The sequence below is a fragment of the Dreissena polymorpha genome, chromosome 1 (genome assembly GCF_020536995.1).
Source record: "Dreissena polymorpha isolate Duluth1 chromosome 1, UMN_Dpol_1.0, whole genome shotgun sequence".
In the NCBI taxonomy this organism is placed as follows: Eukaryota; Metazoa; Mollusca; class Bivalvia; order Myida; family Dreissenidae; genus Dreissena; species Dreissena polymorpha.
Window position 1 is genome coordinate 66,936,419 of NC_068355.1, and position 121,950 is coordinate 67,058,368.

The 121,950-nt window shown below is 36.4% G+C and overlaps 7 protein-coding genes and 3 long non-coding RNA genes across 10 annotated transcripts; 7 read left to right on the forward strand and 3 right to left on the reverse strand.

Moving 5' to 3' along the window:
• The first annotated feature begins 6,477 nt into the window (after positions 1 to 6,477).
• Positions 6,478 to 16,335, forward strand: LOC127879421 (neurogenic locus notch homolog protein 2-like). Its single transcript, XM_052426268.1, has 7 exons — positions 6,478 to 6,496; positions 7,210 to 7,363; positions 10,339 to 10,358; positions 10,569 to 10,674; positions 13,723 to 13,826; positions 15,645 to 15,766; positions 16,213 to 16,335. The coding sequence occupies exons 1-7, from the start codon at positions 6,478 to 6,480 to the stop codon at positions 16,333 to 16,335; spliced, it is 648 nt and encodes a 215-aa protein (XP_052282228.1).
• A 1,933-nt stretch (positions 16,336 to 18,268) lies between these two features.
• LOC127879486 (uncharacterized) lies at positions 18,269 to 20,212 on the forward strand. Its single transcript, XM_052426379.1, has one exon. It carries the CDS (start codon positions 18,269 to 18,271, stop codon positions 20,210 to 20,212), a length of 1,944 nt encoding a protein of 647 aa, XP_052282339.1.
• A 30-nt stretch (positions 20,213 to 20,242) lies between these two features.
• LOC127879544 (uncharacterized) lies at positions 20,243 to 21,550 on the forward strand. The gene has a single exon (XM_052426504.1). The coding sequence runs from the start codon at positions 20,243 to 20,245 to the stop codon at positions 21,548 to 21,550; it is 1,308 nt and encodes a 435-aa protein (XP_052282464.1).
• Positions 21,551 to 21,603: 53 nt separating this feature from the next.
• On the forward strand, positions 21,604 to 22,687 carry LOC127879619 (uncharacterized). The gene is made up of 3 exons (XM_052426612.1): positions 21,604 to 21,640; positions 21,914 to 22,038; positions 22,413 to 22,687. Exons 1-3 carry the CDS (start codon positions 21,604 to 21,606, stop codon positions 22,581 to 22,583), a joined length of 333 nt encoding a protein of 110 aa, XP_052282572.1. The 3' UTR covers positions 22,584 to 22,687.
• Positions 22,688 to 33,277: 10,590 nt separating this feature from the next.
• On the forward strand, positions 33,278 to 40,528 carry LOC127879690 (multiple epidermal growth factor-like domains protein 11). Its single transcript, XM_052426715.1, has 8 exons — positions 33,278 to 33,354; positions 34,917 to 35,076; positions 35,437 to 35,544; positions 35,917 to 36,088; positions 36,924 to 36,978; positions 38,041 to 38,192; positions 38,762 to 38,901; positions 40,400 to 40,528. Exons 1-8 carry the CDS (start codon positions 33,278 to 33,280, stop codon positions 40,526 to 40,528), a joined length of 993 nt encoding a protein of 330 aa, XP_052282675.1.
• A 13,328-nt stretch (positions 40,529 to 53,856) lies between these two features.
• Positions 53,857 to 83,193, forward strand: LOC127879757 (multiple epidermal growth factor-like domains protein 10). The gene is made up of 9 exons (XM_052426840.1): positions 53,857 to 53,919; positions 55,229 to 55,381; positions 55,544 to 55,700; positions 59,526 to 59,647; positions 60,467 to 60,642; positions 60,852 to 60,936; positions 61,163 to 61,277; positions 61,668 to 61,814; positions 82,537 to 83,193. The coding sequence occupies exons 1-9, from the start codon at positions 53,857 to 53,859 to the stop codon at positions 82,587 to 82,589; spliced, it is 1,071 nt and encodes a 356-aa protein (XP_052282800.1). The 3' UTR covers positions 82,590 to 83,193.
• Positions 67,095 to 74,216, reverse strand: LOC127833506 (uncharacterized). The gene is made up of 2 exons (XR_008027448.1): positions 72,566 to 74,216; positions 67,095 to 70,300 (listed from the first exon to the last, which is right to left on the reverse strand). It is a non-coding gene; the product is annotated as an uncharacterized LOC127833506 (long non-coding RNA).
• Positions 83,194 to 86,514: 3,321 nt separating the features above from the next.
• On the forward strand, positions 86,515 to 101,542 carry LOC127833508 (uncharacterized). The gene is made up of 3 exons (XR_008027453.1): positions 86,515 to 86,593; positions 93,524 to 93,792; positions 101,152 to 101,542. It is a non-coding gene; the product is annotated as an uncharacterized LOC127833508 (long non-coding RNA).
• Positions 101,543 to 112,130: 10,588 nt separating this feature from the next.
• On the reverse strand, positions 112,131 to 117,499 carry LOC127833514 (uncharacterized). Its single transcript, XM_052358808.1, has 5 exons — positions 117,446 to 117,499; positions 116,997 to 117,038; positions 115,481 to 115,612; positions 114,555 to 114,629; positions 112,131 to 112,834 (listed from the first exon to the last, which is right to left on the reverse strand). The coding sequence occupies exons 1-5, from the start codon at positions 117,465 to 117,467 to the stop codon at positions 112,617 to 112,619; spliced, it is 489 nt and encodes a 162-aa protein (XP_052214768.1). The 5' UTR covers positions 117,468 to 117,499; the 3' UTR covers positions 112,131 to 112,616.
• A 5-nt stretch (positions 117,500 to 117,504) lies between these two features.
• Positions 117,505 to 119,566, reverse strand: LOC127833521 (uncharacterized). The gene is made up of 3 exons (XR_008027456.1): positions 119,526 to 119,566; positions 117,984 to 118,097; positions 117,505 to 117,528 (listed from the first exon to the last, which is right to left on the reverse strand). It is a non-coding gene; the product is annotated as an uncharacterized LOC127833521 (long non-coding RNA).
• Positions 119,567 to 121,950: the final 2,384 nt, after the last annotated feature.

Sequence of the window (121,950 nt, forward strand, 5' to 3'; positions counted from 1 at the left end):
TGTTATAATGTTGACTATCTCTTTAAATTATTTGCTGCAAGCTTCTTTTTCTTTTCCATACAACGAAATGAACCGATTACATCTTTAGGATTCACACATGTCTTAAAGTCGAACCCATTTGTCAGTTCAGGAACAAAATACATGACATCTGTTCTTCCCAAAGGCATTTCAGCGTACCGTTTCTAGCACCGGATACTGTGAGAATTCCAATTATAAGCAATTCTATCCAAATCCGTTTGTAAAGCATCCATGAAACAAAATTTCAAACATTCTTGCATCACTGGGTTCTGGATATGAAATAGTCCTGAATCCCTTATGTCTTCGATTTTTTTTATCCACCGATGAATTCCAAGCTTCCGAAGTGTCCCCCACCATGCTTCTATTCTCTGGTATGCCGTGATCTTTCCAGAAATAAAACTCTTGATGTCGGCCATACTGTTTGTCGAATTATATTTGAAGAGTGGTTGCAGAAAACTCAGCCTACTGTTCTCTGTTCCGTTGTCTGCCCTTAAAATTCGCGAAGCAAGTTAAAAATGTTTCATCTAGGTAGTATTTTGCGACAATTGCTGGATTGTTATTGCTAGATGCTACTTCAGGCCACATTGTCCTGTGACTGTAACCGTCGATGCATCCATGGATACAGAAGCCAAACTGCTTTAGCATATCATACTCGTCAACATTCCACACATATTTAGGCCCTTGACCGTATATGTATATCCTTCGTTGTAACCTATGTTCTTTTCGTTCTTCCGTGGCATGTGGGCTTAGATGCTCCATTATTTGCATGATTTCAGTTTTTTACGGACAGCCCATGATCCTTTGTGAGTCTTTTCCACATGTTCCTTTAATCTATACACCCTCCTCTAACCTTCATCTCCTGTTTTACTATATTTATTGCATCGTGCACAAACGAGTTATTAGTAGGGCGTCTCTGAAGATTTAAACTTCGTAAGATACGCTTTAAATGACGAACACTTATTTTAATGATGTGGTGGCAGAACAAAAACAAGATTATTGCCATGTATTTTAGTCCTTCCATAAAATATATTTTAATTAGTTCATTTCTGGTGAGACCATTTCCAGAATGTGGAATATTTGACGGAACTACGCCCTCTACGCATAAAACTGTAGATGTATGTAGCAACAGCTTGATGAATATAGCATTTGCCATGCTTTTAGTTTTAAGCAGCAGCACTGAACAGTTTCTCAGCTTCTTGAATGCGCTTGCACTCAACTATGTGATAATCTCTGAAAAATAAACATGCATCACATTTAAACATCTTCACATTTTAAACATATTGAGCGTACCTAGAAACTGCATACAAGTAACGATGATCCAACACTTGAGTAAGGAAATTATACAGTAAATTTTAATTATTTCGTTCAGTCACTGGCCAAAGCCCATTTTCCAATATTTTACCAGCCGATGATAAAAAAAACTACGAACAGAAGGACCAGAGTCACAGTTAAATGAAAAGATAAAAACGGTTGCTACTTCAGAAGCAAGCTCGATCTAGCAAATTTGTTATTTGTTCGCTATCTTTCGGACATTTTCCCAATTTCATTTTCCTCACTTATTTCAAATGCATAAACTGAAAACTATAGTTTAATAAAGCTCAACTAACTTACAACCACCTTCACAATATAAATGAAAACTCATGTCCTGTAGTGTCGATGATCAAAATGGCCGATTGTCACTCCAAGGCTTCCGTAGTTCTTTGTGAAACTTCCACCTTTTTGAAATATGTAGCTCAAGTGATGCACGAATAAACACGACATTAATAACAAATTATCAATAAAGAAATATGTCGCCTTTAAAGTTTTTTATTATTTTTGTAATGTCAATTGTGTATTTGTCCTCTGGTTGATATATGTTCAATAGAACATCTATTGACCAGAGAACCAATACACAACTGGCCAATCATTTTTTCAAAACCTTTAACGCGACATATTTTGTTATTGATCATGTGTTCGTTGGTCAATAGATGTATTATATCACGGCCTGTACCCGAAATATCCGAACGAAGTTCGTTCGAAGACCCTACAATAGTTCTAATGTGGCTTACACAGAGGCAAAGTTTGCAGCGATTTTCAGGTGTTTTTTACATCTTTATAATTTTTTGAGTGTAATCGTCAAACATGTCAGGGCTGTAATGGCATATTGTATAGGTTTTAGTTATGTTTCTCGACAGTCGCTCTCATCTTATCTCTCCACTAGGCTTCTTCGGGTGTCTCGGTTCTGTGCGCGTCTCCCCATCTGTCGCCCCGTCTAACTCATCTTTCTGGCTTCTGCATCAAGTTCAGAGGCACCAGGTTTGTCTAGACCTTGATCTCTTCCGATTTGCTTTTAGGTGATAGATTTATTTGTGTATTGAATACAGGCTTGCGAAAGGTTTGTAATATACATCGCCAATATCATTGAAGGATGACGTCTTCAACGGGCTGCTGCTTTGTTTTTCTCTATTATTCTTCGTTGATGATATTTTATCTGACCAGCGGATCTCTATAATATTTCTTTAACATGTGTTGTGACTTGGTTTTTTTATTGGTGGTGGCAGTAGTTTTCAAGTCGCTGCTCTTTAGAATAGCATTGGTTTCACGATGCTATTGATCTTGGTGGTGATGCCTATCTCGCTGGATTTCCAGAGGTTTTTCAGCTGATGTAGGGGTTTCTCGTGCCTTACCGATCCTAGTTCTGACGTATGCATCCGTTCCTTCATGGTTGTCCAGGATACGGCAAAAATAGGTGAAGCTTTCCTCCTCTTCCAGCGTCTCCCCATTGGTCTGTTATGGGTGTGTTTTGGACGCGTTGGTCTTTTACACATTTTTCTTACCTCTGCTTTTAGCTGGCCCAATCGGAAAGGTTAGATTGAGCAGCCTTGCCTCAGTCCGTTTCTTAATTCGCTGGCGACGGTGAGCTCTCTGCCAGGCATTATTCTGCAGGTCAACCCCTAAAAAGATTTCCTGCTTATGCTTTAGATCTTTTCTGGCCATCCGTAGTGTCTCAGTAATCTCCAAAGGGACTGCCGTCCACGCCGCCGAACACCTTCTCATAGCCAACTCCCGGGATTGATAAAGTATGACGCGCATGGTTGTGAGCTGATCCGTACACAATCCGTAATTTCGGAAGCTTGTTTTTTTGTATATGCGGGTTTACAGCGTCTTGCATTTTGTTTATCAGAATGCGATAAAATACCTTTCCCGTGATGGACAGCGGAGTTATCATCTCTCGGTAGTTAGAGCAGGAACTAAGGTCGGCTTTCTTTAGGAGCTTTTCCATTCTGTTGGCATTTCTTTTTTCTCCATATCTTGTTAAAAAGAGTAGAGCAGCTTCATGTCTCACTGTCAGCCTTCATCGCATCATAATTTGCTATATATCTCCTGTTGTTTCGCAGGAGCTAGCCTGTTGAGTAGATCCTAAATGCTTGATCCACCGTTCCTCTGTCTTTTCAGCATATGTTATCACTCCTTCTCTCTTGTCTCTTCTTGGCCCCTCTGGCTTTTCAAACTGTCCTGCTATTCTATTGGTGATTTCTTAAATGTCATTAGAAATGTTGTGGAGGTCTGCAAATTCTGCGTCTGGGCAGAATGTATTAAAAATAAAAATGCTATTTCATTGAAAAGCAAATTGGCCGGTATGGTGTATTAGCACAAATAATGATCAGAAATCAAATCTATGAGTGCTTTGTGCAGTATTCATCCATTTAAATAAGGCGCTGATTTCGGTTTGTATCCCCAAGTAATTCGATATGTATAATTTTTGTCTAAGTCGGTAGGTTTTTGCGGTCCTTTATGTGAATATACAGTGTGCTTAAAACAAAATGCAAACAGGGAATTTCAAGCAGTATCGGTCGGTTTAAATTACAGCCGAATTATATGGTCGTACGATTTTTTTTATAAGTATTTTCAAAATAGTGTGTACAAATAAAGTGGTATATGCATATTCACAAAAATGTCATTTTAATTTGAATCACACTACATACTCTAATGCATTTAGTTTTTTTTATTTTATACAGTTCGTACGGATTTCAAAATAAGGAGTACTGTGTTTATTTATAACCAAATAACTGGCATGCGCTTTTCAACTGAGCCAACCTAAATATGTCGAAAATATTTGTACATTAAATAATCTTTTTAATATAACTGTACACATTGATGATCTTTCAACCGTCCCGGATTACTTAATATAACCAAGTTGGCTTTTTATTCTGTGTTTATACATTAACATAATGTTTATACATTAACATATGTATACATTCCAAGTATTGTTTTTTTTTTATTCATGTGATAACTGTTATAAATATAATATATGCTTTACGATTCGTGTATGTCTTGCCTTATCAAAAATATGTTATGAAACAAGTGATTTCATATCGTTTCAACTCACCAAAAAAATTAAGTTTATCGCAACCTTGTTGATGCGGGCGTTTAAAAAAATCGTTTTTTGTGCATAACCTATACAACACTGTTTTGATTTGCTGATCAAATCATAATAGAAACTGTGGTGTTTTGATTCGGTGTACAAGTATTTATGTTCACATCAGTGCATACATTTGGGAAGATGGTATACGAGTTAACTACAAATATTTTTATAAATCGATCCGTTTATCTGCAAACTGTTCCCTTACTAACATAAAAAACGGGTCTCGTGGCTGTATCAAAGTAAGCAAAGATGTTGAAGTGTGTGTCTTATCATGTGTATCGCCGTCCAGCTTCATAACATATCTATATGTAATTGTTAAACGTGCAAATACTCGATTCGCTTGACTAATTTCAGGAAACTGTGCGAGCATTCGTACGGGTTTGAATTGTTGCCTTCATCATTGTTGTCGCCGTTTTCGCATGTCAGCTTGCGTTCCTGAAATCTTATGATGTTAAAGATGCTATGAAAAGTAATAAACGAATTTTTAGATCAGCTATATTTTGTATCAGATGTAGTTTTTATAATGTATTAAGGCACGAGCACCGACGATTGACGAATGTCGGATGCTTATGCTCGCCTTTAAGAGAAAATATGTTGTATGAGATGGCCGTGCTTTAAAAATCCCCAAGTATAATCGTGGACGCCTTCCTGGTGTTCTCAAAAAGCTCTGAATACTTCAGATTCATTGTGTATAGGCACATGGACACCACTTTCAGGTTTAACATTCCCTTTGCAATGCCGGGTTATTTTCCGGTTTGACATCACTACGTCAGTGTATATTCAAGAGAGAAGAGTATGTTCTTCTCGGACGCTCGAGGCGCCCTAACGTCAGACAGCGGGCTCTTTGTAGATGGGGGTGATGGCGTGGCTGACAACTCACCGTCCATTCACGGTTTTTGCCTAGCTCGTCGTCCTTTTGTGGATTGTGCTTACCATGTCCGTGGTGAAAAAATGAGTTTTAATAATTAAAAAAAGCCTTGCCAAATAACCGTCGACAAATACTTTGAACAGCATTGACCAAATAACTTTGACAACAACCTGCGACAACAGCCTTAGATAAAAACCTTGGACAAACACTGTTAACATATCCTTGGACAACATGCTTGGACGAATACCTTATACAACATAATCGGGCAAATGCCGTAAACAATATGGCAAAAACCTCGAACAATACCCATGGACATATACCGTGGACAAAAAACTTAAATTAATCTTTGACACAAACACAATCATCATCATCATAATCATCATCATCATCATCATCATCATCATCATCATCATCATCATCATCATCATCATCATCATCATCATCATCATCATCATCATCATCATCATCATCATCATCATCGTCGTCGTCGTCGTCATCATCAACGCTATAAAGGTATTGGGAATGATAATGAGAATGATGGGCGCAGGGAGAAATTTTGCACATGACTTAAGTTTCATTTTTTTTGCTTGTGGTTTTATGTTTTTAAGTAGTTGATGTCAACTGATTTGTAAACGTGTTTTGAGTGGTTGATGTTTACCATAGTTTATTGAATAATTTGTTAGTATTTGATGTTCCCTGATTTGTTAATGTTGCATGAGTGGTTACTGCAATGAAACCAAATGATTGCTTATTAATTTAAAAGAAGCTTGCAGTGCAGTATCTCAAGTCATACGCCATTCACATTTTTTTCAAACAAATGTTAGTTCAACACTAATGTTTAACAAATATGGAAAATGACACAAAACCTTTGGCCATGTGTGCCTATTCTGAACACATTGATTAGACTTACACACACATTACATACAACGTTTGCATAGCGCATTTCGCGTAATTTAAATATGGAAGGGATTGCCCCTTGTAGGATTTTGATTTTCGGGCATTTTCTTGCACAAATTAACACGACCTTTATAACAAAATTTCAATTGGGAAATATGTCGCGTTAATTCCGTTTAAAAAATGTTTTGCAATCGTATGTTGTTCCTCTGGTCAATAGTTGTTTTATTATATATCGGCCTGTTATCGGGATAATCCTAACGCAGTTCCAAAAACCTACCATAGTTCTAACATGGCTTACAGAGAGGCGAGTAATTTTCGGGATTTGCATTTCGACTTTATATGTATTTTGAGTGTTAACGCTAAACGTGTCACTGTTATAATGCCTTATTGTAGAACTTATAGATAGTCGCTCTGATCTCATCCCTTGTCTTCGCTCTTACAGGCGTCTTTGTTCTGTGCGTGTCTGTCCAGATGTCCCCACGTCTTGCCCATCTGCTTGGCATCTGCAAACAGGTCTCGGTGCCCTGTTTTTCTACGGCATTTTCTCTTCCTCTTTTCTTTGGGGCTTTACCTGAGAGATTTCTTTGTGTATTAAATACAGACCCTTAAAGGTTGGGACCTATCCATCGCAAACGTCCTTAAAGTTTAACTTCTTCAGCGGGCTTCTGTTGTTGTTTTGAATAAGTCTTCATTGGCTATCTTTTCTGGCCAGTGAATCTCGTGGATCTTTCTAAAACTTTGGGGTTTTCCAAGTCGCTGCTCCTTGGAGTAGCATTTGCCTAACGATGCTATTGATCTGGATGGTTATGCCTATCTCGCTTGATCTCAAGATATACTTCAGCTGCTAAAGTCTGCCTTCGCTTCACCGGTTCCGGTTCTGACGTCTGCGTCCGTTCGTTCATGGTTGTCCAGACGGTTTTCAAGATTGCTAAAGCTTTCCACCATTTCCAACATCTCGCCTGGGTCTGCGATGTTTGTGTTTTGATGCCTTTTAACACATTTTTCTACCCTGTATTGATAGTGAGGCCCGGTCCAGCTGAGTTGACCGCAACCATTTGTGTCTTTTTCTACATCGAATGTTTGGTGTTCGAGAGAAGAGCCACTCTCCACTGGATTCCGCTTGGCTTCTTGCCGGTTGAGGACTTCAGAATCTTTGGCCAGGAGAAACAGGAGAGGTAAGATTTTAAAAGCAGCATCGCCTCAGTCTGTGTCTAACTTCGAAGGCGTCTGTGAGCTCTCTGCCAGGAACGATTTTGCGGGTCATCCTTTCATAAGACTTCATGATCATGTTTGTGATCTTGATCTTGCTCTGCGTAGTATCTCAATAACCTCCAGAGGGACTTCCGGTCTACGCTGTTGATCTCCTTCTCAAAGTCAACTCCAGAGATGTTTAACGAATGACGTGCATGGTTGTGAGCCGACACGTTCACATTTTGGAAGCTTGTTGTCCACGGATATGCAAGTCTACAGCGTCTTTCATTCGGTTTAGCAGGATGCGGTAAAACACTTTTCCCATGATGGACAACATCGTGATCTCTAAATAGTGAACAGGAACCGAGGTCGGCTTTATTGGGAAGCTTGATGAGGTCAGGTGACCCTTTTACCGCTCTATTTATCTTCCTTTATTCCCGTTATTTTCTGAATGGTTAGTAGCGTAGCTCCACGCCTCGACGTCAGCCTCCAGCGCTTCTACCAGTATGCTGTCAGGTCCTGCAGACTTGCCGTTTTAAATTGCTCGATAGCTATGTGGAGCACTTCTTTGGTGGATGCCCAGATCGTAATTTACATATCGCTTGGCTTCATCCCCTATGTGATCGCATGAGTTAGCATGTTGAGTAGCTCCGGGATATGCTTGATACGCCTTTTCTTATTCTTCCTCCGTTCTTGTCTCTCACTGGCATCTTTGGCTTTGCAACCATTTCTGCTATTCTATTGGTGGTTTAGTGCGAGTTCTTGGTACCTGGTGGTCTTCCTCTTCTGCTTCAGATCCGTATTTTACACGACAAATCCGATTCATGGACAAACAAATTACGTTACATTATTTTAATGACAGCGACAATTTAAACATAATTGTATAATAGGCAAGTATGGTTTTAGCACAAATATCGATCAGTTATCAAAACAATATAAGATGTTTCAGTTGTTGATCTATTTGTGTTCTGTTTGGTTTTCATACGTTTCAAGAAATTCCCCAAGGAATTAGATATGTACAAATTTTCACAATTTTCTGAACGTCTGTATGATTTGCGGTCCTTTGTATGAATGAATATACAGTTTGTTAAAACAAACTAATAACGTGCATTTACAGCAGTATCGATCAGTTTAAGTTTGACGCATAATATGAAGACTTTTAAAGTTTTTTCATATTGATTACATATAAAGAGGTATATGCATATTCACAAAAGAGGTAAATATAATTTGAATCACAATAGATAACCCCATGAATTTATGTATTGTTTTATTTGTACAGTTTACAGGAATTTCCAAATAACAACTGTTGTGTTTATTTTAAGGTCAGAAAAAATAAAAGAATAGTTTCATATAACCAAATAAATGACATACTGTCATTCAACTGAGCCAACATTAATATGTCGTAAGTCGAACAAGAACATATATCAGAAAATATTTTTAATGAGATGATCTTTCAACCGTCCCGAATCCCCTTATATTACCTACATTTTAGTAACCTTTGGATTTTGTTTTGATACAGTACATGTAACAGGTGTTTCGCACGTATATTACCTACATTGTAGTAAACTTTGTTTTGTGTCTTAAAGGGGCCTTTTCACGTTATGGTAAATTGAAAAAAAAGTTGTTTCAGAGTCGCAAATTTTTGTTGTTGTTATGATATTTATGAGAAAACAGTAATACAGAACATTTACCATGCGCTAAAATAGCCAATATATGCATCTTTTGACGATTTTAAAACCTGAAATTATCAAGCGTTGCAACGCGAAACGATTAAATAGTTTGGAGAGTTCTGTTGTTGTCATTATATTTTGTGAAACAACGGAATTGCATATATAATATAAAGTATAAAAAAGCATCATTTTTATGAGAACGGAGTGGTCTAAGTGGTAGACTTTTACTCGAAGACTCCAGGGGTAAGTGGCGCGAGCCCTGTTTATGGTTATTTTTTCTTTTTAAAATTTTATTCTTGATTTTTGCTGGACCTTTTAAGATCCAATGTCTACACTTATCAATATAAAGCATAAATGACAAACTTCAATACATGCCAAAATCTGTGAAAAGCCCCTTTAATACAGTAACAGGCGTTTCGCACGTATACAGTTCGAATATTGTATTTGTTAGGAAACTCATATGATGATCGTGTTAAATATGTGTTTTACGATTCGTGTACATTTTGATTTATTAAAAACAAAGTTAGGAAATAAGTGTTTTCATACAATGTCAATTCACTTAATAATTCACTCTTATGGCAGCCTTGTTTATGCGACCGGTTAAAGAATGATCGCTTTACATGCATAACATATACAACACTGTTTCGATTCGCTGATCAATTCATAATAGAAACATAAGTGTTTTTGTTTCGATGTATATCTGTTCATATTAGTTCATACATTCTATAGAGGGTATATGAGTTAACTACAAATATTTGTTTAATCGATCCGTTAATCTGCAAACTGTTCCTTAATTACATAAAAAGGGGTCACGTGGCTATCAAAGTAAGCAAAGATGAAGAAGTGACTGTCTTATCACGTGCATCGCCCCGTAGCTTCATTTCATATCCGTATGTTATTGTTAAAAGTGAGAATACTCGATGCGCTTGACTGACTTGATTTCAGTAACTGTGTGAGCATTCGGACTGGCTTGAATCGTTGCCTTCATCATTGTTGTCGCCCTTTTTGTATGTCAGTGTGCGTTCCTGATATCTTGTGAAGATAAAGATGCTATGAAGAGTCAAAAAACGAATTAGATAAGATATGTTTTGCATCAGATGTACCACTGATGGTTGACGAAAGTCAAAGTTGTATGGGAAGGCCGGGCTGTTTTATATTCTCCAAGTATAATCGTAGACGCCATCAGGGTGTTCTCAAAGAGCTCTGCATAGTTCAGATTCATTATGTACAGGCACATGGAACCACTTTTAAGTTTAACATTCAATGTAAAATGCCGTGTTATTTTCCAGATTGACATCACTACGTCCATGTAGGTCCAAGAGAGGAGAGTATGTTCTTCTTGGATATATATATATATATATATATATATATATATATATATATATATATATATATATATATACACGTTTAATATTTCAAATTTACATGTTGATGTTAATAAACAAGTCTAGGACCGTGTTACGTCTTAAGTTTAACGCCTTACGATGACCAATTTCGTTGAGGTTTCTTGGTTGTGCAGTATCCCAGAGGATCACTGGTAGGTGTGGCGGATACCCGGGCCGGTGCGCCCCCTCGATGCCTCTCGTACTCGACATCGTGCACGACCAGCACACGTGCCTCGCCAGGTGAGTTTACTATAACTGTATGAGTGGTTCGTTATGAGCCTAGTTCGAATTTTACAGGGAAAACATTTTTCGCTGATACTGGATTTTTGTTGAGAAGAGGCTTCCTATATAATATATTTGTATTAAACATTCCATGATAGCCGAAAGTGTCGCTCCTGATTAGCATGTGCGGACTGCTCGGCTAATCTGGGACGATTAGACAAAGCTCATTTCGATACAACTCTTGAGGCAAAAATGTTAGCACCATAATTATTGTAAGCTTTTAAAAATACATATGCATTGCATCAATTAAGTGACCATTTCTTTGATTTATAATGCCCAAAAAACTAGTTCTGATCATGTAAAGTATAATTCGTTCTATCACAGTGAACACTTATTCAAGTTTCTGGCATTTAATAATGCGTTATCGACCAAAACGAGTACGGGCCTTGAATGATAATTACGTACAATGTTCATTATAAAGTTTCATTTTCTTATTAATCACATACCGATAAAGTTAATATTCTTTTTTATTTTATGCTTTCCGGTGGTTTATAGAGAAATATCAGTGAATTAAAACTGATAATTTCACTGTTTCAAACAGTGAAAATTATCAGTGAAAAGTATCGATAAATTTCACTGTTTACTGTGAAATGACGTCATTTTTTGTGATAATTTCACTGTTTCAAACAGTGAAAAATATCAGTGAAAATTATCGATAATTTTCACCGTTTACTGTGAAATGACGTCATTTTTTGACGAAATGACGTCATTTTCTCAAAGAAATTCTTTGGTTAAACTCTTTAACAATGTATATAAACGGTGAAAAAAAGCATAAACTAAAAAGAAAATGTGTTGGATTCGGTGGAATATCGATTTTAATTCACTCGTGGTCATAGAAAATATATATTTTCTATGATCACTCGTGAATTAAAATCGATAATCCACCGAATCCAACACATATCCTCTAAATATGTAAAGTTACTTTCCACCAAAACTTGTACGGAAACCAAATGTTTCAATCCGATACAAAATACGGTCTCATACTAAACCCATTTATGCCTAGTGGACTCTCCCATCCTTCTATATTGGATCAATTTATTTCCAAAATTAGGGATGTCTAAAGTATTTATTTAGTATGAATATTTCTACCAGAAATTCCTTTAAGCAAACAGTGCAGGCCCAGATGAGACGCCGCATCATGCGGCCTCTCATCTGGGTCTTCGCTGTTTGCCAAGGCCTTTTTTCTAGACGCTAGGCATAAATGGGTTAATGCAGATCGTTCACATACTTCTGTGGTCGCTACTCGAAAACGCCTCTTCAATGTTATCACATTAGCCGTACTTATCATAATCCAACTATGATGAAATATTTGTCGTGTTAAAAAACAAACAATATTGTGAGTGTTTCTAACGTGTATTTACTGACGCTCGAGCTGTCTTTGGATTCAGCGTGTAAATGGGGAAGTGCCTGTCCATACTGAATCCACCAGCAGTCTGTTCAAATGAATTTATAGGAAAACAATGCTATTTTGGATTTCTCATTCTCTTTCTCATTCTCTTTGTGACGATGGCCATATAATTTACTGGACAAACTGATTTTATTTAAATACAAACTCCAATTTATATTTTGACAATTAAAACCTTTCTGAAAAGCAAAACATTTATTTTATAATTATAATAAATAGAAACCATAACAATTTGTAAATGGTCAATTTTTACGCATCCTGTCGCACGTTGTTGCCTACTATAGCCGTAACATGAATCTTTCGAAAAAGGCCCGGATAACGAAATTCCTTGTCATTATTAATGATTTAGAATTTTTCAACTTTTAAACGACACCGTCAAAGAAGTTCGCGAATTTAAGACCAAATGCCTTAGCATTTGAGTATAGACGTACTTCAAAATCGCCATCTGCTATTTCTGCTCTAAATGCTTTGAAAGCTATTGGGTCGTAAATTCTATTAAGGCTGTTTTCTCAAAGTGAAGCCTTTATCTGTTTAGGGTTAGGCCCTACGTCTGACACTTGTGTAAAACATCATCTTGGCATTAGTGACCACACCATAACTTGCTCGAACAAACTGGACAAAATGGCAATGCAGGATGGATTCGTACCCAATGAAAGCTTATACTAATACAAGTCTTCTTATTGAATTAAGAATAGCTCCGGGGACGAAATGATGTCGTCAACTTAAATGACGCATTATTGAAACCAACTGTTGTCACTACAATATACACCGTGGGAGGAATTCGCTTGCAAAATTTCGTTTTTAAATATTGATGAGCAAACTAATTACCTATGGCATTAGTTCAAAATACATTTCACGTTTAAATACTCGTCGAATAAAGTCTGGTAGGCAACGGTCAATTTTGCGGATATAAGTAAGTATATTAAATAGAACGCAATTAAAAATACCATTGCAACAGATTTAAAAACGAGTCGTTTCATTGATTGTATTTCTCTGTAGACTCAAAAAAGTCATTTGATTTTATGAAAATCCCTGCAGAAAAGGAAACGGAAACCTATGAGAAGTCTCCTTAACCCATTTATGCCTAGCGTCTAGAAAAAAGGCATTGGTAAATAGCGGAGACAAAGATGAGACGCCACATAATGCTGCGTCTCATCAGGGTCTGCGCTGTTTGCTTAAAGGAATTTCTATAAGAAATATTCTAAATATAGAAATAAATATACTAAAAATCCCTAATTTTGGAAATAAATTGATTCAATTTAAAAGGATGAGAGAGTCCACTAGGCATACATGGGTTAATTATCCATTAGTATGAAAGTTTGTAGCATTATCTTCAACCTTAAATCAAAACTATAGCGAATATTAAGTATTTCGTGAACGTATGTTCTGAGGATGCAAATGACGTAACACAACTTAACCACATGTTTTGTAAATTAACATTTTTGTCGTTAGCTTGTGAATGAAAGATATGACACTCGTCGTTTTATAGCCCTACCGAGTTTATTAAAATTATCAACTGTTGACTGCCAGATTCAATATATCTCGTTCGAAAGTAGTATCATCTAAATGGGGATAATAATTCGGTGTTTTTTTATTTTTAGCAATCCTTGTTTACACGAAGGTCGTTGCTTAGCAACATCGTCCACCGGATACAAGTGCATGTGTTACCCGGGTTACACGGGAGACAACTGTGAGATCGTCAACAGTAAGACTCCTTCGTCATTTATATTGAACCGCAAACACACATATTTACGTCCCATTATTAATCAGCGGTCTTTAATTTAAATAAAAAAGTTAATTCTCGTACTCTGTGTAAAGGATTGTCATTTTGTAGTGTTTCTACTGGTTAGCTCTTCGTGGGTTTCTATTACGACAATAACTAAAAAAAACTAACTAATTTACTCCGCGGGACAGCAACTGGAACCCCGTCCGAATGTCATTAATCGTCCTCGGCGATCTCGAGGGAAACACACTTAAGCCGTCTACGGCTTCCTCCTGGGGATAATTCTCCTTGGAAACGCGTTCTTTCATAGGCTTATCATCCAGGCCAACACACACACTAACATGCTCACAGTCACGGACCCACACTTGTTCGTCTGGAAATACTCACCCCAGGGCAACACAACCATTCACGTCCGCAGCCAGTGAAAGAAGAGGGCGTCAGAACGCGCGTTCCCATCCAGTTGCGTGCTGATTGGTCGCTGGTTCCCCGTCATGCGACATGCGCGTGTTTTGTTGGTTGGTCATCGGCGCTACATTCTATTGATTGTGACTTCCTGGATGTTATTTACACTGTCAGACTTCAGCTAGAGATTAATAAGAGGCAAATACGAAAATGATAAGGAGATGTTCATTTTTTAACAATAAAGTTTGTCGGCAAACGGGATGAACTAAATAGGATGTACATAGAAATTATAGATATGAAATGCAAGTACAATGGTGGCATTTTGGGAATGTGTGCTCAGGCATCGCTTGTTGGAACTCTCACAATAATTTTTGTTAAATTCATTCAGAAACTAGTGATGTTCCTTAAAAAATTTCAATATAAAATCCCATCCGGACTTTAAGAACAGCTTAATGCATTATTAAAGATAGAACGTCGATCCATCATGTAGTGTTTTTGTCTACATAATAAACTATTTATTACCAACTGACAGCCATATCACGTCTTACAGTAATTTTCAATTTCTTTATCGATACCCGGCGATACTTAGGTCCTCAAATAGCTTTTCATCGACACGATGACCTATGTGACCTAAGTCTAATATGCGTTTGCATAAGTCTCGAGGGACAACGATCGCGTACCCCTAAGCACTAAATAACCAATTACACATAATTCATCTTTGATATGTATGAACTGATTTTGCTCGTGTTTATCGCACGTCCCGTACGTCAGGCCTTATGTCGTAATCTGCTTATCTCAGCATCACGAAAGTATACCTTCTCTATTTCTCGAGTGGTTAAAGCACTGAATGTTGCTTCGCGCGCAACATATTTAATATATTCATGGCCAACTACACTACAACTGTGCTTGAGCGGAAGTCCCAACAATGCGTCTGGAATATTGTCTCGACCGTTCACATGTTTTACCGTAAACCGATACGGTTGCAGCTTAAGAATCCATCGCTCAAGTCTATCGCGCGGCTGTGTCCGTTAGTCCGTAAATGTATTCAAGCGGCTTGTGGTCAGTAAAAAGCTCGAACTCGATACCATAAAGCCATGGATGAACACGCTCTAGTGCCCACACTACGCTTAACCCTCTTTTTCCGTTTGTGTGTATCTCCTCTCAACATCAGTTCAGCTTCATGTTGCCTCGTCAGTTTAGAATTAAAACAATGTTCCTTTAACGGTGTTTATGTTAAATGTCCACATAACGACGATTTGTCGGACCGATCTCTACATAATTAATTCCTTTACTTTTAACTTATGCAATCTTATCACAACTCCAACTCTTTGTTGAACAGTTTATTATCAACCGTACATCGAAAATTCTTTTATAATTAGACTTGTTTCCGACTTCCAGAGACGATAATGGACGACGGAAGGACGTGTCCGTCCGGGTACCAGGCCGAGACCTGCATGTGCTTTGAGACTAGCTGTAATGGCGCCATGTTCCAAGGCGACGTCTGCACCGCTACAGGGCGCGTAAGTTATTGTGTTCGTTTATTGCACTAGCGTAATAGTGGCCAATAATCAAGCTTGAAATAAGTTGTTCACTGCATTTTCAATACACAATTTGAATGGGAAACAACAAGACCAACATTGTACACTACACCGACAATGTGCTATTATCATTCTAGTATCCATTAACTTATACAGTAGGTCCCTGAAGCAATTTTGTATTACCGATACCAAAATCTTGCAACACTAATATACCGGCGAAACCCTTGAAGAGTTAACTCCTATTGAAAGAAATAGTTGATATATATATATATATATATATATATATATATATATATATATATATATATATATATATATATATATATATATATATATATAAATATATATATATTTGAACCCTAAGAGACTGTATCCTTTTCATATCAATGTATGTGCACACTCTGCATGACCAAGCCTTCCACGTACAGTCGCAGGTAACGTGTCACCCCGGTAACCCCGCCCACGTGGTCCTGTACAACAAGCAGGCGACCGGCTGGGTGCAGTGCCCTACAGGGGCGCAGATTGTCGGCTGCTCCTACTGGGCGGAGTAAGTCGTGTTTCTATATTTTGTTCAATGTACTTTAGAACGAAAAATCCGTTTTTGCAATTTAAGCAATTCAGACGTGTACAATTTATCTTTTTGCGCACATTTCATTATTTTAAAAGAGAATGCGCGTAACTCGATGGTAAAAGATTACTAGACTCGGGATTCACTCCGCCATAATTAGTAATTTCATATTTATATGCAATGTGTATCAACACGTGTGTTTTTCGTTTTCATACTTCATATTTATGTGTAATGCTTATCAACATATTAATTAACCGCTTACTCTTCAGTCAACCTTTGACCGCATATCAAGGTCAAGGCCTGGTAGATCAAGAGGGTAAATGTCGGATACCAAACGCTTCTGCTACTGTACAAGCCAGATGCAAAGGTGTGCGTTTGAACATATTGTTTCGACACAATATGACTTATTATTTTTCAATCTGGATGCTCATTCGCTGTTAAAGACATTGATTTGTCCTTAATATTTCCGGATTGAATAGGAATCAAGTCACACTTTTTTCGAATTTGGACGGCAGTAAAAAAAAAACAACAGCATCTGAATGTCATACAGATTAGGCATTGAGAAACATTAGTTTTTTTCCCCGAATAACGTTATGGTCATAAACGTAATATTAAACACTAAATATCTAATACTTCATTCAACATGATTGTTTGTTTACAGAGTTCATGTGCGGCTGTGAGAACGGCGGTCACTGTAACAGCGTGACCGGAAGGTGCGAGTGTCCGCAGGGTTACTATGGCGACAAGTGTGAGACCTTCGACTTTTGTAGCTACTACGAAGATATAAACAATAACACTGCGCCTTGCAGCGCCACAGGTAAAGAGTGGAGGTCTTTTGCTGCCATTATAGCTCGTTCTTCTTACTTATTGTCATCAGTTGGATGAACATTGCAGCCACTCAAACAGGACTTCTTTCTGATAGAATGCGAAAACAAGGGCACACTTTGTTACTTTTACAAACTCAAAATCTAAAAACGATCTTCAAAGGCACGGGACTTCTGCCACTAATGCCACTAAGATCAGATAAGGACTGTCGAGGATAGTGCAATCACATCCTGAAATTCTCTCTTTTCCAACGCAATGTCATGTATTTTGCAAACCACTTTTGCACAACGCAGTTCAAATAAGCTTTATAGCGCGCACGGGGAAACGTGCACTAAGGGAAGAACATTTCGCATTCGTGAAGGATAGAATGTTTGCTCTCTATGGAAAATATACTTATCAAAATTTGATCACTTTTAATAGTATTTGTAATTTGAAGTTCACCCCTAGCTAGATTCAGAGAGCGTCACGCATCAATGATAAATCAATACATAAAAATAAAATCAAAAACACACATTATAATGTCAAAATCTGCAAAACAACAATTTAAATTAAATTAAATTGAAGATAATGTGAAAATAAAAAGTGATCCTTAGCAAATTTTGAGTAGTATATGTATTTGTACACAGTGTTTGCTATAAAGAACATTGATTTTTGTTATGTGTTAACTTTATTTTATGAAATATTTTACGACATATTCGTTGATTTTGAGTGTTAAAATTTTAAATTTAAATTTTGATCCAAACATTAACATATCTTTGCGTGTTTCAGTGATTAAAACAGCTCTTTTCTATTTCACTATACTTCCTTCAATCAAATAAATGAAAATAATTATTATATTTATATAAAGGTTAAGACGTTTAGTGTATTACATAAATTTAAACCATTATTCAGCTATAGACTCCATTACAGAAGAATACCCCCAAAGTCTTCCGAGAGGGGGGGGGGAGGATGAAAGACTTACACGGACGGATTCAACGGTTACGACACGGCTAGTTCAATCGACTTTGACTGGAAAGAAGGCAGAAACAAAGTGTAGGTGTGTAAAAGTCTGCAAGAATCTCAGGGGCTTGCGCATACATCAAGCGAGAACTATGTGTGGGCAGACAGCACGACAGCAGCAGCGCATAGATGTAATGTCTGGTGAGACGGTGGAGGATCCTAGTCAGGAACAAACCCACAGTACTGGGGACCTCTTAGCGGCTGACATGCTGGATACAAACACATTGCGATCGGGAACGGATGCTCAAGAAGTCTTCGATGATGAAGACCCGCTACTGGCGTTACTGAGAACACAAAGTGACCCAGAGGCAAACACCGACTTACCACACTCCACAACAGCTCACAAGGGTGATGAATCTCCGAGGAAGCCAAGAATATCCTGGCCGAAAACGTCAGACAAGAAAGCATGGAAAGACCTGGATGATGACCTTAATCCAATACTGGAGACAGCACTCCAAGGAGCAGTTGAGAGAAAGCTGGTTGCTTTAACCAACCTTGTCTACACAGTTGGGAAAGAAAGATTCGGTCTGACTATCCAGAAAACCACCAAGAAACCTGTACAGATGAATAGAAGGCAGCGACAGATAAAGGGCATCAGGAGTGAACTGAAGGTTTTGCGAAGGAGATATAGGCATGCCAGGGAAGAAGAAAAGCCAGGGCTGAAGCAGTTAAGAGACAGCCAGAGGGAACAACTTTTAAACCTATGCAAGGCAGAACAACTTCGTGAGAAAAGAAGGAAAAAGGCCAAACGTCGTGCTGAGTTCATTGCAAATCCATTCAAGTTCTCTAATAACCTGCTAGACAAAGAGAAATCGGGCAAGCTAGAGAGCAGCATAGAAGAAATTACACAGTTCCTAACTGAAACGCACTCTGATGATATCCAAGACGTACCGTTAGGCAACTGCCAGAGAATAGAACCAGTACCAGAACCCACAACACCTCTAGACACCAAGGAACCTACGCTGAAAGAGGTTTCAGAAGTAGTTCAAAAGGCAAGAGCAGGGTCGGCCCCAGGACCAAATGGTATCCCTTACAAGGTGTATAAGATGTGCCCTAAACTTCTTCGACGCTTATGGAATCTTCTGAAAGTGGTTTGGAGGAAAGGTAAAGTTCCAGATTGTTGGCAACAGGCAGAAGGAATATTTACACCAAAGGAAAAGGATTCGAAGACCGTCACCCAATTCAGAACCATTTCCTTACTGAACGTTGAGGGGAAAATCTTCTTTGCTGTGCTGGCCAAGAGAATGACGCAGTATCTAACATCAAACCAATACATTGATACCTCAGTGCAAAAGGGAGGCGTCCCAGGGTTCTCTGGATGTGTGGAACATACAAGCGCCCTCAGTCAGATCATCAGGGAAGCAAAGGTTAACCAAAAAGACCTCACTGTTGTCTGGCTTGACCTTGCCAATGCGTATGGCTCCATACCACACAAGCTAATTGAGACCGCACTGAAGCACTACCACATCCCAGACCATGTGCAACAGATTATCAATGGGTACTTCAGTAACATACAACTACGGTTTGCTGTAGGAGAACAGTCAACACCTTGGATAAGGCTCGAGAAAGGAATAGTAACAGGCTGCACTATTTCAGTCGTGTTATTCGTGATGGGAATGAACTTAATTATCAATGCTGCAAAGAGGGAAACCAGAGGACCAAAGACAACCTCCGGGATATACCTCCCATCCAATAGAGGTTTTATGGATGACCTCACGGTAACTACAACGACACACGTGCAAGCTCGTTGGGTTCTTAGAGCATTGAATGAGACAGTGACTTGGGCAAGAATGAAGTTCAAACCAAAGAAATCGAGGAGCTTGGTAATCAAGAAGGGAAAGGTTACTCAAAGGTTCACCCTCCAGGTACAGAGCGAAGACATACCATCCATAGTAGACAATCCTATCAAATGCCTAGGAAAATGGTACGATGCCAGCCTTAATGACACAAGCAGCACAAACCGCACCAAGAACCAACTCCAAGAAGGTCTGAAGCAGATAGACCAGACATCACTTCCTGGGAAATTCAAGGCATGATTATACCAACATGGATTGTTACCAAGACTCATGTGGCCTCTAATGCTGTATGAGATAGCAGTTTCTACTGTGGAAGGCTTTGAAAGAACCATCAACAGATACCTCCGTAGATGGCTAGGGGTCTCACCAAGTTTCACCAGCATCGGACTATATGGGAGGACCAACCAGCTCCAACTCCCAATATCATCAGTTGTTGAGGAGTACAAAGTTGCCAAGGCCAGGATGGTGGTGACACTGAAAGAATCTTCTGATGACCTGATCAGGATGGCAGGCATAGAGACTAGAACCGGAAGGAAGTGGTCGGCAAGCCAGGCGGTGTCCCAAGCTGAAAGTATACTGAGACACAAAGACATCGTCGGAACTACTACGGAGGGCAGACAAGGGCTTGGTATGATAAAACCACAGCGATGGAGTACGGCAGATAAAAGGGAGAGGAGTCAGATGGTGCAGAAGGAAATCAGGGCGAGCGAAGAGGAGAGCAGAAGAGCCCGTTCAGTTGAAATGGGTGGACAATTAGCCTGGAACAAATGGACAACAACAGAGAGGAAGTTTACTTGGGCAGACATATGGCAGTATGAGCCGCTAAGACTCAAATTCCTGTTAAGGTCAGTTTACGACCTGCTGCCATCCCCAACCAACCTCCACAGATGGGGTCTAGTGGAAGACCCAAGTTGCAGTCTTTGTAACAAGCCAGGCACCATGGAACACATCCTGTCATCATGTCAGACTTCGCTGACACAGGGCCGCTACAGATCGAGACATGATGCTGTCCTTAGGGAGCTAGCAGATGTACTTGAGCGCGAGAGAAGGAAGAAAAGAACAGCAAAGAAAACAGCATCTACAAAGATCAACTTTGTCAAGGCAGGGGAAACAACCACAAAGCAAGCTCCTAGAAACACGTTGATCTTAGATGAATCAGACCAATGGGAGATGAAAGTCGACTTAGGGAAGAAGTTGGTCTTTCCCGAGATTGTCCAAACTACACTGAGGCCTGACATAGTGATATGGTCCACCAAACACAAGAAGCTGGTGACCATTGAACTCACCGTCCCATGGGAATCAAGGTGCGACATGGCATATGAGCGGCAGAAAGCCAAATACACTGATCTCTTAGACCAGTGCAGTTCCCGCGGTTGGAAAACATGGCTGTTCCCGATCGAAATTGGCGCCAGAGGCTTTCCCGCACAATCACTGTGGAGGATGCTAAGTGCCCTAGGAATCAGGGGAGGAGAGAGAAAGAGGGCTGTTGGGAGACTAGGTCAAGCAGCAGAGATAGCGTCCAGTTGGCTATGGATTAAGAGGGAGGAGAAGAGCTGGCAGCTAACCACTGGCCCGTAGTGCCTGATCAGCACTGCGGTTCCACCGCCCGGAGAGTGTCCTGGGATTAAAGGATGAAACACTTGTTGATGGGCGGCTCCCAGCTGATGAGTCAGTGGTTTCGTGCAGCACAGACTGTATTCAACACAAAACGCAATCACTTACGCGACTACAATGACTGGTACAACTTTAATAGATCACAATAACATAATAAATGATATAAAACATTTCTATTAGACAGATTGACTAGTGAAAAGATATATTTTTTATTGCGTCTCATGGACGAAGCGGGCTATGATTGTTTGCATCCCTGACAATCTCCTTGCGCAATATATAATATGCATTCACATAATGTAGCAGTGGTTATTATCTTTGCCGCCTAAGGTGTTTGCACGCCTGTCTACAAGAACACCGTGACTGCTAGTGGCGGAGACAAGGCGGGAGACAGGTGCGTGTTCCCCTTCGACTGGATAGACTACACGTATAACACGTGCGTCGAGGATAACCTGGTTAGTAACTTTCAGGGACAATCGCGCAGATTATGAAGATGCAGCTACATGGTACCTCTTATTAGTTTTGTTCACTGCATTTTTGTCATCTATTGAAGCGAAGCAGCAAACGGAAACAGATACATCCTGAAAATTATGTATTGTTTTTGAAAAAAAAAAATCGAACTGAATAAAATAAGAAATGGCTTTAGGGCTTTTACCGATTTTATATTAGGATATAAACAGAATTTATTTAACTTCGATAGCATTTATATTACATACATTGAATGGAGGTGCTGGCTTACGAGTAACTGGACACATGTTTTACCAGAGAATGCATACCGTTATTCTGCTTTTAAAAGGTTTCATAGCTACTGACTTCTCAAATCTGTTAGGTCGGCCCACCGTTCGCGTGCGCCGGAGAGTTTGCGCTTGCAGATGACGTAAAAGACGCTCCGACGTATATCGACCTGGGCCCCTGGTCCCCCGGGCCACGGTACACCGTGGCCACGTGGGTCAGCCCCTGGCGAATTGACACCATGAGGCAGGTATGGGGACCTTGGTGACACAACACGCAGGGAAAAGCGTCGATTTTAAGCTACTTTGCTTTTTTGGTCAACGTCATCAATTTAGCCCAATAGTAACAATAAAGCAATTAATTCACGTTTAATATCACATTCATTAGAGAATTAGAATATGTAACCACGAGGATGGGAAAGCGCAACACAGATGGCTATACAATAATGATTTATACCAACATAGTATTAGCCTTTTAAGCTTCTATAAAGTGCGTACCTATGTTTGAAAGAAAATCGATTTATAATTGGAATGTATATTTTTAAGCAAGTAACGCAATACAACAAGATTTTTTTTATTGATTTACCATTATACTAATGGCAGTTTATTAGGTTTGATAAATCTCGCATAAAATCTAATGAAGCAGGTATTACAAAACGTCGCAAATACGACGTTACTGTTAAGAATTTAAGTACGCTACGACAATTTGAACGAATATGCCTGATTCAGACAATAGTGGGTGGGGCACAGAATTGCAACGATTTCGGGATCAACTTCAATTCCGGAACGTTCCGGGGTTACCTGAAGCTTTCCACGAAGTGCCCACGTGATCTCGATACCGGGCCCAAAATGGCCATGATCGGCACGTGGTACATGGTCGCCATTACCAGCAACGCTTCGCATGCGTCCATATTTGTGAATGGCGATCTAATAGATACGAATACCGTAAGTATCTAATGTATTGTTGTGCAATTTGCAAAATTGATCTTCTTCTGTCCGATGTATACTAAACTATTCAATGAAATTACAAACGTATAGCAATAATAGGCCTTCTTAAGTGCAGGATACTTTAATAGATCTACTTACGTTTTGAAAAAAGCATACTGCATGCAGGGGCGTAGCTTGGACGTTATACACGTTCATTTCGAATTATTAGGGGGGGGGGAGCCAACCTATCCTGAACATAATTTGGTCATAGAGGGTCTGTGTTGCGATAAATCCCATACATAGATTATATATAAAACAGTAAGACATTAAGAACGATTGATGTGTTGTTTTTTATAAAGATATTTCCGCACAGGCTTATCTGGGACGATTCTTTCCGCGTTTATGGATTTGTTTAATGATTTTTTTTCTTAACGATATCTAATTTAGGCGCAAATGGTCGTCTATGATTAGCCAGTGATGCGGCGCATATGAAATGCTACAGCTTCGTGCGTGCCTGCTGAAGGGTATCTTCGATTCTGGAAGGCATCAAGTTTGGTATGCTCCGCCGGACTTTCCATCCACCAATCTGTGATTTTCTGTACAATACGTTTTAGATCTGAGATTTTATGCACAAGAATAGTATAATGTCTTCAGGACATCATTTAAATTCGTCCAGATTGGACGGCAATAAATGCACAGTACACGAGCTACCATTTTATTTACGCAGTGTTCCGAAAATTTAAAAGCAGTGTGACCATGTTGAACTAGTTATGAGAACATGTCAGGTAATCGTGGTGGCCTGTTTGAAGAGCTGTATGAACATCTGTGAAACGTCTCTGAAATAAGACTAACCGGATGACGAATGTGAAGTAAAGAGATGTTGCCTATTTGACTTTCAACGTATGCTTGTTTTCGAGGAGCCATGCAACGTATGCTTGTTTTCGAGGAGCCATGCAATGTATGCTTGTTTTTGATCTGCAAGTCCTACGTCTGCTTGTTTTCGATGTGCCATTCAACGTCTGCTTTTTTGAGGTACCATTCAACGTGTGCTTGTTTTCGAGATGCAATTTAACTTCTGCTTGTATTCGAGTTGTCATTAAAAGTCTTTTTTTTCGAGATGGTTTTCAACGTTGTAATGTTTTCGAGGAGCGATTCACCGTCTGCTTGTTTTCGAGATGGAATTCGACGTCTGTTTTTGTTTTTGAGGTGTAATTCAACGTCGGCTTGTTTTCGATGTGCAATTCTAAGTCTGTTTCTTTTCGAGGCGACATTCAATATCAGCTTGTTTTCGATGGTCCATTCAACGTCTTCTTGTTTAAGGTGCCCTTAAACGTCTGCTGGTTTTCGAGGTGGCATTTAATGTGTTCTTGTTTTCGAGGTGGCATTCGATGTCTTTGAGTTTTCGAGTCACCATTCAACGTGTGCTTGCTTTCGATGTCACATCTGCCTCGCGGTCTGCTTGTGTTTGGGTGGTCATGCAACGTATGTTTGTTCTCGATAAGTCATTCAACGTCGGCTGTTGTTCTGGTTACAAATCAAGGTCGTCTTGTTGTTGAGATGGCATTCGACGTCTGCTTGTTTTCGAGGTGCCATTCATCGTTTACATGTTTTGAAGAGGTTCTCGTCTACGTCTGTTTGTATTCGAGGTGCCATTTAAAGTCTGATTCTTTTTTCAAGATGCCATTCAACGTCCTCTTGTTATCGAGATGGCATTTTACGTCTCATTGATTTAAGGAGCCATTCAACGTCTGCTTGATTTCGATGAATCATTCAACGTTTGCTTGTTTTCGATGAGCCATTCAACGTCTGCTCATTGTCGAGAAGCCATTAAACGTCTGTTTGATTTTGATGAGTTATTCAACGTCTGCTTGTTTTCGATGAGCCATTAAACGTCTACATATTGTCGAGTTACCATTCAACGTCTGCTTGTTTTCGAGGAGCCATTCAACGTCTGCTTGTTGTAGAGAAGCCATTGAACGTCTGTTTGTTTTTGATGAGTCATTCAACGTCTGCTTGTTTTTGAGGAGCCATTCAACGTCTACTTATTGTCGAGTTGTCATTCAACGTCTGCTTGTTTTATGAGTCATTCGACGTCTGCTTGTTTTCGATGAGCTATTTAACGTCTACTTATTGTCGAGTTGCCATTCAACGTCTGCTTGTGTTAAAGAAGCCATTCAACGTCTACTTGTTGTCGAGTTGTCATTTAACGTCCGCTTGTTTTTGATGAGTCATTCAACGTCTGCTTGTTTTCGATGAGCCATTAAACGTCTACTTGTTGAGGTGGCATTCGACGTCTGCTTGTTTTCGAGGTGCCATTCTTCGTTTACATGTTTTTGAGGATTTTCTCTTCTACGTTTGTTGCCATTCAACGTCTGCTTGTTTTCGAGGAGCCATTCATTGTCTGTTTTCTGTCGAGGAGTTATTGAACGTCTGTTTGTTTTTGAGGAGCCATTTAAAGTGTGCTTGTTTTCGATGAGCCATTCAACGTCTACTTGTTGTCGAGTTGTCATTCAAAATCCGCTTGTTTTCGAGGAGCAATTCAACGTCTGCTTGTTTTCGAATAGCCATTGAACGTCTGTTTGTTGTCGAGGAGCAATTCAGCGTCTGCTTTTTTTCGAGGAGCCATTCAACGTCAGCTTGTTGTCGATGAGCCATTCAACGTCTGCTTGTTGTCGATGAGCTATTGGATGTCTGCTTGTTTTCGAGGGCCATTTAACGTCTGCTTACTATCGATGAGCCATTGAACTTCTGCTTTTTGTAGAGGAGCCATTCAACGTTTACTTGTTGTCGAGGAGCCATTCAACGTCTACTTATTTTCGAGGAGCCATTGAACGTCAAGTTGTTTTCGAGGTGCGATTGAGCGTCATCTTGTTGTCGAGGAGCCATTGAACGTCTGCTTACTGTCGAGGAGCCATTCAATGTCTGCTTGTTGTCGAGGGGCCATTGAACGTCTGCTTACTGTCGAGGAGCCATTCAACGTGTGCTTGTGTCGAGGAGCCATTCAACGTATGCTTGTGTCGAGGAGCCGATTAACGTCTGCTTGTTGTCGAGGAGCCATTCAACTTCTGCTTGTTTTCGAGGAGCCATTGAACGTCTGCTTGTTCTCGAGGAGCCATTGAACGTCTGCGTGTATCGAGGAGCCATTCAACGTCTGTTTGTTGTCGATGAGCCATTCAACGTCTACTTGTTGTCGAGATGTCATTCAACGTCTTCTTGTTTTCGATGAGCCATTCAACGTCTGTTTGTTTTCGTGTTGTCATTCAACGTCTGATAGTTTTCGATGAGCAATTCAACGTCTGCTTATTTTCGAGGAGCCATTCAACGTCTGTGTGTTGTCGATGAGCCATTCAACGTCTACTTGTTGTCGAGATGTCATTTAACGTCTGCTTGTTTTCGATAGGCAATTTAACGTCTGCTTGTTTTCGAATAGCCATTGAACGTCTGCTTGTTTTCGAATAGCCATTGAACGTCTACTTGTTGTCGAGATGTCATTCAACGTCTGCTTGTTTTCGAGGAGCCATTCAACGTCTGTTTGTTTTTGACTAGCCATTCAACGTCTGTTTTTTTCGATGAGCATTTCAAGGTCTGTTTTTGCTTGTCTGTAGTAGGAGGGAACATGAAACATTCGAGATCATGATAAATTCGGAATATGTTCGATCATATTGACCTCTGTTAACATTTTTAAGACAAAAGCGCGCTCCAAACTTGATATATTTAAATGTGTAGAAGACGACGTTAATATGTCGAAAGGACATATGAACGTATGTCGCGTCATTCAAAACTAATCGTTTTACAATAGAGAACATTTCCAATTGATCGTTTTGACATTCTAAAAAAGTTTAGGCTTTGGCCTACACTGTCTAAATTAAGCTACGCCCATGACATGGTTGATTACAGTAAAAACTACCAATGCTACCAATATTCTTAAACAGAATATTAAGGCTATGATTACTTTTTATAATGTGTATGTTGTTAATAAATAATCATACATTTCCGTATTTAAGCATTCTATTACTTTAAATTTTAATTGACATTTGAAAGTTTTGACTTCCTCAGATACACATTAGAAAACACTGCACTAATTGTTAAAGACGCAGTGTTTGCAGTAGGGAGCAATAGTATTGGGATTAGAGAGCCATATATCTTACATTCCTGTTGCACATCGTTGAATCCATATCTATGGGCTGCAATTGCGACCACACGAAGCAATTTCTCGCCTCTTTTACTGAATAGGTGCTGCTGAATCATATCCCCACCACTGCCGGGTTCTGGATAGGGGCCGCCGTCTGCTGTTCAGAAGACTACTTCCGGGGTCTCATTAAGGTGAGAGTGGCCGGCCGACTAGCGCGAGGTGATAGCGGGTTTGGGAGGGAAGTTTGCAATAATATAAGAATCTGTTACTACACTATTTATCTTTTATAACTACATGTATTTAAATGTATGTTGAAGCTCATTACTAAGCGGTTTGAATAAATATGAAAGCTTCTTACAATTGGGCGTATAACACATCGTCTGGTCCGAATCAGGCAGCTGGTTTACGGTTTTAATGTTTCAATGCATATGTTTAGGTTATATCGAATATGCAGCGGGGGCAAATCCGGCTTTATATCGGTGATTATAAACGTAATATCTAAAACTGCTCTAGTATATTATGGAATAAACACCTCATTTTGTAATTGTCACATTTGTTGATCGTTTGAAAATTCCGCACATTTTTTTATAGTTAATACTAATTTTGGTAAATATCTACCGTGTAATGTTGATTGTCGTGTAATATTTTCTTGTTTGATATAAGGCTTAATAATTAACACCGTATATGTAAAATGTGTTAAAGTATCCTTTTATACAGCATGTTTACTGCGTTTACAGACTGTCAAGGTATGGAACCACGATTTGTCAGCACAGGATATTAACGAGTCCATGTACAACACCGGAATGGCCAACTCTACCGTGAGTTCAACTCTCGTCTTACGTTTGGCAACTTTCTGGTGCTGTGTTAGAAAATGTTATAAATGTATTTCCCTGCCTCCATTAATACCTTTGATTCCATCTTTGCTATATCGATACTACGACAAAGTAACAACAAGACATCACTGACGTCATGCCACAGAATTCATATCCACTCCTCTTAAATAGGTAAAGGACTAGCAAAACTAATGTCATAAAGTTCTGCCGTCAATTACGACCCTCATACAAAAACAGTTGATGTTGTCTAACTGATATGTGGTTATGGTTTCCACCCGACGATATAGAGGTCACAAACTCGATCCCCACTCTTGAAACGTTCTGAATATTTTAAGTAAAGAAACAGAGTACTGGATCTACATGGGAAGCTGACTCGAGACTGCCTAAAAGATCTTAAGTCTTGCGTTGAAGCCATACTAAAATAGGCAAACATAAAATGTCCGGATATGTTACCGTTTTCAGTATGAGGCCATGTACAACGGTCTGGTTGGACACTGGGAGCTAGGGGACACCGTTATGCCTCCCTGCACCGGGGACGACGTCGTCGACCACAGTGGCGTTGACTGGATCCTCAGGGACCATGACATCATTTCCGGTGAGTCAATTAGGTGACGTCATGGAAATATGCATGTGTTGACTCATGCATGTGTGCTCACAACTCCCAAGCACAGCATTCGTTTAAAAATCTACATTTTCCTAATATGTCGTGTATTGTCTACATTATGTAGTTAATTAGTATGTTTGCCCTTGGTTCACTCGAAATACGTCGTGTTTTAGATGTAATCTGTTAATGAAACTTGAGAACGGACATGCATCTATTACATGCAAAATGGACTTTACGACCCGGCACTAATTATCAAGTCTTTTATTCAGATGAAACCAATTAAACACCTTTTAATCAAACCAATGCACATAGTATCAATAACGGATGAAGAAGAGCATATTTTGCAAGAGAAGTTTCATCGTACTTTCGTCGTAAATATTATTAAGGTATCCACTGCAACATCAGCCGGTTTGTCGTGCTCGAGGGGGTGACGGTGGTCGTAGCAAGGTATAACGGTACAGGAGGCGTACTGGACGTCACCGCCCTGGTAAGGAACGCGTCAGAGGCGCATTCAAGTTACAAACTATTATACGTATACATTATTGTATCCCGTTGAATTTTCAACTTATTGCAAAAAATAAAATCCGTGAAATGTACATTCAATGATTCTTTGGCTGACAAGTCATTTATGTTCTTTTCTGGGAAATACATACTCTTGTTACACGAATGATACATGGGCGTCTGTTCTTATTTTTCGGCAATTACATAAGTTAGTCCTACGTTAGTTGAAAAATAAAATAAATAGTATTCGAACATTATTTGGAAAACAAAATAATATGTAATATCCTATTTCAAGGAGGCACAAATAGACGGTTATATCGACGCCGTCGGAGCGGGATATAGAGGTGGTTCAACGCCATCGACACCCGGTGAAGGCGGGGTACAAGGGGAGTCTTATTCAGGTAAGCAATAAAACGTGTACATTTTTTTAATTGACGGGGCTTATTCACAGGTATTAAGCCGTGTCTTGAAACATCATAACCTTGATATGAGAAAGCATCTTGAAAAGCAATTCAATTAAACAGCCTCTGCCGTCACAAGTAAACATATAAGAGTATTTTCCGGTATTTTGAGGTTTTTTTTATAAAGAAACATTATAAATATTCGATAAAAGTTTGTATTTTATTTACTGACACATTTTGTGGTAATTTTGAGTAGTTATAATCCGCATGTTCGCACCTAGCCACAAAGCCCATCTTATCCGAATGGTACAACCATGCTATTTCTGTTCATGTACATCTGGTAGTGACATACAAATATTTTTATAATTTCGGTATGTGATTATAAAGGAGCGCACAAGAACAAGCTCAGTTTGTACCCATAACGATACATAAAACTACATAAACAATAAAGAATGACCATTTGTAGTGCATTTGATGAATAAAAAATGTTCATTTTATATAGTGTATGTAGTTGTATCTATCACTGTGGATTAAAATGATATTCTGTTCGTTTATGTGCAATAAGTACATTAGATTTAAAATGTAGAAGTTGTTCGTTATAACATAAAGCTGGAAAAATAGATACACTATTGTGTTGCCATATATTTGCTATGTATGCGTGTGTTCGGCAGGTGTGGGTTCTCAGAACGTGCCGGAGAACAGAGGCGTGGGCGGTGGAGGTATAGGCGGCAATCACATGACCGACGGCATCGGACGCTCCGGGGATGGCGGCGGATACGGTACCCCTGGGTGAGTAGCAAAATCCAATCGTCGAGTACTGTAAACATCGTTAACTGAAAGCAATGAAAAAGTCGCATTTAAGAACCTGCGAAGTTTTTTTTAAATCTTGCGATATTGTGATATTCATTGAAACTGTACGTAATCGAACATATTTTCTCATTGTTATTTTTACAATCGAATGGCGACACGTTCGAAGGTTTTTAAAGAAAAAAACACTCCCACGTTGTCTTTCCTGTGAACAGGGCCAATGGCGTCAAGGCTGTTGGCGATAGGACGGGTCTTGGGGCCGGCGGCGTCATGTACGGTGATCCGGATGTCAGCCGTCTGTACATGGGGTCTGGGGGAGGCAGCGGCGGTAACGCCAAGGATCTGTCGGTGAACCCGGTCGGTAGGGGTCGCTTTAATTAATTTAAGATAATTAATTAATTAATTGCTCTCTTAAGGTTGCTCTTAATCATTGGCATAACGATCGCATCATTAGCATCATCATTGCCACGATATATTTTTATTTTTTCTTGCTCATAATAGTAATTAAAATAATAATCATAATCATAATAAAATGATACGCGTACAGGTGGGCGTGGTGGAAATGGAGGCGGGGCGATTCGTATATACGCAGAACGCTCCATCATCGTGACCGGGGTCATTTCTGCGGCTGGCGCGGCGGGCAATGGAGATTCACCCAAAGGCGTAGGGTGAGGTTTCAATGCTATGCTGATTGCATTATAAAATGCTAGAATATCGAATCGTTTTTAAGTTTTTGTTTAAAAACGACCGTTATCTTATAGGGCCTGTGTATTTGCAAAGATTTTTTAGATTGTGTATTTGAAACTATAACAAATGTTGTCCATGTAAACCTACTGATATATATGACATTTTTAAATATCTGTTCCTAGGATTGTGTTTAAAATGGTGTACGAAATTGCATTTTATGCTACATACCATGAGTTGCATCAGTTGACTTTTTCTACTTCTTGTGTATTTTTTTATCTGAATGTGTTCGGAATGTCTGCAAAAAAGCCTTTGCTGTTAAAGACCGTATAACATTTAAACTAATGTTGTCACCACTAGCTGCATAAGTTGCCCGGATGCCTGTGATCTTACCAGCCCGGTACGTTGCCTTGGTAACAGCACGACGGCCTGCTGGGACATGTCCGGTCCGGGGGGTGGGGGCAGTGGCGGCACCATATATCTGTCCGCTAAACTGGTGAACGTTGGTAGGTAATTTTTTTATCCATAACAAATCTTAATTATGCGAACTCGTACTTCAGATAACCATAACCTCTAAAGGACCGATATATTGATTTAGTTTGGTGCTATTTTTATTTAGTTCACTACTTCTCAATAACTAGAACAGGCCGCTGGTGGATAATGTGTCCGTCGGGCGATGAGGAAGTTCTGGGTTCGATCACACACTGTGCGCGTTCCCCGAATCTTCCTTAAACAGACAACGGATTTTAGAATATCGAAATGGGGCAAAGGCTTTATGTGAACTTAAGCTAAAATATAAAAAAAGGTTTACACTCACATTATGATGAAGATCGGCATATAGTGTATGTATTTTCGTTCACTAGGTTTCCAGAGGCTTGATGCTATGGGCGGTGCGGGCGGTACAGGGGGCGGCAGTTGTGGCGGCGACGGGGGCTTGGGGCGTATTCGGGTGGACTCCGTTATCTTAAAGGGCGTCGTTAGCGACAACCACGCGGCGGTAAAACTCAGCACGAGCCAGTCGCAGTTTATTGTGAGTGAAGCGTAAACGTTGTGTACCGGTAGTTGCGTACATTTTTTCGAGTTCCTTCGGAATACTCCTGTTTTATTATCGCTCTTAGAAGACTTGTTTTGGTGTGACGGTCGACGAAATACGCGCTCTTTATAAGAGGCGACCTTAGGTTGTGTAGTGCCCATGCGATACACATAGCTAACTGCAGATATGGGTAACGTCGCATGCGAAAGACAAGTTATTAGGCTAACGATCGAACAAGCAACCCCTAGGTACTGGCACGAGTGTGTTACGACTTGAGCGCGGAACAACTCTTTAAATGAAACAATATCGATTATAATTAAGCTTTTAACATATAATACAATGATCCCACTGTAAAAATGTTCCTCTATGTCCCTCGTTTTTGACGCAAACATCTTTCTCAGGATCTCAGTCAACATGGCCAGAAGCAGATCAACTACATGACTACCGAGTTTGGGAACGAGGTGTACCGGGGCTGATTCCGCGACATCAACAACAACCGCACCCTCGCCGTGGCAATCCCTTCCTCTGCGGTAACTCTCGGCAAGATGACTCCGGATTTCTGTAAACAGGCGTGCAGGTAAGGACATAGGGCGTGTTCAAATAGTCAAGTCCGTTAAGATGGTTATGATAGTTTCCAGAATTGCAACAAGATTTTTTCAATTACAATAAAATTAGGTAATCATTGAGTAAAACACTATGAAGTCAACGCATCTTTCAAAACGGCATGTAAGCTGTTCCAATCATTTTATTACGTTCCCATTTGTTTGCTAATGTCTTTCCTTTATTCGGAAACCGCTCGTTTCTCTGATTCGAACTGCACAAAACTTTATGAACTATTTATGTTATAATTACAACATGCAAATACAATCCAAATATTAAATCGTGAGCTTTAGGATATGCAGTAAGTATTTTCATTTACCATTTTACGAGCAACAATCAATATGATCGTTGTTAATCAACAAACTGTTGATTTATGTCGCCTTTAATATTAGATCTTTGTATGCAAGATCATTTAATGCCTTTTGCAGACAGCGTAACTACATGTTTTCCGGAACGGTGGAAGGGCGGCTGTTTTTCTGTGACAACCACCTCGACATGAGTCGGAAGGCCGATGATGGGCATGTAGCATCTCTGCATCTCTTTAATCTTTTGTTCCTATTTAAGCAAACGTTTACTCAGATGAGTGTGCACGTGCGTAAAACCATTAGCTCTCGATTTGGCAAAACGGGGATTAAAGCAGGCGAAGTGAACACATGCTTTTATCCCATCATCAGACGTGCATTGTCGAAATAAACCACTGTGGAATAAATTTTCCTCTATTTCGGCAGTGCTGAAATATAGCTGTCACGCGCGGAGGAGAACGATCATATTACTCGGAATCAACTATAAAGTAATCATTTTTAGTAAAATCGATTCAGATTCAACAAAACAAACAATTTGATACCAAGATGTAATATATTTAAAAAAAAAATGCAACTCAAAAACATAAAAACATTATAATGCGCGTACTCGTGACGTCATTATTAACACGTCATACGACACAATGCATGTTCTTTCACGCTAAAGCTGCAGTTGTTTAGTGTTTTTTTATTATTTCTTAAAACTCGGGGACGTAGATGTATGATAAACAGAAAAACAGGTTAGTTACTGATCTTTTTGTAATGTATTAGGCTCGGCACGATTAAAATAATGAAACTTTGTTTGCTTAAAATAACTTTGGGATTTTCCGTGTAGTTCGATTTTCCTATTCTATTTTTAAAGAAATAATTTACGACTAAGAAAATTGATGGGATAAATCGAATACTATGTCGGTGCCGAATAAAACAAAGTTTATTTTGCTCGGCACGAAAATCTGAACCACTCGCCAAGGCTCGTTATTCAGATTTTCTAAGCCTCGCAAAATAAACTTTGCTTTATTCGGCACCGACCTAGTATTATCTATATCTTGGGCCGCTGTCTCCGTCAATACTGTATTTTCGTTAAGAAGAGAATTCATTTAAAAGAAAAATGGAAAGCGTCGTCCCTGATTAGCCTCTGTGAACTGCACTTAACGCATATGTATTAAGCCCCGTTATCCCAGAGTGCGTCTCATTTGTCGGTTTCCGGTAACCCAAACTACATAAAATTCCATGACTCTCTAACATCGACCGATCTGTCAGACATTGATTTTTTTACAGATTTTTAAAAGTAGTTGTATGTTGCTTTCTTTTGACATGTGTTCTGATTTAAAAGGATCCATTAGAAAACATTGTTACTATTTTTAATATATATTTGTGAAGCCAACTTCTCCGACATTTAACAAGTTTCAAATATGTCAGCATCCATGTGCGAGGCACACTGTTCAACTCCAATGATCCGCACATTCTATACTTATACTTGAACGAGTACCAATCTAACAAATCAGTTTGTTGGACATTGGTCGCATTTGTGAAAAAGCTTAAGGTAGCGCACCTCTAATGATTTCCCGCGATTTATTTTACGACCAATGCCGATCTTCAATGATCGGTTATTTCCGAGAGATGCATTTTATTTTTTTCAAACTTCGAATTTTGATCTGTGTTTACCTAATTCATTTAGAATACATTATTTTCGCTATAAATATTGACTTTGATCCAATTATTATCTAAGCTGTGTATATTGAATTTTCACTAGACAAGACAACTCCTTTCTTATTCATCAGGGATTGTGATACGTCGTGCTCGGGGAATCCCCTGTGGAAATGTGGCGGGACGCAGCGTGTGCAGGTGTTCGGGCCGCCACCGTCTTCACCGGCTGTCGGGAATAATGTCATCTCGCGCTGTCGTCCCTGGTGCGTCACTGCGGACGCCGACACCACTAACGTAAATATCGCAAATAAAATAAAAACGCATACAGGTAGCAAGATATTGGTTACATTAATTAAATCAATACAATCTTAATAGTTTATTTTAACTCGATTGCATCGATAGCTTAAGGCTAATTGAAATGCTCTCGAGACCGGTTCCTAGGACTAAGAAAAAGTATTAAGTGTCTTTGGGGAACATACAAAAGAACCCACCCATACTGGGGATCGAAACCGTGACCTTCCGGTCGCTAGGCGGACACCATATCCAGAACACCAAGGCACCCTAGACACAATTGTTTAATGCTATTTATACATTCATGTGTGTAAATTTAAATTTTATATATCATCACACTTTACGTATAGCCTTGTTTTTCAGCCCAAGTGGGGCCAATGTGAGCTTGGGGGCCACCAGGCGGCGGGAATCTCCAGCTGGGACGTACGGTGTGACTGTCCCCCGGGCAAGATTGGGCCCGGATGTGACCAGGTGGGCGTGTACTTTGTGTATAAATATCTCTCCGCTTTATTGCAATACTACCATAATGATGAGTTTTAATTGTATTAAAATCAAAGTGATGAGCGTTTATTGGAATCATATCATACTGATAAGTGTTAATCGCTATAATACCATATTGATGAGTGTTAATTGTAAAAAGAGCATATTGATGAGCATTTGATCTTGTACGCTATTGCATTCTTATAAAAGCAAAACATGCTCAGAATTGCAGCTATATGATATGATCAAAATCAAAATTAGTCAGAACTTTTTTTCGGTTCAAGCATCCTGATCTGCTTAGGCACGAAATACTTTAATGCTGATGAAATGCGTTCGCGCGTATTCACTTAACGATTTTTGTAGCTTTGCCCCTCGTGGACCTATGGTAACGGTTGTCGTAGAAACTGCACCTGCAACCAGAACACGACCTCATTCTGTAACCCTAGCAACGGACAGTGCGTGTGTCTACCTGGTTACCAAGGAAGCCGATGTGAATCGCAATGCCCAACCGGAAAATATGGAAAGGATTGCACGTGTAAGTAAGAATTATTTGATTTTTATCATGTGTATTATGTGAGTATTATTCAAGAATATGCAAACAACAACAACAACAATATTATTATTACACATTAATTGTATTTAAGCTCAATTTGAAAACCTTAAGTGCGAGGTATTTACTCCTTTGACCATGCCGGAATGTTACGTTCAATACCATATTTATGCATTTGAGAAGATCAGTGGTAAGTTATATAATATTAAAAGGGACATGTTTATATATATTTTAATTCTTTTAATTTGGCCATTAAGTGCTTCAATAAAAGGTTATGCTTCACGCAACTTAAACATTTTGTCGCCGATTTCAGACGTAATTATGGATTTATTCTTATACCTTAAGATATCGGCACAAACTGCAAGAAAAACTGTCTTTTATGCATAAAAGTTTTTTTTGCAAATGAATTTCAATAACTTGAGATATTTGCAAAAATATCTATCAGTCTGTCAGTCCGTCACACTTTTCAGGATCCTGCGATAACTTAAAAAGTTCTTCATATTTTTTCATGTAACTTGAAACATAGACAGATGGCAATATGAAGATTATGCACGTCCTTTCATTTTGTTCCTACGTCAAAAATTGTTGTTGCTATGGCAACAAATGTTAAAATAAAAAATAACAAAAATTACTGACAATGGTGGAGTTTCACCGGTAGGGGACCATATTGTTTGGCAATCTCTTGTTGTTTTTTAGTTTCTAAGGTTGCAAGGATTTTATGCTCGTTGTTGCCGTCTATGTAATTTACCTTCGGCAAAAAACAACATTGCACATTCGGAAAGTGGGAGTATATGTGAATGGTTGTTATGTTGGGTTTCAGCGACATGCCAATGTATCGCTCAATCGCTGTGTGATCCGGCAGATGGGACTTGCTCGTAAGTTACTCCCCTTGCTACTCCCCTGGATATAAACTTATTCGAATTAAATAATTATTGAAAATAATTCAATACATCACATGAATTAACACAAGTTTTAAAAATTGTAATATTGAGTGTTTAGCACAAAACACCCCGTATATGGAAATAACAAACACATAAAAGCGGTAGGATAAAGCATATCGCTTAAACGGCAATAGAAATATAACGCTATCGGCAGTACAAACTATGAAACTTGACTTTAGTTTTATATCAAACAAACGGTCATTTGATTTAAGATATGTTATTCTCTTGCACAAATCAATTGCACCAAATAAATAATGCACATTTTCAAAATGACCGCCTATACAAGGAGTGTATATTCGGCACATCGTTAATATTACCGTTAAAATTCGACATACTCAACACGTAGTTTCTGTTAAGTATAGTGCAATTTGCTCCCTTCCACACTTGCTACGCCAGATATATTATCCCCACAAGTGCGTTCCCATGGCTTTTTTCCTTCTTTAACACGGGTCTCATAGGCCCCTTTCCCTAAGAGAATTTCTTTAAAATGATGCATTTTCCCCCAAAATTCAAGCTGACTTTGGGAAATGTCTTCCATTTTTTCAGTTTTGTTTATAATGTGTTCCCCAAAACTGAAGGTCAGGCCCTCCGCTCAAATCAAGAAAAAGCACTGTAGCCCCACCGTGCGTTCCCTAGAGCAGGACAACCTTGACTCAATCTTCATTTGAAAATATTAATTTTCTCCATTTGTGTAATGATGAGTCTTGTTCTTGGAAACTAGGCTTAATTTATGTGTAATAAGCGTCGTACTTGATAAGCCTGTGCATTCCGCACAGCTCAATCCGGGATGACACTTTCCACTTTTATGGAGCTTTTTGTTAAAAGAAAGTCTCTTCTAAACAAAATTCCAGTTTAGGCGGTAAGTGTCGTCCCGGATGAGCCTATAAGGACCACACAGTCTAATGTGGGATTACATTTTACGCACTTGCATTAAACCCAGTTATCACAGCTGGTACAACTTGAAAAACATTCATCCATATATCGCCTTATTCCCAGGTGCCAGCCTGGGTTTTACGGCCACAACTGCGCTTTCCCTTGCGAGAAGGGCAGGTTTGGCGCCAATTGCTCGCAGACTTGCGCCTCGTGCAACCATGGCACGTGCTCGCCCGTGGATGGTCTGTGCGAATGCTTTCCGGGATTCAAACTGCGTAAGTTGTTTTAGGCATGCTTAAAATGCAATAAATATATCGTAAATTATTTATTTTATTTGGCCTATTTTTTCTGTGAACTTCCCACATGCACATTCAAATAAAAAATTACCTACTAGTATCCAGCCTAAGCCTTCAATGAATGGGTTAATAACACCATTTGAATATGCTGCCGATATTATTGTTAAAAACAACATGAATACCGAACACGGGAGAATGGTACTTTCGACTCGTCGTGCGTTTTTGCGCCATTTTATAAACAGTACTACATTAGCCTAAATTTATATTATATTCATGGTATACGTAAACGACAATTCAATTGCACAAGATCTTCATGTAATTTTATAACTGACGCCAGTACAGAATTCCAGCACCATTTTTTTATGTAAAAAAATCTCAATCATTTGCCTACATGCGCATGCATATTTAAGTTCACAATTTTTAGGCAACCTGGATTTGTTTGTTTATCGTTTTTCTCTTCCACAACACTTAACACTTTTAGTCGCTAAATTACTGACATTATAGTCTTTTGTAATAGATAATACACAGCTATTTACGTAACGTTTCAGCATTTTGTGACGAGATGTGCGACCCTAAAAACTTCGGACAAGACTGCGAACAGGAGTGTAAATGTAACGGGCAGCCGTGTAACCCGATTTCCAGTCGCTGCATGTGCGGACCTGGTTACCTTGGATACAGCTGTGAGACGGTACGTCATTGCCGATGTTGCTGAATTAAATGTTGTGTTAATGCATTTGTTGATAAGGTTTTAATATATCATAAATAACAGTGAGATGATTTTGTCTTCAACTGTTTTCATGTACAAAAACAAGTGGTATGAAGGAACAAAATGTGTTTATTTTTGGTGTGATATCTGTTATGCGACCGGCGTCGTACGGACATTGGTCCTTTGATATATTCGAAAAATTTAGCTCAGTATTCAAGGGTTAGGGTGGCTTGCTTATATGTAAGCTTACCTGGTTTAAGTGAGGTTAGTTGGAACTTACTCCCAAGATGGCGTCGTTTTTGTGTTTTACGTTATTCAGGAAAATAAAATAATCGTGATATAAGTTATATTTAAATGTACACGTGGGTAAATACTGTGTATTATAAGAGAAATGGTAGTTTTACATCCTATTCCTCGAACGTTATGTAAGAACACGACATCATTATGTAACCCTATTAACGGGCAGTGTGTTTGCCTACCTGGTTACCTAGGAAGTCGATGTGAATCTCAATTTTCGTCTGGGGAATATGGAAAGGCTTGCATGTTTACGTTGGCTATTGTTTCATATGTTGAATTGAACTATTATTCGAAAATCTGCTAAAAACAACAACAACAACAATATTATTACACAGTGTCAAGGTCATCTTGGACAGATGTGTAGATAAATTTGCTCTTCAAAAGAGCATTAAAATACATGCCTATAGTGAAGTAAAAGTAGTAATTTATAGTGCAACATGTGCATGAAGAATTAATAGATGCTGTAAAAATGTGAAAACCTGGAAAAGTTATGTGATAAAATAGTAGTTTGAAAAAGTGGATATCAAAAGATTTAAATATTTGTGTGACACCTGAGTGTTTACCTGTATGCCAAACATCAAACTTCACAAAACTGGACAAAACTCCTAAACACCAGCAGAGTGTAAAAAAGATTACAAAAGGATTATAACCATTGACTATAGTAATTATCAATTATCTACCTTAAACAATAACTGTACTTGTACCAATCGAACAATGAGCAACGAGACAACAAAAAACCAGCCAAAACTAAGTTTCACGGGGACTAAGCCACAAACAAAGCCTGCTGTCAAAAATACAGGCCAGACAATAGTGATAACAGTAACTCAAGCATGGAGGAACTGAATTCAATACAGGTACAACTTCAAGTCATGAATGAAGGAATTACAAATTTAAGGGATGATGTCAAAGGCATGCTAAAAAAAGATGAAGTTGAACAGCTGATAATGAACACAGTCACACATCTTATGAAAAGCCTTGAACATAGCACACACACACAAAAATTGAACAAATGATCAACGAAAAAGTAAATGATATGCAATCCAAAATGGACAGCCTAGATTTCGAAAATAAAAGCCTAAGAGAAAAAATTGAACATCTCGAAATGACCAATGAGATCAAAAACAAAGCCATAAATGAGCAAATTGAAAAAACCTATGACGTGAGTAAAACTGCACATTAAAAGGCAAACTACAACGAGCAATATTCGAGGAAAAACAACATAAAAATCCTCAATATACCAGAAGCTAAAGAAGAAAATGAAATATCACTTGCAAAAACTGTAGGACAAATTCTGAAGACCTTCAACCAATAGATATAGTGGCATTGCACCGTATCCCTACCAAGAAGGGGCAGATTCGCCTCGTACGTATAAAGCTACGCAGCAACTCTGCGAAATCTGCCATCATGCGGAAACGGGCTCCAATGAAGAGCAACGGTTACAAGCTGGTTGACGATGTCACGAAACCGAACCAGGGCTTAATCAACAGGCTTCTTCTGCATCCAAATATTGACAGTGCGTGGTATTTTAATGGGGCGGTATATGGACAAACTGTTGCCGGTGAGCGAATCAAATTCGACATATATGACAATGTGAATGATGTTATCGAAAGCTTCAGGCAATATAGAAGAAATGGCGTGAGCGGACACCCAAGTCAAGTCACGTCAAGTAAATTTAATTTTAAGTCGGCAAGAGTACATAACATATAACATAAGCTATACTTAGCTTTTAAACCGACATTATTAACAAATGTATAATAATAACATATTAAAAAGCAGCTGTTAAGAGAGACAGTAAGGTAATTTAAACATGGTTAAGACAAGCATTAATACAAAAGTGCATAATGGCATACATGGCATAAATGGCAAAGCATTGTCAAGCAAAGGGAGGTAACTACACATAAAACACAAAAACTGAGATATTTATGCTAATAAAGACCATACGCCTACAAATAAATTAAAAACAGTTTTAATAAATAAATAGGGAACACATATCAGATAATAACATATTGAAAGCAGCTGTAAAACGCGACAGTAAAATAATTTAAACATAGTTAATACAAGCATTAATACTTAGGGCAATATGGCATAACTTGCAACTTGCATAACACCCGGAGAAATTAACATTACTTGCAAAAGTGGTATGTTTCTAATTTTATGACTGTACATCTATATTACATGTAAAACCAAAACAGCACATTTTTAGCTTTAATCTGTTCTATGTTGAACCCGTTTGTGTTGTTATCTTTTAAAATTTATGTACGTAGATGTTTAACTTGGTTTTTTGGTTAATTTATTCGCATAATCAGCATTACATGCTTTTGGCAAAATAAATCATATGATAAATACATATACACAGTGAGATGAAGATTGGCTAAATCATAGCATACAAATAATCTCGATAGATAATATTTATTTAAAAAAAAAACGCACACACAAAAAAACACACAAAATAGATATGAAAATATAGCACAAAAAAACACAATGTTTATTATGTGAAGGAATTTAGACAACTAGGAAGCAACAGACGAATCAATGATTTCTTTTCGTTTTAACATTGCAAAATATATAAATTTCGATACTTTACGGATACGTTTTACAGACTTTGTTGACATAATTGTTTCGAAATATTTCAATGTGTTAAATGACAGCCTTATGTTGTATTTTAACCTTAACTCTCTATAAATTGGACAAATACATAGAAAATGAAATTCAGATTCAATCATATCAGATGTACACACTTTACACTTACGATCGTTAACGTTAATATTGTCAAATCTTCCTCTTTCTATTTCTAAGTGATGCGAACACAATCGGAATCTACTCAACGCAATTCTATGCTTTTCATTATCTATACAATTCAAGTAGGTTTCAAAACAAAATTCTTTTTTAAATAAGATATAGTATTTTAGCTTACTTTGAGACTGTATACATTCAAACCAAGTTTGAATGTAAACATCACGGACTCTTTGTTTAAGCATACAAATATAATCAATTTCGTGATACTGGTGCAACCATACATTACTATAACCAAGATCATCAAGTGTAGTTTTAACAGCATTTGGCCAACACAGTTTTCTATCAATATTCATGCATGCATCGTCAGAGGTTAATGTATTAATAACTATTTATCAAAGTATTCTGTGATCTCATGATTTTACACCAATAGTTAAGAGCTCGTTCTTTACAAATGATGGACAATGGGAAGCGACCAAGTTCACCTAGTACAGCAGCATTAGATGTTTGTTGACGAACCCAAAGTATTTGTTTACAGAATTTTAAATGCAGTTTATCAACCTCAGCCAAATCGTAAATTCCCCAGACTTCGCAGCCATACGTAATTATTGGTGCTACCATTGAGTCAAACAGTAACAACTTAGTTTTAATATCTAATTTGATTCTACTGAATATTGAAATAAGGTGATTATATGCTTTGAGAGCCTGCTCATTCAGTGATTCAACTGCACGTTTAAGTGAGCCGTTATAGAAAAATTTAACACCTAAGTACGTAAAAACATCTACTATTTCAATGTTGTCGCCGTTGAGTTCCCATGTGTGAATATTTCTATATTTATACTTTTGAAAAATGCATACCTTAGTTTTCCCTACATTTACCTTGAGACCCCATTTCTTAGAATATTCATTTATACAATTTAATTGGTGTTGTAGACTATGGGGATCAGTTGAAAAAATTGCAATGTCATCGGCAAACATTAACATAAAAATAGATAACATATCAACATCGTTTGTACATAGGTTTGTAGAACTCAAATGCTCACCAATATCATTAATAAACATAATAAACAAAAGAGGTGACAAAGGCTCACCTTGCTTGACTCCTAATGATACATCAAAGAATTCTGAGTATGACATTAAGCTTGGACACTTTATACACGATTTCACATTTGCATATATGGATTTCAACATATTAAGCATTTTACAGATGATACCTGAGTTCACAAGTTTAATCCATAAGGCATCATGAATGACAGTATCAAATGCCTTTTCATAGTCTACAAAGGCACAATATAGTTTTACATTATTTGCTAAAACCTTCTGAATAATACTGTGTATAATAAAAATACAGTCAGACGTACTACGATTATTTCTAAAACCAAATTGACATTCATTTAAAATTGATTCGTTCTCGCACCAATTATTTAGACGGTTGCGCAGCGTTAAAGAAAATATTTTTGCCAGAATATTTACTAAAGTTATCCCTCTATAATTTGCCGGATTAGATTTATCACCCTTTTTGAACAATGGGACAATTGAGCCTTTAGTCCAGGACTCCGGATATACACAGTTATCAAATAAGTAATTGAATATTTTAGCTAGGAATGGGGCGATAAATTCTTTACAATCAATGAAAAAGTCCGCAACGTTACCGTCCAAATCAGCGCTTTTATTTCGGGACATCGAAGATATCGTTTCAATAATTTCATCGGTCGTAAATGCATCGTCGAGCGAGTCAATATTTATGCCGTCAGCTGAATCTGAATAATTGCAATTACTAAAACAATTTTCGTTTGGCGTTGCAGACATTTGTTTAAAGTGATTTAAAAAATCATTTGCATTTATATTTGCTTGATTTTTATTACCGCCTTTGAATTTCTTTATACATTTCCAAAATTTTCGTGAATCGGATCTACTCATATCTTTAAGACGATGTTGCTCTTTGTTATTGTAATTATATTTAGCTTTTCTCTTACAAACACAGTATGACCGCCTAGCTTCTAAAAAATTTAAACGCGTTGTATCATTTGGCTGGTTATAAAATAATTGTTTCGATCTATAAAATATATCTTTAGCTTGTTTACAATCAGCGTTAAACCAATGCGGCCTATCCGAATTAATCACGTATTTATCTTTATTCATACTGCAGCGTCGTTTACCGTGGACACTAAATGATATCCGATAAATTATAGACGACAGGTTATTAATACACGAATCCAAATCGAGAGAACCGTTAATCAACGACTGTGTAAGTAGGTCAAAATTGTGAGATTCATTTTGTAATAGATTTAATAAGATATCTTGACTACGACTCGCTGTGTTCCAATTGATACGATCATATGTATTGTTTAAAGATGCATCGTTATTAAATAACTTTAATGAAAATTCAATTGCACAGTGATCCGAAAATTCACTTAGTTCATGAATCTTCATGTTAACAAATTTGTCATAAAATTCATAGTTAGAAATAACATAGTCAACAACACTCGCTCCTACAGTATTTCTGCTTAAGTTATAACAAGTGAATAATCCTGGCTCAAGGCGCCCGTTAAGAATACAAACACTGCATTCTTTGCATAGAGTTAGCAACCTATTACCAAACCGGTTTGTAATAACATCATGTGATTTGCGAATTGGTAGATCGTTATAATCAAAATCATCGGCGGGCATGTTTACATAACGGTTCAAATTAGTATTTTCTGATAAGTCACTCTTTTCGCCCACGCGCGAGTTTAAATCGCCCATGAGGACAACATCACCAAGCGTTTTATAATATGATAAGCGTTCAGAAATGAAATTTAAAAAGTCAAATTCAAATAAAGGCGAATTGTTATACTTATAAACTAAATAGTCTTCTGGTGGGATGTAGCAGTGTAACAAATATATATCATTATCACAGCCAAATTTGTTTTTAAGCAGTTTTATACATAAAAAACTACATGTATTATGTTCTATCACCTCGACGTTAGCTGAATATATATTTTTATAGTAAACAACAAGACCACCACTATTACGTTTAGCTTTTTTGTTAAATTTGGGCCTAGCACATTCGAAATGATCAAAACCTTCCAATGTTATATGTCCACTAGAAGAATGCCATGTTTCACATAGAAGAAACATTTAACAAACACCTTAACCTAATCTTTGTAATAATCATATAACTTAAAAAAAGACATAGATACACGTTTTTTTCTAAAACAAAAACAAAACAATTTTGTCTAAATTTGTAGAAATTAGCAATTGATTAATCGAAAGCAGAAATCACACAAGTAAATAAAGATACTAACTATATAATCACCGGCTGGATAAAAAATAGACTATAGATTTATAGTTTCTATTTTTAGCATGACCATATACCCTTTATAAAAAAAACTACGAATAATTGAAAGCAGCAATCACATAAGTAAATAAAGATACTAACTATATAATCACCAGTTGGATTAAAAAAATTGACTATAGAATCATATTTTCTATTTATAGCACGACCATATAGCACTTATGCAATAATACAGTGCAGAACATAGTCCTTATCTAGTTTAAAATACTAATCCTATTAGTTTTAAAATCTGTGAAGATGTATGAACTAAGGTTCTGTAAATTACACATCAAAGTTTATAATCAACAGTAAATACTCCCATTTTATTAACTGGTTGTTGCATTACGATTTGTGGATAATGTATGAATTAATAATCCTACCCTACATAGTGATGTACAAACATTACAGGGGAACTATTGAACTAAATTACATCCTTTTTGAAAGTCAGAAATTATTGTATTCAATGTAAAAACAGACATTGTACTTGTTTTTATTATGTTCCATACTCTGGCACAGATGATTGTGTTGCACATTTTATGATTGAACTTGTTTTTATTATGTTCCATACTCTGGCACAGATGATTGTGTTGCACATTTTATTATTGTTTTCCCTATACTTATCCGTATATGTATATTACAAACTATGTATTGCTCTTAAAAGAAAACAATATTGTAAATTGCAATTTCTACTGCTGCTCTTATATTATTGAAAATTAAACATCCTTATAATTGACAAGTCGCCAAAGTATCGATCGCTCCGCCCACATTTTTCGATCAGCCAATCAGATATCGATTTTTCACACACCCCTCAGCAACGCTTATCTGGCCGCCATTTTGTCCGACAAACAAAGCGTGTTGTACATATGGAATGGACGTAATTTTTAAGAGTTTACACAGATTTTATATCAAATGCATGTTCATTACTGTTCGATCATTATTCAAAATTGTAGGTGCTATGCATACTTTATAAAAGGTTATTATTTTATCTTTATTTCTTGAACATATGAACGAGTAATGAGAAAACAAACACAATAAATAGTTTAACCACACCAGGTGTGTGTTCTATAAAACGTGTTATACCGTTTGATGCACAATATTATTAAGCAGTTTGGGCTACATAATAATTGCCACACGTGCTTATTAATCTCAGCGTAATTGTCGATGATTAATAAATAACAGTATGTTGCGTGGATCTCAGAATGAAGGAACATTAAGGCATTGTTAGGTACTGTACACAAGAAAAGAAAACTATTTAATTACTTAATTGATTTCCAATTATATATTTATTTTCTGTGAATCATAAACAAGGGAAATCATTATAAATTGTTAATTTAAATATTGTTTTAAATAAAGTAAAAACAACAAAAAGGTGATTTCAACGCGGCTTAGCCAGCTTAAAGCGACTTCAAGTGTAAAATGTACGGCTTATAATACAACAACAACATTTCTAATACAACATATATTGATACGGGGAGAAATGTGAAAATTGCAATTAACATATAAGGGCCATCTTGTTATAAATAAGCAAATGCATAATATGCTAAATGTATTCAATTCGAATGTTCGTGAACAGCACCGTAATACCAACATTTCATTTTTTTGTATAGTGAAATGTAACAGGTTCGCATTAAACATAAATGAAATAAAATGCATATGAGACTATCTGTTAATGAAACCACGAAATTAGGCCTGTATTAAATTATGGTTACAATCAAAATTTAATTTATATCTAAATAAAAAAAATCGGTGTCTTTTTAGAAATAACACAATAAAGCAAAGATCTAAACATTTTAAATAAACAAAAAACCCATCATGATATGGATATGTCATTTGCATTTAATAAAAATATTTTCAAAATTATATATGAATAGCCACCGGGTTCACTGTCAGACGGTTGAATACAATTTCATAATCAATATGAAATAAATGCTCATTTTTACAACGGATTTTTCATCAACTCCCTGTATAATATGTATAAGAAACGTTTCTGATAGTCAGTCTGCCGTTAACTCATTTATTTTGATTACGCCATTTCTCTTTAAAGTATTTATGATTGTATTAACGTTTTACAAAGCAGTTTAGTTTAGTGTGTGGCTTTAATAATTTATATTATAGAGAAGAGCATAATACATCATTACAAATATAGAATTTCCCTTAAGTAATCCGCTATAATTGCGATCTGCTTGTCAGAGTTTTCTAATGACTAGACCACGTGACTATGTGGGCGAAGCGATCGATAATTTGGCGACTGGTCAATTATATTTTAACGGTTTATCTGATCACATTGATTATGTAGTTTTCCTTTATACATGTAAGCTTGACAAGATTAAACTACATGTGCTTATATTTGCTCCTTTAAAACTACTCTATGCTTATAATTCTACTGTGAGTGGTAAGAACTACAACTATTGTAAACTAGCCTTTTCTTGTATATTATATCTCAGATGTAAAGATAGATATGAATGTAATTGTTCTTTACACCATATGCAGTTAATCACAATGGTTAATTATTCAACCGGACTTGTTCTTTTTCTTTATTAATGTTTGAAATAAGAGCCTGTAAAGGACACAGATTTTAGAAAATAAATAAGTTTTGATACATGTTCTAAATATTGTCACGTCTATAAATGAATGTAATTGATATCTGCAACAAGTGAACGTTGATGGAAATTCTTATTATCCGAGATATGTATCCTTTCATTAATTATATGATAAACACACGTACATGTGTAAAAAGTATGTGTAACTGCAGTTTTTGTAAATAAGTAAGTCTGGATTAAGTGAGCTTTCCATATCCAAAATTATCGCGAAATAATCTCATTATTTGAAATATGAATGTCAATTAAAATTCTTTCAATTTTTGGGATGTGTTTTTTCTTTCTTAACAAATATGTTTTCAATGAGTATAATTGATATCTGCAATACACAAATGTTAATGAAAATCCTTAATTTAATATATATCTGGTGATGTTTTTTTCCATAAATATATGTTTAGCTCAAATGTATTCGTATTAGTATGTTTAAGTGTAGATTTTTCCACATTCTCCAACATTATTGCTTAATTAATAATTATTTAAATTATAAACATATGAAAAGTAGAAAGAAAAATTGAACCATCATACATTGTTGCATTCAGGTTTTATTTGTGTGAATCTTGAAGACATTAGTTTGTTTGTCACATGTTTATGTTTCACCATACATAATACATCACCAATAAAATTACATATAATATATTTTCATATGTTGTAAAATTATGTATTTTAATGTAAATAAGTCTATGTTTGATTGTAACCAAAATCATTCATTATACCTTAAGCATCCTTTTGTACATTTTGTTATTTTTTTCTTATATTGTATGTTTGTGTTTAAGTTGCTGAATTGTTTGTGTCTAAACATGCAGAAGCTGAAAGTTATGAATAATGTATTATATATATTGTTCCAAGATACCTGTTTTGGGATTCATATTTTTCAGCTCATTTTTCATCCTTTTATAAATGGATAATCTTTAATTAATTTCATACAACTGTAGGGGTCTAACTAACACAAAACACGTAGAGATGTCTTTGATTTCTTAAAAACAGAACAAGCCCATATTTATTGTCTCCAAGACTGTCATTTTACTCCGGAAATAAAAAAGAAAATATATTCAGAATGAGATGGGGAATGTCATTTTAGTTTTAGACAATCAAAATCAAGAGGTGTTTGCATTTTATTTAAAAAAAAACACATTCAAATCACAGTAAATAAAATTGAAAAAGATAGTATTGGTTACTACTTACTATTGGATTTGACATATATAAATAACAGTTTTACCTTATGTACATTATATGGGCCCAATAAAGATACGCCCGCTTTTTTTACAGACCTCTTTAAAAAAAAAAGATTTTCACACTGATACGTATATAATATGTGGAGACTTTAATTATGTACTAGATGTCAAATTAGATTATAAAAATTATACATCCATTAACAGTAATAAATATGCAAGAAAAACACTACAAACCATTATCAAAGATAACAATATAATTGATACTTTCAGATATCTTAATGACACTATTCAACAATATACATGGAGACGGTTAACACCATTACAACAGGCTAGACTTGATTTTTTTCTTACTTCAAATAATCTGTCATCAAAAATTAAAAAATCTACTTTTGATTCATGTTATAAGTCAGATCATTCCATAATCGACTTAGAAATAAGTTTTGAGGATGTAGTACATAGAAAAGGCCTATGGAAATTCAATAATTCACTTTTAAAGGATATCGACTATTTAAACTGCATTAATACTCTAATAGAAAATGTTTAACAACAATACTGTATCCCTATTTACAACTGAGAAAACATAGAAAATATCCACATTAGTGACATGCAATTTGTTATCATCGATCAATTATTCCTAGAAACACTTCTTATGGAAATTAGAGGTAAAACTATTCAATCTCATCACATAAAGCTAAACAGAACAAAAACCATGAATCTACTTTAATTAAGAAAATAAATTTACTTCAACAATCATTAAATGAAGCTAATTCTGAACAACTTTGAGAACTACAAAATGAACTAGAAAATGTTAGGGAACATAAACTTGAAGGCTCTCTTATTCGTTCCAGAGCTAAGTGGAAAGAAGATGGAGAAAAACCATCTAAATACTTTTGCTCGCTAAAAACAAATCATTACACAAACAAGTGGATACCTTTTATTGAATTAGAAAACGGTGCTAGATTAACAGAACAAAATTATATTTTAAAAGAAGCTGTTTCATTCTATAAAACCTTATACAATACAAATGAAAACGAAATTAAATACGATATATAAACTTATTAAGAAAATATTAATATACCAAAGTTGAATAAAGTTCAATCTGACTCAATAGAAGGGCTGCTTAATATTAAAAAGTATCCATAACACTCAAAAATATGAAACATGACAAAAGTCCAGGTTCTCATGGATTCACAGCCGAATTCTTTAAAGTATTTTGGAATAAATAAGGCTACTTCATAGTGAGAAGTCTTAATTACGCCTTTATTAAAAGTTCGTTTTCTATTATACAAAACATGGAATTATAACTTGTATTCCAAAAGAAAACAAGCCGCGATGTTATCTGAAAAATTTGCGACCGCTAACATTATTAAATGTTGTTTACAAACTAGCATCAGGTTCCATTGCAAATAGATTAAAAACTTGACATTTTAATCTCTAAAGATCAAATAGGTTTCATTAAAGGTCGATTCATTGGTGAAAACACTAGATTACTTTATGATATATTGAAATATGCTGAAGATAATAATTTGCCTGGATTTACTAATGACAATTGATTTTGAAAAAGCGTTCGATACTTTATCTTTCCAGTTTATCGAAACAACTATTAGTTTTTTTAAATTTCGGACCAATGCTTCAACAAGGGACAAAATTGTCACAAAACCAGGTTTTCATTGTGAAAAAAAAATCTGATACAGGGAGAAAACTCAAACTGAACTTTTGAAATGAACAAACAAAATTAACCCCCTTTGTAATTTTTTTTTTAATCTATTTTTAGTCGTGGCGACCTTGACATTGGAGATATTGACGTGATTCTTTCGTGCGACACACCGTCCCATGATGGTGAACAAATGTGGCAAATGATTTTAAAATCTCACAATGAATGACATAGTTATGGCCAGGACAAGCTCATTTATGGCCATTTTTGACCTTTGAACTCAAAGTGTGACCTTGACCTTGGAGATATCGACGTAATTATTTCGCGCGACACACCGTCCAATGATGGTGAACAAATGTGCCAAATGATTTTAAAATCTGACAATGAACGACATAGTTATGGCCCGCACAAGCTTGTTCCGCCCGCCCGCCAGCCCGCCAGCCAGCCAGCCAGCCAGCCCGCCCGCATTCGCCAATCTAATAACCAGTTTTTTCCTTCGGAAAACCTGGTTAAAAATGGATATCTATGTTCTTGCATAATACCATGGCCTCAATACAAATAAATGGCTTTTTGTCAACTACTTTCTGTATAGAGAGGGGATGCCGTCAAGGTGACCCTATCAGTGCTTACATTTTTATTATCTGTGCAGAAATTCTTGCCATTAAAATAAGAGATAACAAAAAAACAAAAGGTATAACAATAAATGACATAGAATATAAAATATCTCAATTTGCTGATGATACATCTTTATTTCTAGACGGATCAGAATCATCTCTTAATTGTACATGCTTCATGAATTTTCAAAATACTCTGGACTTAACATAAACTACGAAAAAACTAATTTAATTTGGATAGATTCTATGAAATATAGTACCAGATCAATAAAAACTAAATACAAAATTACATGGGGAGCTACTACCTTTAAAGTTCTTGGAATAATGTTTGATATTAATTTAGACAACATGATCATAAACAATTTTGATAATAAAATAGAAAGTATTAAAAGTCTAATAACTCATTGGAATCGCAGAAATATTACTCCTCTAGGAAAGATAATTATTGTCAAATCATTGTTTCTACCTTTACTTACTCATTTATTGGTATCACTGCCATCACCAAGCAAAGACACCATGAAAACAATAGGACAGCACTTGTATGATTTCATTTGGGCAGGGCCAAGCAAAATTAAAAAAACAGTAATTGTTTATGAGTATAACGAAGGTGGGTTAAATATGGTTGATATATGTTCCTTTGAAAAATACATGAAAATAACATGGATTAAGAGAATAATGTCAGGCGAAGGAAATTGTTATTCATTGGCAAAATCGTTAATAGATTTTAAGATAATATTCAACACTGGTAAAATGTATGCCGAAAAAATATGTCTACACCTGAAAAATAAATTTTGGCTCGATGTTTTGAAAAACTATATATTGTACGTTGAAAAGCTGCCAATAATAGATAGTGATGATATTCTGGATATGCCTCTATTTTATAATCATAATTTTACAATAAACAAAAGCTATATCTATATTAAATGCCTATATGAAAGAGGCATCCGATTTGTGAGAGATATTATGGTAGAAAGAAACTTTATTTCCAAAGAATCTTTGGATACACAGGTTGGAAAAAATGTAAATTTCCTGCTGTACCAAGGATTAAAAAATACAATAAAGAAATATATTGACAAATTTGAAGACCTGCAACTTTTTAACAAAAAAAACCCTCAAGGACCTATATTACAAACTTACATTAAAAAAATAATAACCAGCCCAAAAGAAGAGAAACATATTTATAAAATATTAATTCAAAACAATGAGATTCCAACTTGTCATACAAAATGGAACACAGAATTTATTAATATTGAATGGAAAAAAGTACATCCACTCGTATTCAATCTAACTAAGGAAGTAAATGTCAGATGGCTCCAATGCAGAATAGTTCACAGAATATTGGGGACAAAATCCCTTATGTTCAAAATGAAAATTGTAGCAAATAATCTATGTACTTTTTGTAACACTGAAGTTGAAAATATAACGCACTTGTTCTGGTACTGTCCATTTACCAAAGAAATTATTAAATTTGTTGCTGAGATTATTCGTAAAAGTAGACCAAGCATACCTATTCATATTACATGTCAGAATCTAGTCCTTGGAATTATTAATCCAAAAATGAACGAGTTAAACATAGTATGCCTAGAGTTTAAACGATATATTTTTCATTGTCAGAGAAAAAACAGAATCCCTTCAAAGTATGGACTCGTAAATAGTATGAAGCACGCTTTTGAAATTTACAAAAATACAATTAAATCAGAAGAAGAATTATGAATCTGGTCACTTGTTTAAATATTTACTGAAATCTCATATAACGACATTACAAATAGTTAAATTTTTGCTGTTGTAAACTACTTCTAGTATAACACAACTAGATTTGCATATGAATGTCTGTTGAATGTACGCCAGTAATATGTATGTACCCATCAAGTAGCTGTACAATACTATCTGAAAAGCTTTGTATGTATGTACTGTATTGTCTACATATGTATGTAATATTCTTCGGAAAAAATAAAATTTTGCACACAAAAAAATAAAAAAAATAAAAAAATTAATTATTACACAGTTATTGTATTAAAGCTCATTTTGAACACCTTAAATACGAGGTATTTACTCCTTTGACCATGTCGGAATGTAACGTTTAATACCAGATACATGTATATGCATTCGAGAGGATCAATGTTAAGTTATAATATATTTAATTATTTTTTCACGTGACTCGGGACAATGAAATAATCTTTATTTATATTTTACTGTACACGTGCGTCAATACTGTGTATTACAAGAGAAAATAACATATTGTGGAATGTTTTCATTCAATAACTTGTTTATCCAAACGTCTACGCTCTTGAAACAAAAAAACAGATAGAAGCACAAACACTGTAGAGCCGAAGGGGTGTATTCATTTCAAAATAAATATAAGTACGAAGTTGCTTACCGGGGGGCATATATCCGATACTCCTTCACGGAAAAAACAAAAACGACGCCATCTTGGAAGTAAGTTCCAACTAACCTCACTTAAACCCGGTAAGGTACCGTATACGCATGCCCCCCTGGTATTTGATGTTGTTTTTTAAGTGCTGTTCGTACATTTGCGCAAACCCATGTTCCAGCAATGCCCAATAGGCCAATGTGGGCAGGATTGTCTGACGACCTGCTCCTGTCAGCAAGGTTTCGGGTGTGATCCTGTATCCTGTTTCTGCAACTGCGGACCCGGCTATGTGGGTCAATTCTGCGAACTGAGCTGCCCAGCACAGTCTCGATCGTACGTTGTCATTTTTGTTCTACTGAATAAAGATCATCGGCATTAATGTGCGTTGACGGGTTGGCCATGGGAGCATTTTTGTCTCCTTAAAACAACAACAACAACAAACAAATCACGCGTTGTTGAATGACCATTATGTAGGCACTAGAGATCGGGGCTCTTTCATGCCACAAGTAACACGTGGTCAGTCCGAATAAGTCCCAAAACGTTTTCTCTGTTGACGCATCATCGTCCTTTCCGGCTACCGACACTCCTTAACTAAGAAGTTAGGTTGCGTTGTGGATATGGTGTCCTCCTAACGACCGGGATGTCACGGGTCCGGTCCCCACTGGGAGCGTTCCTTCGATATCCCCCAAAGACACCAATTACTGGTTCAAGCCCCATGAAACGGTCTCGAGAGCGTTTCAAATAAGCCTTAGGCATTCTATGCAAATTAAAATAAATGGGTTTAAACCATGTCCCGATATATAGTTTCCTCGTTTACCGCATCGCCGTCTTTTTCCTTCTACCGACACTCCTTAACGAAGTACCAATATGAACAATCATAACACTATTTGTCTGCATGTTTTATCATGTGTCACCAAATACAAACTACATGCAGTATATACAATGAATTAAATCTTGTTGCCACAATGACTCCAGAAATGCACTTTTTTCGACTGTATGTTAATAACAGGTTTCATATTTAAGCATGCATTTAGGTTTGGGCAAAGCTGTCAGTTTACATCCAATTGCGCTCCAACCAACACCGCCTCGATCAACGTAAGCACGGGTGGGTGCACGTGTAAAAATGGTTTCTATGGGAGCAAGTGCCATGTCCCATGCTTAACCGGTTTATATGGATACAACTGTTCGCAGACTTGCACGTGCAGAAACGGGGCTACGTGCAACCCGGTAAACATATACAAGATTTCGTCTTTTTGAATAGGATACCATTTTTGTAATCTAGATGCTTTCAGAATTATAGTAATAATGTATCCTCATGTGTGTTTTAACTATCATGGTTTAGAAATGACAATATCGCCGTCTATGTACAAGCATGTAAGAGAATATCAATTGTAAATGTTCATGTATGTTTGTATTCTAATAACCAGACCTACATAATATGGGTTTCTAGCAGATTAATAACATTTAGGCGCAAATAAATAGGGATCAATATTTTACTTCGCTTAATTTTGTTTTCAACTTTAACTAATTAAAACAATACATACACTCCTCGTAGGTTGATGGGACCTGCGAATGCGCACCTGGGTTTACCGGAAATGATTGCTCACAGACGTGTCCGTCCGGTTTCTATGGTAACCTGTGTCAGTCGCGCTGTCCCGCGCAGTGCGGGGTTTCTTGTCATTTTGTCGACGGATCATGTAATTGTCAGGTACACAAGCATATTTTGTCGTGAAGTATTTTCACATTTTAACTGCATGAATTGTGAGATGATTTCATCCTAAGTGTTGTTTAGATATTATTCAAACACGGTTAACATTTACAAAATGAATCTTATGAACGTATTTTTCGATATGATGGCTATTTCTTACAGAACGGGACGCCATGCAAGTGTCCCGCAAATTCTGCCGGAAGAACCACAAAATGTCTGTCGACGTGCGGGTGTCTCAATGGCCTCTGCGAGGACAACAAGTCCTGCACGTGCAGTTCGGGCTGGGAAGGTGCAAAGTGTGATACACACTGTCCGCCATGTAAATATCTTCTGATTAAATTAACAGAATATCGCGGTATTGTGAGCTAAAATCCTTAATCCTAGACAGGCCACGTAATGTGTTTTTTTCCTCAATTATTTCATTGACTCCTTTTCCATATTTTTTTCGGCATAGCTATTTAACCCAGTTTTTCACCCTAGCTGTCTTTGTAAGCGGCCAATCAATTTGAATATAAAATTTTCCGCCTATAGGCCTGCAACTTTTCGAAGTAGAAAACGTGCAATCTACAAACAAATTTCATATTTACATAAATATGTTATTCAATCGACGTTATATTTTGGGGAAGTATAGTGTGTGAAAAGGAATACTACAGTGCGGTTAGCAACAACGTTAACTGCGTGTTCAGCATGAAACAAATTTATCTCTTATGATAAGGCTTGAGGGATAGAGCAGTTTCACTCTCAACTCTCGACATCAATACAGTTTGTGTGTGCCCCTTTATATTTAGAAGATTTTATGCGCCAGAGCGTTTGTCCTTAAAGTCTGTGTTCTCATATTAAGTAATAACAACGATATTACATTCGGTGCACTCGAATATTTAAGATCACATAAGTATTGTTGATCAATAACCTGATATACGCTTTGACGATTTTTTGAATCGCTTTCGAAATTGACCGTTTAACATTAGTTGCAATAATCCAACTCCCATTTATTGACCCTCCGGGTCGCTGGGAGTTGCAACTGGTAACACGATATTTCATAGAAACGTGCCGCCCAGATTCCGGCGGCACTTTAATCGGTAATTTTAGCAACATAAACTATTTTCTGGCATGAATAAACACTAAAAGATCATATATATATCACGTATGCGCAAATTAAAACAACTTACGTCATATGGTGTGCTCGCATAGTAATGATATTAATCCAAAGTTTCAAACACGTCAACGGTTCATGAAAATGTGTGAGTTTTTGCCATGGAAAACGCCGAGTGTTCCGAATTTGAAAATACACATGCACGCTATCGACTTTCTCCGGAATCCTCTGCGATAAAGATTTCATGTCTAATTAACCAATCGTAATACACAAACTTTCTCTGGAACCTACGTAAGATAGATCGAATTGTTAATTCAAAACTTCGGCTTTCGGTTTGATAACGGTTTTTGTGTAAAGTTTTAGTTTTAAGTTTTTTCCACAAATGACTCCCCAACTGATGTCGATAATAACAGGTAAATGTATTGTGTTTGTCCCGATGTATTAGGTTTATTGAAATCGATTTTATAGGCATATGTGAGAAATTATTTTTTTACATTGAATTTGGTCTAATCAAGAAGAGCTGTACGTATGTACTCATAAAAGCTCAGAGCATTCAAGAAGAACTACGTTAAATATGTAAATGTATCAAGCTTTAAATGGTTATATAAACGCTATCGCGTTAACTATGTGAACTTGAAGTTTATTTTGATAAGAAAGATAATAAATGAAGATATTCGGCGATATTATTATGGTAAGTCAATCATAGATTCTTCATGTGTTTTCAACATACGAATGATAAGTGCCAGTTTTGATTAATTTAATTAGAAATATTCCACCATATAGACCAATTTATAAAGCATGAGCGCGATGATTCACGATACTATTAATAATCGAATCCAATAACAATGTCCGACAAATCACTAAAACAGGTCTTTTCGAAGAACGCGCGTATAAATATTTCAAATAAGTACGGATGATTTGTGTGTTGCCGGCTGAACTATATGCTTTCATTTATTTTCATTTTTCATGTGTTTTGTTACTCTGTAAATATAGATATCTGAGCAATAATATCTAATAAACCCGGTAAGCCACGAAATCTGGCGCAACATCCCGTAATTGATTTGCGTGTGATGCAGCTAAGACCTGCGCAAAAAAGCGGCATTCGCTATGTTTGATCTCAAAGCTTTAACTTTCACAGTTCATCAACACCGACCACAATCAACGCCGTATATATTTTTCAAAGATATTTCATCTTCAGCAATGTTCGTTTTTTTTTTTTAAAAAAAACAAATGCGTATCCAAAACATCTCATTAAGCGGATTCGTGTCCAACTATCAAATGACAGCACGGAGCCGATTTTGACGAGACAGAAAAAATATAAATTAACACACCTAAGTCTTTCCACTGCCGAATAAAGCGGCCAACTGCAGTTGAGATTCCACATCACTCGCGTTGATCAAATCAATCTTTTCTTTTAAACACAACTCTTTCCGTTTTCGCTTACCCATTTTGAATAACGATATGGTATACAGGTCAGTTTTTATATCCATCACGAACAAAACCATCTTATTCAATTATCCTAACTGTTATATTATTCGCCGTATTTAATCTTTAAAGTGTGTACAATACAATAACCAATTTACCCATCAAAGACTCGATAATAATAGCTAATTGTCAATCAAGAATCTAGGGTTAAAAAGAATAACAAGGGCCGAAAATCTAAGAACTGCGTCGCAAATCGATGCAAAAAAAAACGTGGTCGTGGTCGTGAATTGTGGTGTATTGGGTCACAATGGCTTCGTACACAAACCCGATCGAACCACAACACCAAATCAAGTAAGGTGTGAACATTACTGGTCGTTTGGCGGGTGTCAATTTAGAGCAATTTCGTTCATTGGTACCGATTAAAGTGGTCGTAATAGCGGATTAGCGGGTTGGTCGGATTAGTGAGTTTAACGACCATTGAAATATAGAAGGAAAAAATCGTGACTGAAAAATGGTGGTCGTCTTAGCGAGTTGGTCGTAATACCGAGGTGGTCGTATAGAGAGTTTTTTACTGTATTATTAACTATGGTCAATATAATGTTTGCGTACCTGTGGGTACATGACAAGAAATACTGAACGTAGTGACATGAACAATATTTTGCTAATGCCGAAATGTAAAACGTTGCCTTATTATTGGTTTATTTTCCATGCGACTGAAACGTCATTAAAAAAACGAAGCAAATTTAGACTTATTAAAGGAAAATGTTAACATGACCTGCACACAGTATTTCTACGCACGAAAAGTATTCACTGCTGTAAAATATCCAATAAGCAACATATTAACTAAGAAATGTGCGAGTATGAACTTTTATTCGCAATAAAGTAACATATTTAAGTTAGCTGGCCATATTAGAGTCGAGCAGTGATTAAATCTGTACGCTTTGTCAGGGTGCAGGATCACGTGACTTTTTGGGGTTCCACCTTTTAACTTTAACAGAACGGTAAGTTGATGCTTTATTTCAAAGAACTTTTTACCCAAGTTTTCTTATGAATTTCAACTAGTGCATCAAAGACAGATTTTTATCCTGCTTATGGCAATGTGAAATACACCAGAATTACTTTTTTTATTAAGCATGTTTTCGTGTTCAAAAATTCCATTTTTACTGCATTAATTGTACACGGTTATGTGTAACGCAACACGAAATTTTGTCACCGATTTCAGACGTATTCAAGGATTTATTCTCATAACTTAAGATATCGACACAAACCGCAAGAAAACCTGTCTTTTTTATGCGCTATAGATTCATGCACATGTATTTCAATGACTTGAGATATTTGCAAAAATAAAGTTCTTAACGGCGTGATTACATTCTGTCCAGCCCGTGTGTAAACCCCTGAAAACCCCGTTGATTCTGCACCCTGTTTATCGTTGTTAATCGGATACAAAGAACAATTTGTCATTTTAACACGTGTATTTTAACAACTCGGGGTTGGAGCTCTCCTGGCTTAATTAACTCTCATCACAAAGTCAATTTATCGTTTTGTGGCAAATCTAAGAGGAAATGTGTTTTGTATACACATGCACTCAACTTACTTGCCAAATTTATATATACATATAAACTACAGTGACGTTTGGCTCTGACTGTTTCGGTGTGTGCACGTGTCAGTTCGGAAGCTGCAATCCCGTTACTGGTGAATGTATGTGCGCAAGCGGATATACGGGGCTGAGGTGCGACCAGCCGTGCACTGTGAGTAACGTTCACGTAATTTTCAAACCACGAAATATTTTGCATTGGTGTTGAAACTTTTTCGGACCATTTCATTCAAAAGTATATGAAACATTGCTGATCGGGTTAACGATCGAATGTAAATCAAAGTGATAAATGCAACAACAATTGTATACAAAAAAGTTTAAATGTTCTATGACCGCGTGTGATTAGACTGTATGATTTTACAACGTTCTAGATATTATTATCCCGGTCATACATTTAAATTCACCAGTTAAATTTCACATTTTGCTGAAAGTCATATGAATACGAACATATGATAACATAGTTTTTAGTCACACATTAATATGAGCCGCGCTTTGTGAAAAGGGGGTTAAATGCATGTGCGTAAAGTGTCGTATAAGATTAGCCTGCGCAATCTGCACAGGCTAATTAGGGACGACATTTTCCGCCCAAACTTGATTTTTGCTAAGAAGAGACTTTCTTAGAACGAAAATTATCTTAAAAGCGGAAAGTGTCGTCCTTGATTAGCCTCTGCGGACTGCACAGGCTAATCTTGCACATGCATAAAACCCCTTTTTCACAGAACACGGCCCATATTATCATTATTGCTCAAGACTTAGGACTTAAAGCGTGCTTTTTAAAACGACTAAGATTATTCAATGTGTTGATAATGTTTTCCGAATTAGTTTTGATTCAAAATCACATAACTGCTATTTCTGTTCATATGAATAATAAAAATGCATTGTGTCGTAAGACGTTGTTTAAATTAAACGCAGTAATAATTGTGTTCTTGTATATAGTATTAATCTCACAAAGAGAATATGTATGTATGTTCAGAACAACACTTTCGGACCAAACTGTGAATTCAAATGCCCGGATTGCGGAATATTTTCGCTGCCCGGATGTGACTTCATAACTGGGGCATGCGCATGTATTACCGGATATACCGGACCTACATGCAGACGACCATGTCATACTAACACATACGGCGATGGATGTTCTAAAATATGCAAGTATGTTTGCGTTAAAGTGTGAATCACTTCTATATTAACAAAAATATTTACAAAATAAGTTTAATACAAAAATTACATGAAGCGAAAATAAAAAACAACAAGAAAAAATATTTTAAATTTTACATCGAGGTCTCATTCTATTTTACACAACTTTATGCGGATTTTTTTAAATCGACCCATAAGTAAGTTCAATAAAAATGCTCTTTCAGTTGCCAGAACAATGGGGTGTGTGACAACGTGTCCGGGAAATGCTCATGTCCACCGGGATTCACGGGCGAAACTTGTCTGTCCGTGGTATGCACTAACATTTTTTCCGATCAAATTTAATAGTGTATTATGGACTGTTTTGTCTAAAATTTAGTGTGTATCGATTTCCTGCCATTTAATATTACTGATGATAGTGCATCCAATCATAACCTCTACACCATGATCAATAAAACTATCGCTGCATTTCTTGCCAATTTTTAATGCTTGTTTTGCTATTTTTTTGGACTCTGTGTATTTTTTACATTGCCGACAGTGTCCGACTGGTTATTATGGGGACAAATGTGCGAAACAGTGCAGCTGTGGTCCCTATGGCGCCGGATGTACTCCAGATGAGGGACTGTGCATGTGCCAACCGGGGTTTACTGGCGGTAGGTTTTGTTGAAATTGAATAGTTAAAACCAGTGTAAACCAGTGTAAATAACATACTCACTTACATAAACTGTAAACATAAGTCTAAATATACTTTTAAAACCCGATCTTATCAGAAGGAACAAACAACGCTTACTCATTTTAAGCATCACGATTATTTTTAGTAAAATAATCATTTATGACATGGCGAATTAAGAATTGCAGCTTTGCAGTGCGCCGTCTGGTCAGGAGCTACCTGTCCTCTATAAATTAACGCAAGGTTTTGTGGTCTCATCAGCAGACAGTGTAGCTTCTGACCAGACTGTGCAGGCTGATCTGGAGCTACGCTGATCGCATTTGTCATTAGACCGATGTCCGTACGATGCGGCTATTATCATTTTTCTGCGTAGTTAAATGCCGTGAGAGCTGTCCAGTCGGAATGTATGGAGCTAAATGCACGTCTCCCTGCCTGTGCGATTCTACGACGTCATTGTGCAGTCCTGCGGACGGAACCTGTACGTGTAATTCCGGCTATACAGGAGCCGCGTGCCAAAGTGGTGAGAACGGCTTTATATTACCTCAAATATATAATGAATAATGAAACGCTGTAAACTATGAAATAAATGTAAACGAAATTAAATTATAAATTCAATTGAAGACAGTTGAATCACTGGGGGCTGGCGAGTTCAAAGCGTAGTCCGTTTGTCTACGACGTCGGGTATATGTTTTACTACAAAACATTGTGTCAATACACTACTTAATCAGGCGATTTTCATCTTTTCTTGTATTTATGGATTAGAGAACGGAACATCCAGTAATGGTAGGTACTTATTTTCAATAACAAACTAATTACAAATGCGCGCAGTTGCAATCTTTACATTGAAAAATCGAAATATTTTGATTTGAAGTAATGCATAAGGTAGTTATTCTGTTAAAATAGCCAATTACAGTAACTTAACTTAAATGAAACTACATGTTACTTCGATACACTGTACATTAAACATTTTAAAGTACAAAACAGGTAACTAACATATATTTTAATCATTTAAATGCTTTGTTTCGAAGGAAATTACATGTCGCTTTATGTATAGGTATTGCACAGAGTATGTATTGGTTGTGCAACGAACTACAAATATAATGTATAGGTAACTCAACGAAGTTTCATACGTATACGTATATTGTCAGACACATGATCATGCCTAATAATGCTATTCAGCCTTTATTTCTGATAACTGGGTCACACTACACATTTCTAAACACACCAGTGGCTTAACGATACATAGATCAATATGGCAATTGTCAAATTGTGTCAATTAAACACACTTGTAAACCTTAATTGCATTTGTTACATTGAAACTTGACTTCGGTTTGATAATTCAGCGGTATATTTCATGTTGAACTGCATAAACCAGACACAGTTTGTACACAGTGCTGAACAGAGTGATGTTTGTACATGTATGTAGACAATATATTAAGATTATTTAGATATGTTGGCCATTCATAAGCTGACAAGTATGTGCTTGGGACTTCCGGGAAGCTGCCTGAGAATGTTTCAAAATCAAAATTGAAATGTTATTTTAATAGCCATCAAAGTATGCATGGATTCCAAGACTTTGTATCCGTGGTGTATTTGTTTATATATTTGTGTCGTCTGCATAGTTGGAGAAGGTACCTCTCTGGACAAACACGCAATTTCAATTAAAAAGTTTTTATACGAAAGCCCATTAGTACCACTGAAAATAAATAAAAAAATTCTTCGAAGTCGTATTAACGAATAAACGCGTAACTATGATAATTAACACGTTATAACGCAAACAATCGCATTATAACGCTAATAAACGCGTAATAACGCTAAAAAAGGCGTAATAACTAATAACGCCGAACTGAAAGGCATGTAAACGCTAAAAAAGGCGTAATAACGCTAGAAAGGGCGTAATTACGCTAAAAAAGACGTAATATCGCCAAACTAAAAGGCGTACAAACGCTAAAACAGGTGCTATAACGCCAACCTAAAAGGCGTACAAACGCTAAAAAAAGGCATTATAACGCTAACTAAAAGGCGTACAAACGCTAAAAAAGACGTAATAACGCAAACTAAAAGGCGTACAAACGCTTAAAAAGGCATAATAACGCCAATTTCAAAGGCGTACACACGCTTAAAAAAAGGTGGTAATAACGCCTTTTGTACTATATAAAGTGATGGCTTCTTTGAGACATTAATTCAAACCAAAACGTTATGGATACAGCAGAGTTTATTGTATTTGTAAAGACAATTTCAGTCTTTCTGAAAATCATCCCCAAAAGCCAGAATAGGCAATTATTTTTATTTTTCAGTGGTACTGATGGGCTTTCGTATTTTTAATAAAATACCATACGAATATTGTTGGCCAAGACAAGGTCTTTTAGGGACACTGGAATTATTTCTGTAAGAACTTAACACCAACTACATTGTGCATTTACCATTTTAATTCGTAAAGCCAGTCACGCATTTCAATAAGTATGTCAACACTTGGTTATATATTGAATAGAATAACTTTCTTCAATCGAATTCTAATGGAGAAATGTGGAAAAAAATGTCCAGTTTAAGGCAATTAAAAAATCGAAGAAAAACAACACATCATGAAAATATTGCCATTGTGTATTGTTCTCATAAAACGACATTGTCTGTATTATGCATATTTTAATACTTTTGTTTCCAATGTGAATACCATCATGTTTAGATGGTTAATATTTCAACTAACAGTGAAATTGGCCGCGCTTTGTCCATTTTGACCCTTTGTTAACCCTATCACGGTTCATGGACAATAAGTTTAACTTAAGCAAGAATATAGTCCTTGAACTGAAATGAACCCAAAGTCATTGGACGGCATATTATGTTGCCGAGTTAAAAAATCAGCATGTATAATTGCACATTTCAAAAACGATATATAAGCCTCCAACTCTTCGAGCCGTTTTTAAAAGAGAATTGGACTTATTACCTACTTCGCGGAAAACAAGAAGAAACCAAGCAAAATGAATCTGGTTAGAATTGTTTACTTTTAATATTTCACTTTATGACATAAAAAGCTAGACTTAATCAAGTACTCTTTTACAGTGTAAGTCATTATAATAATTGTTAAAAAGAACATTTTTTACGTTGAGACTCAGACAATAAGTATAAATTAAATGTGTGCAAACTTTACGTTTATGTAGATTTTCTGATATAATTTGCATAGGCAAGATACGCATATCTTAATCGCTTTAGTAACTCTTCTTATTCTTCTTCTTCTTCCCATTAATTGCAAGGCTCCTCTGGAGCATCGACACAATTTGACTATTCAATGAGTCTTGGGCCTGGATAGAACCAGTACTTGGTGTCTTCGGGGGAGATCGAAAGGACGCTCCCAGATCGAAATAGATTAAAACAATTGTACTTGCTTTGCTAAATTCTGGTTCAATTATTGAAACGGAGTGACAGGTCGCAAATATGCAGTGGCCAACTTTGATATCGACTGGTAACAATTGCGGCCGCCACTCAAAGAAAATTCTTTAAATCTGTTAAAAGACGCTAAGTTCTAATATATTGTTTTCCATTAGGACACGGAAGTATGGCTCTGTTTGAATATTGCTTGTGATAAAATCATGCTGAAAGAAATATGTTTACATGTAAATTTGTATCATTCTGGAAGTGCAGACATATTGTGTGTTGGTTGTTCTGGCGTTTGATGTCGTAAATGGTGCGGCGGGCTGTTGTAAGAATGATCGTCTAGGTGAGTAAATAGTTTACGTCTTCACAGTTAAAGGAGTCGATCAGGATTCTGGTTAATCATGTTTCTGAATATTCATTAAGTAATCCTGCATGTATCTGTGAAAACCCTTCATGGAAGATACATAATAGACAAAAGATATCGCTAGAAACTTGGATTTATTTTGAAAACAATTATATACATAAATTGTAAACAACATATTAACACTGGTAAAACGTAGCATTATTTCGTCAAATCTTTGTGGTAGTTCACCATTATTGTTTACATTTCTTCAACAACAAAGCTAAAGGCAGCCATATATAAAAAGTGTAAATACCATTGACATGCGCAGTGCTCTGTAACAGAATATCGTTGTTCCCAGATAGAACCGACGGAGGCGTTTTGTTGTAATTATTAAATAAGTTATTGCATCATTGCCTTTTTCATTGGCGACTTCGTGTGCTGAATATGTTGTTTTTTTTATTCTAACGTCGGAACGTTTGGTTTACCAAGCTTTTTTCCCCACGAATCTTTTTTTACGAAAGTTTTGGAATGAAAAAAATGTGTCAGACAAAAAGCGTAACAATCTGAGGGCATTGACGTGGTCCTTCTGATTCTTTTCTTGAATAAATTTTAGCTTAAAAGTGAGCGAATAAGTTAAGGAATGAGTGAGTGATCGAGTGAGTGAGCAAGTGATGCGTTTGATTGAATGAGTTAATGCGTAAACGCGTGAGTTAGTGAATAAGTGAGTGAGTTAGTGTAATAGGGAGGGAATACGTTAGCGAGTGAGTGAGTGTTTGAGTTAGTCAGGTAGGGAGGGAGTACGTTAGCGAGTGAGTAAGTGAGTGAGTGAGTGAGTTAGAGATCAAGTGTGTGATTGAGAGAGTGAATGCGTTAGCGCGTGAGTGAGTTATTGAATGAGGGAATGTGCAAGTGTGGTAGGGAAGACGTGATCGAGTGAGTGATTGATCGAGTGAGTGATTGATCGAGTGAGTTAATAAGTGATCAAGTGTGTGATTGAGTGAGTATATGCGTGAGTGAGTGTGGGAGGAAGGGAGCGAGTGAGTGAGAGATCGAGTGAGTGAGTGAGTAAGTGATCGAGTTAGTGAGTAAGTGATCAAAAGTATAATTGAGTGAGTGAATGCGTTAGCGCGTGAGTGAGAGTGGGAGGGAGGGTGCGAGTGAGTGAGTAAGTGATCATGTTTGTGATTGAGTGAGTGAATGCGTTAGCGCGTGAGAGCGTTAGTGCATAAATGAGTCAGTGAGGTAGAAAGGGAGGAAGGTTGGGAGCGAAGGAATGGGTGAATGATCGAGTGAGTGAGTGAGTGAACGATCAAGTGTGTAAGTTATCAAGTGTGTGATTTTAGTGAGTGCATGCGTTAGCGCGTGAGTGAGTTAGTGATTGAGTTAGTGAGAGAGTGTGGTAGGGAGGGAGGGAGTACGTGATAGAGTGAGTAAGTGATGTGCATGATTGAGTGAGTGAATGCGTTAGCCTGTGAGTGAGTTAGTGAAGCGAGTGAGTGAGTGGATCGGTCAGTGAAGTCAAGGGTCGGTTAGTCTGTCGTGCATGTCTGTCTGTATATCTGTCTGATTGTCTGTGTGTTTGTATGTATGGCTGTGTTTCTGTCTGTATGTCTGTCTTAAGTTCGTGAGTGAGTAAGCTCGTGAGTTCTCAAATTGTTCAGTCTTTGGCATTTTTCAATATTCAAAAGCATTTTTAGTTGCTATTTTTTCTTTTTATTATAGTTCTTTAAATTCATCATCATCATCATCATCATCATCATCATCATCATCATCATCATCATCATCATCATCACCATCATCATCACCATCATCATCATCACCATCATCATCATCATCATGAATTCGCTAATTTCACGTGAAAATTTTTAATTGATAAAGCAAATCTGGAAATGTGTTTGAATGAAATGCAGGGTAAATAAAAAAATGTTTATACATATGACAAAAAAATCGCTTTTACTAACGGTATTAAACTTGGTTTTCAAACCATAGTAAATTTGATTTAAAAAAAAAAACGTTAAAAGTACGAAAAAAAGACTTGTGTGAACTGTGTTATTTTGCTCAGTGTTGGAAAGAACTTGATCACAAAAATTGCTTTTGACTACGAATTTTATTAAATGAATCAATAACATGTTTCAATTCGACAACAAAAGATCTGGGCTGCAATATTTAATGTTTGCAATTGTTCATCACAGACTATTGAACCGCAATACATTGCAATTATCAGCCAAGTCCTTTCCGGACTTTTGAGACAGCATGTCTTGTATTTATGCTGGACAATCTTAATAACAGGATAACCATTTGGGATATATGTGTTGTCATTTTTTTATTGCTACCTTGATATTTGACAATTTGTTAAGTTAAAACGATAAGCTTTGACAATGTGTTAAGTGCAATCTAATGTCGCAGATAAATGTCACCACTTTCGCATATGTACATGCATCAGCTTCGTGGATGCGGTATAATTAGTGCAGGACTAGGTCTTAAGTCCCGTTTGCAAAATTGGGTTGAGGGATTTTACATTTGATGTGAGTTAATTAGTCCTTATAAATGATAAATCACCGAGGTTCTTGTCCGTCACACTGCCAGGAGCCTCAAAATATCAAAATCCAATATGGCCGCCGACGGCCATGTTGAAAAAAAAAAGATTGCCTTTTGGAGTAAAATCAAATGTTTTACCTCTAAATTATGTATTATTTGTTAAGAACTCAGTTATGTGAGGTCTTGTTAAATATGGAGGGTAATTGATCCGGAAAGGTCAAGTACGAGGGCATATGATACATCAACGACCTTGAGTTGACCTTGGGCAGTAAAAGCCAGTGTATAAACTTTAATGTGACACATTTTGACGTAATTAATTCAATTAGAATATTGTTGTGCACGTTTTACGTAATATTGGCACATTTAGATAATTTATGCATGTTGTACTTACAGACAAGTGACTAGTAATTTGAAAATTTTCACATTTGATGGAAAAATACTACAGTGAACGGGACTTAAACCCAAATGCAGATGGTATGACAATGTGATAATCGAACAAACATCTTACCAAGCAAACCCGTGATATTTGTTCAACGTTGGCATAAAGTCAAACCGACGTAACATCTGTTTGATGTCGGGAAGACTTTGAGCCAATGTCATGTGTTGTTTGGGTTATCACTGAGTCATCCCCATTCCTAGGGACAGGCTAACGGGCTTACACCTTATTCCATATGGCATTATAGCAAAAACGCACACAACTTATCAACATGAAATCATTCTCATTGTAAGTGGTTTAAAAATACTTTGTTTTACATAGATTACATACAGTTCCAAAGTTAGTCATTTTAAGTCAGGTTTCCACAAGGTGAAATGTCCACTTTGACATGACAAAATGTGATGCAAAGCACCCCAGCAACACAGCAACCTACTATCGCAATTTCATGTATACTTGCACAATATCAGCAAGCTCCGTTGTAAAGGCACTTTGTGGGCAAAAGCATGCCAAGATGCTCCTCCAATCCACCATGTATAACTGGTGCCAGCCGTGTCTCGGGAACATCAATATTTATAAGCAGTTTACATGGCCTATGTATTAGAAAGGCTCCTCTACGAATATGTCCTTTGATTACACTGCTTGTATGAGGTAGGCAATCAAGTCAAGCAATAGCACTGGTATAGTTCTCTAGTCGGAGATGGTCAAATGTTTCCGCAGTTGTCGTCGAACTGGCCCCTGCCTAGACGCGTACCAGATACTTTTTTGCTCATGCTTCATCCTGCTCTGACAAGGTATCTGTCCAAAATTCATTAAAAACTGTACCGGATCAGAGGTCACAGCTGTATGCTTGGTTCCTACTTTACTCATGCAGTCGTCGCCTGTCAATATGTGAGCCTGTATCATTGTCTTTGCCAGCGGTGTCCCAAGCCGAGAAATTGCCTGATGCAACTAAAGAATTCGACGCTTCTCACCAGTACCATACTGCTGCCATATATTTTTCATATCGAGTTTCTGAAAATATTGAGTGAAGTGAAGCAATAATGCAAAGCTGTCGGTGTCGTTGGACATCACAACAACTCTTTAACACTGTTTGATACGAGCAGCCCACTCAACATGAGCCATTACCCTTGCATCGGCCTTCTCAATCCAGTTTAACAGTTCAGGAATGACTTCATTACCAAACTTAATTGCTGGAAGAGCTTCATTGTCAGAGACAACTGGACTTGCCATGATAGGGTTGGCACAGACGTGATTTTACACTATATCCCTTACCAATAGTTGAAGATTAGTCTTATTTTCGACGGATGCCCAGAATTTATTAAGTTGTTGTGGGATTGGTGTGTCTCTGCTCATGTCAAAAATTGCAATACCCGTTGCTTCGTCTCCGCGCCGCAACCGTTCACCTTCCTTTAAAGACATTTCAACGTATGAGTCTAGTACAAGATGAATGTACTCTGGCCCCTCACATATGCTTGACGCTGAGTTGATGACAGCATTGATTGCACCACCCAAAGTGGAAAATTGTGCAAGTGGCATCTGTCGCATCTTAGACATGAAGTCCACGATGACATGAGTGGGAAGAAGAGATTCCCGATTCCATTTACTGATGTCCAGTCTAGATTCAATTTCCCCCAATAACATGGGCTGGGGGTCACCATCAAATAATAGAGATGAAGAAATCAAATCATGGGATAATATCTACTTGAGGGACATGCCTCGTTCCTTTGCAATGTCCATGCTCCTCTGTGCATCTGCCATATCTTTGGATTTCGGGGCTTTCCGTTCCTTAAGAATAGCTTTTGATGTCAATAATGACTGTTTAAATGGTCAGTGAACTTGGGAAGCTTTCCATTTGAAATGATGGAACTGATGTTTGTGGCTTTCTCAACTATTCTCTAACCTGTATGCGCGGTAAACACGTTCACCATATTTAAAACATTTGAGAAGCCGTACAGCAAACTCTTTGTCAAAAGCCAGTTTTGTCAGTAAATTGTGTAGTGGAACGGGAACATTGACCGTCACTGTGTATGGGTTCTGACGTTCGAGAACATAATCCAACAACATTTCTACATTGTAGTTGAACGAGTGACGACGAGTGGCGCTCAGCGAATGCGAATGCAAAAGATGACATTCTGTGTGATCCATCGGCTTGTTAGTGGTTAGAAGATTGAGGAGGCTGGTAATGGACCCTATTTCATGGAACAACAGCTCAAATTCTGCTACTGCACCAGCATTGCGTGTCTCTCCTACAACATAGTGACCTCCTGGACCCTTTGGTACTCTCTGAATAGTCTGCTCAACCTTCATATCACCTGCAACACTGAAAAACCAGCCTGGGCGGTCAAAAAGAGATACTGCATTGACATTTTCTCTGATAAATAGAGATAGTAGAAATGGTCACATTTAACACTAGAATCAAAGCAACAAAGCCAATTAATCAAGCATCATTTTACATGGGAACATACTAAATAAACCAAAGTTTATCAAAATAGCAGCCAGAATGTTGTGGTAAACAGACTCGCATTTTGCAATACTATACCATTGTAAATAAAATGATCGGATCAATGTCTGCAATCAAAATGCACTAATAAGCATACAATTAAATAATTTTCTATAAAAAGGAATTGTTCTATTGCATTTTTTTTTATAGATTTTAATACAAATACCATATGCAATAAGCATTTGACAATTTAAAACTGCATACATAAGCGTTACATTTTAGTAAAATTGAAGCTGTCAATTCAGCAAATCAACGAATCAACGAATCAAGGGACTGAGCGGTATTAATGACAAAATGACCTTGTACATGCCATTTTAGGTCATTCTGACTTTGAAAAGATACATTGATAACATAAATTTATCCTACACACTATATTTAGTCAGTATATATATTTATTATAAATGTATATTTTTGTTACGGTAAATAAAAGTAAAAATTGTATTATGTCAATGGCGGCCATCTTTGAATCGATAATTGCAAAAACGTGGCATGGTGCCAGACAAGCACCTTGGTTTTTTTGCATGTCTACATACCCATACATTGTGCCTTTTGACTCAAGCACGTGTGCGGTCTCGCGAGTTGAAATTTATTATAGAAACGCGAGCGACCGCGTTGATGTTGCGTCGTGAATTTGCAGCTGAACAATGCAGCAAATCGCTTACCACATTCTCCTTAATGGCAGTATCAATACCTTTAAGGGTATCAAATTAGTGTGTTGTTTTATTTAATGATTTTTCGGAAGTAGTAAAATGGGTCGATATCGCACCTTTTTAGTCTAACATAGCTTGTGACGCATTCGAATAAAGCCGTATAGACGCTGTAAATACAGGAATGTTCAGAATGTCCCTCAAAGAAACATAGTTTAGTTTTCATTTCTCTCTCAAAATATGCCTTTTTGAACATAAGTTTTTTTTTCATAGCATTTTATTTCTGAAAACATACATTATACATTATACATTCATACAAACTATCATAGAGGTTTGAGAATGTAACAAATGTCTATACAAAGTTTTATATTAAGAGGAGATTGGCGTGTTCATACGGTTGTATTTTCTAAGAATGTGCTCCATCGTTGCAAAACAATTCATTATGTGCGTTTTATGTGTGATATTGTTTCCTCTATTTTTAGTCTATGAGTAAAGTAGCTCATATATTGTGGGAATATAGGGGCGGTGCTTTCGCATTTACATTTAAAGATGAAGTATTTGGCTAAAATAATGATACAATAAACCCCATCTTTTTGGTACCTGTGTGCACTTAAGATTACAAAGGGAGATTATTTCAAAGGTAAGGTGCGTGTTATGTTACAAACTAAATTTGTTTTGTATTATGAGTGTTACTTCCGACCAGAAATGTTGAATTTGATTGCAATCCCAGAACAGAATCGGTACTTTGCGAACAGAAATCGTACATGTTCGACTCTACAAGTTTACACTTAAACAGATAGGAATTATTGGTATAATGTGTGTGATGAATTTGTACTGGAAAGTTCTGATTTTAGTATCTACATTAAGTAATGGGGTTTGACAGAAGAGTTGTGTCTTGTCAATTGTGTTTGTGTAAAGTAGTTCTTTCCACTTTGTTACACATTTAATTTGTGTAGGTTTGTAAGCGTTAAGAAGACGTTTGTACACTGTACTGGAACAAGGATAAGGCCAGCAAGTAGAACCATTTAATACCACCGGAAAACTACACAAAGTCCTTTATGCGATTTATTTTCCACAATGACATACGATGATGTAAGATGGTATTACATGCGGTAAATACTGAAAATAAACAAAGAAACTAAATAAGCTATATTACTATAAGACATTGACGTATAAACACATATTGACTCCAAAAGTACAAATACTGCAGTTGCATTCAGGAACTGGACTATTAAAGATTCAGAAAACTATAAAAATAGTTATATAAATGAAGAATTTAAGCTCTAAAGGTTAAAATACGAAATGAGCACAAGTACGAACAATTTTGGGTACGAATCCAGAAATCTATAAAAACCGAAGTTTAGAGAGTTAAACACGAAAGTATTACTGCTAAAGTAACGATTACATCAAGAAATAATTAAATACTTCAATGACTTACACCATGCAACCTCCATAACGCTGAATTTATATTAAAATTGATGGAACAATATTTTGTTCAAACATGGCTGACGTAAAAAATACACGAGGCAAACAATCGACAGAAAAGATAACCAACTATCGAAAAGAAGCGAAGAGCTAAATAGCGACAAGAGGTACTCCCGGTATCTGGGGAACACGACACTCCCCATCTAATATCTTTAAAGATATTACATTAAAATTATTATACAAATGTATTAACAACAAAAATATAACAATCAGCCGAATTAAATTCAAAAGTTGAAAATTCCGTTTTGCGAAGTCTTATGAAGTTCTGGACTCAAAAATATCTAGGGCCCTTAGATAAAATCAAATACAGAACAACAAAAGGCAATTAAATTTAAAAAGACTTAACACAAAATATGTGATATACATGAACAATTTACTAGTAGAAAAATTTGAAACAAGTTACAAATATTACGCTAATTTAGTACTTATGAACAAATTACTGCATATTGCAAGTATTTCTTAACAAGACGTTTCAAAACATGGACACTGGAATACAATTAAACGGCCGACTTATGATAAACTCACTATTCAAACTGTAACACTTTTAGAGCACAAATAACGTTCCACCACTTTAAACGCACAAATAACGTTCCATGTGAATGGCTTCTTAAAAGTTCCACATCAGTCAATTATATCGATATAAACACTGATCACCACATCAACATTCGTGCCTTACTAACAACACTGTTTCTATGACTGGTCTAACAAAATAGACTGGTTTATCGTCTTTGATTACACAAACTTCAACTTTGCGAATTTTCTCATCAGTACTTGGAAACAATTTGCTCACTCTTCCTAAAGGCCAATGATTGCGAGGTACTTCATAATCTTTGAGCAGAACTACATCATTAGGCTTTAGTGGGGCTCGATCTGCATGCCACTTAGATCTGGCTTGAAGGGACTGGAGAAACTCTTTTCTCCAACGTAACCAAAATTCCCCTGCAAGGTACTGGACACGTTTCCATTGATCTTTGTATAGGTTTTTAATGGATTGGTGATCAACAGGCTGTTTATCAGGATCTAGTTTCAAGTTCAGTAGAGCTGATGGACTCAAAACTTGAGGGCATTCTGGGTCTGAGGACACAGGTACAATGGGACGTGCATTCACGATCGCACTAACCTCAGCCATAAGAGTAACTAAGACATCATGGGTAAGGTTATGCACATTAGAAAGCACAGATTCTAGTATACGTCTACAGACCCCAATCATCCTTTCCCAGGCCCCTCCCATGTGTGAGCTGTGGGGGGCGTTGAAAATCCACACAGTGCCAGACCTAAGGAGATAACCTTTCATTTGTTCATCTTCAACATTGATAGCATCGACGCCAATATGAGCGGTAGAACCCACAAAATTTGTACCGCAATCAGACCTGAACACTTTTACAGGACCACGAATTGCAATAAAACGTCTAAGGGCGTTTATAAATGCTGATGAAGACATTTCATCGACTTCTTCAATGTGTACTGCTCGAATTGTGAGGCACGTAAACAGAACTGCCCAGCGCTTAGAACAAGCCTGTGAACTGCGAGTTTTACGAGAAACAACTTGCCATGGGCCGAATATGTCTACCCCTACATAAGAGAAAACATACGTTTGCTCTGTTCTATCTGTCGGCAAGACCGACATTTTTTTAGTATCAAACTTTCCCCTAAATTTTCTACATGTCACACAGTTAAATATTAGAGAAGATATAATGCGTTTCCCCCCCCCCCCCCAAGATCCAATAGCGTAACTGTCTAATTGCACCTTCAGTAAACAAGCGCCCTTGATGATACACGGATTCGTGACAGTGTCTAATGAGTAGTTTAGTCACATGATGATTTCTAGGCAATATAATGGGATGTTTCTCCTCTACGGACAAATTACTTTGACTAAGGCGACCACCTACTCTAAGCAAACCTACATCATCAAGGAAAGGATCCAAGGACAATAGGGGATTTCCCTTGCTAAGAGGATTCTTTGAACACAAAGCTTCTATTTCTACTCTAAAATTGTCATACTGAACCTCTTTAAGGATTAATGTCTTGGCTCTAGACTTAGTTTCTAAAGACTGAGACTCTAAGCATACATGCCAACCTTTACACTTCACAGATCCTTTGATTGATAGGACAATGTGCATCAATACACCCATAGCAAACACCAACCTTTCCCATGAGGAAAAGTGTTCGAAACGGCTCGTACCTAAATGTGAATTTTTCTCTGCACAAGTTACCATGGCAACTACATTACGCACTTCACTATCTGACTGAGGATCAACTAATGGATAAAACTCTGGTAACGGCTCAGTAAGCTCCTGCAGGAAAGATGGAGCTAACAACCACATACTATCTTTCAACTGTTGAGGGCAACTACCTCTTGTACCTATATCTGCGGGATTTTTCTCTGAACAAATGTATCTCCACTGTTTAGGAGTACTTACGAGTCTAATCTTCTGTACTCTATTGCTTACATACGTATAGAATCTACGAGACTGGTTGTTTATGTACCCTAGTACAACTTTACTATCTGTATAAAACACTACCTGGGTAAACTCTACATGCAAGTTCTCTACGACTATCGAAAATAGCTCAGTCACTAATACGGCGGCACAGAGCTCTAAGCGTGGTATTGTGTGTCCCTTGGAGGGAGCTACTTTGCTTTTACCCATAACAAAACTAGCATGCTTGGTATTACTATCTGAATAACCAACAATGTAAGCTACCGCTGCAATGGCTTTTTCCGAAGCGTCAGAAAACAGGTGTAATTCTAATTGGTGCATCTCCGACAGAGATATGTTGAAAAGAGACCTTGGGACTTTGATACATTCCAAATCTTTCAAACTTTCTAACCAACGCTGCCACCTTGTCTCAAACTCAGAAGGTAACGGTTCGTCCCAGTCTACACCACTAGACATGACATCTCTAAGTATCAATCTACCCACTATAATAACAGGAGCTAAAAAGCCAATGGGGTCAAACACACTATTTATGATGGACAAGACACTTCTTTTGGTCAATGGCTTATTCTGTACATGATACCTGAACAGAAAACAGTCTGAGTTCAAATCCCACTCAAGCCCTAAACTACGTTGTACGGGAAGGCTTTCAAGCTCAAAGTCAACTTGGTTCAAATTCACCGCTAAGTCTTCCTTGGGAAAACCTTTCATAACGTCAGGTTTTATTTGAAATAATTTTATGAAGACGAATTCCTGTTTCGGACAAACATGCTTGTGTACGTTGGAGCAAATCCACGGCCTGGTGGACAGTAGAACATGAGGTAAGCCCATCGTCTACATAAAAATCATTATGAACAAACTGCCTAACATCGTCATGCGATTTCTCAACAGACTTTCTTAAAGCGTAACTAGCTATAGCTGGAGATGGGCTGTTACCAAACACGTGTTTGGACATACGATACTCTACAAGTGGCTTTGAGACATCGTTATTTTCATGCCAAAGAAAGCGGAGATAATCTCGATCACTCTCGTGAACTCCAAAACAATAGAACATTTGTTCTATATCTACCGAAACTGCAACTAACTCGCGCCTAAACCTAAGCAATACACCAAGAAGGCTGTTGGTGAGATCTGGGCCTTGGAGTAATACAGAATTCAATGATACGCCATCATACCGAACAGATGAGTCGAAGACAACACGGATTTTGGATTTCTTTGGATGATATACCCCAAAAATGGGAAGGTACCAGCATTCGGAATTATCCTGTAACTTTGGAGCAATTTCTGCATGGCCATTAGCAAGTAATTCACCCATGAATTCAACGAAATGCTGTCTCTTGACTGGGTTCTTACTCAAATTAGCTTGGAGACTTTTTGCTCTTTGGAGAGCCTGTGCTTTGTTATTTGGGAGTTTAGGACGGGATGACCTAAAAGGAAGGGGGGCAGACCACCTATTCTTAGAATCAAAGACGAGCTCATCATTCATGATGGCCAAAAAATCTCTATCATCTATAGACAACGATTCTTATCGTCACGGACAGTATACGTGAACACATAATCATATGTCATCTGTGATGACATGTGATCAAGGTTTAATACATCATTACATGGTTTGAACAAAGTATATCTACCATTGTCTATAACATAGGTTGAATTGCAGCCATAATCATATGCCACTTTACCCATTTCCTTTGACTCAGACACATGGATTTTGCTAGGACACGGTGGCAAAAGTGAAGCTCGCCCGTCACCCACAACAAAGGTCTTCATAACATTCACATCTGGGATTATGTGTGTACTGCCTAAACAGACCTCACCTACTACAACCCAACCAAGAGGCAAGAGTTGTGCAAACGGGGAACCTTTCGGACCTAAACGTTGATCCAGGACATGATGTACATCTGGGATGTCACGGCCAAGCAACAACAAGATTTTTGAATTGCTATCTATCTCTGGGATTAATGGCACTATATCTGACAAATGTGGGTGATTGGCTGCCACACTAGGTGTAGGAATCTCATTCCTGTTACTTGGTATATCATGACATTCTAACATAGTAGGGAGATCAAAATGTACACTTTTATCAATGCATTCAACAACCAAATTGTCTGATTCTCTACCAGATTTAACAGAAACACCATTACATGACGACATTGTATACTCAACAGACTTGCCAGTTACATTTAAAAGATGAAATAATTCTGGCTTTGCTAGACATCTATTACTTTGATCATCAATGGTAGCATAACACTTAACACAGTTATCTGGGTTATCTTTGACATATACATTGACAAGCATAATTTTTGCACAAGATTTACCAACAACATTTTCACCGCAAATTTCAGTACATTTGTTATCAATGTTCTGTTTCTGTTCTAAAGATCTGTTGATCTGTTGTCTATCACTTCTCCAGGTAGATGATTGCTGTTTCTCCCCACCATGAGGGTCTATGGGTTTCTGGGTATTAGAAACTTTACAATCGCGAGCTTGATGATCTCCAGAATAGCACCGAACGCACAACTTGTTTTCATAAAGAAACGACTTCTTCTCCTCCTCCGTCTTACATTTAAAATTTCTGCATTCCGCTAGAGAATGAGGAGCTCCGTTGTGGATTAAACACTGATTACTAGATACACTAGACACATTAGATTTCTGATCACGATGAACTCCGGTTTTTGCTGCTGCAATATGACCGCTGTATGCTGGTTTCGAAGACGATGAATTGTGATCCCTTTGTCTACCACAAGTACTGGAACCTTTTGTGTGCTGGGCTTCATAAAAGAAACTAGGGTCGTTGTATATTACGCTGTGCTTTTTCACGAAGCTTGTAAATATACCGAACGGTGGGAATGGCACTCCATGAAGTTCCTTGTAGTGAGATGCATGGGTTATCCATTTCTGCTGAAGACTGTGGGGCAACTTGCCCACCACAGGATTTACACCTATCGAAGAATCAAAGTACGATAATGTTTTGTTGTATTTGGGGTTAGTCATCAACCCCTCGATCTCTTGTAAGATGTCCGCTAAGTCATAGAGTTTAGCTCTATCTTTTTTTGTCAAACAAGGAAAAGCTTGCAGACGATTTGACAAAGAATTCAGCACACTTTCTGGTGAGCCAAATATTTCGTCGAACCTCCGCCAGATCTGATTCAACGCTTCATCTGTATCATAAAGATAAGCTGTTCTTAGGCTTATCGCATGCTTCCTAGAACTGGGACCCAGATATTTGATGAGTAGATCTATTTCTTCACTGCTGTTTATGACCATTTCCTTGCTGACGGACTGGAAGCTAGATTTCCATGCTTGATAGTTTGCACATGTGTCATTAAAGTTTGTAAGTCTTGACAGAATAAGGTCTTTCCTTAGGAGAAATTGTGCTGTAACACTTGATTCATTTACAGGTTTTTCTTGCTTTAATACGGAATTTGATTCAGTCTGATTGGCTGCTATAAAGCGATTTACCTTTGCAACAGAGTCCTCTGCTGGTAGAAAATCGCCTATAACCGATCCATTCTGTGACATACTAGATGGATTTGCTAGCTCCTCAGCTTCAGTAGCCAACGCTGCTGCTTCCCTTTGATATTTTAAGAGCTCGAGATCAGCATTAATGTTCGCCTGCTTTTTCATCAGTTCGATCTCCTTTTCGACAAATTCAAGTCTAATTTTGGCAGCATTTGCCTGGGCGGCCTTCGATAAGGCCAAGCTAGGTGACGAAGATTTATCACTATTGCTCATTGTTTCCAGTTTCTGGTCCTTGAGCGCCCTTATATACTTAAGGCAGTCACTTACTCTAGCCTCTACTTGTACAAATGAATTTTCAAGCCATGTTGATAAGGTTTGGCTTTCAGTTGTTTTTACCCCGTCCAAATATTTGAAAAAAGTCGCATATGCGACTTGAACGTTTTTGAACAATTTGTCACAATCGTCCCTATAACTATTTAAATTGGTTATGGAACTGCTTGCCGATAAATGAAAGTCTGACAAGATAAATTCTTCTAGTCCACTAACATGATATTTGTACTGATTGGTCAGTTCGCCGCTGCGTTGATGATACAACTCCATGGCTTTATATGTTTGTTGTCTCAACTTTCTTGTTTCCATGCAAACGTTATAAGCTGTAGGTTATTTACTGTACTGGAACAAGGATAAGGCCAGCAAGTAGAACCATTTAATACCACCGGAAAACTACACAAAGTCCTTTATTTTCCACAATGACATACGATGATGTAAGATGGTATTACATGCGGTAAATACTGAAAATAAACAAAGAAACTAAATAAGCTATATTACTATAAGACATTGACGTATAAACACATATTGACTCCAAAAGTACAAATACTGCAGTTGCATTCAGGAACTGGACTATTAGGGAAGATTCAGAAAACTATAAAAATAGTTATATAAATGAAGAATTTAAGCTCTAAAGGTTAAAATACGAAATGAGCACAAGTACGAACAATTTTGGGTACGAATCCAGAAATCTATAAAAACCCGAAGTTTAGAGAGTTAAACACGAAAGTATTACTGCTAAAGTAACGATTACATCAAGAAATAATTAAATACTTCAATGACTTACACCATGCAACCTCCATAACGCTGCATTTATATTAAAATTGATGGAACAATATTTTGTTCAAACATGGCTGACGTAAAAAATACACCATTCGGTACCCCTCGCAGATTATCATAATCGGACTCGGGAGAAATACGGGTTGAAAGTAGTCCGCCCTAGTGATACCATTCTAACAATGTTACAACAACAAAAACAATAACAACGATGGCGTCCATAATTCCTGTAGAGTTTGTACTTGCTCTGGCTTCAGAGCATAGAAAATCCCCATGTTCATCTTTGCAAAATGTAAACAACTCGCAAAACCGGCCATGTTTGTTTTTACTATGTAATTTTGATTCGCGTAGGCCCGCGTAGGTAGACCGCAATACCGCTTCCGAAATGTGTATTCATACTATCTCCTTCGAGGTACTTATCCGATGTTTGACGGAAAGGGCCGAGAATGTGCGATTGAAAATACACGAGGCAAACAATCGACAGAAAAGATAACCAACTATCGAAAAGAAGCGAAGAGCTAATTAGCGACAAGAGGTACTCCCGGTATCTGGGGAACACGACATACACTATTTTGCATAATTATGTTAGTCTCAACTGTTATATGATCACCAAAGTATTCCGGTGTTGTATATGATATATGCCCGAGTGAAAGAGATTGTTTCCATTCTACTGGGATGCTCTTGAAGAGTGAGTAAAAGTTTAATACATATCGTATAATTCTTGAAGTTTTTCAAATGAATAAAATCTTTTATTTTGAAAATCGTAATTATGCTCTACAAATTGTATGCCTCTGTTATGCCATGCTTTAAAATAGAACATTTGATTGTTACATTGTATATTAGAAATGTACCAAATTATTTGTTTTTAACAGATATCTTTATTTTCGTATATGTTGTTTTAAACCAGGCTTCTAAAATTTGTTGCAAAAATATTGACGGAACTTTGAGTTTGTCAACATCTGTTCGATTTATATTGCATTTGAAAACTACGTTTCCCCCCATGCGGTGTAAGCATCGAGATATATAATTTAATTATCAATGAATCTTTTTCGTTTTACCCAATTAGCTTTTAATGCATCTAAAAAAATTCAACATCGAACATTTTAAATCCGCCTTCGTTATATTCCAGTGTTATTTGATTTCTTGCAATTTTGTCGGGCTTACCGTCCCAAAGAAAGTTGAAAAACGTTGTTTTCAGTTGATTTATCACATATGAGGGTGGATTTTTGAGCACGGTTTGAGGATACACAAGCTTTGGGAATGCAAATGTTTTTGAGTTTTTGAGTACTGTGATTTTGCCTATCAATGAAAGATTCAATTTTTCTAAAAGTTAAGAGGATGTTTTATTGGTTGGAATTAATTCATTATATTACATGCTATAGTTTCGATGGAATTATTATAGAAAGTAATACCTAATGATGTCGCTTGGGTTGATTTTTTTTTTATACCACATTTATATAGCGCCCTTTTCATACTCGAGATGTGCGTTCAAAGGCGCTTTATAGTTTTTCCCTGATCACTGGGTCATAAGTCGTCCGTTAACATCTTGGTGCAGTATGCAGCCACGGCACATTGGCTTATTTCCCTCACAGGAGTTCCAATTAAATTGTTTCTTTTTGCAAAATTCAATTTCAGTATTCCTTATAAATCCTAAGCGCAAAATGGTACATTTCTTTCTATTTAGTGTAAGGCCGGATATTTGTCCAAAGTTATCCAACGTTGAAATAAGTTCTTCAAAACTTTTTTGTGAAACATTTGTTAGAAAACAAGCGTCGTCAGCAAAAAATGTCTGTTTTGTTTCTATATTCCCTATTTTTATCCCACTTATGTTTTGATCATTGTGTATTGCGATTGATAAAATGTCCATGCAAATTATAAATAGATAGTCGATAATTGACAGCCTTGTCGATCACCTCGTTTAATTTGAACAGTTCTGAGAAGTAACCATTATTAGTAATGCGTGATTTTGCATCGTTATAGAATAGTTTGACCCAGTTAATAATGTAGTCACTGAAGCCAAAGTGACAAAGGCATTTGAATATAAAGGCGTGGTCTAAGTTGTCGAAAGCTTTATTGAAATCCGAGAGGAAAAATAAACCAGGGTCATTATTTTCATTTACTATATGTATCACCTCTTCTAATAATCTAACTTTTTCACCGATATATCGACCTTTCTGGAAGCCAGGCGCATTGCTTATAATGCTGTTTAAAAGGCTTGCTATTCGATTTGCTACGCTTTTTAATGCGATTTTGTAGTCAACATTAAGGAGTGAGACAGGTCTTGTATCGTTCCCTTTTTTTGGCAAAAGTGTAATAATGTTGTGTTGCTGTAGATCTGTTAGGCAATTGTTATCAAGAGAGAAGTTTAGAGAATTAAGAAAAAAGGTTTTATGTCGTTCCAGAATATCTTATAAAATTTAACTAACAAACCATCCGACGCAGGACTTTTGTTATTATTCATTTCCTTTTGGCCAGTCGCATATTCGTTTTCTGATAGGTGTACGTTTAAATTGTTTGGGTTATCATTATCAATTTTATTGCATTTATTGTGGAAAAAGGAAAGATATTCTGAAACATCACTTTTGTGATCTGCTTTATACAAATTTTCGTAATAACCAGCAATATGTTTTAGAATTTCGTTTTGGTTGTTTTAAATTTTTTATTTGTTTTTTTATTTGGTAAATAGTTTTTTGTTCAGCCTTTTTTTTTCTCTAAATTAGAAAAAAATATTTTGTATTCTTTTCGACCCCTTCAATCCATTCTGACTTTGAACATAAGTTTTGCACAACATTTGTTTTCATAATTTCAAAATGTCCCGCCGACATCATGACATCAAATAGACGTTCATATGATAACATTTGCACAGTATCTTGAAAAGTAACATAACTGTTAACTGAATAATATTTTATTTTCATTTTTACAGAAGTCATAATCTGCGAGCATGATTCGGGCTCACTCACATGTCCATCCGGGTAGACAATAAAGGTCGTCAACGCAAACTACGTTCGGACGGAGATGAGCCCATGTGATGACCCACGAATCTTAACCACGGAGTGCGTTCTTCCCTCCAGCCTTGAGAAGGTCCAGGCAACTTGTGACGAACAAGAGAGCTGCCAACTTGCGGCTAACAGTGTTTTTTTTTCGGGCAAGACCCGTGTGAGAACACATACAAATACCTTCAGGTGCTGTATACCTGCATCTAAACCCTTTCTTGATTCGCCCTCTAATGGACTCAAACAATACAATTTGATTTTTTTTCGAATCTCCGCCTTTGGCAAAATCATAATAACATTCAAATGAGTTTATTGTTTAAAATTCCAATTAATATATAGCACATGCGTATTATTTATCAAATGTAGTCTTTTTAAATAAAATTAATTTGAATACGCACACATCAGATTAATTATATTTACCTCGACCTCTAAATACGGAATCTTTTTAAAAGAAATTCGATTAATAAAATCGAACAGAATCCATAACGGTAAAACAACAGTAAGGAATGCGGAAGTAATTTTTTATCGTTTCTAACATTTGTCTTTCTAATTTAATACTTATTCGCATACGATTAAAAAGTAGCGTTTACAGCGATTTATTCCCACTGAACTATATATATCCACGTGTGTGTTAATATCAACAACGATAGATACGAATGTGCCCAAATGTTGTTACGATTAACATTCTGACCAAATTAAATCAAGTTTTTGTTTTCTTTTATAGTCTTTACATTTTTTTTCTAAAAATTGACCTGTAGAAATAGTTTTTGGAAGTGCCCCAACGAAAAAGTATATCTCTTGTTAACAAATAAATTTTATTATCATGTTGTTTCTTTAAAAATGGTGAGTAGTTTGACGAAATACTATTAAGTTATAAAAAAATTCTCTTGATTGGTTTCTAAAAGCCGTTAAATAAGAACAGAAAATGATGGATAATTACGTTTATATCTGAATGACATTTCATGCAAAAATGAACCATATTAGATGCATTTCATCCGCGTCATGCGGAAATTGGTCTTATGTCATAACTGCCAGCGTAGCTCGATTCCACCTAAAGTACCTTTAATCGACAATATGTGTGCCATGCAAAGTATAGATTTAAAGCGGGCATTTAATCACAGACAGTCTGGTTTCGAAATATTTGTATTCGAAACATTGGTTAAGTGATTGCAGGAAAGAAACGCTTTGGCTGGTTAAATGGGTTGCAGAAGAGACATACGCTTCCTTCAGAAGACACATAGGCTTCCTTCAGAAAAGACATAGGCTTCCTTCAGAAAAGACATACTTTTTTTATCTCTAATCCATATAGACATATACATCGCTTTTGTAGTTCTGTTATTATAATGTTGATATTAAATATATTTAGCATCGTTCAGATACACTGTACACCAATTACATATTAAATCTTAATTAGTTACTTTTATGGAGAAGACTGTTAAGATCCCCATATAACAGCTCTTTTTTAATACCAATCCGCAACATTGTATGAGTTACTCTAGGTACCATTTTTGTTTGAATTTCTGACAATGCATGTTCGAAAAATATAATCAAATGCTATATTTTCAAGCCTTGTAGGATCTTATTCCCCTCCGAATTCAATCCCCTGGCGGAAAGATGGAGAAGATGGGTCCAGGGAAAATATGTAATATTATACTTGAATACTGCACTAATAGAAATAGATGACATTTAGCAAAAAAAACTAGAACTGTTAGCGTATATTAAATGGTGTCAGTCTGTCCTACTGTACACTATGATTAAGCATATTAAATATAAACGTTATCCTATCGATGTAGGCCTGATCGACTTCTGGTGCAAGGAATGTTACGTAATTGTCTCACAAGGGACCGTGACCTGTATATATATGGTGCATTAATAGGTGCACTTATATTGCGAAAAAGTACACGTAGAATGTTTCAACACTTCGTTTGACTTTTTTGACTTTTTAAAATGATTTTGTACGCAGCTCTACAAACGGTATGGGAATATGACTGTGACGAATACGGTTGCCCGAATTTATGTTTAAACAGCAAGTATTATATATTGTATAACCCATCTCAATTGTTAAAGTGAAAAACTTCTCCCTCGTTGCATTAAATTGCGTTATGAATTAGTTTTGAGGATATCAGCTGAGTCTAAGATTATTATCAAGCTTATCGTTACTGACATGGGGAGCACATACTGTTGCCTGTCATCCGTTAGTCACAGGTGAAGTGATATTACGTCACCAAATCGTGATATCGTGATGCAACAGAGGATGTATCCGAAAGATCAAATTAATGGAATCACCAGCTCTTGAAATATATACTAGCCACAATTTATAAGTGCCACTGTTTAAATATGTCTCAATCATTTTACAACGATTACCCTTAGAATTAAAATAATTACACCAGCACAATAATTGGTTAAAATATACGCACTAAATGAAGGTTTAGCTATTTGAATCAGAATGGTTTTGTTATGTTCATCAAATATTTGGTACCGAGCTGTTGGTTTTCATCCTGACGTTACTGACGGCTGAACCAGATGTTTTAATCGATGTCGTTTATTTGATGAATTGTCGGTGTGAATGTATTTATTTTAAAGAATCACAACTTCAGAAGGCTGTCATTAAAATCTTGATTGAAGTGGGAAACAAATGTTCTTTTATTTAAAAATGTCGTCTGGTTGGCTTAACTTGCGTTGGCTCCAGATAGACGCCTGTTAAGTTATTTATAGAACGCATACATCCAGTTTGCAGTAAGGATGCAACTTGCAAATGACTTATCAATATTGGAGATTAACCAGATGTGTATCGGATGTTTTGAACATTAGGTAAATATAAGAGCATGTACATTTAATTATATTTTTGGCAATTTCCTTAATTCCAATTGTGTGTCCCAATAAGCGGTAAGTTGTCAATTATAATCACACCTTACCAAAATTGGTGTGATCTAAAAGTGTTGTCAATCAATAATTATTTGATTTGCTATTTTGATTACTTAAAGGGGCCTTTTCACAGATTTTGCCATTTTTTTAACTTATTCATTAAATGCTTTATATTGATAAATGTAAACATTGGATCGTAAAAGCTCCAGTAAAAAATCAGGAAAAAAAATAAAAAAAGGAAAAGAACATTGCCCGGAGCAGGTTTCGAACCAGTGACCCCTGGAGTCCTGCCAGAGTCCTGAAGTAAAAACGCTTTAGCCTACTGAGCTATTCCGCCGAGTACACATTGTTGACGTATTTTATACCTTATATGAGCAATCTTCGTAGTTTCAAAAAATTTAACGACAAAAACAGAACTCTCCAAATTATTCAATCGTTTCGCGTTGCAACGCTTTATAATTTTTAGGTTTTAAAAGCGTCAAAAGATGCATATAATGGCTATATTAGAGCATGGTTAATGTTCAGTATTACTGTTTCCTCACAAATATCATAACTAAAACGAAAACTTACGAATCTGAAACAACTTTTTTCAATTTTGTCAATTTACCAAAGCGTGAAAAGATCCCTTTAATGTATATTTTTAATGTTAACAATCAATGTTGCTATTCAACCAAGACATTTTTGTTTTCCTCAACGTACATTTGGAAAGGTGAACTGATATCACAAATATTATCCAGGGACCAGGTTTTCGCTTCTATCATCCAAGTAAGAAAGTGAATTCTGCATAGTTGGGTACATCGTCCCCTTCGAGTTTTGGAGAAAACAGCATGTCCTGACAATCATCATCACTGCAGATGTACCATGACATATTTCAAGAACATGTATCGCAATGCAAATGATTTATTTCCTCATAATTACTTAAATATGATGAAATTGTTTTATCCATTATTATATTAAGTAAATGGGTATTGAAAATAGAAGAACATACAAACTGTGTAAATGACTTATATATAACCGTACCGGGTATTTTAAAATAAAATTCACTATCGTTGAGGACTTTGTACTTTGAAGCTTTGTTTACTTCATTCATGGACCGTTGATGCGCAGTAACAAAGAAATTCGGTAGGTTTGACGAATTATTTATCGATTTGTTATGTTTAGATTACTGCTGATATTTATTACAAGTAGATTGTATAATATGTTACGTTTGTAGCGTTGTTTTTGTATTATATCCATTCGTAAAACAGATCATCATATCATTAAGTACGCCTCTTGATACCATGTATTAAAACTACTCAGTGAACCAACAATTGAAATTAACATAATATAATAGTAATGGATTTTTGTGAACATTTGATTTTTTAAAATCATAAATTATCTTTTTTAATCTGAGAAGTTTGTTTCCAATAGTCGATTTTTGCTAAAAATATTAATCAACAAATATGTTAATGTCCTCTGAATGGAAATCGAAACTATCAAAATAAAATATTCTTAGAATTGATTAAGGCGATAATATGATTGTGTGCAAAATAATAAATACAAAAACTAAAAAAATCAAATACAAAATATATTCAAATGTAACTACTATCAATGTAATTTTATCGCTGACATACATACGGCAATATTTGTTGCAACATACACATAGAGTACACACTCGTTTTAGTTCTTTATCAAGGAGTTTATTTATCGGCTGGGTTATCAGTCTACTTTCGACAAAAATAGCACAAGTTATATATATATATTCGAAAATTAACTCGCGCACGAGAGAGACAATCACATGACGATGAAGATAAATAGGGGAAAGTATTTTAAGTTTGATGTATAATAATATCATTTACACGGTTTTAATTTCGGCGTATTTGAAGAAGATGATGGGTTTGACCTGGATTTAGTGAGATAATTATGTCGGGGGGGGAGGGGTAATTCAATGCCCAATATAATTGCGAACTTTTCTAATTTAAAGGAAACTTACAACAGTTACCTGTCACATAAGCGCGGATATTAACAATTTCATAATTATTTGTCGCTTGGTACCAGCTCCCACGAGAGGACAGGCTCAACTGGTTCTCACCTGATACTCGACTCTCACTTCTGGTTCCGGGACATTAACCCAACCACACCCTATTCCTTGCGTACCAGTGACCAGAAAGGCGTAGTGCAAGTGCCATTGCAAGTGTAGTACTTACGTTGTAAGGACTGCATACAAGCGTGCGTATATATGACCCGCTATCAATCGATATTTGCAATTTAGCCATTGCCAAAGTTCTTTTGACAAGTCAGGACATGGAAAAGCCTTTGAAATCCAACTATGGACGCTGTCAGGTTTTATGGGGCCATTTAAATTGCAGCACAGTGCACTTGAATTTAAGTGCCTAGCACTTGATGGACGAGACCTCCATACTTGTTGATGTAAATTGTAGTCAAATTCAACTTGAAGAGACGTAAGGGAAGTACTGGCGGGCGAAACGAAGCGACGGGGCTGGAACGATACGTACGACCAGCTGTAAGGTATTGGAGAGAAGACGGGCGCCGCCAAGTAGCCCACTGAAAGGAAATGACAAAGATAAGACAACAGAATACCAAGAAGAATCGGTCGGGTCCCCCAAAAAACGACATTGAATGGTTCAGAAAACAATGGAACCAACCTGCACCTTCTCCGGGTATCCCGCTGTTTTATTGCTACCGGTTATCTTCTTGAAACATAATCTGAAAGATAATATATTGTCAGTATATATTGCAAAAATAAAAACTTGTTTATAAGTGTTATACATGGTATAAACATTTGAGTGAAACACATCAGATTTTTCACCCGCCACCACGGTCACACCAAACGAACTTGTAGTAAGAGTCGACAACTTCCATTAGGATTCTGATGAAACAAATCTTTGTTATTAATTTATTATGAACCAGAGCGTGCATACCGTAACGCAATATGACCGTAACACGTCTTAAAATCTTCCTCGGGTATAGCAGAGTCCACATATTGCGTACACATGGCATATCAGAGTGTTCTTTTAGTTATTTTATCAGAAATATATAAATATGGAAACAAACATTGAATTTTGCAACGTTTGACATGCCATACATCCTATCAATTAAAATACATCACTGACACTTAGATTAAAATTTCGTTTAAGCACTATTTAAATGTATGAAGCGGCAATATTTGTTGCAGCATACAGACAGTATACATAAATGTTAAAACTCTTTTTTATTCAAGGAGTTTATGTATACGTTCGACATATTTTAAAATACTTTTTTGTTTGGTTTTGGATAGCTGTTTCACTGCACTGAAGCAAAGCCAGTCGTGGCTTATATTTCAAAGTACAATACTTCGTATTTTCATCATATCTTCGAGACTCATGGGCAATGAAATTGTTGAATTGTCCTGAAATATTTAAATTATTAAGGATGAAGCAGTAAAACCTCCTCATGTTCAGAGTTACCACTTGAAGGTAAAACGATGAGGGCGAGTGGTATAGCTGTAGTTTGAACACCCTTATGCCTAGCCTGGTACACTGCTCGTACTTAGATAATATCATCCAATGACATACAATCGATATAAAATGAGTAACATAATGTCTGAGTGTATGCAAACAATGCAACAACAAACGATTTACATTCACAGATTTAATTAATTCCCGCTTAATCCATGCCATATCAGGCTTTTTCCGCCCTATGCCACGGGTCCGAAATTCGGCCCCATTCCCAATGCAAATCTGGTTGTTTTTTTCCCAATTGAAAAAAAAATTCCCAATTCCAAAAAAAAAAAAAAAAAAAAAATTTTTTTTTTACCTTGAAATATATAAGTTAACCTGATCCGGTGTAGAAAATAGAAAGTGTTGCATAATTAAATTATCTGTTGCATTGAATTTGTTTTAAAAACTGTAAAATATGTAAATGATTACTTAAGACTTTACTTTTTTTCCTCAAAATCCGGCGCTTCGCACGATTTTTTTCACCTCAAATAAGGCCAGGCCTTTTCCCCAAATTCAGATTTAAAAACCTGTACTTATCTCACATGTTCATAATACTTTGTAAAATTTTAATAATAAGTTATCAAAATAGTCGTTATTTACCAGTTAACGGCTTCTTTGAAATATAAGAAAAACATGCGATAATTTTTCCCATTTGAGCCAATTTTGCGAATATTTTTTTTCCCAAAATGGGGATTTTCACGACGCAAAATTCCCAAAATTTCAGTGTGGCGTATTCCCAAAATGAAGCGGAAAAAGCCTGCATATTATTTTTATTTACAGCATGTTTAACCACGCAAAGCCGATAGTTCCATTCACACTGCAGACACTACTTGCGTGATTGACCTATTTATCGTGAAGTCACACCGTAAGGGAGAGAACTCAGTTACAATAGGCATTCGGTAAACTCAGCTTAAAAAAATGATTCACTCAATTAACATATTTTATATAAACTTAAACAGTAATTAGGGTATTAAAATTATATTTACAGTTTAACAAGTTTCTATTGGTCATTCTTATTTTGAGCAACATAGGCACATACGAGCACTCAGGAATTTCATAAACATTAACAATCGCCATTTGTTCAAATACAGGTTACAATGAAAAGATTTGATGAAATAATGTCCAATCGGGACGGTGATATTTCAACTTAACATGCGAATATCACCTGACGCGATGTGTGAGCACAGTTCTTATGCTAGAATCTACGATGATTTCAAGCAGCATTTTCTGAAAATCGAGAGAAAGTGAAAAAAAAAAATTGTATACATAAAACAAATAAATGAAAGTATTGTCTATACACAAGTGCGTTCGTCTGCTTCACTTTGCAATTTATGGGGACATTTAATGAAGAGGACGAATAATATGTATAAAACATGGATACATTTTGATTATTTTATTTGAAGAAAGATTTTGAAATGCAATGAGACCTGTTTTGTCTCATTTGTGTTGTATTTGTCTTTTTCTTCAATCGTTGTATTGTTACTTAAATAAAATACTCGGAGCGCATGCGTGTGACGTCATCACGATATTCTCGTTCTAAATGTTAACAAAATCGTCGATAATAGGTCACCGTACGGTACGACTGGCAAAATCATGTCGGACGCGATGCTTTATTTGCAGGATGGCATTTTGACAAAACAGGCGTTCATTGTCGGCGATCGTATTATAATTGTAAATCGGTTGTAAATGGAAAGAGAAACGCAATCCATGTTCAACCTTTTTAATAACGTTCAAATGTATAACTGAAAATTATAAACAACAATCATAATGACCTCAACTGCACGATACTATTCGCGGCGACTTCGCACGACTTCGCGCCAAATTCACAACTTTCATCAATAAATCACCAAACATAACGAAATAAAATATACGTTACTTGCTTTAAAACGAAGCGTATGCGCAACGGACGACTGGTTAATGCTTAAAGCGTGTTTAATGAAATGTCATATATGATATCATTACATTATTACTCTGCTTATGGTTGCATATTTTGTGGGTGGCTGGATTCAAAGTCAAATTGATATGTTTTAAAAATATATACACATGGGTTTCTCCCACTTAAATTGAGATTGATTTAATCTATTGTAACGACATTATTTATTGCACATGGTATGGGTTGGATGAAGTTAGTTAGTTCATGTGCAATGCACATGAGACGAACGTAGAATTAATGATAGCATAATTATAACTTTAAAACATTAAATTTATTTCGTTTTTGCAGATGCAAATACTTTCCATTAATAATGAAAACCTTGTATGAAGCTCGAGTAAGAATCAGGAAAATGGTGTGACATAGTGATTGTATTAAATATAGGCGTGTAAATTATGCATCAAAATAAAACTTGTGAGAAATACGGTCGCTGTTTACAACGTGTCTGAAATAGAACGCGATATATCCTACAAATAATTTTGAAATGTTCAAGTTAAATAACAATTATCATTAGTAAGACTTTGAACAGGGTTGAGTGTCTTTTTAACGCGTATTGTTTTGTTTAATTAGCATGAATTGGCATTAACGTTTACTTTTCTTAAATTCTATTGTCTACCTGCTTGGTCGTTGCATTATTGGCCCTTTATCTTGATCAGTGTATGCAATTATTGTTTAGAAAAATATGGATTGGTATATACAGTTAAGGGATTTGAAAACAAATGTCAGCGTACAAAAGACAGGCATAAGTGCATAAACACATTGTTCTTTAAATTTCTTTCACACAAAGCAATTAGTGGCACTTTGAACCTGTAAGTGAAAACATAGAAAAGTGAAAACACAGAAAAGAACTTGAGAAGAAAGAAGAAGAAATAATACGCATTGAATACATTGCAGTTATCTCCCTCTCTATCCAGTGATTTCCTTTCAACTAAACGGTCATGCAGGCTCAACAAGAAAATCTATTATATATATTCAAATTGTCTTAAGATGATCAATGAGCTCATTTGTTATTGTTTTCTGACCTTAAAATAAACATTTCAAGTATTTAATGCGATATGACATAATGATAGGACATTTACCAACTAGTAGTCTAAAATCATAAAAAATATAATAAAAATATACATTATTTTAAGATTATCTGCCACAAATGATTATATTATAAACAATTCGATTACAAGCTTTTAGTTGTAATATTTATACACGTTATAAATACAAGATACAGTATAATTATACACTAATTAAAATGTATAGTGTATTTATGTACTAATATCATGTTGATAAAAGTATGGTACATCATCAAAGGACACCAGGTACACACAAAGAAAGTTACAAACTATCGCGTAGTCCTACCACTAGCATTGATGGATCAAAACGTTATTAAACATAGGGCGATGCGTTAGTGGGGCGAATCGTAAGCTTATTGTTTACAGTTAATCAATCCAACATGTATATAGATCTGCACAACACACTAGTCCATATAAACGGACTCCCAGAGCCTTTGATAATTTTTGCTGTGGCAGCTCTGGGAGTCTATATGCACCCCTTATATACACAAGTGCAGGTCCGTGTGCTTCCCTAAGCAAACGTCGTTCGAGACAAATTGAGAAAATAATGAATATACTTCAAAAGCATGTTAAATTTACCTGAATGGAAACCTACGGACGTTATCCTTTGCATGCACCATAAAAAACACGACGATGTTTCAACACACTATTCTCGTTGAGATTTTTATGATAAAATTTGAAACAGTGTATTCTGTGTCGAATATTTGACATCGTTATCGACCTAGGCTACTTCACATAACCTGATGTGCAAAATATTGGGTACTGCTACCTAACCGATAGCGAAACTTAAAGTAAGCCGGCAACAATGTGACAGTTTCCAATATAGTGGATACTTCGTACACTCTGTACGAAAGAAAAACGAAGTTAATTAAAAGCAATTATTTCTTGCTTTAATGGTACCATTGATACAAGTCATTTTGAAATCCCATGTTTGAGACTGAAACAAAAATCGTCGTTAATACCATGCCATCCTATGTAACAGCATTATACAGTATAACCTGTGTTAAGCAGCCAGTCAATGGCAATGTCGATGTGGCCGCTGAAGACAGATTGCTGCTTTAGTGTGTTGACCACGTTTTTTATGATTGGTCAGTTGAACGTAGCATCCTTATTGATAATGATAATGTCTAAAATAATATATAGAAGTATATGTACTTGTTTATTGTATACTTGCATGTACTTTTAGTTAAATAATATATGAAATATCACGTTAATCTTATCAAACCTCAGTTTCTTAACTGAATATTTGAAAAATCGTTTAAAACATATTTACACTAAGCTAAGTTTCGAGTCAAAGTGACATGAATGTTGAACATATAAATCATTTTTATTAGAACAATTCAGAATTTAATACCATAAACGTTTTCATAGATATTTTTTAACGTCACAATAGAATATTTGATTTATAAATACATATTTTTCACTTTCCTACTTATTTAATAATGGTGTCGAAAATTTTGATCATTTTGTAATGTCGAAAAAAATGTATAAAAATGTCAAAACTTCATACATTTCAAACAAAAGTATTGAACCTATATAATAACTAGCAAAATTATATATATATTTTTTAATATTTCAGGTGAATGTGTTTGTGCCAAACCAAGCGGAAAACTGATGCTAGGACAACAAAGATAATATATCGAAACACCATGTCACTCTCGGGTGCAACAACAACCTAATTGGCAATCTGATGACATCCAACGCCTTTGGAAATATAAGTATGCACTGTGGCGACTTCGTATAAAAACCAGTTATCAGATGTCTCGTGACCGCCTGACAGGTTGAACAATGGATATCATCTTGAAATCTCTGGAACGTTATCGCCCTTTATTTCACAACAGACAGGAGGTGACCGTTTATTACAACGTGTGGTAACCCCCCCCCCCACCCCCCTCATACCCTAATGTTTGCCTATCAAAGTGGGTCGCATTTATACTATCTGAATATAAATGAATATGTATTTAAACTACCGAAATAACATTTCAAACATAGCAATATGCTACAAGCATAGTTTGTTAGTAGGAAGATACAGAACAATAAAACATTGAAATTGAAAAAAGGAAAGCTTTTGTAACGCTTTAAATTCTTCGCTACAGTTGCTGACATCGTGCGTTTGGTTTACACGAGGTAAACATGCAGCTTGTAGTATAGACCCTTTTTTAAATAACGATAGTAACAATGTATTTCTTAATTAAACTGCAAAGGGTTTAGTAAATGTGCTGTAAATTGAAGACATCAAATGAGAAACATAAAATAAACATGAATGTGTGAACATGTTTAAGCAAAGAACAAGAATAAAGATATGCATTAAATTGATTATTAACATTAGGTTGCCTGCACCTGTCCGTCAGGATGTTAGTTAATGCTTTTACCTAGGTTTAGGGTTAGAGTTAATGAATGCCGTTCACTTGCGAAGAAATAAGATGGCTGTAGTCCAGTCAATCTACACTTTGACCTCAAATTAATTGCAACAGTATTTCTGAGTGCTCAAATATGCTGATTAAAGCATTATATTAATAATATAAAAAGTCTGGAAAAATCCATGTTGGGGAAAGTTGTAAAATTTGTTATTTTTTAAAAGTAATTTTAATAAATGATTTTTGTGACTGGTCTCGACTACCGTAGATCTACAAACGAATAACATCGACTGCAGATGAACGATAGTGGGTTTCGATTATTTCTTAAAGCCGGACAATATAAGGATCAACATTCAAATGAGATAGGTAAGTCTAGCAATATATTCTTATTCAATAATTTATATTTTAGCGCATACAGGTATAAACGATGCAGAATGTCCGTAAATGATAAATGTAATGTGTTTTCGTGTTTTCACATTGATGACAATCCAAAAACGTTTATAAAAGCATCTGTCGTCTCAAAACAGGAGCTCCAATGATCGACGTTGTGGTTTTTTTTTTGTTAAATTTCTTCTGCACATGTATTTATATTCTGCTTTTGATTGATAATGATAAAGCTATTACCAAAAAATCGAGTTATAGCGGTGACGAGAACTTGTAGAAAAATGAAAAACTACGGAAGACTATATCTGCCATAAAATCTTTAAACGTATTTAAAAACCGAACTTTTAAATGACGTCTTTAATGTATACATAATAATCGTCATGATTGCTTGTAAAAATTCGCGTAGACGTGTAGTTCAATATACTGCTTTGTTAATAATCTGAATGTATACATCATGTACTGCGTTGTTTTTTAATCTTGCTTATTGGTTTTTTTTATCGTAATTATGTGGAATCTGTAAGCGGTAGTTTGACAACAATTCAAAGACAGTGAAACTAAGTGAGAAGGGCTGCCATGAAATCAATGATGCAAGTGAAAAAAGAAATGACAGTTTGAGAGTTGAATCCGGACAGTTTTTCAATGTGGAGTGCAGAAAAACATTTTGTTACCCAAACTATATTAAAATAGACAATAGGTGTGCTTTCTTCTCTATTCGGTTCTGATGGACTTATCAGGGAGTCCCAGAAATGGCAACTTGCAAAAGCGATTAGGAATGTTGGGGACTACATGCATGAAGAAAACCTTAATGATACAAACTACAGATATGTACGGGATGGAAGCTTATTATTACATCAAGTGTCTTGGAGGAAGGGGATGTTGTTTTCAGAAATGTCCGAGACTTACGTTAAATAAATCAACAACAGGTATCCTAATCCTGTCATTGTATTTGACGGATATGCATCTGGTCCATCTACAAAAGACACGACACATATACGAAGAACTCATGGTATAACTGGTGCAAAGGTGTATTTCACTGAATCGACGCCGTTATCAACAAAGAAGGAAACTTTCTTAAAGAGTACCGAAAACAAACATAACTTCAGTTTTGCGCTTGCTGGAGAATTGGAGAGGAATGGGTTCGATGTTGACCACGCTCAAGGGGATGCTGATGTGTTGATAGTAAAGACTGCTTTACAAATTGCAGAAACCAGCAATGTTGTCATCGTAGGTAATGACACGGACTTGCTAGAAATTGTCCTGTATCACATAAAGTGAACTCATAAAACAGTCGTCTTAAAGACAACAGCCAAACAAACGACATCAACAGTTGTTCTGAAATGGGATATTCAGAAGGCAAAACAAGTATTGGGCGGACAAACCAGAACGTTGCCAGTTTTACATGCAATATCTGGCTGTGACCCATCATCCCATATTATCGGCATTAGCAAAGGCGCAGCTTTAACAACTTTCCTGAAACATTAAAAGGGAGTTAACCATGCCTTCGATTTTTTGTCACACAGCACCAAGGATGTTGTTATTGTGAGTGGTGAACGAATTTTGGTGGCATTATTTGGCGGACTGTCCGTTAAGACACTGGATTTATTGAGGTTTAGGATGTTTTCGCTAAAGGTCATGTCGAGAACCAACTACGTTTAGATAAAGTCATTGCCACCAACATCCGCCGCCGCTAAAAACCACAGTATGAGGACGTTTTTCCAAGTTCATGAATGGATTGAAAACGGAGAAATTCTTTCGTCTACTGAATGAGGATTCGAACTGAAAGACAATAAGTTTATGCCCCAGAAAACGGATCGACCTGCTGCACCCGAGAAGCTTCTGAAAATGGTGAAATGCAAATGCAAACAACACTGTGACACAAAGAGATGTTTATGTAGGAAAAACGGTTTAGAGTGTTCTGCGGGATGCTCAGGATGTCGTGGAATCAGCTGTACAAATGTAGAGAAGTACAACGAAACCGACTCTGATATTGACTAAAACACATGTTTAATAAATGAGACGCAAATTGTACAATGACGCATTCATTGTTAGACTTCAAGATTAACTAAGCTCAGAGTTTAAACTATCATTATAACCATTATTGTTACTGCGACTTTAAAACCATGTTTTACATCATTTGCATTTTGTTTTTTTATTCAAAGATGTACTTATTAGTTTACGTAACATAATTTTATTGAAATTATTATGTACAAAATAATCAAGTTTACAGATTTTATAATAGTTACATAGTTTAACCGCATAATATGATATTTTAAGGTCAACCATTGTGTCCCAAGGTCAATGTATTATTATATATCTTTAATATTTAGCAAATGTGTTTGAACTTAATTCAGAAAAGCTATGTATCTGATACTCTCTTTATAGAAAATTCACATGAATTGAAATTAAATTACTTTGAAAAAGACAACCCCTCCCATTCTTTATAAAGAGATACAATACAAGTTAAAATAAATATTTGTATAATTATGAAAATTCTGACAGATATATTCTTATCTCACATTGTTATATTCAACACTTCTCAATAAAAGCTATGTGTTATCATATAGAAATACCCCACAAACTTTTCAATTTTATATATAAAAAGGGGACAAATAATGTGTAATGAAAGATAATATAGTTTCTGTTACTTTTATTGTCATTATAGGTTTATATATAGCTATGTTAACATGGATGTTTTATGTAAAAATGATGGGAAATGAAATTCATTTGAATTTTAGGGAGTTTCAAAGTAGAAAAATAAATAACTTCATTAGCCTATATTTGGTCTCGTTTTGTGTACCTTTCCCCAGCTTAGATTTTTCTAGACTTTTGATCTGTTATACTGTATGCATTTATGATTTTAAAACACCCAACACATTTTCTGTTGCAATTTGTTTGAGGTTTATGGCGTATCTGAGCTAGAATGACACGACGATTATGTAGTCAACATGTCAATGGTCAAAGTAACAGGGTATTTTTACATAAAACTCACAACAAAGATTGAGAAAGAGTTAACCAATGACCATGCTAATTTTTATTATGTCTCCTTGGTTGAGGTCAAAAAGTCAATGAAACAGGAGATTGTTACACGAAAATCGTTTCGAAACACTTTGGCCCACAATAACTGGGCGTTCTGTATGGAGTGGTATTTTTAACCAGGTTTTCCGAAGGAAAAACTGGTTATTAGATTGGCGAATGCGGCGGGCTGGCGGGCGGGCAGGCGGAACAAGCTCGTCCGCTCTCTAAATCAAATAGTTTTCATCCGATCTTTACAGAACTTGGTCATACGTCGTATCTAGACAATCTCTAGGTCAAGTTTAAATATGGGTCATGCCGGGTTAAAAACTAGGTCACTGGGTCACTTAGTGCGTTTAAAACATTGAGCATGTTGTTCGCTCTCATTCAAATAGTTTTCATCCGATTCTTACGTAACTTGGTCAGAAGTTGTATCTAGACAATATCTAGGTCAAGTTCGAATATGGGTCATGCCGGATTAAAAAGTAGGTCACGGGGTCACTTAGTGCGTTTTAAACATTGAGCAGCATGTTGTCCGCTCACTAATTTAAATAGTTTTCATCCGATCTTTACAAAACTTGGCCAGAAGTTGTATCTAAGCAATATCTAGGTCAAGTTCGAATATGGGTCATGCCGGGTCAGAAACTAGGTCACGGGGTCGAAAAACAGATTGATTTTGAAACAAGGGGGGTTATTGTGATGAACGATCAGTAGCAATGCACAATTTGAGTTGCAGTTGTCTCCCTTTATCAGACTTTTTCTATTGAAAACCTGGTTTTGTGACAATTTTGTCCCTTGTTTATTTTGCAATTGACGAGATGGGTTATTCATCAGAATGTCTGCCTTATGTATGTTACATTATTTGTGTATATTAACATGTTTTTAAATGATATACTAGAAGCATATCTTAAAAAATCTTTTTTTTGCAAGCGCATAAATACTGTCGTCGAATTAATTAATGATCCAGGAAATACAGGTCTTAGTGAGCTCGTCCATCACTTAAGCAAAATATCTTCGACTTCTACCATTTACGCGGTATACTCTTAAAACTTCTCTTTATTTAAAGGGTGTAACAGGAAGCTATTGTGACACATTAATGATATGTTTACGATTGTAGTTATCTTGTGCGAACAACTTGTGAGAATGACCTAACCAGTTTTCAAATACAACATTAACATACTATGTAGTAAACATATGTAATACATAACTGAAAATAAAACCAAGCTTATTTATGTCTAGAAAATTTATATGTGCAACAGCTACAATTCCAATTTTATAGTGGTTTTTGACGTTGCGCTATCAATGGTTGATTACTATCCTTTGTCTCCGGCTAATTAAACAATATTATTTGATTATTAATATGGCTAGTTTTTCAATTCATTCATTGGGGATATATCTGTAAGGAGCATTCAGGTGGGTGGCATTCGGCTAAAACGTTAAAGGTATATGTTAAGTTTGTTTATTTTGTCTGATTCAACTAAACAAATATTTCTCTTTAGCGTACTAGCAAATTTAATTAAATCATGAATATCTATGCATTGATTCGCTTGTAACAACAGTCAAATTTCATAGAAGAGGATGTCACAGCATCACGGTCTTAAATTATGATTTATTATTGTGTAGCTTTTTTGTTATGAAGAAATTGCTTCTATTGAAAAACGTTTTAAACATAAATGTTTACATGGATATTTTCCTACAATGTACATTTTCAATAGAGCTGATACTCTTCCATTCACCATGCAGTTCTTATAATTATTCTAAGGCGTGATGATAATTTGCAGCTTCCAAAGATATTTAGATCACTTAAGTACATATTAGGTCATAATTTACTCTACAAACTGCATAGCATTGTTGTTTACTGCTCATTGCTTATCTTAAATATGTTAGTATCATTACACGGTTTTATATTGATATTCTTGTACGCAATCTCTTTTAAAGGCACTTCCCTGCTTGAGAGGGCGCTCAAACCATTCATTCACCGCCATTGCTTGACAATTTTGATTTTAAACTTCTTCGTTAAACTGAACAGATTATCAAAGAAACTTGCTCAAAAGCCAGTGTACTTGCCCCAAAAATACTCTGCAGGCCTTACTGAATTCAAACTAGGAAACACTGTAAGGGGTTGTGCTTGAACATTAGCTGAAATCTGCTGTCAGTTCTTCTGCCTGCTCACAATTTGGTGACAGTGGTAATTTACATAACTTGGTCCTGTGAACTGCTCTTTGTATGACATTCTAATGAAACACAGATTGAGAAAGTGCAGTAGTGCAGACGTTTGTTGGCGTGACATTGCCAAATGAACAGACATTATATTAGAAAAAAGATTAAAGAAACCCTGATATTTCCCAAGTAACAGTTTAATTTTGTTTTTAGAAATTATGAATAGTACTGTACATTTTTCAAATATCAGCAACAAGGCTTGTTAACTCTTTTCAAAATGTCAAGTATAAACCGTGTGGTTTTTTAAACAACATATTATAAAATGTCTAAATTACCTATCATGACATATTCTTCTAAATCAAGAAACAATATAATAACTTACTTGACAAAGTAACATTTGTATAGTGTGGACAAGTTTTCGTTTAATTATCCTATTTTTACTTAAAATCAGCTGTATAATTTTAAAAAAATGGTGGCATGAACATAATCACAGCCGACAGCTAATAAGTTTTATATAATATAATTTGAATAGTTTTATATGGGTATGGTTGAAAATTCATGATTAAATTCAAACATTATTTTTTTTACATCATCAATTACCATGATATAATGGATATTTATGTATTTATTATTTTATTATAGCGTAAATGATAAATGGAAAATGTGTCTAGTTACATTTGTGATAACTTATGTTAATTGTATAATTCATTTGCAGGTGATATCATGCCTTATAGTGTTTTAGTGTCGTAGTAAAAACTGGCAAATGGCATCAATTACTTTCTTGTATCAATTGATTATTTGTTTTCGTTGTATAACTTATATCTGGTTTCTTAGGATGAAAGCAAGACGCCAATTAAGTTTTAGGTTTATAATGGCTATGTATCAGGGGCACACACCACTCAAAATGTATCTTAACAAGTGCAAATAAGTCCGAGTGGGAGGGGGTACGCGTATGAAATATTGTTTTAGTTTTCGTATAAGGCGCGGTATTATGTAGCATATTAACTTATGGTATTTATTTATTGTCATTTAATTTAACGGAACAATGCCTGTGTGTACCTCTATGTATTTAAAGTATTGCCTTTGCGTTGCGTAAAATCATACGGTAAATTAAGAACGACACATGTGGACACACTGACACTTGACATTATATATCGCAATGTTGACGCTAAATGACGGAATCAACGCTTAATATAGCCTCTATAACACTTTATGTCTCACACTATTGCTCTGTCTTAACTTTAGACGCATGAATGGTTCGATACGTATACTCTTTTAATTGATTTCCTTGCAGGCTCCTGACACCGGTCTGTCGGTGGCGAGGCCTGACGACTGTCTGTTGGTGGCGGCCATAGACTTCGGAATGACCTATTCCGGATGGGGATTCTCGTTTAATTATGAGTTCCAAACTGATCCAACAAAAATTTCCACTTTGAATTGGTCTGATGGCAAAACGATTTCTCCGAAAGGCTAGATATAGAATACCTTTTTGCTAGATCAATGCGTGTTAGCAACGTTACAGACTAATCCCATTATTGTGACTTTTGTTTATATGAACACATTTCTATCAACGGATTGATACAACTAATCCTAATCTAAAAAATCAAAATTCGTGCGCAACTGATAAATGGAATATTACAATACTTGAGTGTACCGGTGTGTTTAAATAAATTAATAGCTTTTAAGTCATCTTATTCCACTCTTTCTGCGAGCTCATGGAATACAATCATCTCACGCGGTACAACCTACGTGCATACACGGTCATGTCATATTCCATATATATCTCAAACAATTTCTCTCAAACAAAATGTATATATATATATATATATATATATATATATATATATATATATATATATATATATATATATACTCATACTGGGTTAAATATAGGGTCTGTGATATATTTCCGGAGTGTTGGGTACTTCCCTTTCCCATGCTAGTATCCAACTGAAAAATAGCGTGTTTTATGCGAATTACCTTCAACAACCTATATATAACTCAAAACTTAATATATCTAGTTATTTCTGCAGACAAATAACATATACATTTTTTTACTTTAAACCTCGTATCTGGGTCCCCATGACCCAATTATTTTTTTATATATGTATACTCTGTGATACTTTATACCGACATACCGGGTCCCTGAGATAGTGTCACTTGAAATACGAAACATTGTTTGCTAAAAAATGAGTTGGCCTTGAGCATAGTTATATCTTGCGACACTCGCATTAGAATTGTGGTTAAGATCTTCTCGACCTCAAACTTTATATATTAAATCCTCACGATCAGATTTGTTTGTATTTGTGTGGCCTATGCATGAATCGCTCTGCATGGTTTCCTTGCATAATACATTTAATAACATTTTGAGTCGAATTCATTTTACAGAGGGAATGACACAATGGTGAACTAAATATGTGTTTAATGTTATTTTAATATTTTTTTGAATTTTTGCATTATTTGACTACGTATCGTGTTATTTTCTCCTGTTGCGTGATTTTGTAGTCGCCGGAACTTTTAAAAGCACAATGTCCTTGGTTAAACAATTGAGATAATGTAGGATAGAATCATCCTTGTAGAAATCATTGAATTATATAACAGTGGTGTCCGTGTGATGCAAGCAGCTATAATGAAACAGTTGTCGCTATAACAGTTTCATTGCAAAGATACGTAAAGGTAAAACAGTTGCGGATCGTTAATGGTAAATAGATATGACAACCAAAAACAAAACATTTATAGGATTATTAAATTGAAATGAAAAATAGAAGTCAAACGAATATTTAAACGTTATAACAATATGTATTTACTTATTGTGTTTAAACCTGACGTGATGTCACCCTGGCGTGACACGAGTATAAATGTTTTTTATGATAGCTTCGAAAAGGATTTCAAAGATAATGACTAAAACACGCAGCGATTCCTAGTACAAGAAGAGTACCGCTATTAAGACCACATTGAACACTGTAAATTGCAATTTTTCAAGATTGCATGGTCCCAAAGTATTGAATAAAGAACAAAATACCCTGTTAATTATGAAGTCCGACATGCTATTAAGACCAAGCTGAAAGTAGCGGAACTTTACTGTAGTTTTATGTGCCTTCGTGGAAAATGATCCAGTCATCGATATTCGGTCCACTTCCTCATGTCCAACAGAAAGATATTCATTTCGTGCTTTGAACTATTCTGAAGATTTTAGTCATAGTTATGTCATAAATATCGAATAGGGACTTGTAAAACCAGTTTTTTAACTTGCATTATTGCTTCGCAAGAATGGACCTGTAAAAATGCTTTCAAATTAGTTAAAAGGAAGGTATTTTGAAAAAAAATCTGATTTTGTCTTATAAACAAAAAAAAAACATTGAATGTGATACATAACCCATCACAGTATCCAATAACAGACGGACGAAAAGATTTGAGTATAGCCTATAACACTTGCGACTGGGTATAATACATAAGAACCTCCAATAACTAAAGGCAGTGGCTAGTCGTACAGTCCCGTACGGCTAGACAAGAGGCTAACCGTACGGCCCCGTACGGCTAGACAATAGGCTAGCCTTACGGCGCTGTACGTATTATAGCCTTTCCTATTGAGATTGTCTAGCCGTACGGCTTATAAAGTATAGAATTGTCATTTAGTGCTGTTAATCAGTAATATGCAGCAAAGACAAATAAGCGCCCGAGCCGATTGTGACGAAGATATTTCGTACATATTTTCCTAAAATAAGGCTAGTATTCCACCAATCCGCATCCGCATCCGTATCCGCGTCAGTATCCGCAAAATCGTTATACGGACGCTATATTCCATTTATCCGCAAACGGATGCGGACGAGATAGGGACGGCATTTAGCACGATGAGAGTAGCTGTCATCTAAAAAATAAACTGAAAATCTATCGAATTCGTGAAAAAATACCCGGAATTATACAACCAACGCAGTTCTGCATATCGTGACTCTGATTATACTTTAAAGTTTAAATGTATGGAAAATCATAGCCAAGGCACTAAAAGAAGATGTTTCAGGTATTTACCATTTGTATCCTTTTACGGACAGAACGATGATTTGTACCTTATATCTACTTAAATTCACGCTTAGCAGCTTGTCCTTCATTATAATTATCTCAATAATTATAATTTTTAGTTTTATCCATATACAAAAATAAAGATACGTTCGACGTATGCGGATAAATGGAATATAGCGTCCGTATATTTTGCGGATACGGATACATTTACAGATAGATGGAATAGTAGCCCAAGAATGCTCACTTGAGCGTTCTATTGCGGACGCCTATTCGCGTGCGGATACGGATGAATGGAATAAGTGCAGTGCATTTCTACTTGTTTTATTTTTTGCGGATGCGGATATGCGGTTGCGGACAGATGGAATAGTAGCCTATAACTGAAGCATTCGTATTTTTAGTTAGTGTTCGTGTGGCGAATAAATGGTTGCAGGAATTTATCAAAGCGCTGACGTCACTGTAGGTGTTCGTTGTTGTATAAGTTTAGACGCACATCAGTTTAAAAAATTATGTTATAGCTTTTTATATTGCAAGTTTTGAATGGACACAATCCATTCAAAATTATAAAGAGTGTGTCTTAAAGCACAGGTTCAGATGGGTTTTTTTAAATCATTAATAAAAAATAAATTTTTAGCTTCGTTTTGGGAAAACAGGGCTAAATGCTTATGCATAAATTGTCATCCCAGTACAAGAGACCCTTTAAACATTATACAATACGACATGTCGTCCTTGTTTAGCGTGTTTGCATTGCACAAGCTAATCAGTATGCACAGGCTTATCTTATTTGACATGCATTAAGCCCTGTTTTCTCTGAAAGCAGCCAGTATGTGCAGATTTTCAATGATAAACACTAGACTGGCCAATATCGTCTTACAAGCTGTTAAACTCTATTACTCATATACACCAACTGCAGTGCACCAGTGAGTGGTGGACTATAAACAGGCAAATGTGGTGGTTATCTTTCCTAGCAGACGCTAGAAGAATGTGTAGTCTGCTGCAACGGACAGTGGTTGTCTTTCCATGTCATAGTTAAAGGGATCTTTTCACGGTTTGGTAAATTGACAAAATTGAAAATAGTTGTTTCAGATTCGCAAATTTTCGTTTTAGTTATGATATTTGTGAGGAATCAGTATTACTGAACATTCACCATGGTCTAATATAGCCATTATATGCATCTTTTCACGATTTAAAAACCTAAAAATTATAGAGCGTTGCAACGCGAAACGATTGAATAATTTGGAGAGTTCTGTTGTTATCGTTTAAATTTGTGAAACTACGAAGATTGCTTATATCAGGTATAGAATACACCTCTCATGTATGCTTGGCAGGATAGCTCATTAGGCTAAAGCGTTTTTTACTCCAGGATTCCGGGGGTCACTGGTTCGAGCCCTTGTACGGGCTTCTTTTTTTCCATTTTTAAATTTTATTTTTGATTTTTTTCTGGAGCGTTAAAAATCCAATGTTTACATTCATCAATATAAAGCATTTAATGACAAACTTAAAAACATGTCAAAATCTGTGAAAAGGCCCATTTAAGGCTTCTACGCACATACCGATTTGCAAAAACATTAGCGTTAGCTGACGCTCACACTAAAAATGAACCGTTAAACTAAATTTAGATTCACATCGTACATGCACGATTTACATGCTGGCGAATTCGACTGTACATACATTTTCGATTTCAGAATTTAATATCTGGCTTATTTTGCATATATCGACACATGTTCTTCTTAACTTTTATTTAAGTTTATGTTCAAATATATGTTTAATAAGTTGTTTTTTTTTTATACACATTTTATGTAAATTAATAAATATTTGAAAAAATCGTATAATCTCGCTTTAAAAATTCTTCATCTTTCACGGCTTCCTTTCATGTCATACGGTTGCTTATTTGATTCATTAATTAGTCGACGTTCCTAAGGCGTGAAAAACCTGTATTAAAGAGTTGCGGCATCGATATTTTGAAATTTAATGACGACAGCCGTCAAAGTTACGTTCTAGAAATTGACTTACACACAATTTAAATCGGTTTCTAATTTGATTCTTTGATAAGACGACTTTCCTATGTAAGGAGTGAAAACTGTTTTAATTAGTTGCGGCATCGATATTATGAAATTCAATGACGGCCAAGGTACTGCTCAGAAATGGAGTCACACAAATAATTTAATTGTCGTTCAGACAATGGATAAATATATGGTTTCATACAAGCAATATATCAGTTCACTGAAAATGGTTGTCTTTAACTTAGACAATATCCATAGGAAAGGCTATACGTACAGAGCCGTACGGCAAACCTATTGTCTACCCGTACGGGGCCGTGCGGCTAGCCTCTTGTCTAGCCGTACGACTAGCCACTGTAAAATGTATAGTTATTTCATTTTCATTTTACAAATGTCTCTAAAAATATATTTAAATTTTCTCTATCATGGAAGTGTCATTTATTCATACAACACATGACAAATTATAACAACAATATATGTTAAAATTATCTGACCCTTGTCAGACGTTTTATTATGAAACTAATAAATGATATGCATGATTGTCAGATTGTGAAATGCTCAATTCAAGTATTATACAAGAGCACCGCCTTGCGGGTGCAGACCGCTCATCTATTTTCTTTTTAAAGGTGAAGGGACTTTCATTTTCAATCACAAAAGAGGGAGGGGTGGAGTGAAGAGGGGTGTATAGTGTGGTGGTGTGGACATTTATTACATTATCTTCCAAAAATGCGGGGAAAAAAATGCAATAATAAAATAAAATCGGGGAGGAGGGGGTGGGGGATTCTTGGGTGCGATGGTTGGACGGTATTTCAAACATAAAATAATAAAAATAAATATTTTTGTTTTTTAAGTTTCACAAAAAAAATTGGGGGGGGGGGGGGTTATAGTGTGAGGGGATGGTGGTCATTTGTGAGATGATCTTAAAAAAAACACAAAAAAACAACAATAAGGGGGATTCCGGGGGGGGGGGGGGGGTTGTGGGGGGGATTCTTGGGTGCGATGGTTGGACGGTATTTCAAACATAAAATAATAAAAATAATAACCGCTTAAAAAAAATTGGGGGGTGGGGTCGGGGGTATAGTGTGAGGGTGTGGTGGTCATTTGTGAGATGATCTTAAAAAAAAAAAAATTAAGGGGGGGGGAGGGGGGCAGGGCACGGGGAATGGTTTGGGTGGAGTCTATTGTGGTATGTCAGGTAAGAGTAGTTTTGTAAAAGTATCAATCAAATCTAATCATAAATAAAGAAGTTATGGCATTTTTTGCAAAATTTAATAATTTGACCTTGAGAGTCAAGGTCATTCAAAGGTCAAGGTAAAATTCAACTTGCCAGGTACAGTAACCTCATGATAGCATGAAAGTATTTGAAGTTTGAAAGCAATAGCCTTGATACTTTAGAAGTAAAGTGGATCAAAACACAAAATTTAACCATATATTCAAAGTTACTAAGTCAAAAAAGGGCCATAATTCCGTAAAATGACAACAAGAGTTATGCAACTTGTCCTTTTACTGTACCATTATGATAGTATGCGAGTGTTCGAAGTACGAAAGCAATATTTATGATAGTTTAGGGGTAAAGTGGACCAAAACACAAAACTTAACAAAATTTTCAATTTTCTAAGTATAAAGGGCCCATAATTCCGTCCAAATGCCAGTCAGAGTTACATAACTTTGCCTGCACAGTCCCCTTATGATAGTTAGTAAGTGTTGCAAGTATGAAAGCAATAGCTTTGATACTTAAGGAATAAAATGGACCTAAACACAAAACTTAACCAAAATTTTCAATTTTCTAAGTATAAAAAGGGCACATAATTCTGTCAAAATGCACGCCAGAGTTATCTTACTTGGCCTGCCCAATCCCCTCATGATAGTAAGTAAGTGTACCAAGTTTGAATGCAATAGCATTGATACTTTCTGAGAAAAGTGGACCTAAACGCAAAACTTAACCGGACACCAACGCCGACGCCAAGGTGATGACAATAGCTCATAATTTTTTTTTCAAAAATAGATGAGCTAATAAGAGATAAATGGTGACGGACCCATGACAAACAAATAACTGGAGATAGTAGTAACAATCCATCATAAGTTGCAGTACGAACTAAATGATTATCATGAAAATAAAAACTGATTTAACAAGCAAATTCGTTGAATTGATATCCCCCGCCATTATACTTCTGGATACAAGTTACGGCTCTGGACACACAAAAAAAGCATTTTTTCAAATACAAAGGGTCATAACTCCGCTATTATTCAAGGATGTACAATGCCATTTGGCGTGCATCATCCTCTTATCCATATATATACTCATACCAAGTTTCAATGAAATCTGCCAAAGCACTTCCAAGATATGGTTCCGGACACAAAAGTGCCAGACGGACAGACGGAAAGACGGACAACGCCAAATTAATATCCCTCCGCTGTTGGCGGGGGATCACAAAAATTAAGCAAAATTAATTACATACGCAACAAGATGCGTTTGTGAAACCCATGTCCCCGTATATAACGTTTGACCTTGAAGGATGACCTTGACCCTTCACCACTCAAAATGTGCAGCTCCATGAGATACACATGCATGTCAAATATAAAATTGCTAGCTTCAATATTGCAGAAGTAACATAACATGAGCAATTTTGACCCATATATTTGACCTTGAAGGATGACCTTGACCTTTCACCACTCAAAATGTGCAGCTCTATGAGATACATATGCATGCCAAATATCAAGTTACTATCTTTAATAGTGCAAAAGTATTCATAAAATAAGCGATTTGGGCCACATATATTTAACCTCTGACCTTGAAGGATGACTTTGACCTTTCAACACTCAAAATTTGCAGCTCCATGAGATACACATGCATGCCAAATTTCAAGTTGCTATCTTCAATATTGCAAAAGTATTAATAAAATAAGCGATTTGGGCCACATATATTTGACCTCTGACCTTGAAGGATGACCGTGACCTTTCACCACTCAAAATGTGCAGCTCAATGAGATACACATGCTTGCCAAATATCAAGTTGCTATCTTCAATATTGCAAAAGTATTCATAAAATGAGCGATTTTGGCCACATATATTTGACCTCTGACCTTGAAGGATGACCTTGACCTTTCACCAATCAAAATGTGCAGCTTCATGAGATGCATTTGCATGCCAAATATCAAGTTGCTATCTTCAATATTGCAAAAGTTATTGCAAAATGTTAAAGTTGGCGTAAACAGATCAACCAACCAACCAACCAACAGACAGGACAAAAACAATATGTCCCCCACTACTATAGTGAGGGACATAAAAATAGACTGAACCTTCAAGCAAACCCCATATTTACATAGAACAATGTCTGAATCGACATAAATTTGGACAAAAAACATGCATTACCCTGGATATGAAGCACAGACCTTTTGATTGCAAACAACAGTCTTACTAAGACATTTCAGAAAATTACACGTTGCCAGCAAAGTACATTTTAAAATCAGATATGCAATGTCATGTCCTTACCAAATTGTAATAGAACTGTTTTCACTTCGAGTTTGCAAACAGCCTTAAAATATAAACTAAACACTAGAAAAGAATCTTTCAGGAGATAAAAGTGCACTTACAAAATCAAAGTCTTTCATTTTGAAAACCAATAGACAGAATTAAAACATAAAAATTATGCAATCTTCATTACACGGATCAACACCATTAAAACATTTTAAAATCATACACTTTGCATAAAATTCAAAGCTTGATATCTCAAACTTATCCACAATATTGAAAGATATTAAGAATCTTACAATCTGCATCATATTTAAAGCTCAATGTCTTATAAAACTGATTGACGAAACTGCAACATTTTACAAATTATTTAATCTACAAAAAATGTAAAACTTCACATTTCAAAATTCAACTGACAGCATTGACACATATTTAGAATCATACAAAGTTAAAGCTTTAAATGTCAACTTGAAATACACATCCAAGATATCATTTAAACTAATATACTGACAAAGTTTCAAGAAGATTTATAAGTTCATATAAGGAAAAATGCCCCGCCCACTGGTGGCCATGTTTTTTCTTAGCAACTGGAACCAATTTCAAACTTGTCCAAATATCATTGGGACAAATCTTCTGACAAAGTGTCATGATGATCGTACAATAAATATGGCTTCTAGAGTTTTAACAGGGTTTTACTTTAGCCATATAAGGAAAAATGACACGCCCCCCTTAGCGGCCATGTTTTTCCACCAACTAGAACCATTTTTGAACTCATCCAAGATATCATTAGGACAAATCATCTGACCAAGTTTCATAATAATCGGAAAATAAATGTGGCCTACAGAGTGTTAACAATGTTTTAGTAAAGCATGATACATAACCATATTAGGAAAAATGCCCCGCCCCCTGGTGGCCATGTTTTTTAAGCAAACAAAACTATTTTTGAACTAATCCAAGATATCATTAGGACAAATCTTCTGACCAAGTTTCATGAAGATAAGAAAATAAATGTGGCCTCTAGAGTGTTAACAAAGTTTTACTATAGCCATATAAGGTAAAATGCCCCACCCCCTGGCGGACATGTTTTTCAACCAACCAGCATCATTTTTTAACTTGTCCACGATATTTTTTGGGATGAATATTCTGACCAAGTTTCATGAAGATCGGAAAATAAATGTGGCCTCAAGAGTGTTAACAAGATTTTACAATAGCCATTTTTATAAGGAAAAATGCCCCGCCCCATGGCAGCCATGTTTTTCAAGCAAACATAATAATTTTCAAACCCATCCAAGATATTAATGAGACAAATATTCTGACCAAATTTCATGAAGATTGGACAATAAATGTGGCCTCTAGAGTGTTCACAACGTTTTACTATAGCCATATAAGGAAAAATGCCCCGCCCTTTGGCAGCCATGTTTTTCAAGCAAACGTAACCATTTTCAGCTCGTCTAAGATATCATTGAGACCAAACTTCTGACCAAATTTCATGAAGAATGGACAATAATGTGGCCTCTAGAGTGTTAGCAATGTTTAACTAAAGACATATAAGAAAAAACTCCCCCGCCCCTTGGCGGCCATGTTTTTTCACTGATCTGGACCATTTTCGAACTCGTCCAAAATATAAATAAAACCAATGTTTTGATTAAGTTTCATGATGATAAGGCAAACATTTTGACTTCTAAAGTGTTCACAAGGTTTCTCTATAGCCATATAAGGAAATTTTTTTACTGCCCCGCCCCTGGCGGCCATGTTTTTCAACGGACCGGAACCAATTTTTAACTCAACCAAAATATCATTTAGACAAACATTTTGACAAAGTTACATGAAGATTGGACTTGTACAGTGTTCACAAGTTTTTTTGTTGTTTTTTTTACCTAGTGACCTAATTTTGACCCAGCATGACCCAGTTTCGAACTCAGTCGAGGTATCAATGTGACAAATGTTCTGCAAAATTTCATGAAGATCAGACAATAAATGTGGAATCTAGAGTGTTCACAAGGCAAAATGTTGACGACATACAACGCACAAAGGCAATCACAAAAGCTCACCATGAGCATGTTGCACTCAGGTGAGCTCAAAAGTTATGGCACAATTTTAAAGTTTTCAGACGGACGGACAAAAGCAATATATTTAACATTTAACCTTGAAGAATTACCTTGACCTTCACTTTTCACCACTCAATATGTGCAGCTTCACAAGATGCACATGCATGCCAACTGGAGCTTTGTCTGTTACCCCCACATACCGCATTGATTGATTGATTATTTTGTATGCTGTCTTCACAAAACAAGATAATACAATTTATGGCGATTTTTTTAAGAATCATTATGCCATTATCATTTATAGCCATTTTGACCTTTGAACTCTTGAATTCTTTCACATGACAAGCCTTCCAATGACTTTGAACAAAATTGATGTACAGTCATTTTAAAATCTTACAATGAATGACATATTATGGCCCAGACAAGATAATTTATTGCCATTTTTGACCTTTGAACTAAAACTACGAACTTGACCTTGGAGATATCGACATAATTCTTTCGCGCGACACACCGTCAAATGATGGTGAACAAAAGAGCCAACGATTTTAAAATCGCACAATAAACAACATAGTTATTGCCCAGACAAGCTCAATTATGGCCATTTTTTACCTTTAAACTCAAATTGTGCCCTTGTTCTTGGAAATATCGACGTAATTCTTTCGCCCGACACACTGTTCAATGATGGTGAACAAATGTGCCAAATGATTTTAAAATCTCACAATAAAAAACAAAGCTATGGGCCCGGACAAGCATTTGACCTTTGAACTCCCAAGTGTGACCTTGACCTTTGAGATATTGACGTAATTTTTTTTAACGCGACACACCGTTCCATGATGGTGAACAAATGTACCGAGTCATTTAAAAATGTAACAATAAATGACATAGCTATGGTCCGTACAAACTTACAGTTTTAAAACATACTAAGTGACCCCATGACCTAGTTTTTGACCTGGCATGACCCATATTCAAACTGACCTAGACATTATCTACATACAACTACTGACCAAGTTTGGTGAAGATCGGATGAAATATCGGGACAGACCGACAAACGTGACTCCTATATAGCCCCCATTACCAATTGTAATAGGGGTATAAATATCAAGTTGCTATGTTCAATATTGAAAAAGTTATGGCCATATAAGTTTTCGGCCAGATGGACAGACTGACTGACTGACGGACAGTTCAACGCTATATGCCACCCTACCAGGGGCATAAACATATTCCACAGTTCAACAATTCTTTTTCCATTTTTGTTTTTTCATAATAATGTTATGGACCCTTGCCCTTATCTGGGCCACTGTTCTTCCGGTAAGTATTTTTAGGGACCCCATTATTTTTGAGCCAGATGGCATTATTTTTTCTCTTAATTCATCTCTAAAAAAGTTCATGAAACATATGTTCTCTTCGCTGGCCCACTTTCGTTTCATTCCTTTTCTTGTCCCTGTCCCTAAAACAAGAATAGATATAAAAAATAAAATAGCAATGAGTATCATGTCAGTGTTTTTTTCAGTTTTGGGGGAAAGGGGTCGGGTCCCCTGAGAGGGGGATAATTCACGCATAAAAGGGGAAATTTCAATTCTAAGCAAGTAACATACAAAATCAAGTTGTAACACCATAATTCACCTACACAGAGCGAAAAACATTATTCCAACTTTTTTTGTCATCAACATGTTATGTTTATGTTCAAAGATCAACATTTTTTGGCTTTCTGTGAATTATTTAAACGAGGTATTGATTAAAATTGAACTACACTTCCAAGAGGGGAAATTTTCAAATATTTTTTGGAAAATATACACTCTAAGCAGCAAACTCATTTGGTCAGTGACTGTAAGCCGTTTATTTTGTTGACTTTTCTACTGAATTGATCCTTGCACACAAAGTATCAACATAACAAGTCAGTGTTCTGCCGTGGATGCGCCCTTGTGTTATTGTCGCAAAAAACAAATATTTGTCCCCACCCGTTTTCTGTATATGGGTCCGCGGGCGCACATGAATTAGAAATAAAAACTAATCGATTCAATTTGTAAGTCGGTAAAGTAATCGAGTGAATGTGTAACCAGAACAAACTATTTCATTGTACATAACTCATTTCGCAGCCAATGGTTAATTTATTTAATATTAACACTCTATTTCATTGGTAAGTTGAGATTATAACAACCAATCAGATATCAAGGAAATTTCCGAAACTATCAAAATGGCTTAAAGTGACAGGCCAGAGAAAAAAAATCCATTTATTTTTTTTCCTCCGGCAAGTAAAATTAGAAAATGGGAAGACTCTGTTGGGTTGTTAACCCAACAGAGTCTTCCCAAGTCCCTACATTGTTTAGCAATTACGAAAAAGTCTGCCCTTAAACGTACATTACAAGAAAATTGGCTTCAAAAATGTCCTTGGTCACTGTTTGACAACAACAAAATGACATGCAGATTGTGCATAAAGCAAAAAGAAAACGCCTTTACTATCGGTATTTCTAATTATCGAACAAGTACTTTGACATGCCATGCGGAGTCCAATGACCATAAATCTGTTCAAAGTTTTGTAAATATGTTGACAACTGTTTGACAGTGTTAAAAAGTTGTTTGAATGTTCCAGTTTTAATAACAATGTTACAACCTGACTGTTAGAAGTTTTAAGCAAGTTTAATCAAGTTAAAGGTTATTAGTTTCCACACATTTAATTCTGCTACAAAATATTTCTGTGTCCCCCATATTTTTTCTTTTTGTCCCCACTTTTGTAATCCTAAAGGGTCCCCAACAGTAAAATTTCACGGCAGAACACCGCAAGTGATACAATGATTGAATATTGTAGAGCAAGGTTTTCCTGATAAAAATGCACAAAACCTGAACATGTTAGGAGGTAAAATGAACTGAAACTGTTTTAACACCAGTTTAAAACAATTTTCACACATATAAGAACTGACAGTTCGCAGAACTATCATTTCTTGGAAGAACAAGTACTTAACATTAACTTCCATAGCAAACTGCCTACTTTGTACTTTACAAGGACTTTTACAAGCACATTGTTGTAACCCTGTAGATCACAGAGGAGGTCGTCTAGAGCATCACACTTGACTTGGACTACTCATTTACTTTAATACAGTCATGACATAAGACTCTGTCACATAATGATAGAAAATGCAGAGAAACCCGTCTTCAAATTTAGTTCATACCTTGAGGATTTGGCTGCCTCATTTCATCATGGGTCAGACTGGCTGGCCCTTCACTGGCAGCAGTTGACATGGACTCTGAAAGAACCAAAGTGAAACCTGTAGATTGCATATGATAAGCACAGTCAACACTGGCATGTTGTATCACGAGAGGCTCTGACTCCTGTACAGATTCTAGACTGTGGGTGTCTTCAACAGTTGCCTCAATGACTGTAAACATATAATGTCAACAGTGGGGTCTTGTATGTCTATTATTCATTGGTGGGTCTTGCTGAAATCTATAGAAAACATGCATGCCCCCCATATGGCCTGTCCGTTGTAGTGGCAGCCATTGTGTGAATACGTTTTTTGTCACTGTGACCTTGACCTTTGACCTAGTGACCTGAAATCAATAGGGGTCATCTGCAAGTCACGATCAATGTACATATGAAGTGTCATGATCCCTAGGCAAAAGCGTTCTTGAGTTATAATCCGAAAATCATTTTACTATTTCGGGTCACCGTGACCTTGACCTTGTGACCTCAAAATCAATAGGGGTCATCTGCGAGTCATGATCAAACTACCTATGAAGTTTCATGATCCTAGGCGTATGCGTTCTTGAGTTATAATCCAGAAACCATTGTACAATTTCGGGTCACCTTGACCTTTGACCTCAAAATCAAAAGGGGTCATCTGCAAGTCATGATCAATGTACCTATGAAGTTTCATGATCCTAGGCCCAAGCGTTCTTGAGTTATCGTCTGACGACCACCTGGTGGACAGACGGACCGATTGACATGAGCAAAGCAATATCCCCCCTCTTCTTCGAAGGGGGGCATAAATATATATTGGCTTGGACAACAGAAAATTGTACTAGAATATATAGTCTACAGTTGGGTCATGTCTTTATCATCAATAGGTGGGCCTTTATTATATGATAATAGAAATACCATGGGTCAGACTGGCTGGCTCTTCACTTGGCTCCCTCCTATCATGGGTCAGACTGGCTGGCTCTTCACTTGGCTCCCTCCTATCATGGGTCAGACTGCCTGGCTCTTCACTGTCAGCAGTTGACATGGACTCTGAAAGAACCAAAGTGAAACCTGTAGATTGCATATGATCAGCACAGTTAACACTGGCCTGTTGTATCATGAGAGGCTCTGACTCCTGTATAGATTCTAGACTGTGGGGTGTCTTTAACAGTTGCCTCAATGCCTTATAAACATATAATGTCAACAGTGGGGTCTTGTATGTCTATTATCCATTGGTGGGTCTTGCTGAAATCTATAGAAAACATGCATGCCCCCCATATGGGCTGTCCGTTGTAGTGGAAGCCATTGTGTGAATACGTTTTTTGTCACTGTGACCTTGACCTTTGACCTAGTGACCTGAAAATCAATAGGGGTTATCTGGCGAGTCACGATCAATGTACTAATGAAGTGTCATGATCCTAGGCAAAAGGTTTCTTGAGTTATCATCCGAAAACCATTTAACTATTTCGGGTCACCGTGACCTTGACCTCAAAATCAATAGGGGTCATCTGCGAGTAATGATCAATCTACCCATGAAGTTTCATGATCCTAGCCGTATGCGTTCTTGAGTTATCATCCGGAAACCATTTTACTATTTCTGGTCACCTTGACCTTTGACCTAGTGACCTCAAAATCTGTAGGGGTCATCTGCGAGTCATGATCAATCTACCCATGAAGTTTCATGATCCTAGGCGTATGCGTTCTTGAGTTATCATCCAGAAACCATTTTACTATTTTAGGGTCACTGTGACCTTGACCTTTGACCTAGTGACCTCAAAATCCAATAGGGGTCATCTGCAAGTCATGATCAATGTACCTATGAAGTTTCATGATCCTAGCCCCAAGCGTTCTTGAGTTATCATCCGGAAACCACCTGGTGGACGGACCGACCGACAGACCGACATGTGCAAAGCAAAATACCCCCTCTTCTTCGAAGGGTGGCATAAATATATATTTGCTTGGACAATGGAAAATTGTACTAGAATATATAGTCTACACTTGGTCTTGTCTTTATCATCAATAGGTGAGCCTTTATTATATGATAACAGAAATAACAAAGGAAATGTTTTGTTTTCCAAAGCACTTCTAAAGTGTTTTTTTTATGCTTTCGGTTTAAGGTATGAGATGTACACAAAATAACAACACACATATCCCCCATAAAATATGTTATAAGACCTGCTTACAATTTAAATCAGAAAATCTTCATACTTGCAAGTTAAGTTATTTATCCTTTAAATCATTAAAATAAACTCGAAACAGAAATGTCTCATTGAGGCATATAAACTATTTCATAAGGTGTCCAAATCTTAAGGTATTCCTTATACTTCTTTTTTTTTTTTAATGGCTACCATAACAATGACTCTGTTATGGACCACTTTCATAATACAAATGAACAGTGGCCAATGATTATTCTGGGTATAAATAACTATTTTACCTTCTTGATGGCCATCTTCGTCTTCAATTGGAAGAGGTAAATCTGTAAAAAATGATTTTTTATTTTAGAAATAACTAGTTATAGAAAAAAAATAACCAGAAGTCACTCTTGATATGACAGTAAATATTTTTCAATACTTCAAGGTTGTTTAAAAAGTATTTGTTGCATTAGCATTTCTTGAGAGGATAAACAATTTTCAAGGCACATAAAATAGGTTTGCCTATTTTTACCACGTAATTTTAGACTTATTGAATTAACGTGGCCCAAAACAAGGGCCCCGCCTTTCAAACAATGTTTTACATCGTTTGTCTGTTCTCAAGCGCTCTGTTTTGTTCTGAAGAATGATCATTCAGTCGAATTTACTGACAGCCATAGGAGAGAAAGTATCAAAAATTCTCCATCCCAATTCAAGTAAAATGAATTATATAATAAAATTCTTATAATCAAACCTTCTACTACTATGTCCTTCATCTGCCTTCCCTTCCACTCATTGACTTTACCATTTTCAAACAGCATACAACATCAGGGCAACCTATAAATGTCAAGACGACCATAATATTCCAGTGTCACAATACTTCCATCATAACAACGACAATATATTGCAATACGGTTTTGGCGTATTGTTGCAGCACTATGAGATACGCATGTAATCCAAATATCAAGTTGCTGTTTTCAATATTTCAAAAGTTATGATCAAACGTTTAAGTTTTGGTAAAAGTTTTGGGACACACACACACCGTGGACACGCACACACCATACAAAGAAAGACAAGCCAAAAACAATATACCCCCGTTCATTCGATCCAGGGGGCATAAAAGGCCCATTAATGCAAAGCATACTAGTCAAAGTAGTCAACATCAGATATGGTCTTACTATGGCTGCCTGTTAAATTATTCTTCTTTTAGCCCTCTTAGTTACAATATAGCATTTAGTTTTTCAAATATATGTGTATGGAAAATTTAAAGATTTTTATTAATGAATATATACCTTTGAGAGTTCCATGGTACTGGAAGACAACTGATAATATTCCTTGTGTGTCTTCACATCATGTCCCAGATGCTTTGCAAGCAATTTTAGTTCACCATGAGTCATGTCAAGAATCTACAAAGCATGTTAATTCTTGATTATATTCACAAAATATGCAGTCATCATTCCAGTTTGCTGCCAATTTAACAAATTTTGTTTGCATCTTCTACAGAAAAGATGTACACAAGAAAGCTTTTATCTGTATAGTTGTAGTCATTATGGTGCTCCAAATTCTTGTAATCACACCATGCATTTACAGAGTCAAAATTTTGTAATGTTTAATTCTGAAAAAGCCAACACGTGGTTTGGTATTTACATGATCCGCCATTTTGCAAATAGCTACTTCCTGTATATATGCCAAAATTTATGTTAAATATAACAATTGGGTCTAACAATTAAATCAATTATTGGGTTCTCACAGATAACCATTTTCTGTCATACAAAAGCTGCCCAAAATCAAAGGTCTCCATAAAAGTTTTTATTATAATTTATTCACAAATTGATGGCAAGCAAAATCAACATAATTACTTATTCCTGTATAAAAGCCGAAGTATACATGTATGTATGTATGCCATTAAACGGGAAGAGAATGTAGTATAATTGCTGAAAGTCTAAATAAATATTGTGGCCATAATAAAGAAACCTTCAGGTCACAATATCTCATCTGTACAGGGATATGAAACAAAGACCATAATTCTTAAATGGCCTTTTAAACAATCCAATATTTGCACAACTAGACTTTAGAAGTAATTGTGAAACGATTGTGTACCAGTTTGTAAATAAAAATAAGTACTGAATTATAAATAGAAAGTTCAATATTGAACCTTGAATGTTTCAAGAAATGATTTTTTATTTGACAAGGATAACACATTGCATACATTTAATATGGCCATATTCGAACCAAAGCAAATACATACATATAAAACAACATAACAATTTCTTGATTTAACAGCAAAGTTTAATATAAATAACAAATCTATGTATCAAAGACTAAAGTAAACAAAAGGACTGCAATGGTCGCTCAAGGTATATTGACAGCAAGTAAGAAATGCTGAACCAATGATTGGCAAATCACCATGACAAAGTAACCTTGGAACTTTTGAAGAATGTCAAATATTTAGCTGCTGGGCTGTGTTGTATTTAAGGCGGTAGGTTTCATAAGAAGGTATACCATTTAACTCTATGCTTTACTTGTGACCAAAGAGGCAGGCAAACTTTGACTCCAGGGGCATAATTTGAACAATCTTGGTAGTGGACAACTCAGTAATTACAAACCAAATACCATTCTCTGGACCTTGTGGTTTCAGACACGATTATACATTTTATTACTATATACCTCAGGCTCCTATGAACCAGTGAGGATTTTTAAGTGGTTTTCACTATCAGTCTGTCTACCCATTTTTACCTGTTTCTAACTGTCCTAGTTAAGGTTTAAAACTATAATTTGTTCAGTTCAAAGTGCTTCAATATGCTGCATAACCTAAGGTTTTAGGGTATAATTACCTGTGACACTGTAGCAATGTATTTTCTCAATAAGGGTTGTGTTATCCTTTCAGGCCTCTGCAGTCCGGGCATCTCGAACCCAATTCATGCATAGCTCGACTGCCAGATAATGGAGTAAGAAGAGCATTTAATCTGGAGAAAAGATAGGGATTGTCTCTTGGAACTGATACCAATGAACACTTCTTGTCTCCACCAGGACATTTATAGCTGATTTTACATCTGGAGTTAATAATATACATGCTGTCAATTCTTCTTTGATTTTCCACGCACTTCAAGCATGTCCATTCTGAAAATATTTCATAAATAAAAAAACATTAGGCACAAAGTGACTTCCCAAACAGATACACAAAAAGTGACTTTTAACATGTTTTTCTATATTTAACCTTGTGACCTAGTTTTTGAGCTCATATGACCCAGCTTCAATCTCTGGCAAAATTTCATTGTGACAAATGTTCTGACCAAGTTTCATGAAGATTGGCCAATAAATGTGGCTAATATAGTGTCAACAAGTTTTCACTAAAGCCATATAAGGACAACTGCCCCCCCCCCCTGGCGGCCATGTTTTCAAACAAACCATAACCATTTTCAAACTCACTCAAGCTATTGTTAGAACAAATGTTCAGATCAGTGGCCATGTTTTTCATTCAACTGGAACCATTTTCGAACTCGTCCAAGATATTATTGGGACACATGTTTTGACCAAGTTTCATGAAGATTGGACTAAAAATGTGACTTCTAAAGTGTTAACAAGGTTTTACTATAGCCTATAAGGGAAAACTGCCACGCCCCCTGGGCGGCCATTGTTTTTCAACCAACCGGAACCATTTTCTCACTCGTCCAAGATATTATTGGCACACATGTTCTTACAAAGTTTCATGAAGATGGACTAAAAAATTTGACTTCTAGAGGTTTAACAAGGTTTTACTATAGCCATATAAGAAAACTGCCACGCCCCCTGGCGGCCATGTTTTTTTAACCAACCGGAAAACATTTTCGAACTCGTCCAAGATATTATTGGGACACCATGTTCTGCAAAGTTTCATGAGATTGGACAATAATGTGACTTCTAGAGTGTTAACAAGGTTTTACTATAGCAACTACTGCACGCCCCCTGGCGGCCATGTTTTCAATCAACCGGAACCATTTTCGAACTCGTCCGAGAGTATTATTGGGACACATGTTCTGAGTAAGTTTCGTGATGATTGGACAATAAATGTGGCCTCTAGAGTGCTAACAAGGTAAATGTTGACGACGCACGACGGACCAAAAGGCGTTCACAATAGCTCACCATGGAGCAACGTTGTGCTCAGGGTGAGCTAAAAACAACAAGAAATCTGTGTTTCAAATGCAAACAAAAACCAAAACAACATATCAGGGTTGTCAATTGGCTAAATCTAAAATCCTTAAAATAGGCATTTCGTTTTGGGGCCAGAGCAAAAGAGGGTAATAATTCATGTAACTTTGTTTACAATTGTATATAACTTTGTAAACAATATGTTAAAGTAAAATAATTGTGTTTAAGATGACATTTTGTGATAATTATCTTAAAATTCAGTAAAAAATCCTCTGATTTATATCAATATCAAAATTGGTCCTTAAGGGCCAAAATCCTGATTTCAGGCGTAATCCTGAACTTCGACGCCTCTGCATATTTAAGGTCAAAAACACAATTATGCAAAACTAAATATCTAGATACATATTTAAGTTCTAGGATGCTTATACAATGAAGACAAACTTGCCTTTTTGCAAACTCTCTCTCAGTGTCAGACAATGAGGCACGAAACTCTTCAGTCCCCGTCCACTCTGGTCTGTTCTGGTATGCTCCAGGAGCATGTCTTCAACTTCTGCAATTCTTCTTTTGTGAAAATGTACAGTCTGCACATAGTCGCCTTTGCCAGTCTAGTCCAACTTCCAGGATTAGGACAAGCACGAAGAACTCTGACTTCATTCTCTATGATCTGTTTTATATAATCCCTGAACTTGACAAGATCATCGGTTTCTGGTATGCACGTTAATTTGTTCATATCACGAACAGTTTTCTGTCTTGTCATTGGAGCATTTACTCGATATTTCCATTCTGCATCAAACAACACTTTGAACAGTCTTGTTTCCTCTGCCCATTTCATTTGAATTGCGTCTTACAGAATAGCCATTTTTAATCATTATACAATGACCAAGCAGATGACCCATTTTGTTAGCAACGGTGACACTGTTATGCGACAGACTCAAGGTGCTATTAACAACCAGGTCAAAGTTATCTTTACAAAGAAGCTTGTTCAAGCTGACCATTGGCAGATTGCTCACTGCTTTTATCACTAGACGAGCCAAGGTCCTAGCATTTGGCTAATCCTATGCATATCATTTTTTTCTGTATGGGTTTCCCTCCCAATGCACACACCTGCATTGAATGAACAACTTAATAATA

What these genes read in the sequence shown, in the direction of transcription:
- LOC127879421 (XM_052426268.1), top strand. An exon ending in ATTGACATCACTACGTCCAT is followed by an intron (nt 10,359 to 10,568) that starts GTAGGTCCAAGA and finishes TTGGTTGTGCAG; the next exon opens with TATCCCAGAGGATCACTGGT. An exon ending in TCTGCACCGCTACAGGGCGC is followed by an intron (nt 15,767 to 16,212) that starts GTAAGTTATTGT and finishes TTCCACGTACAG; the next exon opens with TCGCAGGTAACGTGTCACCC.
- LOC127879486 (XM_052426379.1), top strand. Translation starts at nt 18,269, where the DNA reads ATGTGTGGGCAGACAGCACGACAGCAGCAGCGCATAGATGTAATGTCT.
- LOC127879544 (XM_052426504.1), top strand. Translation starts at nt 20,243, where the DNA reads ATGTGGCCTCTAATGCTGTATGAGATAGCAGTTTCTACTGTGGAAGGC.
- LOC127879619 (XM_052426612.1), top strand. Translation starts at nt 21,604, where the DNA reads ATGAAACACTTGTTGATGGGCGGCTCCCAGCTGATGA. An exon ending in GGGCGGCTCCCAGCTGATGA is followed by an intron (nt 21,641 to 21,913) that starts GTCAGTGGTTTC and finishes TTGCCGCCTAAG; the next exon opens with GTGTTTGCACGCCTGTCTAC. An exon ending in CGTGCGTCGAGGATAACCTG is followed by an intron (nt 22,039 to 22,412) that starts GTTAGTAACTTT and finishes CAAATCTGTTAG; the next exon opens with GTCGGCCCACCGTTCGCGTG.
- LOC127879690 (XM_052426715.1), top strand. Translation starts at nt 33,278, where the DNA reads ATGTTTTCCGGAACGGTGGAAGGGCGGCTGTTTTTCTGTGACAACCAC. An exon ending in AGTCGGAAGGCCGATGATGG is followed by an intron (nt 33,355 to 34,916) that starts GCATGTAGCATC and finishes CTTATTCATCAG; the next exon opens with GGATTGTGATACGTCGTGCT. An exon ending in CCGGCAGATGGGACTTGCTC is followed by an intron (nt 36,979 to 38,040) that starts GTAAGTTACTCC and finishes CCTTATTCCCAG; the next exon opens with GTGCCAGCCTGGGTTTTACG.
- LOC127879757 (XM_052426840.1), top strand. Translation starts at nt 53,857, where the DNA reads ATGCCCAATAGGCCAATGTGGGCAGGATTGTCTGACGACCTGCTCCTG. An exon ending in GGTGCGACCAGCCGTGCACT is followed by an intron (nt 59,648 to 60,466) that starts GTGAGTAACGTT and finishes ATGTATGTTCAG; the next exon opens with AACAACACTTTCGGACCAAA. An exon ending in CCAACCGGGGTTTACTGGCG is followed by an intron (nt 61,278 to 61,667) that starts GTAGGTTTTGTT and finishes TTTTCTGCGTAG; the next exon opens with TTAAATGCCGTGAGAGCTGT.
- LOC127833514 (XM_052358808.1), bottom strand. Translation starts at nt 117,467, where the DNA reads ATGAAGGACATAGTAGTAGAAG. An exon ending in GAAGGACATAGTAGTAGAAG is followed by an intron (nt 117,039 to 117,445) that starts GTTTGATTATAA and finishes CATTTTTTACAG; the next exon opens with ATTTACCTCTTCCAATTGAA. An exon ending in GCCAGCCAGTCTGACCCATG is followed by an intron (nt 114,630 to 115,480) that starts GTATTTCTATTA and finishes TGGTTCTTTCAG; the next exon opens with AGTCCATGTCAACTGCTGCC.